General features: G+C 40.9%; 2 protein-coding genes across 3 annotated transcripts; both read right to left on the reverse strand.

Moving 5' to 3' along the window:
* Positions 1-1,422: 1,422 nt before the first annotated feature.
* LOC120536222 (endoplasmic reticulum resident protein 27) lies at positions 1,423-62,504 on the reverse strand. Its single transcript, XM_039764555.1, has 7 exons — positions 62,427-62,504; positions 62,129-62,220; positions 19,204-19,341; positions 18,935-19,051; positions 9,676-9,801; positions 6,380-6,565; positions 1,423-1,598 (listed from the first exon to the last, which is right to left on the reverse strand). Exons 1-7 carry the CDS (start codon positions 62,497-62,499, stop codon positions 1,545-1,547), a joined length of 786 nt encoding a protein of 261 aa, XP_039620489.1. The 5' UTR covers positions 62,500-62,504; the 3' UTR covers positions 1,423-1,544.
* Positions 62,505-70,910: 8,406 nt separating this feature from the next.
* LOC120537084 (rho GDP-dissociation inhibitor 2-like) lies at positions 70,911-100,412 on the reverse strand. 2 transcript variants are annotated; one of them, XM_039765726.1, is made up of 6 exons: positions 100,285-100,412; positions 95,169-95,393; positions 91,855-91,938; positions 83,612-83,688; positions 73,813-73,876; positions 70,911-71,395 (listed from the first exon to the last, which is right to left on the reverse strand). In XM_039765726.1, the coding sequence occupies exons 2-6, from the start codon at positions 95,347-95,349 to the stop codon at positions 71,196-71,198; spliced, it is 606 nt and encodes a 201-aa protein (XP_039621660.1). In that variant the 5' UTR covers positions 95,350-95,393; positions 100,285-100,412; the 3' UTR covers positions 70,911-71,195. The 2 variants fall into 2 exon arrangements, with proteins under 2 accessions (XP_039621660.1, XP_039621661.1); XM_039765727.1 differs by lacking the exon at positions 100,285-100,412 and adding an exon at positions 97,084-97,174.
* Between the last annotated feature and the right edge of the window lie 43,767 nt (positions 100,413-144,179).

A 144,179-nucleotide genomic window follows, 5' to 3' on the forward strand; every position in this document is an offset into this window, starting at 1 on the left:
ATTTTGTTCAATAGTTGCGTGGACTGAGTGTTGGGCAAGGTCATGGGGTCTGGCAGCTGTGCAGCATCTGTTAGTGAAAAAAGATCCATTGATCTTGACTTTGCTGATGATGATGTGATCTTTGTGGAGTCATTGGAGGCTCTGATCAGGGTGCTTGAGAGACTGAGCGAGGAGACTGATTGTCCGGGCTTGCTAGTGTCCTGGACAAAAACCCAAGATCCACATCTTTAATGACCTCTTAGGCATAGCCATCAGCAGTGTGTCTGTTTCCGGAGAGAGTCTTGACCTTGTCAAGAGGTTTACTTACCTTGGCAGTGACATTCATATTGCTGGTGACTCTTCCTATGAAGTCATTCGAAAGATTGGGAGAGCATGGGGTGTCATGAGGTTACTGGAAAGAGTGTGTGGTGCTCCCGATATCTCTGCAAAAGGACGAAGGTCCAAGTCTTTAGAGTCCTGGTGCTTGCTGTTTCCCAATATGGTTGCGAGATATGGATGCTATCCAGTGACCTGAGATGAAGACTGGACTCCTTCATTACTGTGTCTCTTTGGAGAATCCTTGGGTACCACTGGTTTCACTTTGTCTCGAATGAGGCACAATACCTGCTTTGTGAGGGAGTATCAGTTACAGCACTGTGGCCATGTGGTGATCTGGCTCATAGGATCCTTATTGTTGAGGACCTGAATGGCTGGACCAGGCCAAGGGGATGCACACGTAACACCTGGCTGTGGCAGATAGATGATCATTTTTGGAGGTTAGGACTTGATTGCATGTCTGCCTGGGAGGTTGCCAACTGGGATCCTGAGCTGTTTTTTCATGTAGTAGGTTCCGGTAACATGCTTTTCTGCTACATGCCCCCCAACCTGACTTGATCTTGTGTATTTTTAATATGTTAGGCCAGAAGCTCATAACAATAACAAGCTCTTTTTAATTAATCTTACTACTACTTTTTTTCAAAGGAAACAATTATTGCTGGAGATATTTAAAGGAGGTAAAGAACAAAATATATCCAGCTACTTTGAAAATACTTTTCATGGTGGGGGTTTGAAAGACAAAATCATGGGTGTGAAATAAATAATAATAAATAATATTTGTTGTAGCCCACCCTACTGACTAATAGGAACTGTATACTGTATTCTTGGCTGTTTTGTTTGTGATTTGCTTGTTTTGACACTTTCTGACTGTAACTCATGCCAGGCTAAATATTACCATTGGCTGTGTTCCCAAATATTTTTAATTTTTTTGCTGTTGTTTATGCTCTCATGTTAGCTTGGGCTGGGCTGGACTAGGTTGGGCGTTAAATGTATTTACTGCTGTACTTTATATACAAATTCTGGACATTTTCCATCTGCAGCAGGAAATAAACACAGTGTTTTTCTATCTAAATCATGTAATTATGAGCAAAACATTTATTATTTGGACATCATTTTTCATTTTTCTGCAATTAGCACTTAAACATGTTTTTGTATATAAAAGGCGCAAACACACATTACTGAAATCAACATTAGAAAAATGACACGATCTTTTAAAATGGCAAAGGCATCTAAAGCTCTGTTTTTGCTTCTGTTTCGTCTTTCTCAGAGGCTTCATCTAATTCCTGGAAGAGAAAATAGAAAATGTAGAATTAGACATATGAGCAATTCAAAGAATCTGTTGTTTTTCTTTTAAGAGTTTATATGAATACAGTAACAATGAACACTATCAAGCAAATGAGCAGAAAGTATTACAATATTGAAATCCAATTCAAGTGCAGCATCAAAACCACTCATAACCCATTTACTGTATATCTTGTCAGTCAAAGATGCTGAAACATCTAGAATATTAACAGAGGCCCGACATGCTTAAGGACAATATTAAGCTAAGGAAGCTTTGAAGAGTATATCACAAGGAATATTCATTTTTAGTAACTTTAAATAGCATAGGATAAGTACTCAGTGTTTGAATACCGAAATTAGTTTTAATATCACATGTTAACTTACATGAGGAGTTTTTCCATATGTCATCTATTGTATGTGACTTACAGCAAACTGAAAGTTTCAGAAGAGGTGGTCTCTTTGGTATGTGTGACTTATATAGTAGGCAGATAAAGAAATCAACAATTTATACAAAATTACATGAATTAATTTATGGTTGATGGATGGATGTATGGAAAGGACAGAAATCTCAAAATATAAAACATTCAAAACAATGATATGTGATAAGCTACTGTATCATGAACATTATAAATACCATCTAAAACAGTATATGTGCTCTTTACGGACCTTGTAGTGAGAAAAACACTTCTTGCAAATGATCTCTGAAGTTATATTGTGTTGAAAGACTACCTGAATTTTGAAGTAATTAGTAGAGGCAGCACAGTAAAGCTACCGAACAGTTGAATCAGTCCAGTCACCTACAGTATAACCTGACAATCTATTATACCAATGAGCAGCTTCAGAGCCAGTTGCAGGGAAGCCTATAAGTCTATCAATTTGCATAGAATTTCCAACTAGTGTGGTAATAATGAGACATCTTTATAAGGACACTGAACTACCTTACATAGTGATGTAAAAAAGCAGGAATCCAATGGCAGTCAGCACTGGCAAGCACTGGTGCTGTGATACATTGGTGTCAAAGGACCTACAGTCCAACTTAGCAAAGCACCAAGTGCCTGAAGAACCCAAAATGGGGTTTTGCCAAGTTGCCGATGAGTCTTGATGCAGAAATCTTGGATCTGGAATGCTATTGGCAGCATCATTGTAGGAAGGAATACAGATGACAGAGAGACTGCTACCTCAAAAACTGACCACCACTACTTCTCTGTCTACTAAAGGTGCATTGCCTTTGGTGTGTGATCACCAGTTTAGCTTCAGGCTCAGTGAGATGGGGAAAACTGCCACTAACCTCCCCTGAGCAGTGTGAGGCAGATCTGATAATAAGATTGTGCAGGGAAAGATGAGGCAGATTTTAGAGGCATAACAGAGCAGTTGTGGAATCTTAAAGATCCAGACCTGTACTAACATTTGCAGCCTCAGTTTAGTGATGGAAGACAGCCAGGAGACTAGTACATCTGCAACTCCACACAAGGCTGCATTAACACTCTGGCTACATAACATGTCAGTGTAGCACTCAACATGCTTACTGATGTGTTTTTGTCAGTGGCTGCATGACCGCAGCTGATACAAAGACCACCCTGCCGTTTCAAAGACTTTGTGTGCTATTGTAAGGAGTTGGTAGTGATCACTGCACACAGTGATTATGAAGGGAAGGCTGTGTGACAAGTTGCATCAATCTGGAGGTGAATAACCAGCATTGTGAGCTGACATTCTATATTTCAAATGAGTAGCTTCAGTACCAGCTGCAGTGGAGTCTATAGAGATAGCAAGCATGCCAGCAACGAGCCATCCATCTAAGGACATCAAGTTACCTTAAAGAGTGATGCAAAGAGCAAGAGTCCACTGGCACTTGGTGCTAGTGCTACAATACATACAATATATATCTACATCTATCTATCTATCTATCTATCTATCTATCTATCTATCTATCTATCTATCTATCTATCTATCTATCTATCTATATATATATATATATATATATATATATATAGTGACACTAGAGGGTGCTGTCGCTTCTCCAAACCCACAGACAAAACGTTCAGATGCCAGGTAAAATGGCACTCAGAAGAATTTGTAATATTTTTCTTTGATAAAGTGCACAAAAGCACCACCACCACAATACACAATAATCAATAATAATAATAATACAATAAATCAATCCTCCACTCCCAGCAGCTCCGTCACACTACCACCCAACTCCGGCTCAGCTTGCTGGGTCTACACCAGTCCTTTAAATAGTCTTTGACCCAGGTCAGATAAAGACTTATATTTTTCTTCAGCCCGTAAGAGAAGTACTTCTGTTTCTCCGTCTTCGTGACTTGGGAGTACTTGAGGGCTACCAGGAAAATAAAAATCCCCGTGTCTCCCTGCAGCATCCCACGATGGCACCCATGGCACCCAGCAGGGCTGTGAAGCCGAACTCCATCTCCCATGGTGCCCTGCGGGAATCCAGGGCACCTCCATGCTGCAGGGAAGATGCCATCTAGCGTCCTGGATGTGTCGGCTGGGATGAGCTGCCAGCCGTCCATTACTTTGTAGAATATATATATATAGTGGCCACCTTTTATGCTGCACCCAGGAGTACTCCAAATGATTTGTTAGAGAGGTCTGAAAGCACTTCCAGGTCAGGTGAAAGCCCCACAAAGTAGGGCTCTGCAGCTCTTCCTGGAGGCCCCCACTGCCTCCATTATGGTGGCATCCTAGCTGGGAAAAGACCCAGCAGTCTGTCACTAAATTGCATAAATAGTATATATAATCACACTTTCAATTCCAAACAAAGGGGAACTTTTGTCAATGCATTATTTCCTGGTACATCGATTACATTGATGCACACATCCGAGCTACAAAAATGTTAGAGTCAGAATAACAACTGATCGGAGGAAAATTTCATTTCAAAAACTACCCTAGCCTTGATAAAAGCATGGTTTTCTGCACACTGAATAGCAAGCAAAAGTAGATGCATTACAGAAAGCGGACTTTGTGGCTCTTACTGGGGATCATTGGACTTCCGTGACCGTTAGTAATTCTAATTACATCTAATTACAAAATGTTCAATGATCACACTGTTTTAGCCTAATGTACAAAATAATTTTGGCTAAGGTTACTCGGAGTTTAAAGATTAAGTTGGTCAAATTACCTTTTATGTTTCTGACTTATTTTTTTAAGAAGAAAAACTGCACTTTATGTTGAAATTTTGGTTATTATTATTTAAAGACAATACCATTCTGAAAATGTACTTAAAGTACTTAAAATACCACTTTATTTTTAAGTCTGCCCAATTTTAGCCAGGGATGTTATTTTTGTTTCTGTTTTGAATTGAAATGCAGTTTAAAAGCATTTTTTTTTCAGAAATTAAAACAGCTTGAGTTTACAATATTCATGTCCATGTCTATTATTTGATTCTGTCGCCCACTAAAACCCTTTTAAATTAAAAAATATATAATATATAGTTGTCTGCTGCCCAAACCCAATACATACAGACGCAACTTCAGCACTATATATACAATACATATATATATTGTGGTGGACGGCCAGGTGGTGGAAGAAAGAGAGGAGTGTTTTGGTGTTTCAATTGTGTTTTGGACTGTGTTGTGGCTGGGGGGATTACGGGGAAGGTGTGCCCTCCAGCTGAAAAAAATAAATAGTTTATTTATTTTACACATGCCTCCCGTGTCCAATTTGTGTCGGGACGGGCTCTATATAGCGCCTTTCGTACAATATATATATATATATCTATTATATAAAAAGTCTTGGGTCGAGACGTAATCATCTCGGAGAGACACTTTGAAGTTCCGCAAGACTTCTTGCACGTCACGCCCTACTTACAAACAATTTCTCTGAGACACTTTAACATCCCACGAGACAAGGAAGTGAGACAAAAGGACAGCTGCTGTACAGGCTTTTAAATAATTGACGCACTGTGCGAAATGCAGATCGCGCAGCACAGTAGCAGCAAGCAGACAGCCAGCAGCTGATCCGTCCGCATCTCCTTAGCATGCGTTCATCCCACCCCACCACTTCACAATACGAGCAGCAGAGACGCGAAGTGGCTAGCGTGAAGCACGCCCCCGGGTGTAGGGGTTGTGGGGTGGGTGAGCGAAGCGAGTAGGGGGCACAGCCCCCTAGTATATATAGACACAGACAGGCAGGAGACAGGTTTTCCACCCAGCAGACTGTTTATTTACAGTGCAAAAATCACCAACACAATCCACTCCAATCCATATATATATGTGGCAAAAATGAGTATAATAATTTTTTTTTTTACTTTTTTTTTGTTTAGAATGCATGAATGTCTAAATTACATAACTATTAAAAAAAAAAAAGGCAAGAGTAAATATACATCAGTTTCAGGATATTATTTTACATCTTTCCTTTGTGGTCGCTCAGGTCTATAAACACCTAATGAATTACAAAACAGACCCTGCATTTGCAGCAAAGGGATCCATAAAATATTTTGTAGAAAATGGAAACAAAACCTATTAATGAGTTTACCAAAGTGCTTGAGGAAATCATGATTTGTTGACCTTTTAAAAGCTTTAAAAGCCAATTTCTGAAATGTAAGCAATGTTCTATGAATATTGTTAAATAATACTTTCCTCCTAAAATGTAAATTGGAAGCCTCCAAAAGTGAATTAAAGTTCATTCTTTTAAGACTTGTTTCAGAGTAATCTTGCTTCCAGATGTAATCTTTCATATATTTTCTAAAGGACTTTTCCAGAGTTATGAAGTTTGAATGTAACATTCTCCCAATTTTGAACAAAGAAGGAGCACCTTCTTAACTTACAGCAAGGACTTTGTTGCAGAATTCCTGCACACGTTCTCTGCTGATCTCTCCGGCAGGCATCAGCCACTTCTTATCTTTTATGGTGTTGTAAAGACCTACTGCTGGTAGATCTTTTGATTGCAGGCCAAAGTATGACAGGACTCGAGCATTTGAAGTGAGGGTAGCATCAACCAGTACGAACAAGACCTAGGGGAACCAAAATGTTTGAAATAAGTAATGGGAACTCAATCAGTCTTTGTATGGTCTTATCCTGAGTAAATCAGTATTTAGAGAGAACAGTTTTGAAAAACTCATGTTATTCTGCATAATAAATACAAAAGCATTTGGAAAATGAACACATCTAAAATTACAGTGTTTGGTTCCAGAGGCTTACTATAGAGGGTTAGAAATTGGTGGCGGTTATGCCCACAATACCACATTTTCATTAATGAATGGTGTTTTTAAACAAAAATTATTTTCACATCGCTCTCAAAAGCATCCCTATCCACACTAAAACAACTGAAAACACATGTGAAGCAGACATTCGACTACGCTGGGCATGTACAAATCATGCAGAAATAAAATTCAGAGCTCCATGAAAATAAGATTCCCTGGTGCTTTATGCCCTTTCAAAACTGTCACAGTGTATTGGATTCTCATCAACCTAATTGGATTAAGTTTAAGTAATAAACAGTTTAATGTGATTTTTACAGGGCTGTGTCGTTTTCATTACAGTGTGTGGTATATAGCCGACAATACTCCCAGGCTGCCAGATGGATCCCTCTTTGCAGCATGGAGGTGCCCCAAATGCCAGCAGGGAATCATGGACAATGAAGTGTTTATTCACAGCCCTGCTGGATACCATGGGGGCCACTAGAGGATGCTGCAGGGAGGATCAAGGACTATTTTCCCTACAGCCCGGAAGTACGTCCCAGTCATATGGACAAAGGAAATGATGTACTTCCGGGTTGAAGAAAAAGGAGTTTTCATCCGGGTCAAGGACTATAAAAGACTGTGAGATACACCAGAGCGTTGTGCTGAGTCGGATGGCAAGGTGACAACGTGTCTGGGAGTGGAGGATTGTGATTAAAGTGTATTGTGTTTATTGTTTATGAGTATAGTGGAGTGGAGGGTGCTTTGTGCACATTATTAGAATAATAAAGTCAACTTTTGGACTTTTATCTGGTGTCTGGCGTCTGGTCCGAGGGCTCAAGGGGATGACAGCGCCCCCTATCTGTCACAAGTGGTAAGACCACCAGCCATAGATTTTATCTCAGAACTGTAGCAACTGGTAAATTGTTTGATTTTGCACATACGTGCATCATTCAAACTGTGTAAAGCACTATTTAAATGCATACAGATAAGCAACACAACAAGTGATATGGAAAGCAGCTTGTCTATGCTTGCTGTGTTGGAATATGATTTTGTTCTGTAGAAGGTGATAAAAGACGTTGTAATGGGGAGGATTTAATCAAGTGAGGGCTTCATGAGAATGAGCAAATTGCAGCGTGATTATCAGCTGTTTTTTTGCCCATCCACACACAACGTGTTAAGAAGTATAAGGCTCTGGAGGTTATTTTCAAAGGTTTTTGAAAGTTGAAAAAGCTAGAGCAGTGTGGACAGAAGGCAATAAAACCAATGTCTGCATTTTTAAATGAAAACATAGTAGTACGAATTGGGCCTAAATTATCATCATAATATTCATAGTAGTATGAAATATCATCTTTTTAGATGCTAGACGTTGCTGATTATCAAGCACATTCTGACATATGGTCTCTCGCATGCATCTACGGATAGTAGAAGTAATACCACATGATATTTTTTTAATTTAATACTTGGGGGGCTCTGCCCCCTGCTTGTTTTGCTCGCTGACCTCAGTGCAGGCCCTACACGCTAGTCATGTCCTGGATCTGTCGCTTGTGATGAATCGTGCTGTACTTTTGGATAAACACGAATATCAACTCTGTCTTTGATATCTCCGTCTTTTGAAACTATTATCAATGACAATTCATCACATGTTGGTTTATTATATATGTGAGAGTGATCTTTCAGATTCATATAGAAATCCAAGAAAACTTCTTTGTCCATATTTTTCAGATAAATTTCGTGTAAAGTATGATACTTTTAGATGTATGGATTTGTATTCATTATTGACTGTAGAATTTCTAATATGTCAGATCGTTTAACTCTTTCGATTCTATGTTGCATCGCTTCTCCATGATCATAAATATAAACCTGACCGAATTGTGGTTTCTTTGAAATGAACTTGTAGTAGCTCTGTCATATTGGCTATGTCCCTATATTCTATCTCTTTTCGCTGTTCCGTTATTTCACTAAGTAATAATTCCCATTTTTTAGCGCTAATACGATCTTTACTAGTTTTTTGAGACTTTCGAATTTTAGTACTTTCATAACCTCTAACCTGCTCTGCATGTGTATCGCGCCACGTTTTTGAACCTCTTTTCAACGTTCTACTTTGTTTTCTACTCTTTGTCTCTTCTTCTTCTACTGTTTGTCTTTTATTTCCGCCCCTGCTTGGACCTGTTAAGTTTTCAATTCATCTCTTGGCACAAAGTCTCATCTCACAGAACGTGAAATTATCTCTGAAAATGTCTCTCCTCGTCCAAAGATTTTTTATATAATAGAGAGATATGATGCTAATGAATGTTATTTCCACTTTAATCTTATCAGTAATCGTAACCTACACTGCTCTTGTCATTGGGAAGTGTACTGTATAAAAATAAGTTCAATTTATTAGAAAGCACAACACTGTGGTGCAATGGTTACCTCTGCTGCCTCTCTTCTCCTGAGTCCTGTGATCGGGTCCTGCTGTGTGAGGTTTACACCTTTCCTCTGTGTCTCTATGGGGTTTTATCTAGCTAATCTGGTATCCTCCTAAATCCCAAAGATGTACAGTTTAGATTGGTTGCTGAATCTAAATTAGTTCTGTTAGTCTAAATATGTCCTGTGATGTACTGATACCCTATACACAGTTGGTTCCTGCCTTGTCATGAGGGGCTCCATGTTCCCTTTGTGCAAAGACTTAATGAATGGATGAACTGAAAAAGAGTGACACAGTGCTACACCGCTGTGCCCTAGTTTCAAAACAGGATCTGTCCCCTCAGAGCAGTGTTTTAAAATTAAAAGATGCAGAAAACAAATGAATTGAAAAATCTTCTTTATACTATATGCTTTTTAACTGACAGAACATTATCACAATACAATAGTTGTCAAATCTGCTACACATCGGCTCTGAAGCAGTCTATCTATTCATTATCTTTGACCTTTAGGTTGACTGGAGAAGTGAAACTCCTCACCCGGCCTTGATATTTAGGAGCAGCATCTCGAAATGTCTTTTTCAGATGAGCGAAGTCAGGTGATTTCTTGTCAGCCAGCAACAGTAAGTGATTGACCACTTCTGACTTAAAGATACCAACGGCAGTCTGGAAAAAATAAAATTTCTTTGAAAATATGAGACTTCTGAATCCTTTTGAAAGGGTGTGTCACTGAAACGTTGTACAGCATGAATGTATAGCAGACCTGTTCATTCATTCTGATGCATCATGCTATATAAATGTGGATATTATATATACGTTAATTCAAGTAAATCAGTGTTGGGCTTGGCGTTGAATCAAAGAACTTATAAAGTGTATGAAATGTGTTTCAGGTCTTGCCAGAAAGAAGTATAAATTCACAGCTTCTATAAAGAAATCCATTCACTTTTGGTGGTCTCTTTAGGTCGATTTCAATTTAATTGATAATACCAAAACTTCAAAAGGTGACATTAACATGGCACACTCTAATTTTAACACTGACTGGTCTTCTTAACTTAGTGCATTGCTGTTTTTTTCCCCAATAGAAATGAACTAGAGGCTCTTAATGGTAAACCCTATGAGAATTAAAAATTGCTGTCAAATTGTAGAATTGCTCTTCCCTTTCTCCATGAATTCTTGTTTTCCTTCATTTACATCAATTGGTAATACGAAACTGGCCTGTTATGGGTATGTTCATGATTGTACTCTTTGTATCTTTTCCAGGATGGGTTTCCGTGTTATACCTGATGCTGCTGAAATAGGCCATGGCACCCCACAATCCTAAACTGGATTAGATGAGTTAAGAGGATAAATGGGTGAATGTAATGAAAAAATACATTATGATTTAACATCAATTCCTTGTCTGATCTTGCTTTTTCACCACTTGGTCGTGGGAGTTTGTACCAGCAGCTTTAATACAAACCAAAACTGGAAGGCGTGCCAATTCACACACCTACAAAAATGTATCTCCTGAGAAAAACCTTACAAAAAATGTGAAGGACATGCTAAATTCACACAAACAGATTCCTGGAGCTGTGAAACGGCCCTAGCCTCAAAGCCTTACTGATTTAGGTGACCATGCCTGACCATTCCCTATCTACCCATGCAGACCCTAACCACTGACCCTGGCTGAGATTTTTTCTCCAGGCTGTCTCTGTAGTCTTTGCTACATAGAAGTCCATATACCTACTACACTATGTCATTTGTCCCTCAGTAGATTAAGAAGAACATCATGGGACATCTTGGCTGTTTTCAGAAGATGGTGTTGTCTGTGCAAAATCTTATTCCTTTGCTAACATTTTTCCCGTTCATTTTAATGTTGTGTTTGGGTCCTAACATTTGTTTTCTTTATGTCTTGCTTCCCTATGCATTTTGTAAAGTTGCTGGGTGTAGCATTGCATAATCCTTGAAGTGCTACCTTCCTTGTTACTAAGTGTTTGTGCACTTGCATATTGGCAAATGACAGCACAGGCACCATTTTGTATTAAAGCAGGAGGGAGGAAAAGTGATCTAGGGGAGACTACCAATATAAAAATAGCATGAATATTGTATGAGGCTTTTCCCATCTTGGGATGGCTTTAAAGGTAGGAAACTAATTAATGATCTTCAATGTTTTCATGGAATACTCCTGAAAATGTCATTTTTATATGTGTCCAATATGTTCTGTAGATATCAATGTGAAGAAAAACTGTTGATTTTTTGCTTTCATAGAGATCAGAGATACCAACATATCTGATAGAATGGGTGTCTATGGGGAACAGTACTAGACGACAGCAAACATTAATGAAAATGTCCATGAAGAAACTCTCACCTTACTCGTCACATAATCCACATGTCAAGTTGTAACAACTGCAGTCATGCTCGGCAGACAGCAAGTTAGAAATTCAAGCAAAGCTTGAGTGAAGTCCAGACATTAAGCTTTACTTACTGTATCTTAAAAATACCCCCAACCCTACCTTTCAATACACACGTTAAGATAAATTAGGTCAACCTAAGCATTAAAATAAAGGCTTTATAAATGCAAAGTATACATATTAAAAATATGAACCTCAAATTCAGCTAAAATTCTCCAGTCTCAAAATAATGCAAATATGTCCAGTGATAAAAATATAAATCAATCCAACACCACTCTATTCTTAACTATGACACATAAATATTTACAAAATGAAGAACTAATAACTGATGCGCACAACGCCCGATGAAAAGTAAAGTTACTGCTGGACTTGAAACACAGTTAGCAAGTTCTGGTAATTTAAATGAAAAAAGATGACCCCATTTAAATAGGCTTATTCTGAAAATTAAACCAAAACAACCTCACCATTGAGTCCAGATGTGGGAAGTGGATGGAGAAATGTCCAAAATGTCTTATTGCTGAGTGTAACCAGATATAAATGTGGTGGATTATTCTTTTTCTGAAGATGATAACGACATTAGGGAAGACAATTTTGATGACAATATTTGATGATGATGATTCTCTTCTTTTGAAATTATGCAACCTGGAACTAGATATTACAACCAAAGGACATCCCCACCTTTAGGAAAAGATTAAATGGTACAACAGGGGACGTTCTTGCCTTTTGCTGAGGGAAATGCTTCTTCTGGTCAATTTAAATATTTTTTGTATACGAAAAAGGTCAGATTGGTGACATTAGGGGATGACTTCTGGGGCTTTAGCTCTTGATCTTTGAGAACCCCACCCTTGGCCCATTCAATGAATTTAGGCTTCCAACCCCTGATCTTCGAGAGCCCTTTTTTCTCCTGTTTTTCATTCTGCCACTGCTTACATCTATACTAATAAAAGGCAAAGCCCTCACTCACTCACTCACTCACTCACTGACTCACTCACTGACTCATCACTAATTCTCCAACTTCCCGTGTAGGTAGAAGGCTGAAATTTGGCAGGCTTATTCCTTACAGCTTACTTACAAAAGTTGGGCAGGTTTCATTTCGAAATTCTACGCGTAAGGGTCATAACTGGAACCTATTTTTCTACATATAATGTAATGGAGTTGAGTTGGCGATGGCCGTGGGGGGCGGAGTTTCGTGTGACATCATCACGCCTCCTACGTAAGTACGTAGAGAACAAGGAAGAACTCCAAACAGCGATGAGCACAAAACGCCATTTCACAATTGAGAAGGCAGAAAAACATTATGAAGCAAATGATGCATACAAGCATATTCATAAGTACAGCTACTGCGGAAACAAAGCACGGCGTGAACCGTAAGTTTATATTAAATTAAGTTCATAGACAGGCTGCCACTAGCGTTTGTAATTTAGTGCCTGCCCATATAAGGCCGTCCATCAGCGGCAATCCAATACAAACACTGCCGGTAAATATTCACGTGTGAAGGACTGTGCTTATGCAGAGGAAGATGAGATGGTCAGGGTGGTGTTTGGCACAAACTCATTGAAACTGCGAGAGAAACTTTTAAGTGCGGGTCTTAGCTGACATTACACGAGATGGCACCAGCACAGCTGGGAACCTTCGATGCAAGAACACCAAGCGGCTCACGTGAACTGACGCAGTGCACAGACAAAAGCAACAGTTCCAAAGAGTGCTGAACAAAAACCGAATTACACAATTGAGAAGGCAGCAAAAAAATATGAAGCGTCTGATACATAGAATCATATTCATAAGTGCAGCTACTGCGGAAACAAAGCACACGGTGGAAAAAGTGAATGTCCCGCTAAAGGAAGACAGTGTAAAAAAACCCGTGCATGCAGTTTGTCACATCTCAGATAAAGAGGAAGACGAGCTGTTTATTGATGCAGTAAGAAACTAATCGATGAATGAAACCTCTTATCTTTACAACGATTGACAAACACGGAATGTAACTTGAACACAACACATCGTACAAATACGACCCTGATTGAAACAAATAATGATAATCAAATCCTTGATGACAGCAACATTCAATAACACTCACAAAACAATTACTGTATATTGACAATCATGTTACGTTATTTTTAAAATGTTCCCTTTTTCATAACTTCTACTTCTCCACTGCGATACGCGGGTATATATATAAATGTATATATATACCCCGATCTACAGTACATACTCTCGCATAGACAAGCCACACGCTGTGGCTAATTGTAGAGTCTTAAGCCTCTAATGCCGACATTCGAGGTTCGATTCCCGAGAGGGATGCACTGAGTATGTACGCGCTACCGATTCATTTTACCTTCGCATCTCCTTGGTTTGGGACGTATGAAAAATATTAGGTTAACGCAGAATCATGTTACGTTATTTTTAAAATGTTTCCCTTTATTAGCACAAGCACAGCTGAGAAGCTTCGATGCATGTACTCCATAACGTTAAAAATAACGCATTTAATCACACTTTCAATTCCAAGCAAGCGGGAACTTTTGTCAATGCATGATTTCCTGGTACATCCATTACACTGATGCACACATCACAGCTACAAAAATGTTAGAGTCGGAATAAAGCGCGTTCTACGACTGATCATTTCGACTTCCGAGCGAAGCCTTGATAAAAGCATGGTTTTGTGCACACTGAAAAGCAAGCAAAATTAGATGCATTACAGAAAGCGGACTTTGTGGCTCTTACTGGGGATCATTGGACTTCCGTGACCGTTAGTAATTCTAATTACATCTAATTACAAAATGTTCAATGATCACACTGTTTTAGCCTAATGTACAAAATAATTTTGGCTAATGTTACTCAGAGTTTAAAGATTAAGTTGGTCAAATTACCTTTTATGTTTCTGACTTATTTTTTAAGAAGAAAAACTGCACTTTATGTTGAAATTTTGGTTATTATTATTTAAAGACAATACTATTCTGAAAATCTACTTAAAGTACTTAAACTACCACTTTATTTTTAAGTCTGCCCAATTTTAACCAGGGATGATATTTTTGTTTCTGTTTTGAATTCAAATGCAGTTTAAAGGCTTTTTTTCAGAAATTAAAACAGCTTCAGTTTACAATATTCATGTCCATGTCTATTATTTGATTCTGTCGCCCACTAAAACACTTTTAAATTAAAAAAAAACATTTGCGATTTGGGGCAAATTTCGTGTCGATTACATACGATTAATCAAGATTAATTCTTACACAGCCTCTAATTAATTGGATTAATTTTTTAATCGAGTCCCACCTAATATATATATATGTGGATATATATATGTAGATTTGTATATATATGTGTATATACAGTATATATGTAGATATGTATATGTGTATATACAGTATGTATATATGTGTGTGTATATATACAGTATGTGTATAGATGTATATATATTTATATATATATGTTTATATATGTGTCTGTGTGTGTATATATAACACTCATGACAATGACAAAACAATTACATTGTCAATCATGTTACGTTATTATTAAAATGTTTCCTTTTCTTTTTACTTCTCTGCCAATCGCAGGTATTTTGCATATATATATATATATATATATATATATGATATATATATATATACACTGTTGGGAAGATATATATATATATATATGGGAGTATATATAAATAGATAGATATGACAACAACACTCATATCAATGAACAAAACAATTACATTAACAATCATCTTACGTTATTTTTAAAATGTTTGCTTTTCTTTTCATAGCTTCTTTAACACACTACTTCTCCGCTGTTTGTGGCTTCGCCCAAGAAAAGACGGACTTGAGTTTTTCGAAGGGGAAAGGGAGGCGATCGAGTACCGCTCTCCCTACAAAAAGCCGGAAATGATTGATCGGTCCGTCGATAAATTGATACAGACGGATCACAGTCAGCCAAAAGCGGCACCGCGTCCTCGGTATTTTGCTATCTAATAATATATGCTGAAGTAATGTCATTATCAGAAAGGGGGGCTAAACCCTTAATAAGTGCTGAACATACCAACACTCCTGGCACCGCTGACAACGTTATTCAGTTGTATGCTCACAATGTGTAAAAGGCATGCATTTGTGCCAAAATATTGTTAAACAAATATGTCCAGAAATTTAGTGTACTACGCGAAGAGGAAACACATGGGATCAGGCTTTTGAACTGGAGATCCAAATCAGAACCCCACCCCAATTCATTGGACAAGAATCCTGTCTTCAGTTCAAAAACTTGATCCTGTGTGAATGTGTTTCCTGTATGAACACTATGTACAAGAATTTGCCTAAAGTATTTATTGAACAATACCGTATATACTCGCATATAAGTCGGGTCTTGAAACCTGAAAAATCGATCATAAAATCAGACCCCGACTTATATGCCCATTCAAAAATACATTTAATTTTTTTTTCTTATACATCTTCTTGCCTCCTCCTATCTCACATCAGTATCTCAGACACATCGAATTTTGTTGCAGCAGCGCAGTAACCAATTTCTTTCAGCACTTCAACGACTTTTAATTTAAAACCAGCTTCATATTTTCTTCTGATCGAACGCTCCATCGTAGATAAGGATGGCTCTTACAATAAAGGTGTATGAGGGTATGAGATACAAAAAACATTAAACAGTGCAAACTTTGCTTCAGAATAGTTTGGGTATTTCCGTGTGGTCACGTAGGCACAATACATAGAAAAAAGGCTGTTTGCTTTGTGGTTACTCTCTCAGTTGGACGTTAGCAAATCATAATTTCTTGGACCAATATCATGAGTTTTCCGCATTCGGCTGATACGACTGACATTATAAAATACTGGAAATAATACTGTAAAATCAAGCCCCGACTAATACACGGGAGAACTTAAATGCGAGCATATATGGTGTTTAGCAAGAAATGCACACATTCTGCACATTGTGAACATACAACTGGACGAATTTACATGTGGGCTGTGTGACATGAGATTTTTTTCATTAATGTTTTTGATATTGCTAGCTGTTGTCCAGATTTTCCCTCTATATGCTACCTTTCCATCAGAAACTTTGCTATCTCTGTTCTCCATGAAGACATAAGATTAAAAATGTTTCTCACCCATATTAAAAATCACATATGGCAACTAACATGTAAAAAGAAATTGTCGAGTGGAGTATTCCTTTAAAGGGGAACTTTTTCAGGATTCTTGTTTTTGGAGTTTAATTTTTCTGGTGTTACTTTAATAACACCAAAAAATGTGATAGATTGACACAACATATACAGAAAATGACACAAGGCATACAGACGCATTTTCAACAAGACTGAACGGTGTAACGTCAGTGTGATTAATGTTGAGTGTGTACATTCATATGAGAACTCCTTATGACTTCTCCATCACTTAGGAAACTTTGTGGGTGGAAAGAAGTGTTTACCTCCTTCATTAGATTCAGCACTTCAGATCATTTTAGGTTTGTGGTATGGTGATGAAAAATTTAGCAGTCATAGCTGGTGAGGAGCTTAATTGTCACAAGGTTTATGTATTTTCTTTATTGCTTTATTGAAATGTTTTCTTTATTTTTTGTTTGCAAATACTACATATTTATTTTCCTTTTGTAACCTTTCCTTCAAAAGAATTACTGTAAACCACTCCTGTGACATCAGACTTTAATGAGCGTGGTACAGTAATGGATATCTGCAGTTTTCCTGGTTTCATAAGGGCCATCCACTTTTTGACTTTTCATCATCCTAGACTGCAGCTCTTTTATGTGCCTTGTTGCTTTGATACTGTGTGGCTACTAAGCACATGATGTATATCCCATGTGACCCATGACATAGTGACAGCCACGACATTGGAGTGCACAAGCTGATAGCTATAATAATTAATATTAGAATCAGTAGATAGGGTCAAAGTCAAAAATGTACTAAGGTCAATATTGGGGGTCAAATAAATCTTTCAAGCAAGCCAAGGATGTTAACCCAAAACCAAAACTGAATAAATAAAGTGAGAAGGGTCAGAAGCCATGAATGTTTACCCTATGCCAGTATGAAAGACAAAATTGTAGTCAAAATGTCAGTATTTCAGGAAAAGTAATTAAGGAATTCTACAGGTCTTAGTTTGAATTATTCACAAATATGGACAAGTGTACCCTTAACTCTTTGACTTGATGATGTTACACACTATGTACTTTCCTTTGACCTATCTAGGAACAGCTTGGTGACCAGACCAAAGAAAACTCACAAAATGGCTGAACCCATCATTCAAACAAAATGGTGCTGTGGAAGAACTATTTAATTTTTAAGAATGCTAAAAAGTCAGTAAATAGAAAATAAATGTTGTCATTGAATATGCTGTCCACCCAAACACCCAAAACAATGCATTGGTGAATTTTAAAAGGAATAAAAAATATGTCAGACCATAACAAATAATACAGTACTACATGGCTGTTCACAATAAGCAGAAATCCAAAGTTTATGAAAGCTTAGGATTCATGAGTATCTAATGCTCACGGAAATTATAAAATAATTAGGACTGGGAAAAGACTTGTTAGACTTTTAATTTCTGTTGATATTTGTATTCTGATTTATATTTCAGATGTGTTGCTCTGACTTACCAGTCTTCATTATGATTGAACTTCTTCTGTCTGATCCTACAAGCTTGCAATTCAGCCAAAAAAATAAATAATAGACTCTGTCACACACAGGCAGCTAAAGGGCTTGAGTAAGGGCGGTTCCGAAGCATGCTGGGATGTGGCAGAGTGCACTGACTCTTTTTCTTCCTTTCCTGTTGACCATTCACGGGAGATCCCACCTGGCTCTCTTGACGTCACTTCCGGGACTGAACCAATCGAAAAAGACCTTGCCAGCCCTAGCCCCTGTGATGTCACGCCCGGACTCTAACCAATGGCTGTAAACCATGAGCCCAATCCCTATGATCTCACTTCCTGTCTTCCCCTTTAAAAACCTACACCTTTTCCCTCGTCCCTCAGTTCTGTCTTGGATTCAGTTGTGTGCACATCAGTGCAGTATTCATTTAAACGACTTTTTCAGCCAGGAAACCAAATTATACAGGTGGCTGCCCCAAACCTTTCTATGACTCTGTGTGAGTTTTGTGGCAACTCCAACTTCCACACCTATAAACTGGACTAAGAAAGTTTAAACTTTGAAAGCTAAACTTGTGGACAAATTCCTTGCATGAATGATTCACTTGATTGCTTCTCTGTAAAGCCTTGGTCACCTTCTACTCTCACCGCTATTTTAATAATAGCATTTTATAATGATTATAAGCTAAAATGAATTGAAAATTAAAGCACACGATGGGTCACTGAGGGCTGGCTTGACTTTCTTAAGGTATGCAATGGTTTTTGTCTTTCTAATAAATAGTTTTTGTCCTAAATCTGCAATCTGCACGCTCAGAGACCAAACATGCAATATTGTTGGGCTTTACCACTGCATTATATTCTGTTAGGTAATACAATTCATTCATCCTGATAAATCTCAGAAGCCCCTCTGCATCCACTGTCCTCCCATCATGCAGCTCCAGAGCTTCATGCTTGTCGTCCACCTGTGAAGAGTACAACAGGAACAGTAAGACATGACCAAAAAGAATTAGTTCTTGATGGTTAACCTTTGTTAAGTTTTCTTTTAGTTACATTAGATTAGTTGTATGTTGTTGTAAAGGTTAAAAACATCAATAAGTAATCAACTAAATCCTACCTTTCTGAAAATAGAAACAGTGCTGATGTTTATGTGGTACCTTTCCCACACATCGGATTCACTGCAGAGTGCAAAGGGCAAGTCTGGCAATTCTGAGGCTACCTTCATGAACAGGTCAGTGCCAGTGGCATTAGCATCCTGTAAAATCAACACACAGTTCAACCATTTTGTTTATACAGCAACAATTTTTTGGAGTAAATGGACAACTCTTTCTACAGGTAGGGAGTGGCATGGTGGTTCAGTGGTGAGTGGTGCTATCTCAAAATTCAAGGTTTCAACCCCAGCTCTGTCAATGCGTGTTTTCTGATTCAGTGACATCAAAATGAGCTTTAAAAGGTGACCAGAATATTTATTCTGCAGTTTAGGTTCATCTTCATTTACAGCTGGTGGTGTCTGGGTGACATTATTTCTCACTGACTTATGTGCCAACCTCCCACCTTTAAGCATATCTGCACATTTTTTCTTTTTCTGACTTTTTTTCTTACATATTTAAAAGTGTAAAAAATGCTGATATTCTGAAAAAAAAATCCTTCCCACTCATACTTGAAGTCCTAAAATATTGCTTTAAACTCTCTCTGTTACTGTAACTTGAGCCTTGGTCTCAGATCAGGACTTTATTTATGTCATGTCTTGATTACCATAAATGTTTCAGTCCCAAACTGTAGGACATTTGACTCAGTATCTGCAAGAGGAAAGCACATTCATAAGAACTTACAGTAAGCAGTGCATCTGTACTGTGCAAATATTGTCTCAATCTTAATCATTTTGCAATAAATGATACCGCATAAGGATTTACTGATGTTTAAAAACAGAAGGTTACAGAATCATGTTTTGGGGGCAGAGTGCTAGGGGCAAGAGCTTGAAAAGGGAAGTACATGACAAACTGTTAGTAGTTGTTCTAAACAACTTCTGATACAATATAAAATACTACAGAAACATATAGGAAAGCACTCACTCACAGCTACAGACCCACAGGTTCTGATCCAGATCAGTGCCCACCTCAGAATTACTCCTATGAATTACACTAAATATCTGACTGTGATAAGAATTGATCAAAACCCAGACAAGGCAGCTATGATGACATTTTGTAGTTTCCTTGGAAATCATGTTGACACTTTGTAATTTTCTTAAACTGAAAGAATAATAAAATGCTAAGACTTCATCACAAAGATTATGGTAATAATAATACTAATAATCATCATCATCAAAGGGACAGTTTATGCCACTGTCATGAAGTGCTCTAGAGTCATTTGTTGAACCTGGTAATTCACAACAAGATAGATAGATAGATAGATAGATAGATAGATAGATAGATAGATAGATAGATAGATAGATAGATAGATAGATAGATAGATAGATAGATAGATAGATACTTTATTAATCCATCCATCCATCCATCCATTATCCCAAAGGGGAAATTCACACACTCCAGCAGCAGCATACTGATGAAAAACAATTTTAAATTAAAGAGTGATAACAATGTAGGTATAACAGACAGACAATAACTTTGTATAATGTTAATGTTTACCCCCCTGGGTGGAATTGAAGAGTCGCATAGTGTGGTGGAGGAATGATCTGCTCATTCTGTCACTGAAGCTGCTCCTCTATCTGGAGATGATACTGTTCAGTGGATGCACACACCTTGCAGAATGTTATATGAATCTCTTATTATGTAAAATTATTTGTAACAAAACTAAATGCAACCAAAAGTGTTAATTACATTGCCATGCAACGTATATGCATGAGGTGCATTTAATTTTGCCATGGCTTTATCATGTCATAATTAGAAACAAATTAAATGATTGATTACTTTTCACTACAGCACACAATTTTTGTGTCAGTGTCACATGCAATACAAAATCCTTTTGCATTTGAATCCATGCCCATATATTCTGTGTCATAACTAAAAGCAAAGCACACTTATAGCATTTCACTTAGCAGCTGCTCCCAGTGTATTGCATTTCAAATCAAAATCACACATTAATGGTGTGTGGTACATGGCCAGCCGTTCTTCCCGGCCAATACCCCCAGGCCTCCAGATGGAGCCCTCCTTGTAGCATTGAGGTGCCCCGAAGGCCAGCAGGGAATTATGGACAATGAACTTTTAATGCACAGCCCTGCTGGATACCACGGGGGCCGCCAGGAGTCGCTGCAGGGAGGCTCAGAGACTATTTGCCTCACGCCCAGGAAGTACGTCAGAGTCACGTGGACAAAGGGAACGATGTGCTTCCTGGGTGAAGAAAAAGGATTTTTATCTGACCCGGAAGCGTTCCAGGTCACATGGACAGAGAGGGTGAAACACTTCTGGGTCAAGGAGTATAAAGGACTGTGGGAAATCCTAGACGGACAAGCTGAGTTGGGAGGCAGGGTGGCTAAGCGTCTGGGAGTTTGGAGGATTGTTTATTGTTTATTTAAGAATTGTGGAGAGGAGCGTGCTTTGTGCACTTATTTATAATAATAAATCAATTATTTGGACTTTTATCTGGTGTCTGACGTGTGGTCTTAAGGGTACAAGGGAGAGAGAAAGCCCCAAACTGTCACAGGTGCCAAAACTGATTGTATTTAAAAGACCAGTCACACAGCACATTCAGTGAGAGTGTTACAGTGGCTTGACAGTATATACAGTATATGTAATGTACATTTGTTGACATTCTTCTGCCCGGTGATGAAGCTACTAGTCTAGTAGTCTTCCTGCTTCACAATGGTGTGGGCTCCAGACCCTTTTCTGGGCTACATTCCTTCTGTTTGAAGTAATTACCCTTGCTTGATTTTATCAAAGTTGTCAAGCCAAAAAGTCTATTTGGAGCTGCACGGAATCCCTACACGGTCCATTTCATCTCTAAAAAACATAATCAAGGTTTCGTTCATGATCTGAGTCTCTTTGGCAGGGAGTTTATCTCATTTGGAGCTAATGCAGCTCTTCATGCTTAGAGGCTTGTGACACACACATGCAGATGTACCAGTATTCAATTTTATCTAAGATAACCGGTGTGAATAAAAATCCCTGTTTACTTGTTTCAAAAAGATAAAGAAGAAAGTGTGTTGTAGTAGCTAATATACTGGACTTTAAACTGTAAGACTGCTGGTTTAATTCCCACATTTCTATGACTGGGTGCAACTTCCATAACCTGTCCTCTCTCAGACTTTAACAAACACCTGTAAACAGCTGAAATGTAATACAATTATATGTTTCCTTATAATTCATCAGCCAATAATAAACAAAACTTTGAATGGGAAGGTAAATCTTTACATGCTTCATTTTGTTTACTTGAGACTTGACATTGGCGCCCCCTGCTGGTGAAATGGTGCCACTTTTAGAGCTGTGTTTTTGTAAATTGGTCAGGGGACAATATCTCTTGCCTCGAACTAGTTTCCAATGTAACATTGATTGAGTTATTTAATTAAAAAGTGTTGGTATTTCCTAACCTGTTGTGAGCTTCATCTTTTAAGACATTTTGGATGATTCCTATTGCTATAGTTTTAATAGGACAGATGTGCTTCTTAATTTTCATTTGATATAATGCTTTATTTTATTTCACTACAAATATTTGAACAGTTCGACTTAAACTCACACTGAATGTATGTATACTGTGAGAGACACTGGAATGGAGGGAACAGGGGAGAGAAAATGCTTGCCTGGAGCACTAGATGGCAGCGAGCCCAGGCTTGGATCCCTGCATGGGTGCCCACAAGGCATGCTGGGTAATGTAGTCCTGGGGCAACAGCCTTGATGGATACCCTGGGGGCCGCCACGGGAAGAAGCTGGATTTGGGAGTTCCTATTCAGTGGGGCTCTGACCTCACTTGGAAGTGCTTTGGAACTGCAGCATCCTATCACCAGAAGCTCTCCCGGGGGATTAGATAAAATAAGGTGCCAGCCTTACATTGATAAGCTAGAGTTGGGTGGAGGTGGACAAAGCTTGCAAGGAGGAGTGGAGGAGGCAGTGAGTGACTGAGAGAGAGAAGACAAAAAGTGATTTATTGTGCTATTGTGCTTTATTGTACTTGTGATTGTGATTGTGTTTGGAAACGCTTATAGGGAAGAGTTTGCCACAAATACAGACTATTTGTCCTTTAAACTTGTGTCCTGAGCCTGCTTGTGTTGAGTGTTTGGAGAGCTGGAACAACCCATACTGTCCACAGTATATAAATTCATATTTGTATACCTTCTAAGAAATATGTCAGACAGAATACATGTGTGTATTGTGTGTAATGAGAGGGAGTTCAGTGAAATGGTGAGGACACAAGGAGTAGATGTGGAGAAGATGGATTAGTTTAAATACTTGGGATCAACAGTATAGAGTAACAGGGATTCTGGAAGAGAGGTGAAAAAGAGAGTGCAGGCAGGGTGGAATGGGTGAAGAAGAGAGTCAGGAGTAATTTGTGACAGACGGGTATCAGCAAGAGTGAAAGGGAACATCTACAGGATGGTAGTGAGACCAGCTATGTTATATGGGCTAGAGACGGTGGCACTGAGCAGAAAACAGAAGACAGAGCTGGAGGTGGCAGAGTTAAAGATGTTAAGATTTGCACTGGGTGTGATGAGAATGGACAGGATTAGAAATGAGTACATTAGAGGGTCAGCTCAAGTTGGGCGGTTGGGAGACAAAGTCAGAGAGGCGAGATTGCGCTAGTCTGGAGATATGCAGAGGAGAGATGCTGGGTATATTGGGAGAAGGATACTAAGGATAGAGCTGCCAGGAAAGAGGAAAAGAGGAAGGCCTAAGAGAAGGTTTATGGATGTGGTGAGAGAGAACATGCAGGTGATGGGTGTGACAGAACAAGATGATGAGGACAGGAAGATATGAAAAAAGATGATCGGCTGTGGCGACCCCTAATGGGAGCAGCTGAAAGAAGAAGATACGTAAGTTTATTACGCTTAATTATTAGAGCAATAAAGTTTATTTGCCTGTGAAAAAACATTGAAACATTGGAAGGAATACAGACAAAACATCATAAAAATGTATTGCTTTCCAAAAAAATTATCTATATTATATGATATGGATAGAACAACACAGGTTTGTTTCCCAAACTATTCCTCAAGGCATCCCAGCAATGCCCTGCATTTATTAAATTCTTCCAAATGGACAAGTGCCTCAAATGAATAGGTTAATCATGAGCTAATCATTAATAAGTTAATCACTGTAGATATACTCTTGGGTACAATTGAATAAATAAATGGGTGCAATGGATGGTAACGCCTACTGTATGGTGTGTCAACCAGCTTTATGGAGCAATGAGTCCAAATCTGACACCATTATGAAGAGTTGGACAGAAGAACATTTTTGTCTACATCCTTCAGTGAAGCCCGTTGTTGGCACAGTAATCTAGCAGTGCATTTCTAATGGAATGATGACTGCTGATGAATATACACATATTTTGATTCATCAGGTTGGGAAAATGATTTATCGTTATATGTATTTTCCTTCAGCATGACTCCTATGACACAGCAAACACAATTAAGACACACTGGAACAGACATCCTCAGTATCAGAGTGGCTACCTCAAAGTCGTGACCTCAATATGTATGGGATCACCTGGGCAAGGAAAACACTGAAAAGCAGCCAAAAGTCAAAAGCAGAGTCATGGCAAACCCTGCAAGAATAATGGAAAAATTCACCACCGAACTGCTTAAAAAATGAACCAGCCGTCTACCAAAGCAGATTGCTTCAGATTTACATTCTGAGGAAGGCCACATAAAAAACTAGCTTGTTTTGAAAACGCAAGACATTCCTCTTAGTTGCTTCTTCTTAGTGTTTTTTGTTTACATGTATATTTGTATCTGTTTCACTGTTGTGTACTGTTTTCACAAGAAAATAAAACTCAGCCCAGATAACAGGCTTAAAAATAATTTTCCATGGTGGCCTAAGTGTTTATGCATATCACCAATTGACCAAGCCAGAATTTTTTTGGGAACATGAGTGTAAAACAAGAGCACTGACATGAAAACCTAGAAAGATACAGTGGGATAAGCAGGTCACAAGAGCAACAACCTGGCATGAGATTTGAACCCATTAGGCTACAACTGTGAAACAGCAGTGCTAACCACTGAACTGCATGCAGCCTGCACTTTACTAGTATTATTTCAAAATATAACAATGACTTTCATATGAAATTTAACTCAGGTGTATTCCAATCTATTGATCCCTGTTGAGATGTTCCTACACCTTTCTGGGAGTCCACTTGTAGTTAATTCAGTTGATTGCACATGATTAGGAAAGCCACACACCTGGCTATAGAAGGTCCCAAAATGTGTGTCAGAGCAGAGATTAAACATTGGATTGTGTCAAGGCACAATTTTGAGAAAGGCTACAAAAATGTCTGCAGCATTGAAGGATCTCAATAGCAAACACAGTAGCCTATATAATTCTTAAACTGGAGATAGTTGAAACAACTATACAGAGTTGACAACACAGCCTAAGTGAGCAATTGGGGAAGAACGGTGTTAATAAGAGATGCGACCATGAAACTAAGGCTTACCTCCAGAGAACCTGTGTGGAGATGGTAAATATCTCCAGAAGAAAACACGCCACTTTATGTCAGAGTTACACATGAAAGCCGGCTTGTAGAATGGAAAAAAGAAAAAGGCAGCTCTCAGACTATAAGAAACCACTGGTATGATGAAACCAGTATTGAATTGTTTGGCCTCAGCTGTAAGCATCATGTCTGGAGGAAGCCAGGTTCCTCCCAATTCTTGTGCAATACCACTCCAGTGGGGAAGCATGGTGGTGGCAGCATCATGCTATGGGGTTGTCTTTCCATGCCAAGGATTGGGAGACTAGACTGGGTTGAGGGAAAGCTGAATCGTGAAAAGTACAGAGATATCCTTAATAAAAATGTTTTCCAGAGCATCTCTGGAACTCACATTAGGCAGGTTGATTCACATTCCAAAAGGACAGTAACTGAAACCACAAAGGAAAGACAACACTTAGGGTCAACTTTATGAATTTTCTTGAATGGCCCAGGCAGAGTCTAGATTTGAACTCACTCAATCAAACATCCCTGGAGAGACCTGAAAATACTATAGCTATCCACTGATGGTCCCCATCCTTCCTGGCAGAGCTTGAAAAGATCTGCAGACAGGAATGGTGGAAAATCACAACATCCATGTTTGTAAAGATCTTCATTCCCAAGAAGACTCCAGTCTGTAGATTGCTCCCAAAGTCACTTCAACTAAGAACTGAGTAAATTTAATTAAATTATTGAACTTGTATCATTTTTCAGTTTTTTATTTATTTTTTAATGAATTTGCAAAAATTGCTAAAATCCAATTTTCACTTAGCCATTCTGCTCTACGGAGTGCTTGATGGAAGGTTAAGAGTTTAATTTAAATGATTATAGCATAAGGCAACAATACAACAAATTATGTAAAAAGTGCAGGGGTCAGAAATCTTCTTCTTTCGGCTGCTACTGTTAGGGGTCGCCACAGCGGATCATCTTCTTCAATATCTTTCTGTCCTTTGCATCTTGTTCTGGTACACCCATCACTTGCATGTCCTCTCTCACCACATCCATAAACCTTCGCTTATTCCTGCCTCTTTTCCTTTTAACAAGCAGCTCTATCCTTAACATCCTTCTCCCAATATACCCAGCATTTCTCCTCTGCACATGTCCAGACCAACGCAATCTCGCCTCTCTGACTTTGTCTCCCAACCGTCCAACTTGAGCCGACCCTCTAATGTACTCATTTCTAATCCTATCCATCCTCGTCACACCCAGTGCAAATCTTAGCATTTTTAACCCTGCTACATCCAGCTCTGTCTCCTCTTTCTGGTCAATGCCACCATCTGCAACCCATATAACATAGCTGGTCTCACTACCCTCCTGTAGACCTTCCCTTTCACTCTTACTAATATCTGTCTGTCACAAATCACTCTTGACACTCTTCTCCACCCATTCCACATTGCCTGCACTCTTTTTTCACTTCTCTTCCACAATCCCCATTACTTAACAGTTTATCCCAAGTATTTAAACTCATCCACCTTTGCCAACTCTGCTTCTTGCATCCTGGCCATTCCACTGACCTCCCTCTCATTCACACACATATTCTGTCTTGTTCTTACTGACTTTCATTCCTGTCCTCTCTAGAGTATATCTCCACCTCTCCAGGGTCTCCTCAAACTGCTCCAAACTATCGCTACAGATCACAATGTCATCAGCAAACATCATAGTCCACGGGGACTCCTTTCAAATCTCATCTGTCAACCTGTCCATCACTATTGCAAATAAGAAAGGACTCACAGCTGATCCCTGATGTAATCCCACCTCCACCTTGCATGCATCCATCACTCCTACCGCAGACTTTGCCACAGTCACACTTCCCTCGTATTTATCCTGTACAACTCTTACATAGTTCTCTGCCACTCCCGATTTCCTCGTACAGTACCACAACTCGAGGCACCTTGTCGTATGCTTTCTCCAGGTCCACAAAGACGCAATGCAACTCCTTCTGGCCTTCTCTATACTTCTCCATCAACACCCTCAGAGCAAAAATTGCATCTGTGATGCTCTTTCTTGGCATGTGTGGATGCTGGAGGTGCTGTTGCCCCGTTGAACCCACCAGACAGATGTCCCAGACACACGTGTAAAAGCACAAGAAGATTCTTTAATATTATTTCTTTAAATATAGTGCACAAAGCACCGCACACTCCACAATTCTCGAAATCAATAATATTAACAATAATCAATAATCACACACAATCCTCCACTCCCAGCAGCTCTGTCCTCTACCACCCAACTCCAGCTCAACTGCTGGGGTTTCCCACAATTCTTTTTAAAGTCCTTGACCCGGAAGTATTCTGTCTCTGGGTCAAACGCCTCCCTCAGGTGTCCCGGAAGTACTTTGGAATTCCATCCTCCTGACTCCTAAGTACTTCCGGGATGACGTCACCGTAATATCCCCCTGGTTCTTGGTGAGCTCCCCATGGCGGCACCCAGCAGGGCTGAAGAACCGGACTACATGTCTCATGCTGCCCTGCGAGAGTCAGGGGAACCATTTCCATCAAGGGGAGCTGCCATCTAGGTCCCGGGGGATGTATTGTCCTGCAAAGGCTGCTGTCTTCATTTGAGGTACATCCCGGCTGGGCTGAAATGCTGGCCGTCCATCACACATGAAACCATACTGCTGCTCACTAATCATCACCTCACTTCTTAACCTAGCTTTCACTACTCTTTTCCATAACTTCATGCTGTGGCTTATCAATTTTATCCCCTGTAGTTACTACAGTCCTACATATCCCCGTTATTCTTAAATATCAGCACTAGTACACTTATTCTTCACTCCTCAGGCATCCTCTCACTTTCCAAGATTCCATTAAACAATCTGGTTAAAAACTCCAGTGTGATCTCTCCTAAACACCTCCATGCTTCCACAGGTATGTCATCTGCACCACCGGCTTTTCCATTCTTCATCCTCTTCATAGCTGTCCTTACTTTCTCCTTGGTAATCCGTTGCACATTCTGATTCACTATCTCCGCATCATCCAACCTCTTCTCTCTCTCATTCTCTTCATTCATTAGCCTCTCAAAGTACTCTTTCCATCTGCTCAACACACTCTTCTTGCTTGTGAGTACGTTTCCATCTTTATCCTTTATCACCCTAACCTGCTGCACATCTTTCCCAGCTCGGTCCCTCTGTGTAGCCAATCGGTACAGGTCCTTTTCTCCCTCCTTTGTGTCCAACCTCTCATACAACTCATCATAAGCCTTTTCTTTAGCCTTCACCACCTCTCTCTTCACCTTGCTACTTATATCCTTGTACTCTTGTCTACTTTCTGCATCTCTCTGACTATCACACTTCTTCTTTGCCATTCTCTTTCTCTATATACTCTCCTGTACTTCCCCGTTCCACCACCAGGTTTCCTTTTCCTCCTTCCTCTGTCCAGATATCACGCAAAGCACCCTTCTTGCTGTCACCCTTACTACATCTGCTGTAGTTACCCAGCTGTCTGGTAACTCATCACTACCACCCAGTGCCTGTCTCACCTTCTCCCTAAACTCAACCTTGCAGTCTTCCTTTTTCAAATTCCACCATTTGGTCCTTGGCTCTGCCCTCACTCTCTTCCTCGTCTTGATCTCCAACGTCATCCTACAGACCACCATCCTATGCTGCTTAACTACACTTTCCGCTGGCTCCACTTTGCAGTCTTCAATCTCCTTCAGATTGTCCCTTCTGCATGGGATGTAATCTACCTGTGTGCATCTTCCTCTACTCTTGTACGTCACCCTATGTTCCTCCCTCTTCTTAAAATACGTATTCACCAAAGCCATATCCATTCTTTTGGCAATATCTACTATCCTCTCACCTTCTTCTTTCCTCTCCTTGACACAATACCTACCCATCACCTCCTCGTCTCCTCTGTTCCCTTTACCAACATGTCCATCGAAATCCACTCCACTTTCTGTCCCTTGGGTACACTGTTCATCACTTCATCCAACTCACTCCAAAAATTTTCTTTCTCATCCATCGCACACCCATCTTGCAGGGCATATTCACTAACAACATTCATCATCACACCTCCAATTTCCAGCTTCATAATCATTACTCTGTCTGACACTCTTTTCACCTCCAAAACACTCTTGACATACTGTTCCTTTAGAATAACCCCTACTCCATTTCTCCTCCTATCCACATCATGATAGAACAATTTGAATCCAACCTGGCCTTTCTCCCCTTCCATTTACAATATATCAACCTTCCTTCTCTCCAACATATCGGCTAACTCTCTCCCTTTACCAGTCATACTGCCAACATTCAAAGTTTCTACCCTCAGTTCCACTCTCTTTACCTTCCTCCTCTCCTCCTGCCTCCGGACACGTCTCCCCACTTTTTTTCTCCATATTCTTCTTCGTTCAGAAATAAACTGCTTAAAAAAGCTAATGTAACACTTTGAAAACACATCAGATCTCAATGGGAGAAAAAATCCTGCTGGGTATCTATGCTGATATGGACTGGTTAATGTGTTATGAACGAAACGATGCCACATCGATTGATGGAAATAAAAATTATCAACCTACAGAGGGCTGAATTCAAAGACACTCTGAAAATCAAAGTGAAAAAATCATGCGGCAGGCTAGTCCATTTTGCTGAAATCATCAGAATCATACTCAGTAGTTGGTTTGGCCCCCACGTGCTTGTATGTATGCCTAGCAATGTCATGGCATGCTCCTAATGAGATGAATGGTGTCCTAGGGAATCTCCTCCCAGATCTGGACCAGGGCATCACTGAGCTCCTGGACAGTCTGAGGTGCAACCTGGTGGCGTTGGATAGACTGAAACATAAGGTCCCAGAGGGGTTCTATTGGATTTAGGTCAAGTGAGTGAGCATGGGGGCCAGTCAGTGGTATCAATTCTTTCATCCTCTAGGAATTGCTTGCATATTCTCCCCACATGAGGCCAGGCATTGTCGTACACCATGAGCAACCCAGGACCCACTGCACCAGCATAGGGTCTGACAATGAGTCCAAGGATTTCATCCCGATACCTAATGGCAGTCAAGATGCCATTGTCTAGCCTGCAGAGGTCTGTGTGTCCTTCCATGGTTATGCCTCCCCAGACCATCACTGACCCACCACCAAACCGATCATGCTGAACACTGTTACAGGCAGCATAATGTTCTCCACGGATTCTCCACACCCTTTTGTGTCTTTCACATGTGCTTAGGGTGAACCTGCTGTCATCTGTGAAAAGCACAGGGTGCCAGTGGTGGACCTGCCAATTCTGGTATTCTATGGCAAATGCCAATTGAGCTCCACAGTGCTGGGCAGTGAACACAGGGCCCACTAGAGGACATCGGGCCCTCAGGCCACCCTCATGAAATCTGTTTCTGGTTGTTTGGTCAGAGACATTCACACCAGTGGCCTGCTGGAGGTCATTTTGTAGGGCTCTGGCAGTGCTCAACCTGTTCCTCCTTGCCCAAAGGAGCAGATCCAGGTCCTGCTGATGGGTTCATGACCTTTTTTTGAGCAGTATAATTGTTGAAGGAACTGTATTTTAGCTCTCTCTTCCTGGATTCTATATACTTTTTCTAAATTTTGTACCTTAACAGGGTAAGTTGATTCACTTTCCCACTTTTTGGGATAACTGAAAAATACAAGGCTGTTCAAATGAATGAATGAATAAATGAGGGAATGGATGAACGGGATAGAGTAAACAGATCTGAAACTTTCAAATTAATTACCTCTATATGGTGGTGATTGTTGTGCTGAAGTACTCCCAATACACCTTTGTCATTTTGTTTTATATGTATAAATAATGAGCGTTTGCTTAAGGTCAGACACTTGGAGCTGTAACATTTTGACCCTGTAAACTGACATCCGTTTCCAAAGGCTTTAATAAATTGGGATACTATTTATAAAGAAATGACTATATGTTGTAAACACATTTGGTAGTAGCTTGCATGTATCTTTAGCTTGTTGATCTAATTTTGATTTTTAATGTCTATAATTTTAGTAATCTGTTCTTTCTATATTCATGCCGTGTCCTTGTCAAAAAGCACAGCAGCCAGATTTCTTGGTCACTGGCATCACATTTTGCACTGCCCAACATCGCCGCAAGGTGTCTGGCCAAGAAAACTTGGGATTGTAGGATGGCTGCCCACGCCATAGATACAGGGACCGGAACAATCTAGTCAGCCCTAACTTCCAAGAGAAGCCAAGTAGGAAGAAAATGAGAACTTCCCTCAAATTTTATTGTATTCTGTGGTGAAGAGAGAGGCAGCCACACTATTCTTAAGGAAATGGCATTGCTGCTTCCGCAGGGATTGTTTCACTTTTTTAACCGTTACTGATTGTTATGCTTCTGGATGGAAGCTATTGGATCACCACAGAAGTCATCCCACTGTCGCTAACTATGTGAAAAATACAGAGACACAATATGCAACTGCAGTAGATGTCAGTTACCCAGCAGTCAGTCCTTGGTAGTAGTAGATTATGTCTTGTCCATGTACTCCGGAAAACCCATTTAGTTTTAAATATGGAAGTGAGTGCCACGGCTCTAAAATCATCCTAGAACTAAATTAATCTGTGGATGTGCATGAATCTACAGTGCAATCACTACATTGAATCTTGGAAAGCAGCTAAAGCTGAAACACTTCTGAGGTGTGTCCATCCAGTCTGAGTTACTGATGTACCCTGGGTGCTGCTGTAGTTACAATAAAAACTGTGTGCTTTCACTACAAAGTGGTATTCAAACTCAGTCTTAAGTAGTGACTGCACATGAACTGTACTCTGGGTAAAGAAAGACGTGGTCAATATGGGATGAGTCAAAATATGCATTTAGCACCTTGTACATGCATAGCAGTGTTTAGATGTGAATAAAATGACATATGATAATATATATTATTCAGAATATAATTTTGCAGAAAAATGGAAATAACTATAATGTTACCCCAGAAATCTCTAAAAATCTGACATATAGAGAGGTCTTGTCAAAACTGAGATAGATAATACTTTCTTCTTCTTGTTTACAATTAGATATGGTTTTTCTTTATTATTCTTTTGTTTGGTATCAGGACAACATTACCAATGTTAACTGTCATCCGTATGATGACACTCGGCTGTATCTATCATAAATACTACTTCTTTAGATATTTTTATCTTAGAATGCTTAAATCATTGCAAAATGTATGTGTTACTTTTGATCTTTAAATCATTATTATTTTGCACTTTCTAAACCCTTCTTTCTCTAGCATAGAAATATTGAAAAATCTAGGTGATTTCTTAAACTCTGGGATCTTAAAGATTGTCTGTTCATTCGACTTAAGCAGAAATTGACTACTGTAATGCATTATAGGCAAGTTGATCATAACTGTTCACTTATCACTCCACCGTTAATTCAGAAAACAACACCTGATATTCATAACTCGAGTTTGTTTAGCACTTCACTGGTTATAGTTCAGTTTAGACCTGATTGTGTAATCCCTTTTCCTACCTACAGTGATAAAAAGTATCCACACCATTGAAGTTTTCAGATTTTATCATAATAAATCATAGTGGATTTAACTTGCCATTTTTGATACCATCTTTCAAAAAGACTATGTAATGTTAAGGTGAAAATGTATTTCTGTAAAGTGATCTAAATTAATTACAAACATAAAACACAAAATAATTGATTGTATAAGTCAGTGGTTCTCAATCTAGGGGGCGCGAAGATGTGAAAAAAACAAAACAAGAATCAAAAATATGAAAAATACATCTATTGAAACCAAAACAAATTAACTTAAACTACATTCTGATACTAGAAAAATAAATCTAGAGTTAGATAAATGTCGATAAAAGTTAAGTAGGTATAATAAAATATGCATCTATGATATATCATTAATTTAAAAAGAACAAATTGGTATTAGTGGGCTCCTTTCAAAAAACATTAGCGGGGCACGATTAAAGCTGTTATGAAAACTCGGGTCACAAATACTTAAAGGTTGAGAAACGCTGGTATAAGTATTCACTCTCTTTAATATGACACACCTAAATCATCATTGGTGAAAATGATTGTTTTAGAAGTCCCAGAATTAGTTTAATGGAGATCACCTGTCTCGGGATTCAGTGGATTATTGTATAAGTGCATATTCACTGGTAGGGCCAGTTTGTAGGGGGTCATTATGGTGGCCTAGCCTACACAATGAAGTCAAAAAAAGAACGCTCCAAGAATCTCAGTGAAAAGGTGGTTGAAAAGTACAAGTTAGGGATAGGAGACAAGAACATATTCAAGTCACTGAATATCACCTTGCAGTCCAGTTACATCAATCAGTCATTAACACTAGAATCCCTGAAGCTTACGAAAAAAGTCGTAATGTCAGGCAACCTTAAATTCCAATTGCAAATGTGTCAGTCAGCTCAGGCAGCAAGCAGCCTGCTATCCCATCCCCACCGTGGCAGCTGAAGTCAAGTCAGACGCAAAATTCTCAGAGTTCAAGTCTGTTTATCTGGGTGTGAGGTGCCTGGAGTTGTATAGGGTAAATAATATATCGTTATTTGGAATATATATATATTTCATGTGTGTTCCGTGTATACAACGATCTGGGTAGGATGACAGGAAATGTGAGACAAGAAATGTTCAACACCTAACTAAAACAGAAACTTTTTACATATTATAGCAATAACTGACAAAATGCTGATGTGAAGTGTACAATGTGTGAAGTCCAAATATCAAATAAACACTTTCACAAAAGGTATAACAAAACAAGTGCGTTTTTATTCAAGAATATAATCAAAGAAAAATAAATAATTCAATTTACATGTTGCTGTCAATGTGTAAAAACAGAAGCCCAAATATCAAACGACAAAACCTAAATATGTCTGCTTGGCTGGTGTGGAGGTAAGAACTGAAGCATCACAATCAAGAGGTTATGTGTTTGATTCTGAGTCCTTCCCACTTTTATCGTTTTGAGTAGTGAGCTGCTATTATTAATACTATTATATAATAAAAACATATATTTGATTTGAATCTGTAACGTCCAATGCAAATTTTTGCTGCTTGTAAAAGTTAGTGTTTTTTTATTATTCAGTTTTATTCTCTCAGTCACGTTTACATGGGGCAAAGAATTTGACTCTCTGAGCTGATAGCATTTATCTCCTTTCTTTTCACAAGAGCAGCGATGACCACAGTTGGTGCTGTGGTTAATGCCTGGTCAGAACTATTTGTTGTACCAGCAATGAAAGATATGATGCCCCGTGAGCTCTATCAGACTATCATGTGGCATTTGCGCTTTGACAACAAAGACACCCATGCAGAACGTGTGAAAAATTACAGATTTGCTGTGATCTAGGACATATGGCAGCATTTTGTTGAGAACTGTGTTTTACATTACAACCCAGGACAACATATTAGTGATGATAAGCAACTGTTTCCAACCAAGATCTGTTGTCCTTTCTTGCAATACATCTCAACCAATTGATTGATTGCAGCAGATTTGGAGACAAAGTACATGCACAATTCTACTCCTTATTTAGAAAAAAGATCACAGTTGTCCAATGGGAGAAAGACTTTCCAAGACTGTGGTCTGTCACACACGTGCGATTGGGAGGCAGCAAAAGGACATGAATAATAATAGTACCACACCAGATCAGGGGGTGGAGAGCTGCACTGACTTCCTCTCTCAATTCCCTGCAGACCATCCACGCAAAACCCCAATAGGTCCCTGCGCCATTGATGATGTCACTTCTGGTGCTCGCACCATTGATGATGTCATTTCCTGTGTGCTTTTATCTATTCTATACTAATACAAGGCAAAGCCCTCACTGACTCACTGACTGACTGACTGACTCATCACTAATTCTCCAACTTCCCGTGTAGGTAGAAGGCTGAAATTTGGCAGGCTCATTCCTTACAGCCTACTTACAAAAGTTAGGCAGGTTTCATTTCGAAATTCTACATGTAACGGTCATAACTGAATCCTACTTATGTACATATATATGTCCATAGCCTGCAGTTCGGTTGTTGTGTGAGGCGGAGTTGCGTCCTCCATCAGCACGCCTCCCACGTAATTGACTGCCTGCCCAAATAAGGCCGTCCGTCGCTCCGGTCTCTTGATCCTTCGATGCAAGTATTCCGAGCGGCTCACGTGAACTGACTGTGAACGCAGTACGCAGACAATAAGCAAAAGCTCCAAAGTGCACTGAACAAAAAACGCATTACACAATTGAGAAGGCAGCAAAAGAATATGAAGCGAGTGACGCATACAAGCATATTCATAAGTGCAGGTACTGAGGAAACAAAGCACACGGTGGAAAAAGTCAGTGTTCAGCTAAAGGAAGACAGTGCAAACGAAGATGAGACGTTCAGGGACAGAATAGTGTTTGGCACAGGCTCAGCGAAAGTGCAAGAGAAACTTTTAAGTGCCGGGTCTGAGCTAACATTAAATAAAGCTGTGGACATCGCAAGATCGCACGAGATATTCGCGAGATACAAGTTTAATGAGAAGACGCAGGGTATAAACAAGACTTTTGATCACTTTGTAATGGAGTTAAAATTGCTGGTGAAGGACTGTGCTTATGCAAACAAAGATGAGATGGTCAGGGATAGAATAGTGTTTGGCACAAACTCAGCGAAAGTGCGAGAGAAACTTTTAAGTGCCGGGTCTGAGCTAACATTAAATAAAGCCGTGGAAATCGCAAGATTGCACAAGATAGCACAAGCACAGCTGAGAACCTTCGATGCATGTACTCTGAGCAGCTCAAGTGAACTGACTGTGCACACAGTACACACACAAAAAGCAAGAGCTCCAAAGAGCACTGAACGAAAAACTCATTACACAATTGAGAAGGCAGCAAAAGAATATGAAGCGAGTGACGCATACAAGAATATTCATAAGTGCAGCTACTGCGGAAACAAAGCACACAGTGAAAAAAGTCAATGTCCAGCTAAAGGAAGACAGTATAAAAAAATGTGGTAAATTGAACCACTTCGCTAAAGTTTGCAGGACTGGGAAAGGTAAAGCATGCAGTGTGTGATGTCTCAGATAAAGAGGAAGACGAGCTGTTTATTGATGCAGTAAGAAAGGAACAACCCTCTGAATCTGAACAAGCCTTTGTAGACATATCAATAGGAAAGCAAGGTGTAAAGCTTAAGTTTAAATTAAGTTTATAGACACACTGCCGCAAAATATTCGCAGGCAAATCGACAACTTAATACCAGGAATGCCTGTTAAACATCTTAGATTCACGAGTACCGATTTGGATAGTGAACACTTCGATGAATGAAACCTGTTATCTTTACAACGGTTGACAAACACGGAATGTAACTTGAACACAACACATCCTCCAAATATGAACCTGATTGAAAGAAATAATAATAATCAAATCCTTGACGACAGCAACACTCATAACAGTGACAAAACAATTACATTGACAATCATGTTATGTTATTTTTAAAATGTTTCCTTTTCTTTTTCATAACTTCTTTAACACACGACTTCTCCGCTGCGAAGTGCGGGTATTTTGCTAGTTGAAGAATAAAACTGAATAACTAAAAATTCAAACAACAACAAGATACCAAGAAGACATGATTTACCAGCTTTTGTGTGTCTACTGATATCCCTTCAGTGATGTCTTTTACAACTAGCAAAAATTTATACCGGCTGTTACAGACTCAAATCAAATGTATGTTTTTATTATGTAATAATAATAATAAAAGCAGCTTACTACTCAAAATGGTAAAGGCGGAGAGGACCTGGGCTTGAACATGCAACCTCTTGATCATGATGCAGCAGTTCTTACCTTCACACCAGCCAAGCTGATATGTTTAGATTGTGTCAATTGATAGGTGGGCTTTGTTTTTTACATATTGACAGCAACATATAAATTGAATAATTTATTTTTCTTCGGTTATGTTCTTGAATCAAAGCACACTTGTTTTGTTATACCTTTTGTGAAAATGTTTATTTGATATTTGGACTTCAGACTTAACACATTATGCACTTCATGTCATGCCTCCCTGGAAAAGTCTATTCGGGGGTTCTGGAGATGAGGGTCCGTCGGATAGTCGAACCTCGGATTCAGGAGGAACAGTGTGGTTTTCGTCCTGGTCGCGGAACAGTGGACCAGCTCTTCACCCTTAGCAGAGTCCTGGAGGGTGCATGGGAGTTTGCCAGACCGGTCTACATGTGTTTTGTGGACTTGGAAAAGGCATTCGACCGTGTCCCTCGGGGAATCCTGTGGGGGGTGCTCTGGGAGTATGGGGTACCGGACCCCCTGATAAGAGCTGTTCGGTCTCTGTACAACCGTGTCAGAGCTTGGTCCGCATTGCCGCAGTAAGTCGAGCCCGTTTCCAGTGAGAGTTGGACTCCGCCAGGGCTGCCCTTTGTCACCGATTCTGTTCATAACTTTTATGGACAGAATTTCTAGGCGCAGCCAGGGTGTTGAAGGGGTCCGGTTTGGTGGACTCAGGATTGGGTCACTGCTTTTTGCAGATAATGTTGTCCTGTTTGCTTCATCAGGCCGTGATCTTCAGCTCTCTCTGGATCGGTTCGCAGCTGAGTGTGAATCGGCTGGGATGAGAATCAGCACCTCCAAATCCGAGAGCATGGTCCTCAGCCAGAAAAGGGTGGAGTGCCCTCTCAGGGTTGGGTGAGAGATCCTGCCCCAAGTGGAGGAGTTCAAGTATCTTGGGGTCTTGTTCACGAGTGAGGGAAGAATGGAGCGTGAGATCGACAGGCGGATCGGTGCAGCATCCGCAGGGATACGGGCTCTGCATCGGTCTGTCGTGGTGAAAAAGGAGCTGAGCCTTAAGGCAAAGCTCTCAATTTACCAGTCGATCTACGCTCCTACCCTCACCTATGGTCATGAGCTATGGGTAGTGACCGAAAGAACGAATACAAGTGGCTGAAATGAGTTTCCTCCGCAGGGTGTCTGGGCTTTCCCTTAAAGATAGGGTGAGAAGCTCAGTCATCCGGGAGGGGCTCAGAGTAGAGCCGCTGCTCCTCCGCATCGAGAGGAGTCAGATGAGGTGGCTCCGGCATCTGATCAGGATGCCTCCTGGACGCCTCCCTGGTGAGGTGTTCTGGGCACGTCCAACTGGGAGGAGGCCCCGGGGAAGACCCAGGACACGCTGGAGGGACTATGTCTCCCGGCTGGCCTGGGAACGCCTTGGGATTCTCCCGGAAGAGCTGGAAGAAGTGGCCGGGGAGAGGGAAGTCTGGGCCTCTCTGCTTAAGCTGCTGCCCCCGCGACCCGACCTCGGATAAGCGGAAGAGGATGGATGGATGGATGGATGTCAGTATTTTTTTATTATTACTACAACATGAAAAAAGTTTCTCTTTTAGTTGGGTGTTCAACATTTCTTGCCTTGTATTTCCTGTCAACCTACATTTACCCAGATCGTTTTAGACACGGAACACACATGAAATGTATGTATTCCAAATGACGATATATTATTTAGCCCATACAACTCTAGGCACCTCACACCTAAATAAACAGACTTGAGCTCTGAGAATTTTGCGTCTCTCTTCAGCTGCATCGATGTGGGATGAGATAGTAGGCTGCTTACTGCTTGTGCTGATCGACACATTTGCAAAACAAAAACGCTGATGAGGAGCTGCGAAGGAATTTAAGGTGGCCTGGCATTATGACTTTTTTTGTTGGTTTCTGGGATTCTAGTGTTAAGAAATGGGAAGAGTGCGGTGGAGTTGTAATTCTGCACATCGGCAAAACAGAGTGATTGTACAAGAAGAAGACTAGTGAGGGATGGCACAAAGAGACCTTTAACTACGCTGAAGGGATCACAAGCTACAATGGATACAATGGAGTCCATGGAAGACTCTGAAGTCAGCTGGAAGGATGTTCTATGGTCTGATTGGGAGCACATCTATTATAAAACTAATGAAGCTTAAGCTTCCGGGCCCCCAATCCTGGAGTGACTTTAGTCATTGCTTAAAAGGTGTCTACTTTATGAGAAGGTTTTTAAAAATATATAATTTATGATATAGTTGAATTCACTATGACAGAAAATTTAATAAAAATTGAGTAGTAATGGTTACATTTTATTTAAAATTTGTGGTGATCTGTCATGGAAAAACCTGATTAAAGAAGATAACTGTGGTTACCCAGATCTTGTTGCTGGTTGCAAAGGGGCCCTCATAACAGTTCAAGCTTCAGGGACTTAAAAATATAGGTCTGCCACTGGGTCTGGTATGACCATAACCGTGTTTTGTGGCTAACAGAATAAACACCATGTTTGTAGAGCACTTTATCTAAAACAGGAATTATACCAGTGTGCACACTCTGATCTTAAAATGCAATTCTGAAACAAACAAAAAAAAAACTCCTTTAGGAAGTGGAGCCTTTAGCTACAGGACCCCCCCAAACACTACCTATCAATTTTAGAAACATCAGTCAGCATTCAAATCAAGGCTGAAGACTATTTTTTTATAGAATATCACACTCTTATTAGAACTACTGCCAATAGATACTAATTATGAACAGTGGTGGCTGGTAAAAACAATATTGGGTCGGCGTGCAGTTTGTGTGGAATAAACTGAAGCAGCACTTATCTCTTACATAGTCAATAGTTCCTATAACATACAGTATATCTATCTAGCTATTATATGGTGCCTTTAATATCTATTTATTGTATAGTGCCTTTCATATCTATCTAGCTGGTCGTTCCACATGCTCTTGTGGTTCTCATCATAGTGTCAATGCACATCTTGGCCTGTCCAGTACCAGACCCATAGTACAACTCCAGTCTAAAATATATTATACCTATTGCACCATGCTACCCAATCTGATGCAAACTTTCTCATTTCTATTGTGCTCCAAAACTTCAGTCTGTGACATTGACAGTTTTCTCATTCTTCTCATAACTTGCCATATAGATGTGGAAAGGAACAGGTGCACCTGACACCCAAATTTTATGGTACACCTGTCTCTAAATTGCCCAGTCCTCTGCCAACAAACCCAGTTCCCCATTCTGCCAAAAACCCATACCATAATGTCCACACCCCTACCTCCCTAATCTTTCAATAATGTGCACGTCCATCTGTCATATACAGTAACACATCCATAATATAAATCCAATCCAAATCTTATTCTGCATCTGCTAATAGAGTGCCCAGCACTTGACCATCTCCACTGTATTCCATACATCCACATTATACAATCACTAGTCCTCTGATGTTTTTCTCAAATCTTGCATCCTAGTTTATCATTAGCAAACCCATAAAATACCCTAAATTTACTATATTCTACACTTGCTGCCAGTCTGCCCAGTCCTATGCAACTTTGCCAGGCCTACCTCACCTGGGCACAAATTCACATTGTAAGATCCACAGACTCCCCACATCTTAAAACATAACTCACTCCCCGAACCTGTCTTGTACTACACTTACAGGACAAGTCCAACCTAAATCTTATTCTGTCTTTATGATCAGCATACTTACATGTCCTAGAACATAAATTCTAGTCAGATTCTGGAAACAGATCTAGTGTTACAAATGGCCCTAGATGTTTTACAGAGGCTCCAGCCTAGAACCCTCTGCAGTGTCCCTGTTTCCCTTAAGTTTTCTGCTGCCTTTAAAGGGACAGGTCACCATGCCAGAACTCCAGCCACCTGCTTTATTAGAGTGACAGCATGGTCATATGCAACCAGGTTTCATCTACCAGTGAGGTGTTGCAGTCTCAGCCTTCCCTCTTTGATCTTAGCCCCGCTCCCTTCTTTCATAGTGGTAGACATACCTGTTGGGATGTGTTTTTTCAAGTCATGGGGTAACATTGCATGGTTTCACGCATGCCCCAACTTTCTCATACTCATGATGCCCCTTTGGAACATGCACTGCACATACACAGAGCCTACCCCTAGTGGCTCTTGTGCTTCAACATTGGCATCTACAGGTCCACTTCCGCTACTTGTTAGTGATATGTTTTCTCATTCTCTGACCTAAATGCATTCTGTGGGTCTCTTATTCTGTCCCTTGCACAGTAACCTCTTGTCAGCCAGGAATTTCCTGACTGGATTTATTTATTATTTTAACCAGGCTCTTCCTCCCCTTTCAGAAACTTCACCCTATAGTCATCGCTCTCTTTTGCTCCTTCTCCCTTACTGTCCTGTAATTAAATGCTTGTCCTGCCCCAACCTCTCTCTTTGTCTCTTTCTTTCCAGTTTGACCCACATCCTTTTTAATATTCTGTGACATCATCCCAGAAGACTATGTAAGCTCTTTATTTCTCCACAGCTGCTACAATGTCTTTTTCCGTTCTAATTGTATGATCTTTTATAAAGAAGAAGCATTTTTGAAATTATTTTCTCCAAATTTCAACACCACTTCCTGTTTAGTTTTGTGGTATAAAAAAACAATTTTAGTTTTGACATTATTTCATATTTGATACGATTGATTGCAAAGGAATGTTCTAAAGGCAGTTTTTTGAAAGACGGCATTAAAGCCCAAAATCAAATGTAGCAAAAAACCAAGAATCTTGATCATGAAGTGGCTATTAGGAGAACATTCACTGATTGTGCTTAACCCTTTTACTTTGGCGATGTTTTGTGTAAGGGAAAAAGTAGTTGAAGCCGTTACCCTAGAGCATACTGGTATTATTTGCACCAGCACATTTAAATTAGAGATGACATCATATAACTTTTTAACTTTTTATTTTTCCATCCATCCATCCATCCATCCATTATCCAACCTGCTATATCTTAACTACAGGGTCACGGGGGGTCTGCTGGAGGCAATCCCAGCCAACACAGGGCGCAAGGCAGGAAACAAACCCTGGGCAGGGCGCCAGCCCACCGCAGACTTTTTATTTTTGTTATTTATATATAAGAAGTCTTATTCAATGAGCCACATTTATGCTTATGACTTTTATATGATTAACTCTTTTAAAACATTTACATTGTAGTTAAAAGCATGTGGATGTTTTAGGAATGTGCTATTTATCCGATTAGTATAATTGAAAAGCTTTCATCTATTACAACCCCAATTCCAATGAAGTTGGGACATTGTGTAAAACGTGAATAAAAACAGAATACAATGATTTGCAAATCCTTTTCAACCTATATTCAATCAAATACACTACGAAGACAAGATATTGAATGTTCAAACTGATAAACTTTATTGTTGTTTTGCAAGTCTTCACTTCATTTTGAATTTGATGCCTGCAACACGTTCCAAAAAAGCTGGGACAGGGGCATGTTTACCACGGTGTTATATCACCATTCCTTTTAACAACACTCAATAAGCATTTGGGAACTGAGGACACTAATTGTTGAAGCTGTGCAGGTGGAATTCTTTTCCATTCTTGCTTGATGTACAACTTCAGTTGCTCAACAGTCCGGGGTCTCTGTTGTCGTATTTTGCACTTCATAATGCAATACACATTTTCAATGGGAGACAGGTCTGGACTGCAGGCAGGCCAGTCTAGTACCCGCACTCTTTAACTACGAAGCCATGCTGTTGTAACACATACAGAATGTGGCTTCGCATTGTCCTGCTGAAATAAGCAGGGACGTCCCTGAAAAAAACGTTGCTTGGATGGCAGCATATGTTGCTCCAAAACCTGTATGTACCTTTCAGCATTAATGGTGCCTTCACAGATGTGCAAGTTACCCATGCCATGGGCACTAAGACACCCCCATACCATCACAGATGCTGGCTTTTGAACTTTGTGCTGATAACAATCCGGATGGTCCTTTTCCTCTTTTGCCCAAAGGACACGACGTCCATGATTTCCAAAAACAATCCTAAATGTGGACTCGTCAGACCACAGCACACTTTTCCACTTTGCGTCAGTCCATTTCATATGAGGTCGGGCCCAGAGAAGCTGGCGGCATTTCTGGGTGTTGTTGATATATGGCTTTCGCTTTGCATGGTAGAGTTTTATCTTGCATTTGTAGATGTAGCGACAAACTCTGTTAAACTGACAATGGTTTTCTGAAGTATTTCTGAGCCCACATGGTAATATCCTTTACAGAATGATGTTGGTTTTTAATGCATTGCCGCCTGAAGGTCACGGGCATCCAGTGTTAGTATTCGGCCTTGCTGTTTACGTGCAGAGATTTCTCCAGATTCTCTGAATCTTTTGATGATATTATGGACAGTAGATGATGAAATCCCTAGATTCCTTGCGATTGTACGTTGAGAAACGTTCTTAAACTGCTGGACTATTTGCCCACACCTCGCCCCATCCTTGCTTGTGAACGACTGAGCCTTTTGGGGATGCTCCTTTTATACCCAATCATGAGAAACACCTGTTTCCAATTAACCTGTTCACCTGTGGAATGTTCAAAACAGGTGTTTTTTTGAACATTCCTCAACTTTCCCAGTCTTTTGCTGCCCCTGTCCCAGCTTTTTTGGAACGTGTTGCAGGCATCAAATTCAAAATGAGTGAAGATTTGCAAAACAACAATAAAGTTTATCAGTTTGAACATTAGATATCTTGTCTTCGTAGAGTATTCAATTGAATATAGGTTGAAAAGGATTTGCAAATCATTGTATTCTGATTTTATTTATGTTTTACACAACCTCCCAACTTCATTGGAATTGGGGTTGTACATGTAAATGAACATAACTGCTACTGTCACAGGAGGCTGGGGGTCAGACCCAGCTGGGATGCCTGAAAGGACCGGGAGGTGGTCTATATGTCCCCTGGGCCACGAGGGGGCATCCGCCGTGGATGTTGAGGGAACCACAGGCAAGGAGCCAGGAGGCTCAAACTCACTGGGAGATTGACACTTCTGCCACACCTGGGAAGGTGAAGGAAAGACATTCCAGGGACGCCCAGAGTGCTTCCGGCTGCAAGGGCAGCACTTATGCAACCTGGAGCACATCCGGGTGGAAAAAAAGGGGCCGCCTCACTCCAATCAGAGAGCTACATTCGGGAGCAGGACGAAGCGCCCGTGAGGAGAGGAAAGGCGGCCCATGGAGACTAAAAGAGAGGCCCGTGTGGAGGGTGATTGGTGCTGGGAGCACTGTGTGTTGGGTGGACTTTATTTACTTGAAAATAAACGTGTGCTTTGGTAAAGTGCTGGTGTTGGTCTGATGGTGTTTGGACCCGTGCTCACACACTGAACAAGAGCACATTGAGGCCCCTTTGGTGCTGATCTAATAAAGGATGTCCATTTGGAGTTTCATTTGTAAAGGTGACTCAAGGCTTTTTTTTGATTTACAGAGTATGATCCCTAACATTTATCTTATAATATATTACATTTTTATTTAAAGAACTAGGGGGTTCCTCCCTGCTCACTTCACTTTCCAACCCCCCTGGCCTGCGCTATGCGGCAGGCACTTCACGTCTCTGCCGCTCAAATACAGATTTTTTTACCTCCTCTTTGCTCAGTCAGCTGCTGCTGCCCTGCCATGCCGTGTGATCTGAATCTCGTGTGGAGCTTCCAATGTTTAAATGCCTGTACAGCAGCTACCTTATTCTTTGTCTTTAATTTCTGGTTCCAGACGTGGATAAATCTTTTGGCACAAAGTCTCATCTCGCGAGATGTGAGTTCTTGATATTTTTTAGTTTATAATTTAGAACTGAAATAAGAATCTGAAAATCTAACAACATTGAAGTTCTAACATTAAAGTTCAATAAAATAAATAAAGTTCAATCTAACCCTAACCCTAATTTCTGAAAAGAAGGATACCAAACATATATATGTAGGTTTTAAAATGAGCCCAATTTAAAGCGTGAAAAAAAAAAATCACATAAAATCGTCACTGTTGCACTTTTAGGCTTAGGATTTTTTGGATCTATATTGCATTTTCAGTTTTTAAACACCCAATACCTTTTCACTAATTTAATTGTGGAGGTTTACTTCTATTTCTCCATAGACAGTTTACAGTTCCAATGGCAGTAAGCAGAGGCTTCTAAATCCTGACTTTGCTGAATGCACACATAGCACAAGGTCTGCTGACATTAATAAGCAGATGGATGTGAAAGTACGGAGGGTTATGAATCACTGAAAAAGGTGAAGATTTCTCTGTTATTATCTTCATATGCAAACTGTGTTTACACTCAGCCTTATCCTGAGTATAGGAATGTATAGAAAATTACTGGCATATTTGAAAAACTAAGCGCAGCTGTGATTGTTTATGATGGCACCAGAGAATGAATCTTGTATTTTATATGGACAAGCAAGTAAGATTTTTACTGTATTCTGTAGAGACAACATTACTACTACTATTACTACTTCTACTACTAATACAACTATTACTACTACTTCTGCTGGTACAGAGGATGCCCATATCATGCAGGCAATGCCAAGTTTGGAAAAAAAATATTTGCCATACCCTATGGACATGGATTTCATACCTGCAATTTATGCCACAGGAAAGGAAAGTGCATATATATGAAAGGGAAGGTCTACAGGACGGTAGTGAGACCAGCTATGTTATATGGGCTGGAGACGGTGGCACTGACCAGAAAGCAGGAGACAGAGCTGGAGGTAGCAGAGTTAAAGGTGATAAGATTTGCATTGGGTGTGACGAGGATGGACAGGATTAGAAATGAGGACATTAGAGGGTCAGCTCAAGTTGGACGGTTGGGAGACAAAGAGAGGCGAGATTGTGTTGGTTTGGATATGTGCAGAGGAGAGATGCTGAGTATATTGGGAGATGCTAAGGATAGAGCTGCCAGGGAAGAGGAAAAGAGGAAGGCCTAAGAGAAGGTTTATGGATGTTGTGACAGAGGACATGCAGGTGATGGGTGTAACAGAACAAGATGCAGAGGACAGAAAGATATGGAAGAAGATGATTTGCTGTGGCGACCCCTAACGGAAGCAGCTGAAAGAAGAAGAAGTGACAAGTGCAAATATTGAATATTTTGGATAAATTCCCAAAGGTGTCTTCCTTTTGTGGGACTTTTCACTATTTTTAAACAGGGAATTTGTGCTTCTAACTGCTTCTAAATACAGGAGACTTAGAAATGAAATGTTCTTCCTCCAAGGAAAACCTTCAACTACACACGAACAGTTAGGTGCGAATGTGACTCATTTTTTTAAAAGATATCCTGCACTTGTGTGGTGTCTTGCCACCTGTTGATCCACAAAGCTGATTACATTTTCAGATAACATTTAGTATGATTGCTAAATGTGAGTGGGCTGTGCATTATGTAAAGTATATTAAAGTGCTGCAATAAGCATCTGCAACATTCTTAAATTTATTGTGTCATGTACAAAAAAAATATGTAATATATCATATAAACTGAAATGTGTCAAAATAGGCAATGAATCTCAAGAGACAGTTATTTTGATGTCAGTGTAGTTGTTGCTCCCTTTTTTAAACAGAGAATTGAAGTAGTTGTAACATCACTGAAGCTTGTTTCTGAAAGTGATATCAAAGTGTGCCATTTCACTATTTTCACCCTAAATGGCCTTAGCATATTCAGGTTCTCATTGGCATCTTACCTTGCTATGTGCCACTTATCTTAACATGACTGAAGCTAAAGTGGCAAAACTTCTGGTTTTTGGAAATTTATGAATATTAGAATTGCAGATAAGGAATTGTGGACCTGTGCAGTCAATGGAGGCTCTGATCGGGGTGCTCGAGAGAGACTGAGTGACGAGTCTGAGTGTCTGGGCTTGCGAGTGTCCTGGATAAAAAACTAAGATCCAGGCCTTTAACAGCCTCTTGGGCACAGCCATTAGCAGTTTGTCTGTCTGCGGAGAGAGTGTCAACCTTGTCGAGAGGTTTACTTACCTTGGCAGTGACATTCATGTCTCTGGTGACTCTTCCTAGAAGGATTGGGAGAGCATGGGGAGTCATGAGGTCGCTGGAAAGGGGTGTGCGGCGCTCCTGATATCTATGCAAAAGGACGAAGGTCCAAGTCTTAAGAGTCCTGGTGCTCCCTTTCTTGTGATATGGTTGCGAGACATGGACGCTATCCAGTGACCTGAGAAGAAGACTGGACTCCTTTGGTACTGTGTCTCTCCGGAAAATCCTTGGGTACCATTGGTTTGACTTTGTGTCGAATGAGTGGTTGCTCGTGGAGTCCTGAATGAGGCACATTACCTGCATTGTGAGGGAGCATCAGTTACAGCACCACGGCCATGTGGCACGTTTCCCTGAGGGTGATCCGGCTCGTAAGTTCCTCATTGTTGGGGACCCGAGTGGCTGGACCAGGCCAAGGGATCACCCACATAGCACCTGGCTGCAGCAGACAGAGAGTCAGTTCCAGAAGGTAGGACTGGACCACGGGTCTGCATGGGGGGGTTACAAACCGGGATCCAGAGTTGTTTTGTCATGTGGTGGGTATGGCAACGTGCTGTACTAGTGCATGCTCCCCAACTTGACTTGACTTGCAGTCTGCCTCCAATTAATGGGAGCTCTCTCCATATAAATCAGTGGCACACTGTGAATAAGAACTTTTCCAGTCAGATGCTTCATTAACTGTGTGTACAGACGCTAACAGAATAACACTAATACTCCAATTAAATATAAATGAGGCAGTGCTGGTTAAAGCCCAGTTGGAGCCCTATGGAGAGGGGGCATTGGTGTGACTTACATAATTGTGCCCCTAATAGATTGACAGGCTTAGGCTGTAATGACCATTCTAATTTTTTTTGGTGCAGGTGCTCCATGCTGCCCCCAGAAACATGATGCTCTTGGTGGCTGCCCATGTCACCCCTGAATTGTGCCCAAAGCTGGCTGAATATCCGCTTGGCTTTACAACTCTGAATTGAATTAAGCAGTTTCAAAAATAAATCACACAGTTTTCATTATTCTTTTGGTTAACTAGGGCAGCCTTAGATACTCCTAGATATCCCTGTAAAAAAATATTAAATTTTTCTGGAAAATGCTTAATGTATAAAAGCAAACATTTTAACCTTAAAATTGAAATACTTTACAGAGAGTAAGCCATAGATGGTATCAACATCCTGAGCAATGATGCCTTCAGGAAAAGAGCAGTTATGAGCTTTCAAACACTCAAAACCACAGAAGCTGACTCAAACCAAATGAAAAATTGCCACTTACATTTCTGTATTAAATCTAAAGCCATCAAGTAAAAAAAGCAATATGCCATGTAGTATAAATTATAATAACTTTATTGTGATTAGATATTTAATTTACAGTTTATGCTTTCCATCCTTGTGATGTGTGAGGATAATCTAATGACTGGCCTACCAGCTTACTGTCTTAATTTTCTCAAGTGGGAGAACCACAGCCTGTCCATTATATTATTTTACCGTACCAGTAGTTGCATTGTACAGTTTGAAATTAGAAATAAATAATATATGTATATCATTTAGCCACTTGTTTTTAATTAAACAATGCTAGCATTATGGTCTAAATGAACCAGACTGCAAGGCCTAAAAGTGAGTGTTCAGCCCCCCACTGTCTCAATGTGCGACACTCAGCAAGTTGTGTAACCCGCTTGAACCCTAATTGTATAAAAATAGACTTCAGTAACACATGTGCTGTGCACACATACATAACTTGCCATGAGAAGGTTATGCAAAATAATAATTTTCCGCTTAAGTTAGAAAATGCTAGTGTGAAAAGGTTCAGTTTATGGTTTGCAGTGGCGTTTCTTATTTTATTTAATTTTTGGAATGCCAGTCCCTCATCCCCACTCCCTCTCACCACCATCCCCACAACACAAGAGTCACCCACGCTTTCATAGATAGAGCTCGTCTTATTTTACTGCAGCTTTCCTCGCTCTAGTACACTTGGCAGTTCTCAGCAAAACAACAGACTCGATGAACCCAGCTGAACTCTCCCAGTAAAACGTATGATTGATTGAAGGTTATGTGCTGTGAACCTAAAGGCCACAGGACTAAAATCGTGATCAGTGTCCCAGACAGCTAGCTCTGCTTTCCCAACCACGTTTTTAAATTATAGAGTGATGTAATGAAAGCTTCTTTCCCTCTGGTTTCCTACAGCAGTCTTTGGATCCGGCACTTCTCCCTAGACCAATGGCTGCCACACCTAGACTTATGCAGTTCTGTACGCCGTGTAGGATTACTGGTGTCTTGGGTGTCAGATACTAACAGTTTCTCTAAAATACTCACATTTCTTCCCAGGTTAGTGAAGCACTCTAAAATTTCCAAGTACCTAAAAGAATCATTGTTGGATAAAAAAGATAACTAATAAAATTATTCTGTTCACTTTTTATGGGAGTGGATGCTGCCAATGGTGCTGTGCCAGAAGTTCATAAAGAGTTGTTAAGATGGTAGGGCCTGCTTTAGTTTCCTAAGGAAGCAGAGTCGCTGTTGGGCTTTTTTCACCAGGTAAGAGGTGTTAAGGGACCACGTAAGCCATTTTGTTATGTAAACTCCAAATGCTCTGTACACATTCCACTACTTCTCCATTAATGTAGAGCGGGAGGTGGACTGTCTTCTTAGTTTACAATGATTTATTTTGCTTTGGTGGGGTTTATAACTATTTTGTTAATGTAAGCACACACTGTCTCATACTGAGACTATGTACAGTGGTTCTTGAAAGCTTGTGAACCCTTCAGAATTTTCTATATTTCTGCATAAATATCACCTAAAACATCATCAATTTTCACTCAAGTCCTAAAAGTAGATAAAGAGAAACCAGTTAAACAAATGAGACAAAAATATTATACTTGGTCATTTATTTATTAAGGAAAATGATTGAATATTAGATATTTGTGAATGGCAAAAGTATGTGAACCTTTGCTTTCAGTATCTGGTGTGACCCCCCTTTGCAGCAATAACTGCAACTAAGCGTTTCTGGTAACTTTTGATCATTCCTGCACACCAGCTTGGAGGAATTTTAGCCCATTCCTCCGTACAGAACAGCTTCAGCTCTGGGATGTTGGTGGGTTTCCTCACATTAACTGCTCGCTTCAGGTCCTTCCACAACATTTCGATTGGATTAAGGTCAGGACTTTGACTTGGCCATTCCAAAACATTAACTTTATTCTTCTTTAACCATTCTTTGGTAGAATGACTTGTGTGCTTAGGGTCATTGTCTTGCTGCATGACCCACCTTCTCTTGAGATTCAGTTCATGGACAGATGTCCTGACATTTTCCTTTAGAATTCTCTGATATAATTCAGAATTCATTGTTCCATCAATGAAGGCAAGCCGTCCTGGCCCAGATGCAGCAAAACAGGCCCAAACCATGATACTACCACCACCATGTTTCACAGATGGGATAAGGTTCTTATGCTGGAATGCAGTGTTTTCCTTTCTCCAAACATAAAGCTTTTCATTTAAACCAAAAAGTTCTATTTTGGTCTCATCCGTCCACAAAACATTCTTCCAATAGCCTTCTGGTTTGTCCACGTGATCTTTAGCAAACTGCAGATGAGCAGCAATGTTTTTTTTGGAGAGCAGTGGCTTTCTCCTTGCAACCCTGCCATGCACACCATTGTTGTTCAGTGTTCTCCTGATGGTGGATTCATGAACATGAACATTAGCCAATGTGAGAGAGGCCTTCAGTTGCTTAGAAGTTACCCTGGGGTCCTTTGTGACCTCGCTCACTATTACACGCTTTGCTCTTGGAGTGATCTTTGTTGGTCGACCACTCCTGGGAGGGTAACATTGGTCTTAAATTTCCTCCATTTGTACACAATCTGTCTGACTGTGGATTGGTGGAGTCCAATCTCTTTAGAGATGGTTTTGTAACCTTTTCCAGCCTGATGAGCATCAACAACTCTTTTTCTGAGGTCCTCAGAAATCTCTTTTGTTCGTGCCATGATACATTTCCACAAACGTGTTGTGAAGAGCAGACTTTGATAGATCCTGTTCTTTAAATAACACAGGGTGCCCACTCACACCTGATTGACATCCCATTGATTGAAAACACCTGACTTGAATTTCACCTTCAAACTAACTACTAACCCTAGAGGTTCACATACTTTTGCCACTCACAAATATGTAATATTCAATCATTTTCCTCAATAAATTAATGACCAAGTATAATATTTTTTTCTCATTTGTTTAACTGGTTTCTCTTTATCTATTTTTAGGACTTGAGTGAAAATCTACAAAAATACAGAAAATTCTAAAGGGTTCAGAAACTTTCAAGCACCACTGTATAGTGATGGATCTGATATAAAAACCAGAATTAAAGGATGTAAAAAAACTTGCCTTCATGTATCTAGGAACTGAATTTCAATATCAGAGGCAAACTTTAAAGCTGAATGGCCATTCTGAAAATATGACAAACTTGTAGTTGAACAAAATGGTATCACATCCACCTATGGTACTTTGCAACAGGATGGGCACTCTCAAGAAACCATCCATATCCAGAGCAATACTGAGGAGAAGGTTATGTTTAAGTATAAAGCAAGCAAGTGCAAAATAAGCAAACACTTCTGCCTCTGGTTTCCTTTTATAAGTCTTGCGTGTCTTTTTCCACAGTTGGGTGTCTTGTCCACTTTCGCACCTCAGTGTACCAACAAACTCAATTTCTGCCTTACTTTCTTTGACTGCTTGAATCTTTGCCCCATTTCTCCTTTGCACTTTACATCAAGCTATTCTCCTGGCTCTGAGGTTACTCTAAAACAATATGATTTTCAGGGTCAGACAATCTTTAATCTTGTGGGGCCAGAGGTGATTCTCAAACAACAATACACATTTGGGGAGAATTCATCAAGATGTTTGTTAAAAATAGCATAGAAATCTGCTACTGCAAGGTTCTGTCTACAGGGCTTCTTCCTAAAACACATACCCCCAATTACCCCACACCATACAATTTAAACCATTGGGGTTTCAGAGAGAGCAAAATGAAATGAACAGAAGGCTTGATGCTAAAAGGAAATAAAAAGTTAAAATTGCTGTTATCATTTCAGGTTCTCCACTGCACAAGTTAACTGAAGCGTAATGATTAATTTGTACCTAGTAATGAGTGCAGCAACAGAAGAGACAGACAGACAGTCACACACACATAGACCATGGCTCCAGATGTTTGAGACATGCTTGTGTCTTCTACAATTTTTTTCACTCATTTTGACTCTTGCACCACTATATGGCACAACAACAGCAATGTTAAATAAGCATTGTGGTTGAGGTATTGTGACACTAGAGGGAGCTGTCACTCCTCTATCCCGACAAACAAACATCCACAACACCAGATAAAAGAACACAAAGATGCTTTTATTCTTCTTTTTCCTGTAATAGTGCCTGTAAGCACCCCAACCACCATACACAGGCAAACAATAATATTAATCTTCTTCTTCTTTTGGCTGCTCCCGTTAGGGGTCGCCACAGCAGATCATCTTCTTCCATATCTTTCTGTCCTCTTGTTTTGTCACATTCATCACCTGCATGTCCTCTCTCACCACATCCATAAAACTTCTCTTAGGCCTTCCTCTTTTTCTCTTCCCTGACAGCTCTATCCTTAGCATCCTTCTCCCAATATACCCAGCATCTCTCCTCTGCACATGTCCAAACCAACACAATCTCGCCTCTCTGACTTTGTCTTCCTACCGTCCAACTTGAGCTGACCCTCTAATGTACTCATTTCTAATCCTATCTATCCTCGTCACACCCAATGCAAATCTTAACATCTTTAACTCTGCTACCTCCAGCTCTGTCTCCTGCTTTCTGGTCAGTGCCACCGTCTCCAACCCATATAACATAGCTGGTCTCACTACTGTCCTGTAGACCTTCCCTTTCACTCTTGCTGATATATGTCTGTCACAAATCACTCCTGACACTCTTCCCCACCCATTACCCTGCCTGCACTCTCTTCTTCACCTCTCTTCCATAATCCCCATTCCTCTGTACTGTTGATCCCAAGTATTTAAACTCATCCACCTTCACCAACTCTACTCCCTGCATCCTCACCATTCCACTGACCTCCCTCTCATTCACACACATGTATTGTGTCTTATTCCTACTGACCTTCATTCCTCTCTTCTCTAGAGCATATCTCCACCTCTCCAGGGTCTCCTCAACCAGCTCCCTACTCTTGGTACAGATCACAATGTCATCAGCAAGGGGACTCCTGTCTAATCTCATCTGTCACCCTGTCCGTCACCATTGCAAATAAGAAAGGGCTCAGAGCTGATCCCTGATGTAATCCCACCTCCAACTTAAATGCATCCATCACTGCTATCGCAGACCTCACCACTGTCACACTTTCCTTGTACATATACAATACCACAGCTCCTCTCGAGGCACCCTGTCATATGCTTTTTGCAGGTCATAAAGATGCAATGCAACTCCTTCTGGCCTTCTCAAACTTCTCCATCAACATCCTCAGAACAAACATTGCATCTGTGGTGCTCTTTCTTGGCATGAAACCATACTGCTGCTCAGTAATCATCACCTCACTTCTTAACCTAGCTTCAACTTCTCTTTCCCATAACGTCATGCTGTGGCTCATCAATTTTATCCCCTGTAGTTACTGCAGTCCTGCACATCTCCCTTATTCTTAAATATTGGCACCAGTACACTTCTTCTCCACTCCTCAGGCATCCATTCACTTTCCAAGATTCCATTAAACAATCTGGTTAAAAACTCCACTGTCTCACCTCCTCCCTAAACTCAGTCTTGAAGTCTTCCTTTTTCAACTCCCACCATTTGATCCTTGGCTCTGCCCTCACTCTCTTCCTGTTCTTGATCTCCAACATCATCCTACAGACCACCATCCTAGGCTGCTTAACTATACTTTCCCCAGCCACTACTTTGCAGTCTTCAATCTCCTTCAGATTGACTCTTCTGCATAGGATGTAATCTACCTGTGTGCATCTTCCTCCACTCTTGAATGTCACCCTATGTTCCTCTCTCTTCTTAAAATATGTATTCACCACAGCCATGTCCATCCTTTTGGCAAAATCCACTATCCTCTGACCTTCTTCATTCCTCTCCTTGACACCATACCTACCCATCACCTCCTTGTCTCCTCTGTTTCCTTCACCAACATGCTCATTGAAATCTGCTCCAATCACCGCTTTGTCCCTTAGGTACACTGTTCATCACTTCATCCAACTCATTCTAAAAGTCTTCTTTCTCATCCATTGTACACCCAACTTGCGGGGCATATGCACTAACAACATTCATCATCACACCTCCAATTTCCAGCTTCATAATCATTACTCTGCCTGACACTCTTTTCACCTCCAAAACACTCTTGACGTACTGTTCCTTCAGAATAACCCCCACTCCATTTCTCCTCCCATCCACACCATGATAGAACAATTTGAATCCACCTCCGATCCACCTGGCCTTACTCCCCTTCCGTTTGTCTCTTACACGCACAATATGTCAACCTTCCTTCTCTCCATCATATCTGCTAACTCTCTCCCCTTACCAGTCATACTGCCAACATTCAAAATTCATACCCTCAGTTCCACTCTCTTTACTTTCCTCCTCTCCTCCTACCTCTGGACACGTCTCCCCCCTCTTCTTCTCCTTCTTCTTCTTCGGCCAACAGTAGAATTAGAATTAGAATTTCTATGCAATTTATAGTCTTAGTAGCCTGATTCCTAGGAATTACACAAGAGGAGAATGACAAAAATAAAAGTGATGAAATCCAGGAAGGGCAATCGCTGCCCACAATATTTTAACTGGCAATGTTGCGGTCTTGAGTTCAGCTTCATAGCCATTAGACAAAATAACGAGCCAATTCCCTGCTATTATGATCTGAGCATTTCCTAACATCATGTTATGAGCGTTTGCATGATAATGTTTCCAGGAAAGTATTATTATAGCAATTTTAATATTTTGTGTATTTACTTATGATTAATTTACTTTGTTTTTGTATGTGTACTGGCACCTGAGTAACAATCTGTCATTTCACAGAGCTTTCACACCCCACACACTCTACCATTGTTGTTTCAGTACCTTAACACACTTTCACACACTCACCTGAATCCCTCTGCCACGGTTTCTTCACAAATGTTTCAATAGAAATCAAACGAACAACAGTGTAATCCAAAAAATATAAAGCTTAACTTGCTTGGTGTTGTGATTCAATAGGCACCTGCCAAAACAACTGGGAGTACTGACAGTTCTTTTCCGCTACAGTAAGTGCAATTTTGTGTTTGTTATAGTGGTAGCCATGTTGTTTATGGGAACAACACCCATTGACAGTCATGACTTGTGATGTTGCGCAACAGTTTTCAGATGAGCTGATAAAGGAAAAGGACTTCTCACAATTATAAGGACACTATTTTGCCCTTTCTGACCAATAATATTTTGCAATGCGCTCACATTTTCTCTTCCACTGACACTTTTACTTTTATCACTTTGATGTGGGCCTGTATTTGCTCTAGAATTTTCTGATTAGCTTAGTAAGGGAAAGAAATTTTAGGAATGGTTAGATGATTTTTGCTCTTAATTTTGAGTTTTGCTTTAATTGCATTTTACCCTTTTCAAATCGTTTTATCTTCTGGTTCTTGCTAATAATTTCCCTGTGGACAGGACTTTCTTTCAGTCAAGGTCACTACACCTGTATGTCTTTATAATGTTTTGTTTGATGTCTTTACGTCATATGTATCAGATAAGAGTTGTTATGAAATTCAAGGCTCATGAAATTCCACAACAGGATTTATCTAAAAATATTTGGCAGCACAGCTCCAGATATGACCTAGAAACAGAAAAACAGCCTAGCCACAAACTAAGGAGGTAGGCTTTATGGACAGCACAAGCCAAAATGGACCAGACTGAAAACACATTACCAATGGAGGAGAGGAACTGTAAAACCCCAGGTCCTAAATCACAGAGTTCTTTCATATTTTAAAGCAGGGGTCCTCAATCACGGTCCTGGAGGGCCGCAGTGGCTACGGGTTTTCATTCCAGTCAGTGGCCTAATTAGTCCTTGCTAATAATGAAAGTTGGTGTTTAACTCTGTGCCTTGTTAGTGCCTTTACTCATCAAAGACACATTTTAGTTACTTTGTAGATCAGAGGTCCTCAATTACAGTCCTGGAGGTCTGCTATGGCTGCAGGTTTTCACTTTAACCTATTTCTTAATTAGAACCCTTTTATTTGCTACTAAAGCAATACATTTTTGGGCTTCATTTTAGTTCTCTTGCCTGTTACCATTCAGAACCCTTAATTGCCTATTTTAGATTTTAGCAGCTGCATTTAAGTTTTAATTGTTGCCTGTTTTCTTAATCAGACATTAGTTAATAATGAGACGCAGATAACCAATAAACCATCAGCTCTCCAACTAACATGCTTACCATGAAGTATCTGTGATAAAAAATATTTGGTAACGAATGACAGGGGAATTGGAAGGACCATTAAGTTTAAATCTATTCTGGTCCACAAAACACATGGATAATGTTCTCACCGAAGGAAACTCTACAGTGCAATTAAATTGCTCTTGAATGAATGTAAGCATTAACAAGCTAAATAGTTCAATACCAAGTTTTAGTATCAGGATGGATTGCTTTCTAATTAGAAAACTAGTTGGAATAAAAACCTGCAGCCACTGCAGTCCTCCAGGACTGTGATTGTTTTAAAGGCTTACTTACAGTATGTATTAAATATACAGACAAACAAATCCCGAACTTGTAAATCCTTAAAGAGAGCCAAAATCCTGTAACAAACATCTCCATTTTTGTTTCTTTTTATGCCTCTTTTGTCTAAAGTGTTTTTTTGTTCATAGTGCGGGAGATGGCCCGGACACAGACAGGTAGACATGTTTAAATCACCCAACACACGTTTATTCACTGACTCCATATTTACAAAAGTGCCACACAACCCCAAAACTCCCCGAAAGTCCAGGCCTCACAATGCCTCTCTCTTCTCTTCAGGTCCGCATCCGCTCCTCCTCCAAGACTTTGTCCTTCTTCCACCCGACTCCAGCCATCGAATGGATGGAGGTGGCCCCTTTTATCCCTACCCAGACGTGCTCCAGGTGCCTCCCTATAATCATCCGCCAGCACTGTGGCGGAAATATCGGCTGCGCACCTGGGTGTCCCTGGTCTTCTTTCCCCCAGCACTTCTGGGTGTGGTGGAATTGATGAGGGCCAGGGCTCCTCAGGCATTGGGGCACCCCCTGGTGGTGACCATGGGCCCCTATAGGGTTGAGCTTCCAAGCTCAATTCCCGTGGTCCCCAAAGCCACCAGGGTGGTCGCCCCCAAGTGGTCTGGGGGTGGCATAAGCCCTCCTCCGGTCCTCCTGGGTCTCCCAGATGGGTACCACCCCCAGCCTATTGTGACGATAGTAATTTTTTATTTAACGTTTATAGTACTCAGTTTCTCAATTTATGTATTATTATGTTATTATGTGTAAGTTTATATTCTCTTGTCTCCCTTGAATTTTGTGAGTGGTACTCCAGAAGGTGAGCTGCCCTGATGTCACCATGCCCGAGCCCTCCCTCTGTCTATTTAGGTTAAAGCAGAAGGAAAGCCCCAGGATAGCACATTGAAATTGTGGAGGACTTATAGTGAGTCCTGTGTCTCTTGTTTGATTGTTTTTTTATTAACTCTGCTCTGTTTTCTGTATTCTTTGTTGGATTTATGTTTTGGAAATTTTGAGTTGCCAGGTTGCGTGTTAGGTAGCTTTATTTTTTGTTCTTGGAACATTTTTGTTTCAGATTTAGATTTTTAAATAATTATTCTTATAAAGATTATTTTGATTTTGTCTACCAAGCCATATGATTTGGAAGAATTCAGAAAATGGTGCAGAATTAATTCCTTAAAAGGAAAATTAAACAAGAAATACAGTATTTAGAGTATTCAACATAACGTTTGCTGATGACATTGTGATCTGTAGCGATAGTACGGAGCAGGTTGAGGAGACCCTGGAGAGGTGGAGATATGCTCTAGAGGGGAGAGGAATGAAGTCAGAAGGAACAAGACAGAATACATGTGTGTGAATGAGAGGGAGGTCAGTGGAATGGTGAGGATGCAGGGAGTAGAGTTGGCGAAGGTGGATGAGTTTAAATACTTGGGATCAACAGTACAGAATAATGGGGATTGTGGAAGAGAGGTGAAGAAGAGAGTGCAAGCATGGCGGAATAGGTGGAGAAGAGAATCAGGAGTGATTTATGACAGACGAGTATCAGCAAGAGTGAAAGAGAAGGTCTACCCCCTAACGGGAGCAGCCGAAAGAAGAAGAAAAAGAACACTCAACATAACGGCAACAAACTTCAATGCACTTCACTCCTTTTTAGGAGTTACACCGCCAGAGGAAGGACATCAGGGTGGCCCCGCCTCCTAGAGTGTCACCCATAAAAGACAAAGGCCATAGAAGAACAGATTTACATATAGAAACAAAATATATAAATTGAGTGCTATTAACATAAAATAAATATTCCCAATGAACAAAAAATACTTTGAACTAGGAATAACAAAGAAACAAAAACAGAGATCAGGAAACCCTATCTCACATAACACTATTAAAGAGAAAAACATTTTTATACACATAATTTACTGAAGCACATGAAAAAAAGAATAAAATAAGGATATTGAGCTAGTGATAAAACCCTCGCTGAATAACTACAACAGTGGATTTTGTCTCAGTAAAATGAACACAATGGACAACTGGAGTATTGTTGATGATTTTCCAGTGTCTAATTCCTGGCCTAAGTAGGTTTTTCTTTTGTTTGGCCTTTTATGTTGTTTTTAAATTATTATTTTACATACATTTTTGTCATTTTGTAATTTTATGTAATTTTGCAAATTTAATTCATCCATTATCCAACCCGCTATATCCTAACACAGGGTCATGGGGTTATGCTGGAGCCAATCCCAGCCAACACAGGGCACAAGGCAGGAACAAACCCAGGACAGGGTGCCAGCCCACCACAGGGCACACACACACACACATCAAGCACGATTTAGGATCGCCAATGCACCTAACCTGCATGTCTTTGGACTGTGGGAGGAAAGACACGGGGAGAACATGCAAACTCCATGTAGGGAGGGCCCAGGAAGTAAACCCAGGCCTCCTTACTGCGAGACAACAGCGCTACCACTGCGCCATCGTACCGCCAAATTTAATTCAAGTATCTTTTATTATTTGTGTAAAATGATATTTTTTATTATTTTGCTATATATACTTCTTTGCCACATTCTTTGCATCCTGTGTATGGAAACCCAAGAGGCTGGCCCACCATGACATTCTGGTTGAGGGCTTCTGTCCTTTTAGAAAGAGTTTGATTGTTGGTGAGTGAAGAGTGTTATTATAAGTAATATTTGGATTTTCTGGTAATATTAATTTTTGGATGTTTTCTGGATTTTGTTTTTGGATTTCAGACTGGTTGTGTCTGCTTATTGTTGCCATTTCTTAGGCAAACTGATTTTACTTTTACTTTTTTCCCTGCCTGGCTTTTTTGGGCTTCAGTTTTTTGAATTTTTTTGTATTTCAAAATTTGTTTATTTGTTTATATTTTGTCTTATAAGTCAGAGGTTTATGGACACACTCCAGAAAATCCAAATATTACTTACAATAACACTCTTCACTCACCAATAATCAGATTCTTTCTTAAACGACAGCAGGTGTTGATCTCGACAACAAGGATAGTAATGAGATACCTGAAGTTTTTGATAGCACTAGCAAGAACTGCAAAGGCCAGTTAGGTAGGTACAGTAGATCATCACCCTGACAAAACACTCCACGCAAGAATCCCCCACCACTTTGAAAATACTCCATCTCTGATATCAGTGTCACCCTAGGCCCTGCTAATGATTTGACTTCACCACTTATTCAGTCATTTTCTTTTTAAAATATTTGAATCCAGCACTGTTTCATGGGTGATGGAGCCCATCTCTAAAGCACTGCGCATAAAACAGGAGACAATCCTGGACAGCCCACTGGTCCATTGCAGGGCACACTCGCTCATTCACACATCCACATTATTTCATACGGAGAAAATGTAAGCTGCTAGTCATTCTAATATTTTGATTTAGGTTTTGGAATGTGAGATAAACCCGAATACCAAAAATAAACTCTTGAAAATATCAGAGAATATGCAATACTTTAAATGCTAAACCAATCTCTAAGTATAATGATTTCCAGAATTAAATAATTTTGCCTAGTAAAGCATCCTTAGGGGTGACACGGTGGTGCAGTGGGTAGTGCTGCTGCCTCACAGTTAGGAGACGCGGGTTCGCTTCCCGGGTCCTCCCTGCGTGGAGTTTACATGTTCTCCCCATGTTTTTCCTCCCACAGTCCAAAGACATGCAGGTTAGGTGCATTGGTGATCCTAAATTGCCCCAGTGTGTGCTTGGTGTGTGTGTGTGTGTGCCCTGCCTGGGGTTTGTTTCCTACCTTGCACCCTGTGTTGGCTGGGATTGGCTCGAGCAGACCCCCATGACCCTGTAGTTGGGATATAGCGGGTTGGATAATGGATGGAAGCTTGCTTATTTGTCAAAATACCAGTCCGATTTATTGATATTCCTAGACACGTTTGGATTTCATTGTGGATCATCCAGATTCACACTACTGCAGGCCTCATATGAAGGTTTCATTGTACTACACAAAGGCAGAGTAGTTAGTGAAGCTACGTCACAATTCTAGCAGACCTGGCTCAGATCTGAACAATGTGTGTGATTGTGTTCTCTTCAATACTCAGGCATCTCATGCATTATTTGTTCCTGCTCCATATGCTTAGATAAGCTATGTCTCCCTATAACTATGACTCTGGTTCCAGAAAATTAGATAGATGGAGAGATGCATAAGATTTCTTGAAAATGATGACATACTTATTTCTGGAGTTCGAGTAACTTGCTTGATAAGTCTTAGTATATCATAACAGATACCATGACATCTAAACGTATTCAGGAAAACCTGAAAAGGACTCTCTTCAAAAGATAATGATGTGGACTTAAAATAATCACATGCAATGAATGCAATCAAGTTTCTTTTATTACAGCAGATCTGCTGGAGGACAGCAAGCAAAGTCGTCAGTTCTGTTAAGTTGTGTTAACTAGACTAGAATTTTCTGAGCTTATAAAGACATTGGTAAGAAAAATATGTCATGACAGCATATTAATGAGCTGATAAGAGTGGAAAGTTACTGGTTATTATCAAAGAAAGCCAAGTTTAAACTGTCAAGAAATCCTTGTTATACAAAGAGTAATATAAATAAGCACATTTATGGAAAAATATAAATGAAAAAATGGAATGTTCATTCACAGTAACCATTGGCCTAATAGATAATTCACATTCGTCACAGACTTTAGGCTTCGTGTAATGCAAAAAATACAACCTGTATTTGCTATTACAGCAAATAAAAAAATAACAAATTTAATCTTGCAAAATGAAAGTTAATTTTCTGTTTGTTTGAAAATGCTTTCATTCAGATCAAAGATGGCTCCTGACTTGTTACAACCAGATTTCTTACAAAAGGCAGTATTTACAATATCCCATGGTACACATGCAAACACTTGAAAAGTACAGAATTAAACGTTTTAAAACAGGCAGTTTTATCGGCTCTGCTAGCGCAATTCATTTGTATGTTGCTCGTTCATTCTGTCGTTTGAATGCTGTACTGTAATTACTTTGCAGGGTTGTAGGATTTTAAACACCAACGCACTCAATGCCTGATCGCAAAACACTGCATATAATAAACCTTCATAATACTTACAACATGATTTTTAAGATAATCAGTAACTTTACAAACCTTGAAAAATCCAATGACTGCCACTTCAGAGTCCTCAAGGAACTGGCGCAACTCCTCAGTGCTGGCTATTTTTACTGGATATCTGGAGGAACCTGAGCAGCATCGAATGAAAACATTTGAAAAGTCACAGTCAGCCATCTCGACCTCTATCTGGGTGTTGAAATTAATTCAGTAGATTAAGAATCATGCTCCATTTTGTTTAACAACCTATGTACCTCTCAAGACGGGCATTCTTTAAAAAATCACCCAGCCTCTCAACTAAGACTAATACTTTAGCCACAGCCATGTTGCAGAGTACCTTGGTCTTTGCTTCTCACAAGCGCAGGAAATAAAAGGAGAATAGGCCAGACCCACGGGCACCTAAGAGCCATCCTGTCGGGAGTTCACGCTGTCAATTGGAAGGCTGCTCTGATGTTTCCAGCTCTCTACCCTTCCCAATAGTCACATGACCTCCAACAGGTGAGAAACTCACAGGTGTTTTTATGCCACGTATGTCAGGCTATCCAGGTTAACGTGGATAAGCGGGTTTGCCTGAAAGCCACCTGCTGTCTCACTGCATTTTCACAAACTCAAAATGAAAGGTTAAGTAGTAGCAGGCATAAAACGCAGAAATCAGCAGAGTCGAGAGAGATGATCTGATCAGTAGTGCTATGGTGCTTCACAAGGTCTGTTTCCAGAATACCTTCCTGATTCCAGAAGTGTTTCTGCTTTTCTGCCAAGGGATGGAAAGACAGTATTTTCTTTTTTTTTTTAATTAAGTAACCAGGAGAGAAGATGTCAACTTGAATATGAAGCAAACTTTCAAATCCAGAAAGTCAAACTGAACTTTCATCAAGTGAAATCCTAAATCGAAGTAGAAGTACGCTTGGCAGGAAATCACTAATTAGACAGTGTCACACACATACGCATGGGAGGCAGCTAAAGGGTCCAAATGAGAGCAATTCCACGGCAGACCATGGGGTGGCAGAGTAAACTGCCCTTTTTTCTCACTTTACTGCAGACCATTCACAGGAAATTCCTCCTGGTTTTAATGACGTCACCTCTAATTCCGGACCCTTGGATGACATCACTTTCGGTGAAGAACCCATGACCGAAGAGACTTCCTTTTCCGGCCCTTTTGATGAAGTCACATCCGGGTCTGACCCTATGGAGGAGAATCCTTCCGCTTCCGCTCTCGATGACTTCACTTCCTTTTCTGTCCCTTAAAGCCGCCATATTTAACTAACCTAATCAGTTGTTTTGGTCTCCGTTCTGAGCACATCAGTGCTAGCAATTTATCCATTTGCAGCCAGAGAATATTATACGGGCGGCTGCCCCAAACCTTTTTATGACTCTTGTGTCTTGTGCTTGTGCTTTTTGTGACAACAGTCATTTGGCAAATCTTTTTGTTTTCTCTGTAAGCTCAAACAGTCTACTGTTCCACAAAATGGCAGCACTCACAGAAAACAAAATGGTATCAAGAAGGGACAAAAATATTAAAACTATGCAAGAAACATTATATAAACTTCAAACTACAAATCTTAAAACAAAAGTACTTCGTAACATCCAGCGATTGTTCCAGAAGTAACACTGGGGTGAGCCTTAAATGTCGCTTTCCCTAATAGTGTCTCAAAGACTCTCTAGTCGGAAAGACCGTGGCACTGTACTTTAAGGTGGGCAAGTGGATGAGCCCCTCCTATCAGTGTCAGAAATGCTTTTTTTCTTATATCCCTTTTTTCCCTTCATTTTCCCAGTGACATAAGCTTTCCACCATTTTGTGTCTTTGTTTTCCTATAGGCACCAGAATTTCCCACAGGTAAAATCAATGGTGTTTCCATTTTGTGTCCACAGATATAACATAACATGCAAATACACAGTGTGTGATATTCCTGTGGTTACATTATAAGAGATATGGTGTTGCGCACGATTAAGGGTCTCAACATTGCCTCAAACAAAGCAAAATCTTTAAAAAGACTTAACTTGAACAACAAAAGAAAACCAGTTAAGGAAACAATGATACTTTTTGACTTGTGTTTCATTTTGTGGTTTTAGATCAAGTTTGCTTTTATATTGTGTAGTAAGATTAGTGATGACTTATCTATATCACCTCTTCTAAATATCCCAGACTAATTCTATTGCTAATTCCTGAAAGAAAAAAATGTGTTAGTCATTTCCCCACTTAATTACTTGTTACACTGTGTAAGGACGCTAGAGGTCGCTGTTGCCCCTTAAACCCAGCAGGCAGACGCTCAGGACACAGGGTATGTAAGGGACAGCCGGGACACCCAAAGGGTGGAAGGATGAGGGAAGGCAGGTATTTTCTGTACACTGCCTCCCCCAAAATGCTAGATGGCAGCTCCCCTGGAGTGTAGCGGTGCCCCGGATTACTGCAGGACATCCTGAGACTTGGAGTTCAGCTTCTCAGCCCTGTTGGAGGGAGCTTTCAAAGGACCTGGGGACTCATCCTTTCCCTATAGCCCGGAAGTTTGAGGTAGTCACAAGTACAGAAACCCTGAAGTACTTTGACAGCTTCCCCTAGTGGTATCATGGCACCCAACAGGGCTGAGAAACTAAACTCCAAGTCCCAGGATGCCCTGCAGGAATCCAGGGCACCTCTACACTCCAGGGAAACTGCCACCTAGTGTTTTTGGGGGAGGCAGTATCGACAAGTAGCTGCCTTCCCCCATCCTTCCAATTTAGGGGCGACCGGGCCAGGGTGAACTGCTATTGTTAGATCAGAGCCAATCCTCTGTGGCACTTTATTGGCATGATTTAATGAATGTCATTTCCTCATTAGTTTTTGTTTTAATAAGTATGTTTTAAGCAGGTTTGACCACCCTAACCCACTCTCACTCTCACCTCAGAGTACTGCATCCTCCACCCATCCTGATACCAGCATAGGAGAGAGTTTCCCCCCACCCACAATTACAGCAGCCCAGGTAAGCACAGAGCTGAAGAGACTTCGTGCCAGCAAAGCAGCGGGTCTAGATGGAGTATCACCACGACTGCTGAAGGTCTGTGTGCTGAAGCTGGGGAGTCCTCTACAGTGCATCTTCAACATGAGCCTGGAACAGGGGAGAGTCCCGAGGCTTTGGAAAACATCTTGCATCACCCCAGTCCCAAAGGTATCTTGTCCTGGTGAGCTGAATGACTTCAGGCCAATCGCCCTGACGTCACATGTGATGAAGACCATGGAGTGGCTGCTGCTTCACCACCTGAGGCCACAGGTCCGCCACGCCCTCGACCCTCTGCAGTTTGCATACCAGGAGAAGGTGGGAGCAGAGGATGCCATCATCTATATGTTACACCGATCCCTCTCCCACCTGGACAGAGGCAGCGGTGCTGTAAGAATTATGTTTCTGGACTTCTCTATCAACTTTAACACCATCCAACCTCTGCTCCTTAGAGACAAGCTGACTGAGATGGGAGTAGATTCATACCTGGTGGCATGGATCGTGGACTATCTTACAGACAGACCTCAGTATGTGCGTCTCGGGAACTGCAGGTCTGACATTGTGGTCAGCAACACAGGAGTGCCGCAGGGGGCTGTACTTTCTCTGGTCTTGTTCAGCCTATATACATCAGACTTCCAATATGATTCGGAGTCCTGCCAAGTGCAAAGGTTCGCTGACGACACTGCTATTGTGGGCTGCATCAGAAGTGGGCAGGAGAAGGAGTATAGGAAACTAATCAAGGACTTTGTTAAATGGTGCGACTCAAACCACCTACACCTGAACACCAGCAAAACCAAGGAGCTGGTGGTGGATTTTAGGAGGCCCAGGCCCCTCATGGACCCCGTGATCATCAGAGGTGACTGTGCAGAGGGTGCAGACCTATAAATACCTGGGAGTGCAGCTGGATGATAAATTGGACTGGACTACCAATACTGATGCTCTGTGTAAGAAAGGACAGAGCTGACTATACTTCCTTAGAAGGCTGGCGTCCTTCAACATCTGCAATAAAATGCTGCAGATGTTCTATCAGACGGTTGTGGCGAGTGACCTCTTCTATGTAGTGGTGTGCTGGGGAGGCAGCGTAAAGAAGAGGGACACCTCACGCCTGGACAAACTGGTGAGGAAGGCAGTCTCTATTGTGGGCACGGAGCTGGACAGTTTGACATCGGTGGCAGAGCGACGGGCGCTGAGCAGGCTCCTGTCAATCATGGAGAATCCACTTCATCCACTGAACAGGATCCTCTCCAGACAGAGGAATAGCTTCAGCGACAGACTGCTGTCACCGTCCTGCTCCAGTGACAGACTGAGGAGATCGTTCCTCCTCCACACTATGCGACTCTTCAATTCCACCCGGGGGTAAACATTAACACTGTACAAGATTATAGTCTGTTATACCTGCTTCGCACTCTCCACCTTGCATTTTTTAACTTGCATTGTGTTTTTATCACTCTTTCATTTAACATTGTCTGTTTTTATCACTATGCTGCTGCTGGAGTATGTGAATTTCCCCCTTGAGATTAATAAAGTATCTATCTATCTATCTATCTATTAATAAAAATACTCTGACAGTGTTTATACTGTTTGTTGGTATTTGAGTAAAAATGAGGGACATTTTGGGGGCCAGTTAGTGCTTAAAAATGTTTTCTCTTTAGATAAATTGTAATTATGTATTCATGTTATGAAGATTCACTTTGCAAAGAGGTTTTCAGGAAAGGATTATTTCCCTCTTAAAGCTGAGAAGACCCACACCTCTCTGATTATCGTCCTTGTCACTGGATTAGGACACAACCATTAAAGATGTCCACTAACACCGAATGTCATTGTTTCATAATGCAGTTACATGGCTCGTACTTTAGTTGTTGTAAAAATGATTGTCACCCAAAAATGAAGGAGTTTGATTTTTTTTTCACTTTGTATCAATATTTTTTGACTCTCTCTATATAAAACAGAGAGAATTTTCACTTTCTTGTATATTTGATACATAAGTGCACTTAATATCAGTTATCTTAAAACTTCTATTTGAGTAGTTACCTCCTAGGCAAACCTTTACTTGAGTCTGTCTCCAGAAAGGTATCTATGCCTAAATACAAAGAGGACTGTTTCATTTATGTTGGGTAGATTGCCCAGAGGGGACTGAGCGGTCTCTTGGTCTGGAATCCCTGCAGATATTTTTTTTTTCACCAGCCGTCTGGAGTTTTTTTTTTTTGTTTTCTGTCCACCCTGGCCATCGGACCTTACTTATTCTATGTTAATGAATGTTGACTTATTTTTATTTTTTATTGTGTCCCTTAATAAGACCGTTTATTCCTGACACAAGCCCTAACCAAGCTCCTGCTGTATAGCCTTGGGAGATATCTATTCTAAATACCATTCCTGCTGTTATGGCTTCAGGAGACACAGTATTGTGACCCAAGGAGATGCTTTCACTCCTTGTCTCATTTTGCTTCTTCCAATGCCTCATAAGGATCCTCTCACACACCTTTCTTCTCCACTCCTATCTAACAGTCAGTGGACGTTGCCTGTGAGGTTTCCACTCAGGTGTTCAGGTGACCAAATATCATTGGACTCTGTCAAAGGATACTACCTGTGCTGTTCTCAAACAGGTCTTGATGTTACACTCCTTTCCTATCAAACTAATTCACTGACCAGCCATGTTGCCAGTGACTCCTAGAAAAAATCTTATGATAAGGCTTTCATGCAGGTTCATTCATTTGCATGAAATAATCTGAGAACTTTCTTTCCAGAGTGATTAAGCCTCACACCTTAAGTTATTTAGTCCCTCTCAATAGAATAACAAATCTAGTAGCTGTAAAATAAAATAATATCTACTCTCTCTATATATAGTGTAAAATCCTAAGCCTAAAAGTGCAACGGTGACGTTTTTAATGTCATGTTTTTTGTCACGCTTTAAATCAGGCTTATTTTAAAACCTACATATATATTTTTGGTATCATTCTTTTCAGAATTTATGGAACTTATGTGATGTTGTTAGATTTTCAGATTCATATTCCGTTTTTAAATTATAAACTAAAAAATATTAAGAACTCACGTCCTGCCAGACAAGTCTTTGTGCCAAGAGATTTAACCACACCTGGGGCTGGAAATAAAAGACAAAGAGTAGGACAGCTGCTGTACAGGCTTTTAAATGTTCAAAGCGCTGCGCAAGATGCAGATCAGATAGCATGGCAACAGCAGCAGCAGCTGATCAAGCAATGAGGAGGTAAAAAAAAACTATTTGTTTTTCATTGCATCATCGTTTAAGAGGGGGTTTCACCCACGTCTCCTTGGGGTGCATTCAGCCCCACCCCTTCACAATGCGAGTGGCAGAGATGTGAAGTGCCTGGCGAGCAAAGCGAGTAGGGGGAACCCCTAGTAAATACCATACCATACCATTTTCCCAACCTGCTGAATCCTAACACAGGGTCACAGGGGATCTGCTGGAGCCAATCCCAGCCAGCACAGGGCGCAAGGCAGGAACAAAGCCCGGGCAGGGTGCCAGCCCACTGCAGGCCACACACTAGGATCAATTTAGGATTGCCAATGCACCTAACCAGCATGTCTTTGGACTGTGGGAGGAAACCAGAGCACCTGGAGGAAACCCACACGGGGAGAACATGTAAACTCCAAGAACCCAGGTCTCCTTACTGTGAGGCAGCAGCGCTACCACTGCTCCACCGTGCCGCCCATGGTAACATCAAACCCCAACCTATCTGCGAGTATATACGGTAACTAAATAAAATGCAATATATATTCTGATGGATGGCAGGGAACGACTGGCATCCCAGCCTAGATGGGTGATGTTCCCTTACCCAACCAGGAGGCTATCATAGAGGATCAACAACATGAATGAAAAGGCATCCCAGTCAGGATGGGTTGTACTTTTCCCAGTTGGGAGGCCAAAGTAAGGGAAGGACAGTGGGAGGCAGCAACTGAATACGTCTTCCCCCATTTCATTGGGTGACAGCATCCCCCTCATTGAGTTTCCATCTGGAGACCTACAGAGCTGTCTGAGAGTTGTAATCCCAGTGGGTAACCTTGTTGTGTTCTTGAATGCCTCTGTAGGAAGCTGCCAGAAGAGGCAGCCACATTCTACAGAGGAAGCCCTTCCTGCAGGCTATATTGTGGGACTGAAACTTGAATTCAAAGACACCCTGAAAATCAAAAGTGAAAAATGATGCGGCAGGCCAGTTCATTTTGCTGAAATTTCATTGCAGCAACTTCAAATCATACACAGTAGTTTGTTTGGGCTCTACGTGCTTGTATGTATGCCTGACAACACGTTTGGGCGGTGGGGGGGTGTTTGGGGCATGCTCCTAATGAGACAACGGATGATGTCCTGGGGGATTTCTTCCCAGATCTGGACCAGGGCATCATTGACCTCCTGGACAGTGTGAGGTGCAAGCTGGGAGCGTCAGATGAACCGAAACATAATGTCTCACCCAGAGGTTTTCTATTGGATTTAGGTCAGGCGAGTGTGGGGGCCAGTCAATGGTATCAATTCTTTCATCCTTCAGAAACTGCCTGCAAACTCTCGCCACATGAGGCCGGGCATTGTCGTGCACCAGGAGGACCCACTGCACCAGCATAAGGTCTGACGATAGATCCAAGGATTTCATCCCAATACCTAATGGCAGTCAAGGTGCCGTTGTCTAGCCTCTAGAGGTCTGAGTGTCCCTCCATGGATATGCCCCTCCAAACCATCACTGACCCACCATCAAACTTTGTCATGCTGAACAATGTTCTCCATGGCTTCTCCAGACCCTTTCACGTCTGTCACATGTGCTCAGGGTGAAGCTGCTCTCATCTGTGAAAAGCACATGGTGCCATTGGTGGACCTGCCAATTCTATGGCAAATGCAAAAACGAGCTCCATGGTGCCAGGCAGTGAGCACAGGGCCCACTAGAGAAGGTCTGGCCCTCAGGCCACCCTCATGAAGTCTGTTTCTGATTGTTTGGTCAGAGACATTCACACCAGTGGCCTGCCTGCTGGGGGTCATTTTGTAGGGCTCTGGCAGTGCTCATCCTGTTCCTCCTTGCCCAAAGGAGCAGATAGCTGTCCTGCTGATGGGTTAAGGACTTTCTATGGCCCTGTCCAGCTCTCATAGAGTAACTGCCTGTCTCCTAGAATCACCTCCATGCCCTTGAGACTGTGCTGGGAGACACAGCAAACCTTCTGGCAATGACACGTATTGATGTGCCATCCTGGAGAAGTTGGACTACCTGTGCAACCTCTGTAGGGTCCAGGTATCACCTCATGCTACCAGTAGTGACACTGACCATAGCCAAATGCAAAACTAGTGAAGAAACAGTCAGAAAAGATGAGGAGGGAAAAATGTCAGTGGCCTCCACCTGTTAAACCATTCCTGTTTTGGGGGTCATCTCATTGTGGCCCCTCTAGTGCACCAAAGCAGCTGAAACTAATTAAGCCCAGAAGTTTCATTGACTTGGTGCTATACTCTGATGAAAAAGTGTTCCTTTAATTTCTTTGAGTAGTATATACTGTATAGTCACATAGGTATGAGTAGGGGGCATTCTCTGGGATAGTGTACAGATTATAATTCCATCCCAAATCAAGAGAGGGCACTGTCATTCACATCTTCTTCTCTTTCATCTGCATACCTGAAGCTCTGAACATCGAAGATCCTTGACACCACATCTGCTTCCACCCTACCTCTTCCAATCTGGACTACAAGTACAGACCAGCATATATATATATATATATATATATATATATATATATATATATATATATATATATATATATATATATATATATATATATTTGGCTATAAGTACAGTTTTATTTGTATATTTTTGGTAAAAGATACTACCAAGATAGTAAGCACAATATTTTCTGCAAAAGAAGCTTGACTTTATTGACAATTTATAACACTTTCATTTTCAGGATATAGAAAACTGAAATGAAAATCTGAAAAAAATATGGGATATATCTCGTAAAAATGACACTGCCAGTCTTGATTTGTTTCCAGCATGTTTTCAGAACTACAGATCTGAAGTAATCCCCACCTCTGTCTCACTCCACTCCTCTCCTCTGAAAGACCCACAAAGAACTTCAGGTGGTGGTGGAGGCACATCACTTCATTATATACATACACCATGAGTGCATTGCTCGCTCTAGTCGGTCCATTCTTTCTTGATGGATAAGTGCCACTCCCAGCTCAGATGGTCATTCTTGTCATCATCAGTAAACTGAGACTTGATAGTATATGAGCCCCGAGAAATCAGGCCCTTTGGCGCCTCCTCTACTGGGGTCATATATTCATATTCTTCAGGCCGTGGGCCATAACTCCCCACCATGAAAGTGGCTTTGTCCACTAAAAAAGGAAAAATTGAAAGCAGTAAATATATGGCATAAAGTGGTACATGCTCAGGTAAGGACTAAAAGATTAAGGTTTGTTGTAATATTATTGATATGGGCATGTATACTTTTTCAAAAAGGTTGTACACAGGAAAGCTCTAAATCTTTACAAAGAAATGCTGGGGTATGATACCCTACAGCCCGGGACAAATCAAATTCTACCATACCTGACCAGTTCAGATTAGTGCTGCCTAGTGAAAAGACAGTGATTACGACATTAAGATCCTCACTGTGTTAATCAGCTTTCGCTCTTGAACCGATCTTTTTTGTGATCAACTTATTGAACTTACACAGCATTAATAAAAATATTAATTAATATTAATTAACAGGTTTCTCATGAAATAAGCAGTCAAAAGAAAATAATTGTGAAGACAGTTATAACTTTGCTCTGTTAAGCATGGCCTGAGCAAAACCTAGGAGAAAAACACAGTCCCAACCTTAGACCCCATTGAGACAGCATTTAGGAACAATGGCAACCACAGGCCAATCGGCTTAGCAGAATTTTCACCAGGGAACACAATTTCTTAATATATTAGGCTTGCCAAATGCAAAGGAGATGGAAACATCAGATTTAAAAAGAGAAGCTAAGGATGCCTTGACATCTGCTATACTGGGTAGAAGAGAGAGAAAGCAACGAGCAGTTCAATAATAGAAAATGTTGAGGAAGGAAAGAGATGTTAATGTGAAAAACAGTAGAATGAAATTTAAGACTACCACAAAACCGAGAATGAGGGGCACTCCCAAAACAAATGCAAAACCCTACCCCTAACCTGGGATCCTAACCTGGAAGAAGGGACAACAGGGATCAGAGAACGGACTAGACTCATGGAAAAATCCTTTCGAGGAGTAAAATAAGTGCGATGACTAATTATAAAATGGAAGTTTTGAAGATTGGGGTTTTAAACGAAAATAAAACACTACCAGAAATGATTTCCAAGAAAGTGGGGGTGTTGATGGAAGGTCCCACTCTCAAGCAGAGAGAACTTGTAAAGATCAATATGAGGCTTTGCACAGATGAGTATATTGAAGTGCCACACATCTCGAGGTAGGTGATAGAGAGTTACAAAAATTGTGCAGTGGATGTCAGGGAAGAGAGGAAGACAGAGAGAACAAACCTTAATTTTAAATAAAAGAAAAAATAAGGGGATGGGATTCCAAGATTGGACCACAGGGAATGGGATGTCTGAAGGTCAGCATCATTAAAAATGTTGCCAAGATTTGAAATACCTAGGAAGGCCCATGAGGGAGCTGAAATCGGTAAGTCACCTACTCAGGGCAGTAATCCAAAAGTTTTTCAACCCAGCACCACAGACACAATAGGTCTCAAATTGTTTTGCGTGAGTGGAACCAATTTTCTAATTAAACACACCTAGTATCTCAAGTCTAGTCACCTCTGACGAGACGTTAGGATTTTGTACTGGCATAGTGCAAGTCACGGTATGCTCTAGTGTCCCCCAAATTTGTACTAGTTTCCATTTTGAATATTTCTCAGTTCTCACTACTGTCTACAGAACTGGATGATCCCAAGTGAGTTTTGGTATTGGTCTATGGGCAATTGCTTCATGAAATTATTATCAAAATGTAAGAATCTTTCTTGCTTAGAGAATACGGTTTGATTTGGACCAACTGGTTTCAGTCTTTTAAATTATTTTCACTTTGACTTAAATGGACAAAGGTTTGTGTTGTTAATATAGAAATTATAATGTATCATGTATTATGTTGATTATTTTAGATTGTTTTTTGAATTAGTCATAAAATGATCGGTTGGTACCCCAGACAACTGCATCCACTATTGGTGTACCAGCATATGTGCTAATTCCCACAAGGCCAATATGTCAGCTTACTTCTTGTTTCCTTAACAGTAATAACTCCCCCTGCAATCAGCTGTTATGTTCCCCTCATTTTGCCACTATAATGTTTTTCTATAAAGCTGTATGCAGCATTAATGGAGAGCCAAATTTGCACAAGCTGAAATAACATTTCTTAGTATGGTGCCTCAACTGAGGCAGAAAGTATGTTATATATGAGAACAAAACAAGCCTTGTTCTTTACTAGAAAAGGCTACAGGCTGAAATAAAACCAATTAATGTTTCTGACACAGCTCATGAGATGTGTAGGCTTCACTAAATAGTGTATTTGATCTAACACTGCCACCTTGTGGTAAAATGCCAGATAAGACGTGTCTAGAGGGCTATGATGTTCTTAGTGTTTGCATGTAATGAGAAGCAAAATGACACCTTTCAAACTGTAATCTTTTTAGTAAGCCAATAAAAGGTGTAATTTTTCTTGACTTCACATTACATCCATAATGGCTAACACGGTACAACATCTTAGTACTTAATCATTGGATGTTAAAGAAAAAGTACAACTTACTCCGCAGGCCTTTCCGGTAGGTATGATGCTCGTATTTGAGGCCTGACACAATGTCCTTGTTAACCTGCAGCAGATAAAAATTGCAAATCAGTTAAGTGACAGAATCTAAGGAGTCACTTCACATTTCATTCTACAATTCACCGACTGTGCCAACATGCCAGCAATGGAGTGTCTAGACCTTGCCCTTGTAACGGGTACATTACCTGGAATTAATCTTTGTTATAAAATACTTGTTATGTTACAAACCACAATCACATTACACAGACAGAGAGATAGAGAGATATTGATCTCAGTTGGAAATGGCAGTGTTACAGCAGCCAACATGCAAAACCTACATAGAAAACTTTCATGGTAAAACAGTAAGATTACTAAAAACAAATGCAGGAAAACACATGAATAAATAATTATGTAAAAATGTCAATAATATATATATATATATATATTATGTCAATAATATATAATATAACCCACATATTAAAATGGTATATTCTTGTTCAATTCTTCAATCTTGATGCTCTCACAATCTCCTGTATCATGGGCTACATGACCAAATGACAGCACTCAGGGAATTGAGCTGTCTCCCTTCCTGTTCACCCTCTACACAACAGACTTCCAGTACAATACCATCATTTGAGGCAGCTAGAATGATTCAACTAAACCTCCAAAGATCAACTGTGACCTCAAACATCAGAACCTTCCACAATGAGAACTGGTAAGTCATACGCATGGACTACAGTGAACATTACAGTATTGTAGGATACTCCAAGTTGTCAGATGGCTGTATAATGTATGCCAATGTGTAGCACAGAGTAGGTAGTGTGACTATGTAAATGTGTTGTACAGTATGAAGTCATGTTTCTCCTGTAATTTTTTTTAAGACTAAACCTAATAATGGCGGCAGAAGCAGATTTCTAACTGACAAACAAGAGTGGGTTGTGGTCAACTTGGTCAGGGCCAGAAATTACATTTGCCTTACAGAAATCAGACAGTACATCCTGGACAATGAAGACATCTTCAACAATGTGGAAGCTATAACTTTGTAAACTGTTGCACGTCTGCTGAAAAGGCGCCAGTTGTCCCTAAAACAACTATACCTGTACTGTGTGCCTTTTGACAGAAATGCAGATATAGTGAAGCAACTGAGGACTGAGAACATTCAGGTATGTTCAGTGTCATGATATCTGTTTGTAAAAGATTCCCTATCATTGTGCTGTACTCGGTGATTTTCTTTCCAACATGTGTATTTACTTTCAAAGTGATGGCCCTGGATGCTAATGAAAACAAGACAGGGATGAGAGGTCGGAATTTTGATGGCCAGCTGGCAACCATTAAAATAATCAGACAACGTTGGGCCAACATCACTGTGTATGCGGCTATATCAGAAGAGGGTGTGGTGGGATGCAGACCTTGTATTGACTCATACAATGCAGAGCTGCTTGCAGCATTCCTTGATGAGCTAACTGTGGTCTGTGGAGCTGTTGGTGCTACTTATCATTATTGTGTGGGACAATGTCAGGTTCCAGCATGCTCAACTGATGCAGGCATGGTTTCAGGCCCATCCACGATTCACCACCTTGTACTTGCCCCCATACTCTCCTTTCCTCAACCTGATTGAGAAATGTTCCTCCACATGGAGTTGGAAAATGTATGATAGATGCCTGCATCAACAAGTGACCCTTGTCCGGGCCATGGATGAGGTAATGCAACAACATAACAGACCAGTGTCAGGCCTGGATTCGCCATGCGCAAAGGTTCTTTTCAAGATGTTTGACAAGAAAGAACATTCATTTTGATGTGGTTGAGAACCAATGGCCAAATCCGCATGACATGGTAGATGGAAATGAGTGAGACCTGTAACCCTCTGTTTGGCTTTTTGTAAGGCATGCGAGGAACACTGCAGTGTGAATTTTTGTTTTTTGTAGTACTCTAGTTGTTTTTGTAGCTAATTGTTGCTTTCATTTAAAGGGGACCTATGTTGTGATTTACAATGTTGTAATTCATCGATTCATTTCAGATTTGTTCAGTGATTCCACTGCGTCTGTAATATTCTCTCTAATGGTCCTTTTACAGTGACATTATGTGTAGCTCCATGATGAAACATGTATCGCATATTCTGTACTGTAATATCTAATGGTTGTATGAACAACTACAAAGTGACACTATCTTGTGTGTGGGTGATCAAAAGAAATGTCTCCATGATTCTGTAAGTGTAAGGTTTCTTTAACCATATGAATGCAAAGTGCAATGTTTTGAATGTGGGACAGCCAGTGTTACAAGTGGTGACAATGTTGAGGTTTGGGTCTAAGGTTTTGAAAAATGTCATTAAGGTTTTGAAACTAGTGCCAAAGCGATTGTAAAAAGCTGGTAATATGGCATAGACAGCTTATACACTTCTCTTGCTTCTTTTTTATTTCTCTGCTCTCTCTGTTTGAAAATGGCTCTGCATCAAGTCATGATTTCTGTTGCAGGAATCCTGTCACAAAAATATAAAACCCTTGATGAAAGAGAACAGTCCATTCAGTCAATCAAGTTGGTTTGGTAAGCTAACAGCTCAATTGCCCCAATATCTCACTTAGATATTTTTAACAGTTGTCAAGGCTTCATCCTGAATTCTGTAGTTTGTTCCAGAGTCCCATGACACTTTGTGTGACGTAGTGCTCCAGGCTTCCATTTTTAATGCACTTCCACTCAATTTCGACTGGCGTCTTCCAGTATGCGAATCACTTTTTCATTTAAAGAACTTTGCTAGAACAACTTTTTTGATGCTTCTGAGAATTTTAAAGGCCTGCATTAGGTCCCCACAATGGCAGCTGACAGGCACCAAAAGGCCAGACAGAACATAGCAATGGCGGTAACAGGAGTAAAAACTCAGTTATGGGAGGATTTTGAAGAGGCCATGGAAAACGACTTTCAGTCAACCTCAAAGTGATTCTGACAAACTGTCAGGCAACTTGGGAGGTAGAAGCAGTGCTTTGCCCATACAGTTTATATCAGGGAAGGAGTGCTGCTGACCTCACCTAGGAATATAGTCGAGATGTGGCAGGAGCACTTCAAGGACCTCCTAAATCCCATTGACACTTCTTTCTTTGAGGAAGGAGAGTCATGGGACTCAGAAGAGGACTCACACATCACTGGAGTTGACGTTGCTAAGGTAGTTAAACTCCTCAGTGTCAAGGCTCTGTGGGTGGATGATAAAGGCTCTGGTCATTGTGTGGCAAACATGGGTGGTGGTCCCTGTCTTTAGGAAAAGGGACTGGTGTGGGTTTTCCGATTTTCGGGGATTACACTCCTCAGCCTCCCTGGGATGGCCTATGCTAGGCTTTTGGAAAGGAAGATCAGGCTGTTATCTGAGGCTTGGAATTGGAAATAATGTGGATTTCGACCCGGGCACAGAACACTGGACCAGTTTTTACCATCACAAGGATTCTGCAGAGTTAATGGGAATATGCCCAACAAGTCTACATTTGTTTTATTGATTTGGAAAAAGTATATGACCATGTCCCACAAGGCGTTTTGTGGGGGATGCTTTGGGATTATGGGTTATGAGGTCAGTTGTTTTGGGCTATTTAGTCCCTGTATAACCAGAGCTAAAGCTTGGTTCACATTGCGGGCATTAAGTCAGACTCATTTCTGATAGATGTGTGGGACTCCGCCAGGGCTGCCCTTTGTTATCCAGTGTTTTCATAATTTTTATGGACAGAATTTCTCAGTGCAGCCAAAGAGTGGAGGGTGTCTAGTTCGATGGCCTCAGGATTGCCTCTCTTTTTTTTTTTTTAGACGATATGGGCCTGCTGGCTTCATTGACCTGTAACCTTAAACATGCACTGGGGTGATTTGCAGCTGAGTGTGAAGTGGCCAGGATGAGGATCAGCACCTCTGTGTCAGAGGTCATGGTCTACAGTCAGAATAGGGTAGAGTCCCTTCTCCGGGTTGGGGATGAGGTGCCGCCTCAAGGGGAAGAGTTTAAGTATCTCAGCATCTTGGTCACAACTGAGGAATGAAAGGTGTGGGAGATTGATGGACTCATTGGAGCAGAGTCAGCAGTCATGCAAATGTTATATCGGTCAGTTGTGGTAGAGCAGGAGCTGAGCCAACAGGTGAAGCTTTCAATTTACTGGTCAATCTACTTTCCTACCTTCACTTATGGTCAGGAGCTGTGAGTATTGACTGAAAGAGCAACGAGCAATGAGTTTCCTTTTCAGGGTGTCTGGACTCAGCCTTTCAGGAGGAGCTGAAAGTAGAGCCGCTGCTCCTCGACATCAATAGGAGCCAGTAAAGGTAGTTTGGGCATTTGATTTGGGCATTAGGTCCCCACACAGCTTTCTCTGCTTAAGACTAAAGAGGTTTAGCTCCCTCATCCTGTCATAGGAGGACATTGCACTTTAGATTTGGGATGTACTAGGTAACTAACAGCTCCACACAGGATCTTGTGCTGTTCTGTCTTTTTTGTGGTGTGGTGACCAGAACAGGACACTGTAGTCTAGATGTGTTCTCAGTACTGCATTCCACAATCTGTGCATAATATTCCTTGCTTTATATTCAAGAGCTTTTACAACAGGATGTAGCATTCAATTAACTGAGCTGTTGATGATCAGTACAATTCAATCTGTAGTGCAAAAAGATTAGCAATGCTAGTGCTTATCAACGCTACTGGTAACAGTTTGATGGCCTTGTGGTATAAACTGTGTACTGTACATGTTAACTGGTACAGCATCAAATTGAATGATAACAATATCCCCGATAAAAGGGCTGAATTCATTATCTGTATCTGTTTCCAGATGTAACTGTCGCTGAGATGAAAAGCAAATGTATTTTCTTATTCTTCAGTTTACACACACATTTACAAACACGGGGAGTGTGGTGCAATGAGCCCTGAATTGAACTCTTCCCTCTTACAGTCTTACCAAACTTATTAAAAATAATGATTCTTTAGTTGGTGATTTTCTTTTTGCAATTCTCTTGCTGTATCTAATATTATTGTAAAGCATGTTAATCTACTTTCTTGAAAGAAAATTAGCTATACTCATAAATGATGGTGTTATCTTCACTTTTACTCCAACATTGTTTAATGGTCTTTATGAAACTCCAATCCTTTCTCTTTATCTGTCTGAGCATTTTAAATTATAATATGCCATAGTTTGATTGCTGAAATTGTAGTGAGGCACCAGCAAGTTAATGCACCACAGTTAATGGTTGAGGAAACCCACAGCACACACAATTTACCTCAAATAGTTGAATTTTTTCCTTGCGCAGTTCATTATTTGCTCTCTTATCTATAAACTGCCCTCTAACAGCACCTTCTGCAGTTTACTAAGTGTGAGCATACACCATTTCAACCAAGGAGCAAATGAATAGCCAGCTGGCCTTGATCCATCAAGAGATAGCATTCTGCAAGCACTGCATCCTCAGCTACATATTTTTTTTAAAAAATTAACAATACGCTGAAATTTCTGTTTTCTTTTTCTGTGTTGCTGCCAATGGAGCACCAGCAGAAGTGTGTGCAACAAAAGCAAAAGCAATTTCAAACTTAAAAAAAGTGCTCAGGTGCAGGAATATAATTTAGTGTACACTTTACAATAAATTCCCCTGCACTTTAATTTTGCATCAGTTCAGTGATAGAATCTAAGAAGTTACTTAATATTTTATTCTACGATTAAGGAGATACTTGGGGAACTAGGAGTACAAAAAGGCCAACAATGTAGAAACTTGACTTGAAATTTCGATCGATCGATCGATCTATCGATAGATAGATAGATTTTATGCATTGGCTGCCTTCTATTTTCAGGATCAAAGTATAAAATGAGCTAAAAAAAGCAAGTAAAAGCAAACACATGAATAAATACCTAAATAAATAATTATGCCCATAATCTATATATATAATTCACTAAGGCAAGACAACCATGAAAAGCACGCCAGAAGGGGCGTGGATTCACTAAGCCGGCGACAAGTGAGACACCTATGGCGCACATAGGAAGGAGCCATGCCCACCAACTCCAAGACCATTGGATACGACGACAACTTGCAGGGCCACGCCCACCAACTTGGACGCGGCGACACAGAAAAAATGGCGTTATTTATGTTCGTCTGTCGTAGAGGCCACATGCAGTGCGGGTCAGGTTAATGTCATGTACCTCCGAGCTACGTTGACTGTTCATAGAAGCATGTTTCTCGCGGAGGTGAATCGCCATATGCAGCGTGTGAAACGGTTTGCGAGGGGTATCCCATGGGATCCTTAAAACAATCCTTTAAAACTGAGGTTAAGGCAAAATGAAGGAATCAGCCTTTAAAAACCAATAAGCCCTGTGCCTCTGTTTCATTACCGTCTCACCTGCTTCACCAATGCAGGCCCTGCAACAGTCGAGACGCTCTGTCAGCAGCTGACCTTCTCTGTTGCCTGACCGGTTCACACAGAGGCAGCGCAAGAGAATGCCGCGCCAGAGACAGACAGAGGCACACACACAGGCAGCTGGTGGGTAGCTCTCCGTGAGTTTCTCTTGCGAGCGGACACATGAGCAGGTAGTGTGTATACTTCGAGTGCGAGGGTGGACGTGACAGGACCATCTAGGAAAAATCATGTCGCGGATGTGATTCGCTGTATGCAGTGTGTAAAACAGTTTGTTTGTCGCAGATGTGAATCGCTGTATGCGGCGTGTAGAACAGTTTGCGAGGGGTGTCCCTGTGTCTTTCCAGAAGTGTTCAACCATCAATAAATAATTATGCAGCGTTTGTTATGCCACGGGTTCACTATTGTGTTGTATTTTGCTCTCTCCAGAGTTCCATCTTTTCATTCACTTACTGTTGTATTCTCACACTAACCTGTTGTAGACAACTGTGTCTTTCCAGAAGTGTTTACCATTCAATAAATAATTATGCATGAGATTGAGCGTGTGTCTACCCGGCGCAAAGAGGCGTGGGTAAGCCGTTGAACCGCATTTGGGCTGCAAACCGTGGAATTGCCACTAAGTGCGACTCATACGCTCCCACTGTTTTCATCCCTACCCTTTGTATACACCCCCCTCCCACACGTTGACTGTTAATAGAGGCATGTTTCTCGCGGAGGTGAATTTCCATATGCAGCGTGTAAAACTGTTTGCGAGGGGTATCCCATGGGATCATTAAAACATTCCTTTACAACTGAGGTTAAAACACAATGAAGTGAGCAGTCTTTAAAAAACGAGTTTTCGGTTACGACGCACGACCGCGTGCAGCATAACAAAGTGTTGTACACACTAAATACAGCAATTCGCATCCGCGACAAACATGCGTCTTCTTAGATGCTCCTGCACTTTGTACACACCCCCCTCCCACCTCGCTACGCCGCACGGACGATTGTGTGTTGGTTCGTTCCGTGCATTGTTACAATGTTGCTTTTCTTGCTGATTTATTACATTACCGATTTTGCAAATGTTACATTTTTTCCCTGTGCTTAAAAATTATTAAAAAACCGGCCTGATTATGTGGCGTACGGCTAGTTTATTATAATTCACATGTTAAAATGGTCAGGCAGCAGTGGTAATGCTTCTGCCTCGCAGTAAGGAGACCGAGGTTTGGGTCCTGGGTGTTCCCTGATTGGAGTTAGCATGTTCTCCACATGTCTGCTGGGGTTCTTCTGGCGGATCTGGTTTCCACCAACAGTACATGGACATGCATGTTATTTGTGAATTGGTGTTGTTAAATTGGCCCGCCTTTGTGTGTATGTGTGTGTTTTCAGCCTTCGCCTTGTTCGGGTGTTATTTCTGGATGGCTTCCTAACGCAGGGTAAGTGGGTTAGGAAGATCTATGCATATTAAAACAGAATGAAAATTGTGATGTAACATCTAATGGCACCTTCTAAAAAAGGCACTGAATATCCTTATCCCCATTTTAGGGATATATGTCTTTTTTATTCTTTAAAAATGCATGCTTAAAAATGTTTGCAGGATAAATGCACACAGCTAAGGTGGTTTCCTCTTTCTGTCTGTAGCACTTGGGTGTTGTAGCTATTATGAATGTAGAGAAAAGCCAAGCAAAATGACACCTTTTATTGGCTAACTAAAAAGATTACAATATGCAAGCTTTCGAGGCAACTCAGGCCCCTTCTTCAGGTAAGATAAAGAAGTATGCAGGAATTTGTTTAGTTAACATTTGGGGGCTGATAATGCCACCGCCAAAAATATGCTGCCCCATAAATGTGCTGCCCGGGGTGGACCGCCCCCTCCGCCTGCTCCTAGCAGTCCTCTGCTTTGTTCTTTTTTTTTTTTTTTTGTGCATGGCTTTGACTACAATTCCTGGATATTTGGAATCATAAGGCTCTGTATTTTTTGTATTAATAAGTAATGTGTCACGTTAGTGCCTTGCAAAGGATGCCTTAATGCTTGAGCAGTTAATTCCTCTGTGTCTGTGTATTTTTGGCCTGACTATTTCATACTTTTTTTGGTGTCCTAACACACATGTCATGTTAGTCTTGCATTACACAAGTTACAGACCATGATGCACATGTTACAAAGTAGCGTTCATCAAATCATCTTTAAACCTGCTTAATCGAATTCAGAATGTTAGAGCCTCAGCCTATCCTTACTGCACTATACACAATGCAGGAACCAGCCATGAATTGGGCCTCAGTGCATCACCACACACATTCACACCCACTCATACTGGGACCAATTTACCTAACACACACACACACATCTTTGGGATATGGAAGGAATGCCAAACCTCAAGCAGACTTGAGGAAATGTGCAAACTCCACACAGGCAGTCACCTGACTAGGATTTGAACCCAATCCACTGGATATTGGGGGCAGCAACACTTGCCACTGTGCCAAAATTCAGCATGATGCTTACTTATATTTTTGAAATTAAGTAGCTCTAATAGCCTAATTCAGTAAGTTTTCAAATAATGTATACAGCATGTCTATATATTTAGAGTTCAGTGTATGTATCGCATGGTGTTTTCAACCAGTGAACCGCTGTGCACATGAAGATGTATTTGTATTAGCAATTTGCTTTGTCGTGGTGTTTAATATGCATGGTTAGAAAGGTATTTAAAATGCTAAAATATTCCATGGATGTCATTTTAGTAAGAAACTTACATAGCTGTTTTGAAATGATTTATGAGTGAGTGGTCCTTGTCTGATTCCAGTGTTGACTAATGCTTTAAATTACACCGCACAGCTGATGCTGGATCTAGCAAAATGTCTGATATGAATGTTTGGATTGATAGCAAGTTGAGGATATAAAGCATCACCAACTTCACAAAATAAAACAAGGTTTTCTATTTTATATTGAGGTCTTTCTTGTGGTTTTCCTGTGTGAAATCTAAATTATTTTAGTAATACTACATTTAAATAAGTTATTTTAATTGTTATGCACTAAAATAAGTGTTTGAGATAAGGTGCAAATCCCAGAGTGCCCAATAAAAACCCACACAGATAGTGAAAGGTGCAGGGCTATTAGTGAGACAGAAGCTTTAACCATTGTGAAACAGTAAATTAATAAAAATAAAGCAATGTTTCCAAATTGATACAATATTTTTACTATATTTGCTCTGACAACATTGCTAGCAGAGGCCACCCATCATAAACAGCAGGCAGGCAGAAACTTCATAGAATTGTTTTTAAAAGTTTAACCCTCTACTGAAATAAGACTTGAGATTTAATTTTCTATTATTTTTATTATTACCATTATTTTTTAACAGAAACCTTTGCTCAAAGAAACTTTAAGCACAAATTTAGAATGCCTAAAAAATAAAAATATGAAACAGAAATAAGGATCCAGGCAGCAAAATCCTGATTACTCTACCATTCTTTTGAAAAGCATACCTTAAAGTGGATTTTAACTCGATACTCCACTCCTTCCATCAGCACGAATGTTTCTTTCTTCAGAGCCTCCAGGTCACCTGTTAACATTAGATATTTCTATTGAGAAGTTGAAAAATAGTGATAAAATATGCATACTTTGTCACAAAGATCATTTTTCAGGAAAGCTTTACACTAGAGAAGAATTTTTCCAGGTTGTGGAGTCAGAAAAAAAGCTTAACATTTCTGATTCCTCTTTCAGTATAAGCCAAGTTTCTAAACATATATTTTATAAAAGACATTATTATTCTGTAATACACTTGACTTGAGCATTCACAGTTTTCAGACTCTTTCTCTGTATGTTTAGCATTTGTTTGCTCGGAGGTTGATGCCTTGCTGCTTCCTGAGCAGCTCTTCTTTTCTCCACTCTAGCGGGCCGCTTCTTCTCTTCTTTTGTTGGCATCTTTTCACATTAAAACTGATTAAGTCAGCGTTTGTATTGCAATTACTTAGTATGTTCTCCTTAATTTTTCACTTAAGCTGGCATTTAAGTCTTCAACCTGCCTCAAGAATGATCTAAGATATGAAGAGGTAGGGGAAGTGACGGTAAAGGTGGTAGGGAATGAGAATGGCGCCCGTACGTACGCACTGCATGGCCACTGCTGAGAGTTGATTCTACAATAAAATAAAATAAAAATTAAAAAGAGGAATAACCTTGGAGGTCAATCATCACCCCGAAAGCGGATAGTAGACATTACGTAGTATATAATTTCAGGTCATTAGACAAACGAACAGCCACGGTAGCGTATTATATAAGAAGATAACTTCAATTATGGCGTAAACCTTCATCTCATACACTACACAGCAAATGAGGGTGCCAGTGAATGAAGATGCATGTTAGAGGTGTGCATCTTTGTCAAGAGCGAAGTCACCTGTGATATTTATTGCAGTCTATTTTTTTCATGTCAAAAAGAAAATACACTTACTGATTCTTTTTTTCCAAAAAACACTCAAACTTAGCAATCTGCTAATAGTGGAACAAGCTTTCCAGATTGTGTTTAAGGATCTGTCGATCAGCCTGTCAGCTGGGCCTGCCTGAAACAATATGTATACTGGCTGCTGTGGTGACCCAATCTGAACTGAATCACATGCATAAAGAGTCAGCCATTGAGAAAATGGAAGGGCAGTAATTCACTGCTGTTTATTAAAAATGGAAACAAATATCCTTATTCTATCTGAAAAGGGTGTGCATTTAAGAAAGAACTACATTGCCATGAGCAGAAGATGCTGCAGATCAAAAAGAATTATAAGAACCATGAAAGTATATCATGTCAAATGAGGTTGCATAGATAAACTAAAAAAAGTTTCTCCCAACATTAACACTACTTCAGAAAATGTCCTTTTGGTTTAGATCAGCCCTACATTTTGTTTTTTTTCTTTCTTCCCACCTCACCTTCATCCTGCACTGCCTCCGAATGGTCTGGTCTGTAATTCACACTGTGATGGCGTCCCTTGTGCTGTAGGATACTTTTATCCAAAATTGCTTAGCTCTAATAATCATCTTTACAGTGCAAAGAATATGCCAGTAAATACTGTAAAAGAAATTTCTGATTGGTTGAACAAAGATCACTCAGGAAGCTTAATAATTCTTTGCACTTAAACAGCGCTTTTCTCACTACTCAAAGCGCTCAGCAATTGCAGGTTAAGGGCCTTGTTCGAGGGCCCAACAGAGCAGAGTCCCTTTTGGCATTTACATGATTCGAACCAGCAACCTTCCGATTGCCAGTGCATGTCCCTAGCCTCAGAGCCACCACTCCGCCTTAGTATTCTGGACAATGACTCTGACTCCCTGTATAAGGTTTTAGCAAAAGAGAAGAACACATTCAGTAGCTGCCTGTGTCAACTGTGTTACTACAAGAAGTTCTATGTGAGGCCGACTCTACCACCAGACATCAGACCTTATAATGAGTCACCCCTCAGCTGAGGTGGTATTGTTCCCTGTGTGCTCGATGGCACTGAGCTTGTGTAACGGAAATCTTAACAGGCAATGACGCCATGTGCAATACACTGTGCCAATGACTGACACCCTGTACTGTAAAAGTGTCACTTAAAAGTAGGCAAAATTCTAATCACTTTACGCTTAGTACATCACTACACTTTGTTAATTTACTTAGAGATAATTCTTGTTATACTTAAGATTATTATAATTCTTTATATGTTTTGTATGTTTGCACCTTTTTTGTCTGCTGCTGAATTTTATTTGGGATTAATAAAGCATCTATCCATCTATCTATCTATTGTATTAATTATATAATGTCTTTCACATCCATCTATCTTTCTATAGTATTTATTATAAAATGCCTTTCACATCCACCTGTCTATAGTAATTATTATATAGTGCCTTTCACATCTGTCGATCGATCTATCTAATGATCACACTGCCTCCACTGAATTGTTTGAACAGTGGTCATTGTGGTCACTAGTCACTGAATTGTGAACAGCGTGACTGCAATATAAACTTTATACTGTAGAAATTCCAGTCACTTTATATCAGTAAAATTGTACACTTTTAGGAGATTCTGGACTGGCACTTGATAATGGAAGCATTTATTGAGTAACTTTAGTACAGATTCTATGCCAACCCAAATAGTCTGTGACAGCTTGTCTCTGTCTAAATCAGTCCTTACAATTGTCACCCTATAAACAATACAACTTTCAATGAAAGTCATTTTTCCCAGTTTTACAGAGCCAGTTTCTAGTGGTTTGGCCTTAAATAAGAAACAAAATTAGATTTGGTAAAATGGTGGGAGCTTACATCAATTGCATTATATAATAGCACAGCATGTAAATGTTACAGATTGGTGTTTTGTTAATACACTTTTGTTAAATGACACTCCAGCTCTTTAGCTCTGACCTTTCTGTAGGCTGCCAGAGCTAAAGATCATTAAGTACTTAAAAATAAATTTCATTATGCTCCAAACACATGCAAAAAAATATTTTAAGTTCCTTTTTTAGAATAATAAACTTGCATTCTGGTTTTATTTACTTTTTAGTTTTTTATTTTCAGATTTTACTTGAAAAATAAAGTTTTTCTGAGTCCCAGAGAATGTGAACATGGAGCTTTGAAAGAAATCGTGAAGAGCACAGTGCAGAAAAACCACTACCATCATCACTCGATAGCTTCCGATTTGCTCCGTCAGCTGTCTTGTGTACTGGTTTCCATCCACCTCAGCTCCATATAAGGGCATATTTTATACAGAGTCGGAGGGAGGAAATGAAGAGACGAAGAAAGAGAAAAAAGAGGCATTGAGAGAGTTGAGCAGCACAAAACGGAAGTGAGAGCACAGCTAACTTGCTTTTCACAGCAGCTTAAAGAATTCAATCAGATAAGAGTGAACTCACAGCACAAGGTGGCCGGGTTGTGAGTTGGAGCATGAAGTATTAAATCTCAGCCATTTTGCATAGGCTACATAACTATCCATTTTTAAAATAAACCACAATAAAGCTAAAATAAATATGTGACATGTGATAGCCACATGTCATATTTAGCTGCAAATGCAACAAGGAGGAAGTTAAAAAAAAATTGACAGCAAATCAAGTGAGGCTGAGGTTTCTGAAAATACTTGACATTTCAGCCAGGTAAAAAAACACAAGCGCCAACAGGAATGAAAATACAGTATGTCACTGGAACTCCGCAACCGTGATAGTGAACCAAGCAAAAAGGGAAAATCATACCTTGTTCTCTGTAATTATCATCTAATCAATTTCATTTTAAGTAAAAATAACCTGCAACACTTTATATATCTGGCTGTTGTCTATTGGGAGTGTGCATGTTGTTCATGTGTCTTCATGGATTCATCTTATCATATCCTGAAGTCACACAGCTTAAGAGAATTGGTGTTTTCTGAAATGTCCTTGAGTGAGTGTGAGTGGACCCTGCAATGGAGTCCAAGGATTAATTCGTAGTGCTGTCAAGACCATTTTTTAGACCTTTGTGACCGGGACCTTCTTAACAGCATCATAAGTCCCTGGGCAAAGTAGTGCACTCAGGCCCCTGTTTTGACAACAAAACAGAAACGTACATAGGCATCCGAAACATTGTGGGCCCCTATGCTCCTTGGACCCCTGACCAGTGCCCATTGTGCCCATAACATTAAGGTAGCCTTGCTTGTGACCCTGAATTAAGCTAAGCAATGTTCTTTCAAAGCATTCACAATTAAGATAGTATATAGAAGTTGGAAGGCTATAACTATTAGGTGGAAAAAGTTGGACAAATGGAGACGTGACACACTTTATTTGCTGAATTCATTACAATAAACTAATAAACTGAAAGAAAGGTCAGAAAATGGATCAAGAGATTATCTATTTTTTCACATCTTGTAAATTATGGGTTACCTGAGAGCTAACAAAACCTCTGCTGCAATAACATGCACATGCAGCTTGTTGACAGTCTTTGACATGTGAAGAGACTCCCTTACTTACAAACTCACTTGCAGAATGGCAAGGTGTTAACTGTGTGGTTGGGAGGAAACACTCAGATTGAAGACGTGATTGAAAATGGAAGTAGAATACTGATGTGTAGAGCACAAGTCTAGGGGGTTATGCTTAAAATATAACTATATATGGAATATTGTATGCACTTTTGGACTCCAAGTGTGAAAAAAAATATAAGGGCAAGAAAACAGCATTCAGACTTGTTCTAGAAATGCCGAGTATGAATTAAACAAATGACAAAGATGGATTCTGGAGTCAGAATTGACTCATTTTATAACTGTTGCATGGCTGTGGTCATAGGTGAATATGAGCTGAAATCAGTGACAACTTTATTATAGTGACAAAATGAAAGCATCCATCCCTCCATCCCTCAACCATGCATTATGTGAATCTGTTTATTACAATTCAGAGTCATGGTGGCATTCAACGAATTTCAAAGTCCAACTGCAGATGGGATGCTGGACCATTACAGGACACAATATTCATTTATACTGGGAACATTCGTCAATTCTATATTTGAATAAAAAGTGGAAAATTAGAGTTAACTATAACAACTGGAAAACTAGACAGTAGGACTAATTATAGTGTCACCATGCTACCTAAAGCTGAAACATCCCATCTCTGTATTATATAAAAAAAAATCCAGGCACAAGACCCATGAGATGAGACTTTGGCTATGAGATTTTTTAAAGTCACACCCTCCTCTCAATGATATTCAAACATGCACACGGTACTCTCACCTCTCATTCGTGTGAATGCTTTTGACAGACACAGTTCCTGCTCTCTCAGCTCTTAAGTTCACAATTAAAGAATACATATTATGTCCAAATATTATTGAATAATTCCATCATGAAGGGTTATCAACAGAAAAAATTAGTACACGGCAATCCTAGCACCAAGAAACGATGAAGTCAAACAAATTTACGCACAAAATGCCGATTGGTTACACGGCAAATTGGTTAAATGCGTAACAATAGACTATGCTGAAACAGTTGGTGGTGATCGTGTGGAAGATGAAAACATCTACCTACAATATCCCAAAGAATTTCTACAACCGTCTTCCTCCACACTAATTACTTTAGAAAGAAGGATGTATCCAAGAAAGATAATGTAGTATATCTTCAGGGGATAACATTAGACAACAAAGGAGATCTTGATGTGCCATTCGCATTAAAACGTTTTAATAGTTTCCTTTGATTTAATAGAGAGAAAGAAATGGAATTCAATCACGGGCAGTTATACATTATGTTGTCACAATGAAATTCCCATGAAAATAATCTGTTTAAATTGTATATCAATACGCGAGTGGCAGTACTGCAAAGAGGCTTGCGTGAAGTTTAGGCTTGGGGGTTGGCGAGCAAAGCAAGCAGGGAGCAAAGCCCCCTAGTTTTCATTAAAAAAAAACATTCTGTTAATGACATATTCATTTAGTGGCCATTTTATTAGGTCACCTTTTACCTCCATAATCCTGGAGTTAAGTTGGTGATAAAAGTCTTACTTAACGATTATCGTTCATTTTGACTTAATAGCATCACCCAGTTCATGCAGATTTGTTTGCCAGCACATTCTTGCCGTGAACCTCCTCTTATACCTCAACCTGGAGATGCTCAATTGGATTGAGATGAGGGGACTGTGAAGGGAACTGAAGACATTGTCATATTTGGGGAACCACCTTGAAATGATGCATGCTTTGTGACATTGTGCATAATCCTGCTTGAAGTATCCATTTGGAAAAGGAAGGCTTGTAGCCTTAACTCTTTCAGGGTGGATGTCGACTTTTGTCGAAATTCAGGGGTAAAGGACGGTAATCAGTTTTAGTTCAACTCTCTTTGCTAGAAGGAAAGTTAGCTTTGTTGATTTGACCTCGATTACCAGCATATGCGTGAGTAGAGAAGAGCAAACAACCTCTAAAATGGCGTTGACATCTGGTGAGAGTTGCCTGCAAAAAATATTTAGCCCTCAAAGAGTTAAAGGGATGCTGATAGACCAACAACAATGCTTAAGAGCACTGCAACTTACACATGACATTCAGTTGGTATACAGAGGCCTAATATGTGGCAAGAAAGCATTCTGCATATCATTACACTACGACGTTGGCCATTAGAAGAAGACAAGGTAGAATAGATTGTTTACAGTGGATTCTGTCCCTGCTATCTACTTGATGTAGCAGACTCTTACAACCAGGAATCATTTTAACAATCTTTAGTCATCCAGTTTTTGTGACTTACGAACTCACTATAGCATTGTCTTTCTGTTCTTAGTTGATGAACCAGTATGGTCTTCTGTTGCTGTGCCCTATCCACTTCAAAGTCTGACAACTTTGTACGCAGTAATTGCCCTATTTAGACAGCTTTTGTAAAGAGTTGCTATTTGTTTTCTTGTGGCCTTTCTGGTGGCTTCATCCAATCCTGCCACTTGCCACTGACCTCTCTCATTAACAGGGTGTTTTTTTTCCACCGAACTGTTCTCTAGACATTTTTTTTATTCAACGCAACATTCTCTGATAGCTCCAAAGCCTGGAAATTCCAAGGATGGCAGTCATTTCTGAGATGCCAGAAACCTGACATCTGGCACAAACAATCATACCACAGTTGTTAAAATCATGTGCTTTGGCTGTTCTTATGTATGGATGAACAACAACTAAACCCTCGGCCATTCTTATGAAGGATGGATTGTCATTATTTACAATTAATTTAGTTAAACCGAGTCCTGGATCCACTTTAAAATGCAAGCTTTAGTGTTACCTTTATGTTTAGGAGTGTCCTCCTGTTGCTCTGCTTTCCTCCCACTATCCTTAGACATGCAGGTTAGGTGAACTGCCATTGCTGAATCAGTCGTGGCTCGGTGTGTGTGTTTGCGTGTGTGTGTGTGTGTTTGTGTTCACACTGTGATGTACTTTCGCCCTGCCCGGGTGATGTTCCTGCCTTGTGCTTTATGTTTACTGGGGTAGACTCCAGCTGCCCTGTAACCCTGTCATGGATCAGCTGGTTAAGAAAATGAATGGACAGAATTATTGACTGCTTCACAAAATACATATTGATGAAAAATGTAAGATTTCTTCAGTATGACAGTTAAAGTCTGACTGCTTAGTTTTTCACTGTTAAAAGTGAATATCTGTGATTTCCTCTATTCACACTCCATAGCATTGTTGAATACAAAAATAATATTTGCAGTAAATGAGGAACTGAAAAAATAACATCATAAGTGAGCAAAAAAGTTTATATGTTTACACTTTAAAATAAAACTGTTCTTCCTATCTGTACATTTGAAGTTATTTTACATCAAACAAGAGAAAAAAATGGCAAGAGTTTAAAGGCAGTGTTACCAGACTGTTAGGCATGCAAAGAAATGAGATTCCTGCGGTAGGGTGAAATATCTTGAACTTTCTCGCCCATATTAGAGATTATCTCCCTTAAAGATGTGTATTTACAAAAAAGCAAAAACAGCAGATAATCTAGTCTTAGTTCCTTTAAATTCATTTTACTTGTTTTTTCCTTGTGCTGTTTTGAACTGCAGGCAATTGCAAATACGGCAATAGATCAAATGCAAATCCATTTGAATCAAAATAAATTTAGCCTTAATTGTAAATGTGATAGTTTTATAAATTAATTTATAATTTATTTAATGACAATTTATGACTCCCTTCCAGCTCTGATGTAACTTTGTAATTGTGCATACTTGTATATTTGTGTAATTAAAATACAAATCTGAATACCTTATCTTACCTAGGTGCATTTTTGAAAACTGTAACTTAAGGGGCTTTGAGTACTTACCAGTAAGGTCCATGGTTATTGGTCCTGGGGCAGCACTGCACACCAATGTTAATCTTGTTACTTGAACATTTGGAACATTTGGATCTAAAAGAAGTGAAGAGAAATAAACAATTTGTCAAAGTACCTGAAAGCAAAGGGCCAGAGTAGTGACTATGTCCTCCCTTCAGAGGCCTCAGCATGCTGGCTGGGACAGATGCACACCTAGTGACCTAAACATTACACAGGTAGACACATGGATCTTGCTTACTATTGCTATTAATACTCGGTTAGTATAAGTTTGCTTCTTGGCTGCCACCTAAATGAACCTATTGTTGTAGCAGTTAAAAGTGAACTGAAATTCAGAACAGTACAATAGTAATTCAACAAACTAAGCCTCAAGGTAAAAAGAGAAAGAGAGGCCTAATGGATATGTTCATAAAATAAAATAACATATTCAAACCCTCTTAACCCAATTTAGATTTGCAAGGTGCTAAATCTTGTTATGGCAACACTGGCACAAGGCAAGAAACAATCCTGGACAGGGCAATGGTGCTCCACAGGACCAACTCACAAACAATCACACGCACACTCACACAGGACCAATATGGAAAAATCAATCAGAATATATATATATATATTATCAAACAACTTAATCAGCACAGCTTCAGGGATGGGAGAGAAAACCAGAGAACATAAAGGAAACCCATTCAGATACAAGAAGAACACGCAAATCCATGCAAACAATGAGTGGGACTGAGATTTGATCCCTGTAAGGTTGATCCATGATGTGCTAAATAACCATTTCTTGATAACTGAACATCACTTTGCACCTTATAAATCAAAAACTTATTAAAAGAATTTATCATATGTAACACTTTTCATACCAAGTCAGAATGACCTATTGCTTGTTGATTTCCTGCACTCTTTTTGGATCTCTGGCAAGCAGCAATGGATGGCATAAGGTAGCCATGTTATTAATCAATTAGTCTCATACTACTATAGCATACTAGACAATTCAGTCTATTGTACTTATGATTGATTCTCTATTTTTATCTTTCACTGCTGTTAAATTTCAGCTAATCTACACTTTTTTCGTCTTCATTTGGAATTTTTGAACAATGTAATTTTATAAGACAGAAGAATGTATGCTCTTCCTTGCACAATTAAGACCCTTCATCCACTTAAACATGCTGATGGGCTGATCTCTGTAAAAATGAGTTGCATTTATCTATCAAGCAAGCTGTGCAGAACAGAGAGGGCATTGCCCATTTTGCTAGGCTTTAGCGGCACACAAGAACAGTTAAGACCACAGATTTCAAAGAGATTCAGAAATTCAGCTGCATCCTTCACCTGCATTCCTAAGTGAAAGACTAAACTGCAGCTTGAACCAACACTTTGGTCAGCTCTGTACTTCATTTGATAACAATGGTGTAAATTAGAGATGAGCTGGCACCTGTGCAGGGACTCCTTCAGACAAGAAGGCACCCAGATGGACATTCATTTTAGGCTTGTGACTGCAAGCTGAACCCTGACGACTGGATGTGAGGGACAAAATAACATTCCTGTAAGCAAGCACTGTATCTGTAACTTGAAAGGACCTTAATCCAATCATCACAGGTTACACTTTCCTTTAAAATGAACCGCATTTATCTCTTCTGTTTCTTTGGGATAGCTGAAAGCTGAACTTTTTTTCTCTTGTGGAACTGAAGGCTAATAATCCACTCTCTTTGGAGATCTGAAAGCTCATAAGCCGCTCTCTAATAGGGGAGCTGAAAGCTGCTGAGCCGCCCTGTCAAGCCAAGCTGTGTGCCAGTGACTGATTCCAGACCGAGAACCAGCATTACTTCAAGAATGGAACTTCAACACCTACAGTATATATTTGCGTGAGAAAGAGTAACACTTTTCTATGTGAAGTTCCACATGGCACAGCAAGCTGAGAAAGGAAGCATCACAGCACACAATGGTCAAAGGATTAAGAACCAAAAACCGAAAGTGCTCTCCAATGCAAGAAGTTGGAGGAACAATTTGCAACAACTCGATACGACCATTCTTAAAGACTTGGTGTCCTAAAACTGTTTATAACCTGTTTACAGGATAAGGTAATTTAGACTTTAGTATGACTCTCATGTATGCAGGCATTCAGTTTGCATTTACATATTCTGAGTTGCACTGTCATCATTGCTCAGTAATTACCAACCCAGCTCCAATGCAGCAGTGGTGTTGTTACTGTGGAACTGCTGTGTGTGGAACAAAATAAGTAGCTACTGTGAAAGACAAATTAACTGCTTGCAAACTACTTAGGGTTAATAGCTGACAAAGCCGTCTTGTTCTAACGGCGGGTTATTCATACAGGCGTCTGTCATAAGACAGGGAGCAGTAAGCTGACCCAGGACACCTTCCAGTTTCTTTAGGAATGTGTCTCATTGACACAGGAGAGGTGACCTTTCCTTCTTTAGGGTCTATCTGACAAGTGAAAAAAATATAAGAACAGATGGCCCATTAGCGTGATAAAAAAAACAAATCCTTAAATAAACAATATTATCAAGTATGATTAAGTAAGGGGAAGGGGGAGAAAAGCCAATCAAAAAATGGAACTTTGCTCTTCTGTCTTGCAATGTAGAATCCATTGAATAAAAATCTAATTGATTAAACTATTCCAGTCTTCCTCAGCAGGTTTCTTCCACACTATTCATTTTACCCAACATACAGTAACAATGCCTAGTTTTGCTGTGGTTACACTTACACCTATAATGTCTACTGTAGTAAGAGACAATTAATATGCAGTGTTGCCAAATCTGTGTAAGTGGCCATGAATTAAAGTGGACATATATGGGACAAAACAGCAGAGGAAATTACTAGAGAGGTCTACATGTAAAATGACTTCAGTATCTACTGTGTGCAAGAAAGGGCCTTGTGGAGTATTTATGTGGACACAACAGTTCAACCAAAACCAAAGCCAGACAAGAGATGCCGCTGCTTCATTCAAGTGGTGCTCAACAGATAATCTAGAAACATTTGTAACTTTTTAAGCCTTTAAATACAGACTGCAGAACAGTTTGCTGAAGAGCAAGGCAACACAAACTGATTCCATGGCCTACACACATCAGGACCTTACAGGGAATCCAAGGGTTCTTGGATTACCATTGTTAGGAATTTCTTAAATAAACTAATTAGAATAAATGGTTGCTAGCGATTGTGAAACGGGTCATTACAGGACATCAGCTAGCCTATAAATTACAGAAAATGTACAATATGCAGATATGTCTTATTTCATCGTTTGTTTGGTGGTTGTGTACAGCATTGGCCTAATCTAGTGTCAACATGCAGTCCCATACCGTGAACAACTGGGCCTTCTCCAAGCAGGGATTTCTTATACTTGGCGAGACTCTCATCATCTTTGTCAAGCTCCTGAATCTCCTGCAGGGACTTCTGGGCAGGAGGCTTGTAGTTCAATTTAATTTCAGACTCATTTTCACACTCGCCCTCTTGGGATGTGACTGCCTCTGTCTCTGACATTTTGTATTAAGTGGTTCAAGAGAATTCAGGAAATGATTGAAGATCTGAAAGAAAAAAAAATTAAAGAGCATAGTGAGCTGCCAGTTCAGGTTTGTCTGGGGCCTTGATAGTTTGTAATTACCTACCGTAGTACATAGAGAAGATCCATTAAAACTTTGCACAATTTACCCATGATTTTTAACCTTTACTCTCTTCTATCTATGAATTTAGAGAGCCATCACTTTGTTGAAACAGATAAGATGAACACTATATAGAAAACTGGATAAGAAAAGAAATGAAATGTATAAAAAATTTCTGTACCTGCCTAGTCCCACTTATGGTCAACCAGTCTCAGGTTCAAGGCAGGGACTGACCCTGGACGATGATTTAGGCCATTGCCGGGTATGATCATGCATAAACACGCACCCTTTTGTACCATGGGCCGATTTAGAGTGACCAATGAAATTAACTTGTAAATCTTTAGTGTATAAGAGGAAAATGCACAGGAACACAGGGAGAATGAGCAAACTCCACATAAAGAGTGATTGGGCTGGATTTTAAACTGGCTTGTAGGCAGTATCACTAAGGCTACATCCACACTACTATAATTTCATTCAAAATGACATTTTTAAACAAAAATGATCTCCACCAATGCTAGCATTTACACATCATTTACAAAAGTATTCCCATCCATACTAAAATGGCTAAAAGTGTGTAGCACAGACATCCTAAATCATGTATAATATTGCTCTGCGACATGGGCACAATTTTAAGCCTGGTTTGCAGTTGCCAGCTGAGTTTCTGAGTCGGCTCAGTCAACTGTCTTGTAGTGTGAATAGTCTCATAAGCCAATTTTCTGATGTTGCTGTTAGAATCCCCAAAATTCATTGTGCAGTGAGTGACCCATGTTGTGGCATGTCAATCAGACTGAAAGTGGTCTTGCAGTTTGAGAACACACAAGACTGGTGACTCTATCATACAATGTGAGTAGTCGCTTAACCACGATTTCTAAAAATCAATTTAGATACATAGAGCAACACAATAAGTGCTAAGGAAAGTATCTTTCTTATGCTCGCTATGCTGAAATGTTTTTTTTCATGAAGGGTGCCTAATCAGGGAATGAGATGTTGTAATTAAGCAGGATCCAATCTGAGAAGAGCCACCTAATAAGCAAGAACCAATCAGAGTGTGTCAGAGTCTCTGTTTTCAAAACTCTTCATTTTCACCAGTCTACACTGAAAACAGCACTGCTGTTTTTAAAAGTCTCCAGCTCTGGAGAGCATTTGCAAAAAAGTTTCTTTTCTTTTCTTTTGTTTTGTAGTTTTATTGAATTTATTAAAATCAAATAACATTCCATACACATAATTCACGTTTTACAAAAAGAAAAAAAAAAGGTTTGAAACAAAACAACCCACACCCTTGAAAACTATTAATGTTCATTGGTTGAAAATGGCGGCGTATGAAAGATGACAACAGAGGCAAATTTCTGCATTTTTAAATGAAAGTGTAATAGTCCAGACGCTAGTCTTCTCATATCTACGAATCTAGCACAGTTGAGTAAATTCATCATTACTGCAAGCTACACACATTCTCATTTTAAGCAGAGATGCCGTTTACTCAAACATGCTAGAGGTGATCATTAAGCTCTCACCTCTTTGTGTTATCCAAAATTAGATGGCTAGCAGATTGATCTTTAAGCATTGTGGGTTAACCCCATATTAATCATGCAAAGAAATGTACCTGAAATGAGCTTACTTTTTGTGCTTGTAGTCTAAGCTTTAAGCCGCAAGGAGAGGAACAGCACCAAAACTGCAAGTTGCATGGTGTGCCAGAAAGCTGGTGATCAGACGCAGCTATCAAAGCTCTCTGAACAGGAAACCTTTTTTTTTTCCTTTTGTGGGCAAAGAAGTATTTTGTAAGGACTTTTTTTTTTTTGGACTTAGAAAAGCTTGACAAAGTTTATACGTGTAATAAATAAAGTTATAATTCCTCTTATTGCCAACAAATATTCAAGGGGAAACCCTAAAGTGCTTTTAAAAGAAAACACGTTTTTAACCAGCACCTTCATCTTGTTTTTAGAGAAGCTAAAATTACCTGGAGGTTAACCTAGCTTTGAGGGGTCCACTATTGGCCCACTCACACTTATACACTAGTCACCAGCTAACCAACCATCACAAATAATAATAATAATAATACGCAACTTTAACATGTGGGAGGATAACCAGAAAAAAATCACCCAGGAACATGGAGAGAACATGCAAAATCCACATGGTTATTGACCAGGAAAGGGATTTGAACCAAGTCAATAATTTTATGCAAAGTAAAATTTTTAAGATTATTTAAAATGTAATTAATAAATATATTAATCAGGCTGGGATTTGGGACTTGAAAAAATATGTAAAATTTTTAAGATTATCCATCCATCCATCATCCAACCCGCTATATCCTAACTACAGGGCCACGGGGGTCTGCTGGAGCCAATCCCAGCCAACACAGGGTGCAAGGCAGGAAACAAGCCCCGGGCAGGGCGCCAGCCCACCGCGGTGTTTAAAATTATTGAATATTTAATTAAATACAAAATATACACTGTCCATGTAGAATAACCCAGAAAAAACATGTAAAGTAAATGGAAAAAAGGTATATTCGTGAGTGTGAGGCATTTACACACTGCCGTCAACATGGCTTAATATTTTTAGTGGTCAGTTAACATCTTAGTAGTCAGTAAGCCCTCACATGTGCAGCTAAAGGTGGACAATTCCTGCCCGATCTTGTTTGTGAACACTTTTTATTTGTAGTCAATATAAAATAAACATTCGTCATAGATTTGTTAAGGTACACACGGACCTTGACCAGTGTAACCGCTTCAAATCTGCTTGAAAGCTTTAAACGCAAGGTAGGGCTTAGCAGCACCTTTGAATAAAAATGACACTAATGAGGTGGGTTACAGTACATGATGTGCTCTATCAGTGCTTTGCTTTTTAGGCTATCAGTCATTCATTATATTGTAACATTTACTTTAAATTATTGATGTTCCCATATTTAAATTTGTTAGGTTAACTTTAAATTAGGCAGGTATGAATGAGAATTCCTGACATTACCTCCAGGGTGGTACAATTTTCTACCAGTATTATCTCTAGCTCTGAAATTGCTCTGTGTGTCATATAAATAGTTCAAGCTGTTAATAGTGCTACATTAAACAATAATCTATTAATTCAGAATGTTTATATTCTTATTTACTACTTTATAGTTGAAGTAATAATACATTTTCAAACCCATTTAGTCCAATTAATGGACGCAGGCCCTGGGTGCAAAACAGGAAGCAACCCTGAACAGGGTGCCAGCTCTTCATATTTCACAGTCTGTTCACAGGTAGCCATGATAAAAATTACAAGGCCTTCCAATAAAGGGTAGCTTCTGATTACATGTGACTCTGATTAGTCACAAGTTCACGCTGACATTGGGTCCTTCTTACTTACTGCGTTCCTTTTTAATCTGTGATCCTCCATATCTGACTTAACTCTGTACGTCATGAGTTTTTGCTACCTTTGCTGTTCTAAAAGATTTATTTTTTTATATTTTTTAATTTTCATAAAATCCACTGTAATAATGAAAAACCTTATGCAAAGAAAGGCTGACTGACAAAACTCTTCTCCAATACCACATTCGCTCGTCCCATCCACATCTGGGCATAGAGCTTTTTGTGCTCATTAGATAGAACAGGATGCTGCTTTCAGTACATGCAAGTTAGAAACCATCATAAAAGAAACCCGACTTCCTCTCCTACCATTACTTCAACAAATACTTCATAGCAATGACAAAGAAACAGACAGCATCTCAGAAGTCTACTTGTATCTTCAAAAGAGTGCATGCATGGATAATATAAGGCATCTCTAGGAACAGAACATTTCAGTTAGAATTTCAGAAAATGAATGAAAAGCAGCTATCAGCAGGACCAGCGCCACCATTAAGGGTGCAGATCATAAGCGGGTGGAAAAACCCAGCCAGACGGGTTAGCTACCGAACAGTCGGTTGTCGCACTAATAAGCTTAGCCTAGGATGGAAAATAACCCTAGCACTGGCACTGGCTATCAATAACGTGCTTTCCTTGTCAGTTTCTCTGAAACACATCTCGATCAACTCAAGATTCTCTATTCTTGCATGCAGCCTTAGTATAGTGGGAAAATGTTTTTATATTTTACCTAAAATTAAAAACAAAATTACAAGGTACTGTTTAAACTTCCTTAAAAAATGGCAGGATGTATTGTGCTTAATTAAACATGCTGAACGTCTGCTAACCATTGCAATGTCTCAATATCTGTGAGTGGTTACTCCACGTGAAAGCCTCTCAATTTTTGCTGTTTGGATGGGCATATCAAATCTGAGTTGAATGCATTGCATGACTCATTGATTTATAATTGAGTCATCGACATTTGTAAAACTAAACACACAAAGAAAAAAAACCACCAGGACAATTGTCCACCTTGGTTCATGCTGTGGCTCACCTCATCTAATTTTAATGGGTCGATGGTCTACTGGGGCTGCTGGTTATGATTGTGTTCCTGTAACAGGCTGTAAGCTACAATGCAGTCTGCTATATGTGTGGTTAAAATGTGAATCCGCTCAGTAGAGAGCTGACCTCCTTTGAAAGCAACCAGTTCCCCAACTCCCTGCTCAGTTTCCATGTAGCGTGCTAATGCAAAGTTGGACTCCTTTTAGAGTTTACATTTACAGATACCTTTAAAATGATAAAAAAAAAACATTTTCATTTCTCTCTATCGAACAATAAAACAGTGTGCACTCTAAAGCACGCAAGAATAAAGAAGAACTTTTTAGAGCGAGTCCTTCATGTCAGAAAAATGAATGCGGAAGTTTATTCGCATTACCTTCCCCACGGCTGCATTTTTCACACAACTCCAACATCACTGAGCTCTAAATTAAGACACAAACAGCACTTACCTCAGCTGTCAGAACCTTCTCTTTTGCTCAGTCCTTCTCTTGCTCAAATTTTTGCAGAATGCTTTGACAGGAAACTAAGAGGTGACACCTGATTGGCGGAATGAGAGGAACCAAAGTGAGAGATGTCCTTCTGTAGAAACAAGCATTTATGATGAAAATAAAACAGGAAGCCCTTGAGAAATTGCTTTGTGACTCAACGCCATTGAATCTGTATTGCATTTTTCATTTAATTCACAACCAAACTGTGCTTCCCTTTCATGCCAGTTTCAGAACCAATACACACATTTTTATTACATTCCACTGCTGAATTGGGTCTAAGGCTGCCTTTCTGTCTCAAGACCCTACTTCATTATTCTGTGGACGCCTTTGGTTCCCTTCTTAGAGTCACTTTAGCCAGGTGATGGAACACAGTAACTCTTTATGTCAGAAACTACTCTACTTTTGCTATGAGGACACCATGGTAGATCTCCCTGCAGTGGCCCCACCATGTTCTTGGTTACCTTCTCTCCACTGTCCTGTGAAACATTCATACAAAGGCTATGGCTCTCTCTTATTTGTGCAGATATGCCACCTTTTTTCCTACCTTAGTGCCTAGCATACATATAAGGTAGGCTGCTCTTAAACAGCCCCTGCATTTCTAAACTTAATTATGCAGAATTTACTGTCAGTACAGCTCATTATTCTCCCTAGGTCTCCTGTTGACGTGATGGAGATACTGCCAACAATAACCTTGTGATAGAGAGAGAGAGAGAGAGAGAAAGATAGAGAGAGAGAGAGATGGAGAGATAGAGAGAGAGATAGAGAGATATGAAAGGCACTATAAGATAGATAGACGATAGATATGAAAGGCACTATAAGATAGATAGATAGATAGATATGAAAGGCACTACATGATGGATAGATAAGAAAGGCACTATATGATAGATAGATAGATAGATAGATAGATAGATAGATAGATAGATAGATAGATAGATAGATAGATAGATAGATAGATAGATAGATAGATATGAAAGACACTATAAGATAGATAGATAGATAGATAGATAGATAGATAGATAGATAGATAGTGTGAACGATAGGGGGCGCTCTCGCTCCCTTGAACCCCTGTCCACGACTCCAGACACCAGGTAAAAGTCCTCAAGTTGACTTTATTTTGTCGCCACAGTGCACAAAGCACACTCTCCACCACAATACTCATTAAATCACCAATAAATCACAATAATACAATCCTCCAGCTCCCAGACGCGTTGCCACCCTTCCACCCAGCTCAGCTCATTGTCTGGGAGCTCCCACAGTCCTTTTATATTTCCTGACCCGGAAGTGTTTCTGCCCAATAGTCCACAAGTCCTTATTCCTTCCGGGTCAGGGTAAATAGTCCTTTTTTCATCCCGGAAGTCCGTCGCTCTTACTATGACGAACCTCCGGGTCACAGGGCACGAAGAAGCCCTCGGTCCTCCCTGCAGCTCCCTCCCCCACGGCATCCAGCAGGGCTTTGCATAAAAACTCCATTGTCCATGATGCCCTGCTGGTCTTCTGGGGACCTCCACGCTGCAAGGAGGGCTCCACCTGGCGGCTTGGGGGTATTGGCCGGGATAAATGGCCGGCCATCCTTCACAATAGATAGATAGATAGATAGATAGATAGATAGATAGATAGATAGATAGATAGATAGATAGATAGATAGACACTATATGATGGATAGATAGATATGAAAGGCACTCTAAGATAGATAGACGATAGATAGATAGATATGAAAGGCACTATATGATAGATAGAAAGTTTTATTAGCTAATGGCTAAATTGTCCATGCAGATATTTATCAAAACTTGTCAGTTTAACTGCTTATCTACTGTGATGCATGGATCATGACTAAGAGAGAAGGGCAATTCATCCCCCTGGACAGGAGAGGGCAGCACCCCTGGGTTGCATCGGGGCCATGGGCTTGGGGCTTTGAAGCTCAAACTTGTTGGGGTCTGTGGCTACCGCCAGGAGGTGCCTGGACAGCTCCAGAAGTAAGATCTGCTTAGTTTATACTGCATCCAGAAGTGCTGCCAGAAGAGGAGCGGGATTTTTATGAAGCTGCCGGAAGTTAATCGAGAGGCACCTGGAGCACTTCCGGGTGCAGTATAAAGGAGGCGGCCTCACTCCAGTAAACAAGCTGGAGTCAGAAGGCAGAGGACGGAGCTTGCGAGTGCAGGAGTGGAGGCGGCAGTAGGAAAAGAAGAGAAGTAAAAAGGGACTGAGTATTGTGCTAGTTTATGCATGGTGTTGTGTAAATAAGGAAGAGTATAACAAACATGTGTGGTTTGGACATCGTGTGTCCTTGGTGTCTGTCTGTAGCCGGGCTTATCTTTACATTACATATTCATTTTTCAGACTTGCATAGCTATGCTGACGTTGCTGGTGAAACATTCAATCCATACATTTTTCATGTTGAAATACAGGCTTCCTGATCCCATACAGTGCATGCTCATGACAATAGGCAAAGTAATAAATAATTTAAAAAAATTAATATGTATTATTGAGATGGGCCTTTTTTTCCTACAGTTTTTCAATAGAGAAACTGGATGAGAAACTAAACTTATCTTTTCCTCTAAATGCCTTGGCAGTGTCCAGACTTTCACCTGCAAGGAATAGTCACCTGTCCCTTTTACAGCCTAACACTCACAGTGCAAATGGAAGAGACATTTAATTGTGACTGAATTAATAGAAATTACAAAAATGTTACAAAATGATACAATCTGTATATACAGTATACACAGTACTATATATGAAAAACAGGATTCTGAACTTCACTATCTTGCTTTGAAATGTGCATGTGATGTTTTGAAACTCAGACTCTCGCTCTGTGAACCAGGTTCTATGAAATTTGAAACTTTTAAAATGAAAATATTTTTCATAATTGGAAAAGTCAGTATATACATGTAAATGAGGCACTATATGTATGTACACTTTCTGTTGTTCATACTTAATACATTTTTTATGCTATTTAATAAAAATAACTTTGCATGAAAATGCCACCCTTAGCAAAGTGCCACCTTAGACAATCGCCTCATTGCTTCACCCCACGCACTGGCTGTGCTGACAGACGTGTCCAAACTTTTTCTTGGTTCTCTTTTTGGTATAAATGTTTCTTTTGGCTCAATTATCAGGAAGTATGACTTCTCTTTTCATTGCTATGCTGATGACACTCAAATGATATCAAAGCAGAGTGAGATAATACAGTCTCTCCGTACATGTTTAAATGATGTTAAAACCGGGATGGCACTGACTTTTCCTAAACTTAATGATAACAAAACAGATGGGGATGTTCAAACACTCGAAAATTTTGAGCACTCCAACATAATTTTTGGATCACTAGCCATACATCACAAATTTTCACTTAGGAACTTTGGTGTGATTTTTGACATCTCATTCAAGTTTGCTAAACAGGTAAACTCTGTGGTTGAATGCGTTTTTCTTTTCCAGCTGAGACTTTTACATTTTCGGCTGACAGCTTGATCCAAAGCAACTTATGACATTTGAGATACAACAGGTTACATTGCTTGTTCAAATTGGAGCAAAGATGGGTAAAGTGACTTGCTCAGGCTCACGCATCATCAGGGGTGGGATTTGAACCTTAAACCTCAGGGTTTGGAGCCTTAACCACTACACCACACTACCTGCTTTTAGCTAAGTTAAGGACATTTCTTTCCATTAGTGATATTGAAAAAGCCATCCATGCTTTTATAACATCAAGCTCAGACTACTGCAACTCTCTGAATGGAGGTGTTGATCAAGCATTGTTACAACGCCAGCCACTAGTCGAGAACGCTGCTGATCACCTATTGACAGGCTCTCTCTTTGGAATAACTTACCTTAATATAATGCCCTAACACTAGCTACTTTAAGGTCATCATTAAAGACATTTCTTTTTGCTGGCCTTTAATCTCATAAGAGGTTAAATATTATATTTGTATATGCTGGCTCATGTACATTTGTGATTATGAGTGTGTGTGAGTATTTTGAGCATATCTTTTATGCATGGTTTGTTATAATATGAGGGACGTTCAAAAAGTTTCCACACTTTTATATTTTCATTGGAAATGGTGAAGGTGGAAGGAGTAGTCTTCTTCTTCTTCTTTCGGCTGCTCCCTATAGGGGTCGCAACAGTGGATCATCTTCTTCCATATCTTTCTGTTCTCTGCATCTTGTTCTGTTACACCCATCACCTGCATGTCCTGTCTTACCACATCCATAAACCTTCGCTTAGGCCTTCCTTATTTCCTCTTGCCTGGCAGCTCTATCCTTAGCTTCCTTCTCCCAATATACTCAGAATCTCTCCTCTGCTATGTCCAAACCAACGCAATCTCACCTCTCTGACTTTGTCTCCCAACCGTCCAACTTGAGCTGACCCTCTAATGTACTCATTTCCAATCCTATCCATCCTCATCACACCCAATGCAAATCTTGGCATCTTAAACTCTGCCACCTCCAGCTCGATCTCCTGCTTTCTGGTCAGTGCCACCGTCTCCAACCCATATAACATAGCTGGTCTCACTACCGCCCTGTAGACCTTCCCTTTCACTCTTGTTGTTACACGTTTGTCACAAATTACTCCTGACACTCTTCTCCACCCATTCCACCCTGCCTGCACTCTCTTTTTTGCTTCTCTTCCACAATCCCCATTCCTCTGTACTGTTGATCCCAATTATTTCAGCTCATCCACCTTCGCCAACTGTACTCCCTGCATCCTCACCATTCCACTAACCTCCCTCTCATTTACCCACATGTATTCCGTCTTGTTCCTACTGACCTTCATTCCTCTCCTATCTAGAGCATATCTCCACCTCTCCAGGGTCTCCTCAACCTGCTCCCTACTATTGCTACAGATCACAATGTCATCAGCAAACATCATAGTCCACGGAGACTCCCTGATGCAATCCCACCTCCACCTTGAATGTATCCGTCACTCCTACCGCAGACCTCACCAACGTCATACTTCCTTCGTACATATCCTGTACAACTCTTACATACTTCTATGCCACTCCTGACTTCCACATACAATACCATAGCTCCTCTCGCAGCACCCTGTCATATGCTTTCTCCAGGTCCACAAAGACGCAATGCAACTCCTTCTGGCCTTCTCTAAACTTCTCCATCAACATCCTCGGAGCAAACATTGCATCTGTAGTGCTCTTTCTTGGCATGAAACCATACTGCTGCGCACAAATCTTAACCTAGCTTCCACTACTCTTTCCTATAACTTCATACTGTGGCTCATCAATTTTATTCCCCTGTAGTTACTACAGTCCTGCACGCCCCTTTTATTCTTAAATATCGGCACCAGTACACTTCTTCTTCACTCCTCAGACATCCTCTCACTTTCCAAGATTCCATTAAACAATCTGTTTAAAAACTCCACTGACATCTCTCCTAAACACCTCCATGCTTCCATAGATATGTCATCTGGACCAACGGTCTTTCCATTTTTCATCCTCTTCATAGCTGTTCTTACTTCCTCCTTGGTAATCCGTTTCACTTCCTGATTCAGTATCTCCACATCATCCAACCTCTTATCTATCTCCTTCTCTTCATTCATCAGCCTCTCAAAGTATTCTTTCCTTCTGCTCAACACACTCTCCTCACTTGTGAGTACATTTCCATATTTATCCTTTATCACCCTAACCTGCTGCCCGTCTTTCCCAGCTCTTTCCCTTTGTCTAGCCAATCGGTACAGGTCCTTTTCTCCCTCCTTAGTGTTCAACCTCTCATACAACTCAACATACGCCTTTTCTTTAGCCTTCGCCACCTCTCTCTTCACCTTACACCTTATCTCCTTGTACTCTTGTCTACTTTCTGCAGCTCTCTGACCATCCCACTTCTTCGCTATCCTCTTCCTCTGTGTATTCTCCTGTGCTTCTCCATTCCACCACCAGGTTTCCTTTTCCTCCTTCCTCTGTTCAGATGTCACACCAAGTACCTTTCTTGCTCTCACCCTTTTTACATCTGCTGTAGTTTCCCAGCTGTCTGGTAACTCTTCACTGCCACCCAGTGCCTGTCTCACCTTCTCCCTAAACTCAACCTTGCACTCTTCCTTTTTCAACTTCCACCATTTGATCCTTGTAATTGGGCATTAAAAACTTGGCACGACACCAGGAAAACTGCTTTGCAAACAAAATTGACTGTATAGAAAGTGATAAAATTTGTTTGAGTTAAAAAAAAAAAGTGCGGAAACTTTTTGAATGTCCCTTGAAATAATACATTTATTAATAAAGCATAATATTATACATTTACATTCAACTCAAGATGCTTCCCACAGATTACTCAACAAAAACAAAGATATATGACATTTAGTTGGATGGTTATTATTAATTAAAATTGCAATATTTTGTAATAAATGTAATTAGGGTAAATACAAAATCAACTGGGTATTTTAAGCAAAATGTAACCAGTAAAGTGCAGAACCAAACTTCAGTCTTACCATTTTTTATAATTAAAATATGTATACATTTCAGATGACAACAGAACAACTACTGCTTATTGTCACACTTTAAAACCTACATATATATGTTTGGTATCATTCTTTTTACAATTTAATGTGATGTTGTTAGATTTTCAGATTCTTATTCCATTTTTTAATTATAAACTAAAAAATATCAAGAACTCATGTCCCGCGAGACGAGACATTACCAAGAGTGCCAAGAGATATAACCACGCCTGTGGCCAGAAGTAAAAGACAAAGAGTAGGACAGCTGTTGTACAGGCTTTTAAATGTTTAAAGTGCCGCACAAGATGCAGAACATGCGGCATGACAGCAGCAAGCCAACAGCTGATTGAGGAAAGAGGAGGTAAAAAAAAAAAAACCTCCCATTGTATCACCGTTTAAGAGGGGGTTTCAGAGGAGTGATCGTGTCTCCTTGGGGTGCGTAAATATAAATATATACAATATATATAGTATATGTCTACATTTTACATAGGCATACAGTATGTGCATAGCAACCCATTTAGCAGAAACAGTTTGATGTTAATAAAGTTCATGAAAAGATACCAAAGCAAATAAAACAGCCCATTGTGCTTTCAGTTGATTTAGGATGAAGTTCTTGATTCCTGAATGTGGTTGTTTGACCAGCTGACACGGAGGAGAGGAAAGCAGAAACCTCCTACGATAGGCCATAGGAGAAAAATAAACCTCTGGAGGGCCACAGTCAGAAAAAAGTAACAAGCAAATCAAATATTTAAGTTTAATGGTAATCAGTTTCTCCATCATGAAATTCAGAATGACCTAAGCCAGCTGGTCGGCCACATTCCACTGGGCATGATTGTGGTTTTGTTATGTACAGTAATCCCTCGCTATATCGCACTTCGACTTTCGCGGCTTCACTCTATCACGGATTTTATATGTAAGCATATCTAAATATATAACGCAGATTTTTCGCTGCGGACAATGGGTCTTTTTACTTCCTGTACATGCTTCCTCAGTTGGTTTGCCAAGCTGATTTCATACAAGGGACGCTATTGGCGGATGGCTGACAAGCTAACCAATCAGAGCACGCAGTTAAGTTCCTGTGTGCTGATTAGCTCAGCAACAGAGCGCCGAATTCGATTCCGTGGCGTTAACCAGGAAGTCTTGTACGCCTGAAGAGCCCAAATAAGGGCAAAACACGTCTTGCGTACTCTTTGCATTATTTGACAGTAAACTATGTAATATTCTATGATCCGCTTCTCGCAACTGAGAGGGCACCCATGGAGGATGTTTGCCGACTGGCAGACCAACCACATGCGTTACCTGTTAGGTAACCACCCATACAATCAGATCGGGACTCAGACAACGGATGCTACAAATATATTTACATATATATATATATATAATATACATATACAGTATACTGTACATACATACACATGTATATATAATACAGTCATATAATAAAGTTTGGGATCCCCTATTAATTCTTTGAATTTTACTTTATCATTGGCTGAGCTTTCAAAGTAGCAACTTCCTTTTAATATATGACATGCCTTATGGAAACAGTAGCATTTCAGCAGTGACATTAAGTTTATTGGATTAACAGAAAATATGAAATATGCATCATAACAAAATTAGACAGGTGCATAAATGTGGGCATCCCAACATAGATATTACATCAATACTTAGTTGAGCCTCCTTTTGCAAATATAACAGCCTGTAGATGCCTCCTATAGCCTTTGATGAGTGTCTGGATTCTGGATGGAGGTATTTTTGACGATTCTTCCATACAAAATCTCTCCAGTTCAGTTGAATTTGATGGCTGCCGAGCATGGACAGCCTGCTTCAAATCATCCTATAGATTTTCGATGATATTCAAGTCAGGGGACTGCGACAGCCATTCCAGAACATTGTACTTCTACATTAATGCCTTTGTAGATTATCGAACTGTGTTTTGGGTCATTGTCTTGTTGGAATATCCAACCCCTACGTAAGTTCAGCTTTGTGACTGATGATTGAACATTATCCTGAAGAATTTGTTGATATTGGGCTAAATTAATCCGACCCTCAACTTTAACAAGGGCCCCAGTCCCTGAACTAGCCACACAGCATGATGGAACCTCCACCAAATTTGGCAGTAGGTAGCAGTAGTTTTTCTTGGAATGCAGCGTTCTTCTTCCACCATGCAAAGCGCTTTTTGTTATGACCAAATAACTCAATTTTTGTCTCATCAGTCCAAAGCATTTTGTTCCAAAATGAATCTGGCTTGTCTAAATGAGCATTTGCATACAACAAGCGACTCTGTTTGTAGCGTGAGTGCAGAAAGGGCTTCTTTCTCATCACCCTGCCATACAGGTGTTCTTTGTGCAAATTGTGCTGAATTGTAGAATGGTGTACAGATACAACATCTGCAGCAAGATGTTCTTGCAGGTCTTTGGATGTGATTTGTGGGTTGTCTGTAACCTTTCTCACAATCCTGCGCATATGTCGCTCCTGTATTTTTTTTGGCCTGCCAGACCTGCTCGGTTTAACAGCAACTGTGCCTGTGGCCTTTCATTTCCTGATTTCATTCCTTACAGTTGAAACTGACAGTTTAAACCTCTGAGATAGCTTTTTGTAGCCTTCCCCTAAACCATGATACTGAACAATCTTTGTTTCCAGATCTTTTGAGAGTTGCTTTGAGGATCTCATGCTGTCACTCTTCAGAGGAGGGTCAAAGGGAAGCACAACTTGCAATTGACCACCTTAAATACCTTTTATCATGATTGGACACACCTGTCTATGAAGTTCAAGGCTTAATGAGCTAATCCAACCAATTTGCTGTTGCAAGTAATCACTATTGAGCAGTTACATGCATTCAAGTCAGCAAAATTACAAATTTTTGCACAGCCAGGTTTTCACATTTAATTTAATTTCATACAACAAATAATGTTTCACTAAAAATCTTTGTTCAGAAAACACCCCAGTACTCAGATGTTCCTAGGAAATGAAAGACATACCACTGTTATCTTTTTTGTTGAAAGTAGAATAAATTATTATGCAGGCTGAGGCTCCCAAACTTTTTCATATGACTGCATATAGGCATTCTTTGTGAAACTGAAAATTTTTAAGCATATTAAAATTATAGTATGAATCATTTTTTTTGCCTTACTGTATTTAATGTTTTGTTTGTATTACTTAAACTGGCATTTACGTGTCAGAAAAATACTTACACAGCCTCTATCTATCTGTCTATCAAAAATGTCACTCTAAGTAAATGCACTCTAAATGGGTACTTCAGTGCATTGGTGTCCTGACGAGAGTTGGCTCCTGGCTCTCATTCAGTGCTACAGGGATAAGCATTGGCTCCACACAACTGGCTTTTGGAAAAATCAGGCTGAAAAAATGAATTGATGTATAGAAAAGTAATTTTGTAGTCCTGCAGATCTGCTTCTTTAAAGTCTGTGCCATCAAAAGTCCTATATGGTCACTTTATTTAAATACTTCATGTAAAGAACATTTGATGTTCTGCTGCTTCACCTGTTCTATTTTAAGAAAGCTAGTACCTCACATAAGTAAGCCTCCCTGTGACTTTGCTCTTTTTAGTTCTGCAAAATCAATACCATGTTTACAGTAACTATATATGTTATATATGTTTTTTTTTATGAGTTTTCTCCTCATAAGGGCAAATAATGTTTGTGGTGCATCATAGCTCTAGAGACTTGGGTTAAAATCCCTGGCATGGTCACTGAATTTAGTCTGCATGTTCGTTCCAAAACTTGGAAAATGAATGATGGCATTGGTTTGTCCTTGTTTTAATGTGTGATCCTTCTATGAACAATTCACGTTTCAGATTTCTTTTTTCAGCTAAAAAGTGACAGATTTAATGTTGCATAAAGAGTTTAATTTAAGTGAACAATAACTAACCTTAACTGTTTTTTCTTGTGTTTCTTCTTCCTGTTTTTGTCAACACAGAAGCTGGTCCAGAGCGGTGTTGTGGCAGCCGCGGTCCTGTAGTGTGTAGGCATTGAGAGCAATTCAACAGACCAAAATATGTCCTTACAAACAGGACCTAAAAGAACATTTTAAAGAGTGAAGCTACCTTACGATAACAGTGACACCTGAATGCCATAACTTAGCCAGGCAACATTGGGTGCAAGGCAGAAAACACCTCTGGACAAGGGGACCAGTCCATTGGAGAGCCCACTTGCACACACCCACGCTCATGTTCACAGAGGTCATTTGGAATTGAAATTTAAACTAATATGCATGTCTTCTGGGATTTGGAAAAAATACAGGGTATCTGGACATGGGAAGAATGTGTAAATTAAATATAAACAATGATCAGTCACTGGTTTCAAATCCATGAAACTGGGGCCATAAGACTGTAGCACTAACGTTTTTGCCACAATGCTCCCTTCCTTGCAAATTAAATGTTATAAGAATCTGAAGCCAGAAGAAAAATGAGCGGGAAAAGGAAGAAACCTTTAAGTATTATAGTAAACCAGAAATAATGAGCATGAGAAATCCCCTCAAGTTACTAACATAATAATTGTCTTTAATCTTTAATTTGATTTCTCCACTCACTGCTTTTTAACGGATTGATTAATTATATTAATTGGCAGCCACTGGCATACCTATTAGAAAGCTTATGCGTTTGCAAGTGTTCATTCATTTGTCTTGTGTTAAGGCTAGAAAATAGCAACATAAAATTACACCCTGAATTCTGCTTAATCCATGGTAGGTCACGGGGAGCTGCAGAACTAGGTGTGCAAGACAGATGGTAATGCCCACTCACACACCCACAAACATTCACACTAATTTAGAGCTACCAGTTAACTAATATGCACAACTTTCGGGAGTTGGGAGGGAAACCATTGCACCTAACAAAGAAACCATGCAGACTGGGAGAGCAAGTAGCCTGCATACAGATAATAGCCAGGCCCAGGATTCTGGATCTGTGAAGCAAGAGTGCTAGCAACCTTTGTTATTGGGGTATGTCTGCATAGAACTAAACTAGAGTAGTATATTTGGGCAATCTGATCTGCATGTTAGTACTATATAATTATCATAAATTTCTATTTTAATGTCACAGAGTGTAGAGGCCAATCCTATTAGCACTAAGAGGAACTCAGAAGTCCACCATGGACAGAATGGCAGTTCATTGCAGGATGTATTCAGTAACACGTATCAATTAAAAGACACCAGAGAGCCTATGCCACTAGTCTTTGCAATACCAGTATACAGTAGAAGCAATCCAGTCTACCAAGGGAACGATTCACATAGATGGACAGAGAACATGGAAACCGCAAACAGACAGTGAACAAGTCAGCATTCAAAGCCAGTGTTAACATAAAACATTTACAGTGAAGGAATTATATGATGGAAAAAATGTCACAAAGTCAAAATGGAAGGGAGCAACTGAACATGCTGGCAGGTAATGCCACTAGAGAACCTGCATTAATTTGTGTTTGTTGGGGGCACTAAATTTGAATTTCCCCTTGGGATTAATAAAGTATCTATCTATCTATCTATCTATCTATCTATCTATCTATCTATCTATCTATCTATCTATCTATCTATCTATCTATCTATCTATCTATATAGTGCCTTACTATCTATCTATCTATCTATCTATCTATCTATCTATCTATCTAAATAATAATAATCATATAGTGCCTTTCATATCTATCGTCTATCCATCATGTAGTGCCTTTCATATCTATCTATCCATCATATAGTGTCTTTCCTATCTATCTATCTATCTATCTATCTATCTATCTATCTATCTATCTATCTATCTATCTATCTATCTATCTAAATAAGCAAAAAGAGAAGAGGAATAGCGGTGCTGTGTTCTCTTTGCACACTACAGGATAGCCGACCAAGCACAGAGAAAGAAGGACAGGCATAGGAAGACAAAGAGCGAGACCCTGGGCAGCTTGCAACTGACAATAAGACCTTCTATTCAGTGGGTGGCAACATAGATTCACCTGTGGGAGTGCCCATTTAAGAATTAGGGAATGGCAAATATGCTTCTCCTGACAAATAGGGGGCAGCATACGCCTCATTGCACTCAGAAGGCTCATTTAGTCTTGGGCTGGCAGGAGGTAAAGGCCAGAATCATGAGAAAGAAAGATGAGAGGGAGAAGAGCAGGAAAGTGGTCAGGTTTTGGCACCAGCTAGACAGTGACATCCTCAATAGAAAGGTCCAGAGTTGTAGGATGTGTTAATGTCTTTCCTGTCAAAATCTACTTTTTCTTACTGTTTTTGAAAATTGTAATATTTCATTTTTGTGTTATGTTTGGATTATCTTTATCCGTTGTGCATGTAAGAACTTTGTAGTTTATCTGGGCGGTGGAGGTTAAAAGGCACTAAGCTGAAAGATAATCAGGCTAGGACTCTTAACAAAAAGACACATCAATAACACTAACTCAAAGCCACAGTTCAACGTAAGGCTGATTTATCGAATGTCCATTTTTATTTTTCTTGATGTAAAGTTTCCCTTTTCTATTCAGGCATCAACTGCAAGGAGCCCCTGTCCTTATATAATATGATGGCCCTTGATCTCATGTACAAATATGTCTGACAATTTCTGGAAACAACCTTGACAAAGCAGAGGTGTTTACATAACTCAAGGAGATCATTAGGTAGCAGATCATGAACAAAACAATACATACAATGATCATAAACCAATTTCTCTTAAGCCAAAATGCAGAATCCAATAAAAAGGTTACATCCCTACAACACTATTGATTCTATTCTCAGTTTGCACGGGCTACAGCATATCATGGTATTTTATCATGTTATCAGATTATCTATGACATACACTGTACCATGTCACCTTGTACATTCTTTTCTTAATGGGTTATAAGAAGAAATGTCAAAGTAAGCTATTCAGTTTTTATCTGTAATTTCCTACCTGGTATCGCTCTCCAAATTGTGCCACATTAATTCAACCTTAGAGATGCCAGTGGCAGGGTACTCACTGACTGGGCTGGCTCTACTGCCAAATGTTTATTTCAACCAAGTTAACTCCAACAGAGGGCTTCAGAAGAGTGTCCTCTTGTGTACTTAAGTGACAAGAAATGGACAGAGTAGCATCTCTGCTACACTTACTGCAACCAGACTATCATGATTAGGTTTCACATGAATTCATTTGCTAATTTCTACGTCTTGGACACTGTTTTTAAGTCCTTTTGTTGCCATTGTTTTGGGTGCCATCTTTGATGCCACTTCCAGCATTGCTAGGGGTGTGGCTTCTAGGGTCGTGACCCGCAGGTAATCGGTATGATAGGATAAAAGGTTGGCTGGGGGTTCCCTTCGTTACACAATCTGTGCATATTAACATCATAAAATCTTTAAAAAAAATACTTAGAAACTTTTTGTCATTGCAATTGTCATGAGTTTCATTTGGTTTGACCTCTTTGTCTGATTTTTCAACTTCAATTCTTGTTTCTTGTTAGGATTAGGATATTTTTATTTGTTTTGATTTCTTTGTTTATGTGCTTCTCCTGGTTTAGCTCAGTTAATAAATCGCCTGTCTGTTTCTCGACAGGACACAGACAAAGGCATTGATATAAGTATGTCAATTGTGTGTTAAGATCAATTCCAGCAAATTTAAGCACTACAAAGAATTATACAACCTGGGTAGGTTCATGCAGTCTTCATTCAGTCCCAGATGACAGTTCCTATATGCCTTCTTTATTTTCTATGCATATTATATATCTGCAATGGAAAACGAAAAGAAAAAGATTTCCTGACAGAGAAAGAGCCCTTGTAAAAGTGCTCAGTAGTTAAGCTCGTCATTTAAATACAACAACAACAACATTTATTTATATAGCACATTTTCATACAAACAGTAGCTCAAAGTGCTTTACATAATAAAGAATAGAAAAATAAAAGACAATAAGAAAACAAAATAAATCAACATTAATTAACATCGAATAAGAGTAAGGTTCAATGGCCAGGGGGGACAGAAAAAACAAAAAAACTCCAGACGGCTGGAGAAAAAATAAAATCTGTAGGGATTCCAGACCATGAGACCGCCCAGTCCCCTCTGTGCATTCTACCTAACATAAATGAAACAGTCCTCTTTGGATTTAGGATTCTCACGGAAGGGCTTGATGATGATGATCACGTAGAGTTCTGCCTTTTAATCCATCCATCATTGTTGGAGCATCATGAAGCTTTGAGTAGGTGGACTCAATGAAGACTTTCCTTCTTCTCTTTAAGTCTCTCTACCCAAAAGTCAAAATACCCATCCACACAAAAGATGTCCCAAAACAACTGTGGACTGAAATGCATGTGGAGAAAGGAGAGAGTAAAACAAAAATTAGAAGGGCTTCCATTCACTGTAAATGAAATATAATGAATATATTTATATATATATATATATATATATATATATATATATATATATATATATATATATATATATATATATATATATATATATATATATAAATGCCTGTTTCAGTTAGAGAAAGTTTTTTCAACTGAGCTGAGCTCTTTGCAAAAGTTTCATCAAAGCTCCATTTTGCAGCAAGTAGCAAGTAAATGAAAAACATCCATCCATTATTCAACCCGGTAAATCCTAACACAGGGTCACGGGGGTCTGCTGGAGCCAATCCCAGCCAACACAGGGGCAATGCAGGAACAAACCCCGGGCAGGGCACCAGTCCACCGCAGGGAATAAATGAAAAACATTTTTGAAATACATCTAATAAAAATTCACCAGCTTTCTCCTACCATCTCTCACAAAATAAGCACCTGACTTGCTTGTTTTCATCTCTGTTAGCAAAGCTTACAGTTTCTTAAAAGACACAGAATGTTACTGAATCATGGTCACAAGCTCAAGGTTGTTTTCCTTTGGGAATCCAGAGCTGCACTTTCCTCACTATGCAAAATACTCTGAATCCTTTTTTGCCTTTTAGCTTTCTCGGAACCTGCAGCACTCCTGCTCACCATGACAAGACTTTCAGGCTAAGACCTATTATCTGAGATCTGTCAAATGAAAAGGTTAAAGTATCTCCCATACACATGGCATTATTAAACCAAATAAAAAAACCAACCCTGGACAGAGCACTATACCCTCACATGGCCCAGTCACGAGCACACTTGCAGTTAGCCACTTTACCTAATCCTCAAACCAGAATATTCATTCATTTGTTCATTTTCCACTTCTTATCCGTAACCTGGGATTACCAGGCATTCCCAAGCCATCTGAGAGACAGTGAGTCATGGGTCTTCCTTAGGAACTTCTCCCAACTGATCGTGCCCTGTAAAATCTCCACAGGAAGGGATCATGGAGGCATCTATATCAGATGCCTGAACTACGTCAATTTGCCCCTCTTGATACAGAGGATCAGCGATTCTACCCCAAGCTTCTCCCATAGTTCGTGCTTCTTACCAGCCACCCTGTAGAGAAAGCTCATATCAGCTGCTTGTACTCGCGGTTTCATTCTTTTGGTCATTACCCAAAGCTCATGACCATATGTGCGGGTAGAGATGTAAATCAACTAGTAAATCGAGAGCTTCGCCTACTGTCTCAGCTCCTTCTTCACCATTACAGATAAGTATATTGACTGCATACTGTAACTGTGCTCGCCTCCCAAATCAGCCTGTCAACCTCACAAACCATTCCTCCTCACTCATGAACAAGACTCCAAGGTACTTAAACTCCTCTACTTGAGGTAGTAACTCACCTCCAACTTGAAAACAAGCAGTCCACCTTTTTCTTATTGAGGACCATTGCCTCAGATTTGGAGGTGCTGATCCTCATTCCTGCCGCTTCAGACTCGGCAACAATCCATTACAATGCCTGCTGGAGATCACAGCACAATGAAGCCAATAGGGCCATGTCATCTGAAAAAAGCAGTGATGTGATTCTAAGACTACTGGACTGGACCTCCTCCTGTCCCCAGCTGTGTCTTGATATCCATGAAAATCACAGATAGGATAGGAGACAAACCACAGCCCTGGTAGAATCCCACCCCAACTGAAAAAGGTGCTGATGTTTTTCGGAGTATGCAGACACAGCCTTCACTGTGACTATACATGAACTGAATAGTCCATATTAGCCCCAGACCCCCACACTTTCCCAGCACCTCCCACAGAATTGCTCAAGGAAAATGGTCATATGCCTTCTCTAAGTCCACAAAGTACATTTCTCCAGAATCCTTATGAGGGTTAAGAGCTGGTCCACCATTCCACAGCCTGAATGGAAACCCATTGCTCCTCTGGGATCTGAGGTTCCACGACTGGGCAGAGTCTCCTTTCTAGTGTCCTGGCATAAGTTTATTCAGGGAGGCTGAGTAGTGTGATCCCCCAATAGTTGGAGCACACTCTCCTGTCCTCCTTTTTAAAAATGATTCCAGAGGTGCAGCTCCTGATGACCATACAATATTGAAAAATCATGTCAGTCATTACAGTTCAAAAAGAACTCTGCATTGCTGTGTGGATTTCATCCACCCTCGGCACCTTGTCATTGCCGAGTTGCTTAACTACCTCAGTGATGTCTCTCAGGGAAATGGACGTTGATCCCCCATCAACCTCTAGCTTTGTCTCCTCCACATAAGGCATGTCCATAAGGTTTAGGAGCTCCTTAAAGTATTCCTTCCTTAGGGGTCTGGGTCAGCACTTCTCCACCCTTGCCGAGATCAGCTTGGGTGCAGAGTTTCAGTGTGAATAGATGAAAACAAAGATTTCTGGAAACACTGACTCCATTGCACTCTAGCTGGTTTGTGTTTTTTACATGGCTCTTCCTTGATTGGACCCTGCTCATTACAATGTCTCATTCCTGGATTGGTCACACTTCACAGAAGAAAAACATATTCCGACATAGTTGGCATAGAAGAGTTTCTTTTGGCGGTGATTGTTGTGTTGCTTAACTGTATGTAATTAAGTTGCATTTTGTGTAATTTTTAGAAATCGGTATAAAGTGACTAGTCACTGCATGAGCACATTTGGTCCGACTGACATGCCATGACATGGATGCTCACACTATATGTGTACAAGGCACACACAGTGCATTCACTGAATAATGGATTTTGGGAAATTTTTGATTTGATATACTTTATTAATTCTGAGAGAAACTGTCTTTTCGCATGGCCTTGGAGGTCAAAGTGCAGGGTTGATGATGATATCAGAAAATTAGCTTGTCAGCAGGGTTGCCAGATCTTGCAAAAATTTCCAGCCAAATGAGAGCTAAAAATCCTTCTAATGGCACTGAACAACAAACCAATGAAGGACACATGTTTCATTTAATATTAAATTGAGCAGCTAGGGGAGTTCAACCCTGAAGTTTTAAGATGTTTGATACAACAATTTTAAATTCATAGTTTTGGTCTCCCATTGGCGTTACAAGTTGAAGAGTTGGACTGCCTGATGTTTAAAAATAGCCCAAAAAACTCACACAGTAAAATCAATTTTGTTAACCCACACAACACTTTAAATAATAGCAAAATCTGATAAAAAAAAAAAAAACTACACATCTGGCAACCCTGCTTGTGAGACTGCTCACACTAAAAGACAGCTAACTGAAATTTCTGACATGACACAAATCCTTCTGATCATGTGAGAGCCGAATTGTCACATGCAATCGAGGATCGCAACCACAAGAAATAATGGCCAATAAAGCTAAAACTCAGGTGGGTAGCTGTAAATCATACTTAAAATCAGGCAAAAATTGCACAATGTATACCTGGTTAAAGATGTCTATGCTATGAGCATGCACAGTGTAAGTTAAATGATTACATCTCACGTATGTTTTCAGTTATTTTAGTATTAATGAAAGTACTGTCATAAACAATGTGAAAATACTAGTGTGAACAAAGATTATTTTCATTTAAAAATGTTGTTTTTAAACTGAAATTTTGTAGAGTGAGCGTAGCCTTAATTTCAGGTAACCCAGTTAGTGTTGGTGGTAACTGACATACTGTATGGGGTCTGCTTTGAAGTGTGGGAGAGGAGAGTGTAATTGGAGACCTCGATTCAAGTTTCCACATAAAAACAGATTTTCACCTCTGATGGAAGGTTTTGGATCTTTATCATGAATAAAGAGATCTAACGTGTACTCTCAGAGTGCTTCTGTCTTTTACTACTACACCTTAACCAAAGCTCTCTGCCAAATGGTGCATTGAGTTTCACAACTTTTCTGTTTTTCACTGTTCGTCATCCAAAGAGTTGAAATCACATCCTGTGTAAAATTGACCCCACTACAATGAGAAGGAAGTGATGTATTAAGCCATAAAACAATTAAACTATCAAATTTGGTAGCTGACAGACTAAAAGGAAAGGAAACTATAAAAAGTAACACATGGGTGTCAGCCAGAGCCACACCACCTGATAAAGACATTAAGAGAATACAAATGTTGAAGTCGGCATTTGTTCTGCCCCATGCCCCTCTTAAATTTGGTGAAACGCTGATACCAAAGTTAGCTTTACAGCAGGATGGCCAAGAGACTGGAAATTAAATTGTGAAAGTCCTGGCTCCTGCAGTAGCCTCGAGAAAGTCATTTAATCAGATTGTGCTATTCTTCTTATTCTATGTGTCGCTCTCATAGAGGGGCAGCATGATGGTGCAGTGGTGCTTCACGTCCTGGTTCCTCACTTCAAGAAGTTTGCATGTTCTCCCTGCATCTGCATGGGTTTCTCTAGGAATGCCAGTTTCTTCCCACAGTTCAAAGGCATGTGAAATAAATAAACTGGTTAATCCTAAATTGTCCCTAGTATGTGGTTGGGGTGGAGTTATGTGTGTGTGTTCACCCTGCAATGGACTGGCACCCTGTCCAGTGTTTCTTCTTGCCTTGTGCCCTGTGTTGGCTGGGATAGGCTCCGAAACCCCCCACAACCCTGCACAGGACAAAGCGGTTTAGAAAATGACAGAGTGACTCTACTAGAGGGGACTAGACCACACACTAACATCAAATGAATACTTGATCTGAGCTGCCACTCAGTACACTAAGGCTACCTGTGGCATGGGGGATTTGTGGTGGTTCCTGTACTGCAGAAATGTATTGCTTTAGTAGTAAATAAAAGGGTTCTAATTAAGAAATTGGTTAAAGTGAAAACCTGCAGCCATAGCAGACCTCCAGGACTGTAATTGAGGACCTCTGATCTACAAAGTAACTAAAATGTGTCTTTGATGAGTAAAGGCACTAACAAGGCAGAGAGTTAAACACCAACTTTCGTTATCAGTAAGGACTGAGTTCTAATTAGGTCACTGGCTGTAATGAAAACCCGTAGCCACTGCGGCCCTCCAGGACCGTGATTGAGGACCTCTGCTTTAGACCCAGCAGTTTAAATCACTGCAATACCCTAAAAGAATCAAAGGAAATACAAGTCCAATGGCATTTTATATAACAAATACAACACTTAATGGAGAAGCATGTGTGACGTGCACAGGTCAAACCGATTTCTCCATTTCATATTCACAGAATAGAGACATTCAGAGACATCACTCCCACTGTCCCACGTGAGACATGCTGGCCTGCATTTGAATCCTCTTCTTCAAACCTGCTTTTTCGTTTTGATCAGACAGTTGTAGACACGTGGATCCATAAACTTAATGTTATTTTCCCAGAGGTCGTAGAAGGTGCCACCAGGAGAGGTGGCACATGGGACCATAATCTTACAGACTAGCAGGTGTCTGACCTGATTGTGCCATTCTTCTGAGGCCACAGTTTAGGCTGAGATTATCCTCTTTGCTGCCATGTGCGTATACAAACTTTTTATAGGAGGAGCAGCGAGGGATTGGCAGCTCATAAGTAAACAATAATACATCTGATTTAGAAAAATCTGGACTGATTTGCCAAAATTCTCTTAGGGATTTTTCTATCTAGCAGGTAGGAATGTTACTAGCTTTAAAAAGAGCTCTCTCTCTATCCATTTCCAGAGCCTTACTTGTTGGTTGAAGAGAGGTCTTTCTCTGCAGATCTGGGCACAAGGCAGAAGCCATCTTTGGACAGAGTGACAGTTTAAGTAGATTCTTTTTATGCAGGTGGTGTGTTTGTTGCAAGCATTCCACTGGCCTCCCTGGACACAAGCGCAGGTACTCAAACTGTATGGATAGCAGAAAGTAACTGTGTTAACCAGTCGGGCCAAACGGGAAACTCAATCATCTCAAGGGACTAATTAGGTTTCTGAATGTGAAGGTGTATGTTCTCTGCACAAGGCTTGTACCACTTGAACTCCAGTGCACTTGAGGATACAGCAAAGCACAAAACACACTAAACTCTCAGAAGGCTAATTTAGAGGTATGAAGTTTGTCTTATGTTAAATAATGGAATAAACCAAAGTTTGTGTCGAAAGCACATGTGAAAATTGAGAGAGCATGGAAAGTCCCAGTTTTCTTGTGCTATTAGGCAATGATTCTAATCACTTTGCTGCCTATAATAATAAATATATTTTGCTGATACCATATCTTATGCCATGTCACACCCAGTAACACACAAAGGTGACAGCAAACTTTCCACTTTTTTCCTTTTGTTCCTCGACTTAAACACTAAAGTCTACAGACAAACACCAACTCAAATGTCTAGTCTTTATATTATGTTTTGTGGCTACCAAGGCATATTCACTTTGATTAAGAAGTGATTAAATTAACACTTAGATGCTAGACATGCCTGCACAGGCCCAAAGGCGTGTGGTTTCCCTTTTTATTCTGCTAGTGACCTTTACATTGACAGATTCTTGAATGCTTCTTGACAGCGCTCTCCATGAACAACACAAATCGTATTTTGAAAGGTTGCAGGCTAGGCAAACGTTCTGCGGGAGTAACCAGATGAAACAAGACCATGCTGAAGCTCAAGGAGGTTTTTAGCTTCACAGTGTTTTGAAGTGCCGCTTCTGATGGCCTGATCTTTAGTGGCCAGTAGCCAGTTTTTATGTTCAGCTAGTGTTGTTATCCTGGTTTAACTTTGTGTTCATTATTCAATCTTTTTGTTTATTTTTTAAATTCAATTTTCTTATGCTATTAATTGTATTACTTTTTTTATGTGTGTAATTTATTTGCCTAATATGGTGTGGTTAATTCATTTCTGTTTTTTAGTTTTGCATTATGAGTGTTTTAATATCTTAGTTTTATTTGTCTGCCGTGACTTCTCTATGTGCAACCCAGGGTGGCAGGGCCACCTGATGATTCAGTTGGGGTGTTGACCCAGCTGTATAAAAAGTGAAGCTTCCAATTTTTCTGATGTATCTATACTTTTTAAATTATTATTTAATTCTTGCGTTTTCAGTTTTGCTATTCTGGGTATATTTCTCTAGCTCACCCAGAAACCCAGCTTTCTCTTTAAGGTACTGTTTTCTGTTTAGCAATTTGGATTTGTCTGCTTTCGGTTTTGCCTTTTGGTTTGCCGCTGTCCTTTTATATTCTTTATAATAAGTAATTACATATTAATTGAACTTTGTTTTATTCTTTGATCAAAGATGTTTAGATTTTCCTCTGCTCGTTTTTGCCATTTGTGATTTAAAAAGCCTTTTGCTCATTCTAAAGCCTGCCATTTGTGTTGGAGTTAGCCTGCATTGAGCGAGGCCAAATCTAGAGCACAGACTTGAATTAAGGGCAGGTCTGGCCCTTTTTGTGATCCTCAGAGAGGGTTTGAGGTCTGCTCCCCTTTCTGTGCTTGTTGTGGCTGGAAATCATAACACCATTGAGATGAGGTCATTGAATGTTACTGCATGTGTTACTTGTAATTCAATTTCTGCAACCATTTTCTGGTTATATCTTTAGAAAAGGGACACCCTTAACTAGTACTTTGCTTGGTCTTAATAATAATAATAATACCTTAATTTATACTTATACTTGGCTATACTGTATGTATCTGAAGACATACTTTAGCAAGTCCTACAAGTTATAATTTGAAACTGCTATTCTGATGTAATTAGATCTGAGTACCTTGGTGGATGGACAGCCATCCTGAAGGGGATGGATGAGGATTCCTTGCTTGGCCGAAATGCCATATAAAAAGAAAAAGAAAAGCAGCGTTTTCATGACAGGAGGGAATAGGAACCCTTATCCAACCAGGAGGCCAATTTAATGGAAGGACCAGGGAGACAACAAGGCTGGGATCCTTCATCCCCTGATAAACTAGATGGCAGCATCCCTGGGTTAGGATTTCCACATGGACACCTGCAGGGCATGCTGGGATCTGTAGTCCTGTGAGTCAGGCCTGTTGGTTTCTGTGGAAGGGGCACCAGGGAAGCTGCCGGGATTAGTCATCCCTTCCTTTGGGGACTTCTATTTGATGCAGAAATGCATCAATTGGGAATTGCCCTAAGCACTGGAAGTACTTCCAGCAGACTACACCCTAGCATATGCACCCTGTTCACAGATAAAAGAAGCTTCTCCACCTCATCCAAGTGAGTCAGAATCAGGAGGCAGAGAACAATATATGCTTGGAGGAAGAGGATTAGGTCGGGGAAGAAGTAAAAATCTGAATTGTATGCTGTGCTGTGTTATACAGAGGATTTTAGAAGGGCCTATAAGATACTGGAAAGAATAAAAATCACTCTATTTGAACCCATGGCTGTGTCACTTGTAGATATGTACAGAATTTGGGGCATCCCCAATGTTTCATTATATAGTGGTACCTCGGTATACGTCCGTTCAAGATCCTTTGACTTATTATGTAAAGCACTTTGAGCTACTGTTTGTATGAAAATGTTGTTGTTGTTGTTGTTGTTATACCAAACTAATTTTTTCCATGAGAAATAAAAGGAAAATGATTAATCCGTTCCCATGAAAAAAAATCTTATTATTGGCATATTATACATTGATGGGGTTGTATAAAATAATTTAAACACTGCTTAATACTAAAATACATAAATACAAAAGCAATTAGATGAAATAAATGAAAATTTAACCTCAATTTACTTTTTAATAACGTCTTTGGTTTTCACAATCATAGATACCGTCGTTCTCAGCATACGGTATGCAGCAGCCATGTCCCGGATACGCATTCCACCTTCATACTTTTCAACAATCAATTCAAATTTACACGAAAAAACACAAAATCAAAAAAGTTATAGCAAGGGTTGTTCACTGAATGCTAGCAACTGCCGTACTGACGCTCGTTGGCAGTCGTGGCTTTGTCTCGAGAGAGGTAAACAAGGGTAGTGTAGTGTAGAGTTCTCTAGATTGAAGTAGCGACACACTCAGAATAACATTTCGAATGCTGTTTATTTCGAGTCATGTTTAACCAACTCTCCATACAGTGTGCCTTCTAAACCACACCCCTCCCTCTGGCCGTCATACGTCTCAAAGGACGCAGATCATAGCAATCAACAGCCGAACATAAAGCAATGGACAAAACCATCATTGAGCAATCATATAAAACAGGTAGCACATGGGTTGTTCACTGAATGCTAGCAACTGCCGTACTCACACTCGTCTCTTTGTCTGAAGAGAGATAAATAAGGGTAGCACACGAGTCGTATTCCAAGCAAAATTTTTTCATGTCCAAACAGGACATATACCAAGTTGCACTTATTCCAAAGTGGACGTATACCAAGGTATCACTGTATGCATTATATAGTGCCCCACAGCCAGCGAAGACCACTCGGGAGGAGCGGCACGTCCCGCGAGGGAAGCTTACCCCCAAAGCGGGTCCTACTCCTGGGCCGCTGAGGTCCGGCCCTGTTCTCCCAACAGGGATAGGGGCGGAGACGCTACCTGAACACCACCAGTTGGTGCCCTCCTGTGCCTCGCACAGGCTGCGCTGCCCCCTCTTACCGGCACCCCGGTGCCCACACCTTCGGCACCCCCTCTGAGGTTTTCGCGCCCCTTTGGTTGGCGCCACTCACTCCGTTGTAGGCTCTGCCAGCCATGGCAGTACCCCCTTGCCAGCGGAGAGTCCTCCCGTCAGACCGCCCGTCGCATGAGGGCAGGTTCCCAACGAAGCAGGTCCTACTGCACGTCCAGGGTCCGGTCCTGCAACTAAGAGAAAGATGGGGGCAGAGCCGCTGCCTGGACACCCTTCCCTGGCGTCCCCTTGTTCCACGCACTGGCAGCACTCCCCCCGCCAACCGGCACCCCGGCACTTGCCTGTTCGGCACCCCCTCCGTGGGTTCAGTGTTCCTCCTGTCGATGTAACCGACGGGAGACCGCCTTCAGTCCTTTCCTCCCCGCTGACTTCACGGGTTCCCTCTGCCCCTGCAGAGGGCGGCCAGCTTCAGGACGTGTGCACCCAGCAACACGTCCCATCCTATTGTAGGAACCGGCACTCAGCCTCCAATTCCTCCTGTCGCTCTGGGACGTCCTGACGGTCTGAGTCTCCTTATGGAAATGAAAGAGATTCCTTCCCATCTGCATCCCTGTAGAGCGGCGCGAGACTGCCGCCGACTCTGGGTGGAGGGCGCTAGGACCTGGGGCACTCAACAGCTCGTGTTCTGCCAGCCCCCTCACTGTCTCTCCCCTCACCGCGCGCGCAGCCCTCTGCGCCGCATCCACTGTCGGAGAACCGCATACTCGTTGCTGGTCATTAACAACATCACAGCCAATTTCAGCAGATTCTCCCTTATGCTGTATGGGGTCAGCCGTACTCACCGTCCCCGCCGTACCGCACTGGCTGAAGATTCCAGCGTCGCGCCATCTCGTCGCCATCCGCAACTCTTCTATCGACGCGACCACCTTCCTCTCCAGTACCTGCATTTCTGCCCGGAGGGCACGTAGCACCTGTAATAATGACTGCTCCGCAGGCTGAAGGCACACCTCCAGCTCATGCAGAGCAGCCGGCAAAGACAGGAAGTTAGCCGACGGTGAGCTCACCTGTCTGTCAGCAACACACGCCGGCGACCTCCTGTGGGCCTCTTCCTCCGGCCCAATCGGGACTCTCCTGGGCACGAGACGAACATTCCTTGGTCCCGCCTCTATACAGTCATTGGCGGGCACACAAGACACACCAGCCAATCCCGTGCCTGTCAGCGGGCAGCCATCTTTGCTCTTCTCTTCCTGGTGCGGTAGCCTTTTTGGGCTTTCGCAGCTCCCGTAGCTGCTGTCGCGCTGCTGGAGCCCCGCAAACCGACATGCCCTCGCCACTGACGCGGAAAACAAAAACAACACTCGGCCCCACAGGGCCTGTTGTCAATAGGCAGGAAACTTACCTTCCATCTGCACGAGGAAACGTCTCTGGTGTGGCTTCACTGGTCGACATGCCATCGCGGGCGCCACCAGCACCGGCACGCTCATCGGAGCTCGCTGCACTCTTGTCCTGGCCATTGTCTCTCTCCCGCACCAGGTGAGCACCAGTCCTCCGCGATCCGGCAGCCATTGTGGAGACTGGCCCAAACACAGACAGGCAGACACGTTCATGTCACCCACAAACACGTTTATTTACAGCGATATATACAAAAGTGCACCACAAACCCCCAAAGTCCTGGCCACAATGCCTTACTTCCTTCTTCAGGCCGCCTCTTTGCCTCCTCCTGTAGGCTCAGTCCACACCACTCCCGACTCTCGCCTTGAATGAAGGGAGGCGGCCCCTTTTATTATCACCCGGATGTGTTCCAGGTGGGTTCCATCACCCGCCAATCATGCCCCTGTGTGGCGGAAGTGCCGGCTACATCCGCGGAAGCACTAAAGGTGTCCCTGCTCTACTTCCGCCCAGCACTTCCTAGTGTGGCGGAAGTGCTAAGGTCCAGGGCTCCCAAGGCACGGGAACACCACCTGGCAGCAACCATGGGTCCCTACAGGGTTGGGCTTCCAAGCCCTCTACCCGTGGCCCCCAAAGCAACCAGAATGGCGGCCCCCACGTGATCCCAGATGGGCGCATGCCCACTTCCGGTCCTTCAAGGCGTCGTTGCCCCTGGCATCCCTGACAATGGATGTACAGTATATATATATATATATATATATATATATTGTCACACACATGTCTTTCTATCTACAGAAAACCGGAAGACAAGTAAAACAGTCGCAAAATCACAAATCCAAAATGGCCGAGATGACGTCACTTCCGGTTTCCATCTGATGACGTCATTTCCGGTTCCAACTCGATTACTTCAGTCTGCTCCTGGTGACGTTGGTTCCGTGGTCCCGCCTCCAAACGTCACTTCCTGCCAACCACTTCCTCCCATCATCCCATCCTCTATATAAACGCCATTTTGTTACAGCATTTCATTCATTTGTGTACTGAAAAAGGTCATATTTGGATCATTCTTTTCATTTTTGTCTGGACGACAATATACGGGGATAAAACCCCAAAACTTTTTCTATTTTGAGGACTCGTTATTTATTACAGTTGGCGTAGTCGGCAGGATACAATTGTTCATCATGAGCGAGGAACAAGACCTGAATACTGTCCTGAATATGATCATGGGAGATCTCCAAACCCTGAAGATCCAGATGGGGGAGACCCGAACCCAGTTGGCAGAAGCCGAGGCTCGTTCCCGTGCTGGTGCACGGACGGAGGTGGCTCGGTCACAGCCAATCCAGTTAACACCTTTAACTGAAAGTGATGACATTGAGTCCTATTTTTTGATTTTTGAAAGAACCGCGAAGCGGAATGCTTGGCCGAGGTCGGAGTGGGCGTACCTACTGGCTCCCTATTTGAAGGGAACGGCGCAGAGGGCTTATTACGACTTAACCGAGGAACAGGCAGCCAACTATGACGCTCTGAAGACTGAGGTGTTCAAGCGCTACGGCGTTTCATCCGAACAACAGGCGAGAGAGTGGAGGGAGTGGCAGTTTGATCCCGAAAGGCCGATAAGAACGCAGGGCTTTGAAGCTTGGGGAAAGGTGTGTCGCTGGCTACGGCCCGACATTAACTCCTCCCATAAAATAGCGGAGCTCCTTGCATGTGAGACCTTCGTCCATGCCCTCCCTGACCACATCGCCCACCAAATAAGAAAACAAACATACGAGGATATGGACACCCTGATTCAGATAACGGAGCGTCATTGGGCGGCCAGTAAATCGGGGCGGTCGGAACGGACTTCTCGCCGAACCCAACAGATACGTGGGGCAGTCCCTGAGCCCCCCCGACAAACTCCCGAACCTGCCATTCGTAGAAGGGACAGACCAGCCGGCCCCCCTCGCTGTTTCAAGTGCGGGGAGATCGGACATCTGTCCCCGAGCTGTGCCTAGGAGCCGATGGATTGCTCGATAGTAAGGGGAGAAAGGTACTGTGCCACAGTGAATAACCCTCTGTCTCTTCCATATACAGGTGCAGTTATTATAAATGGCAGAAAGGTGAGGGCAATGTTTGATTCCGGGAGTAACATTTCCATTGTTGCTACCCGTTACGTATTACCGCAACAGTGGACTAAGGAGAAAACTAGTCTAAAGTGTATACATGGGGATATTAAATATTACAAAACCGCCAGGTGTGTCATATCAGTAGAATATAAAATAATATCTATGGCTATGGCAGTATTGCCCGATCCCCCTTTTCCAGTCATATTAGGAAGAGATTGGAATAAAATTAACAGCGGTAAGAACGTAACTGCATCTAATAAGAATTTGGGCTTAGTAATGGAGAATACTGCTCCGGCTGCCTCCACGCCGTGTCCTTCAGTAGCACGGATCCATACGGGTACCCAGTGCGAAAGTTTTGATGTCCTCTGCGGGAGCTGCTACAGTCGACGCAGAAGACGTAGAGGCAATAGCTCCTCCCATTGAATTAGAACAAGATCCTATTCAAAATTTAACGGCACAATTTAGATTAACCCCGTCATCATTCAAAAGAGAACAATGGAATGATGATTCATTAAAAAACGCTAGAAATGCAATAGTATCTACTGACGGTTATACAAACCTAGATCCCATGCCACCGATGCCGTTGTTTGTAATTAAAAATGAATTATTATATCGAGTGGCAGAACACGAGGGTGAAGTGCGGGCTTTGTTGTTAATTCCACATACGTTTCGGCGAAAAGTATGTGAATTAGCACACGCCCACCTTCTAGGAGATCATCTCGGCTCCGATAAGACTTTAGAGAGAATAAAACTCAGATTTTTTAGGCCGGGAATTAATGAGGAGGTCAGGCGATTTTGCGCTTCATGTCCGGAGTGTCAATTGCCCCAGATACCTAGAAGGACTAAAGCTCCTCTTATTCCCCTTCCCCTCATTGATATCCCGTTTGAACGAGTAGGTATCGATCTCGTTGGTCCATTACAACCCTCGTTAAAAGGATTTAAATATATTTTAGTTTTAGTAGATTATGCCACTCGCTTTCCAGAAGCTGTTCCGCTGCGCTCAGCTAATACAAAAAATATCGCACGGGAATTAGTAGGGATATTCGCGCGTGTTGGGATCCCCAAAGAAGTCTTAACAGATCAAGGGACTCCTTTCACTTCAGAAACGTTCAGGGAAGTGGCCAAATTACTCAAGATAAAACATCTAAAAACATCGGTTTATCATCCTCAAACTGATGGATTGGTTGAACGTTTTAACCAGACGTTAAAACAGATGTTGCGCAAGGTAGTTAACGAGGACGGGAGAAACTGGGATCAGTTGCTTCCTCTCGTTTTGTTTGCCTACCGGGAGGTGCCGCAAACCTCAACAGGGTTTTCTCCTTTTGAATTATTATATGGAAGACAACCCAGGGGGATTTTGGACATGCTAAAAGAGGGTTGGGAGGAGGAGGTACTCCCTACCTCAAATATTCTTGAATATATCGCAATTACGCGATAGACTAGAGAAAATTAGGCCTATCCTAAAAGAGAATTTAGAAAAAGCGCAAGCAGCGCAGTCACGTTACTATAATAGAAACACCACCATTCGGGAATTTGTCCCGGGTGATCGTGTTATGGTATAAGTCCCAACATCCCATTATAAATTGTTAGCCCATTGGCAAGGACCTTATCTAATTTGACAAAGAAACGGGCACCTATAAAAGTGGTATGGGATGATGTAGTAGATAAAGCATTTAGTGACTTAAAATTGGCCCTTACGTCAGCACCTGTTTTAAAATCTCCTGACTTTTCTCTTCCTTTTGTTCTCCAGACCGATGCATCGGTCACAGGACTGGGTGCCGTGTTGAGCCAATGTATCGACGGTGCTGAACACCCCGTTATGTATCTGAGCCGGAAACTGCTGGACCGTGAGACAAAGTATGCTGCGGTGGAGCGAGAGGCCTTGGCGATTAAGTGGGCTATCACATCATTAAGGTACTACCTATTGGGGCGAGAGTTTACTCTGGTGACGGACCATGCCGCTTTACAGTGGATGTCCCTTCATCGGGAGTCGAATCCTCGCGTCACTAGGTGGTTTTTGGATCTTCAACCGTACCGTTTTAGCGTTACTTATCGTAGAGGTTCCTTGCAGGCCAACGCAGATGCTCTCCCCGGGTTCACGACCTCGGTGCAGGTCGCCCGACCGGATGGGTCTGGGCTGAGGGGGGGGTCATGTCACACACGTGCGAGTTGGAGGCAGTCAAAGAGCCTAAAGGTGAGTGAAATCTCGCGAGACAAGGGTTTATCACGTGGTGCTTACCTAACTCTTTTTCTATCTACAGAAAACCGGAAGACAAGTAAAACCGTCGCAAAATCACAAATCCAAAATGTCCGCGATGACGTCACTTCCGGTTTCCATCTGATGACGTCACTTCCGGTTCCAACTCGATTACTTCAGTCTGCTCCTGGTGACGTTGGTTCCGTGGTCCGCCTCCAAACGTCACTTCCTGCCAACCACTTCCTCCCATCATCCCATCCTCTATATAAACGCCATTTTGTTACAGCATTTCATTCATTTGTGTACTGAAAAAGGTCATATTTGGATCATTCTTTTCATTTTTGTCTGGACGACAATATACGGGGATAAAACCCCAAAACTTTTTCTATTTTGAGGACTTGTTATTTATTACAATATATATATATATATATATATATATATATATATATATATATATACTAATAAAAGGCAAAGCCCTCACTTACTCACTCACTCACTTATCACTAATTCTCCAACTTCCCGTGTAGGTAGAAGGCTGAAATTTGGCAGGCTTAATACTTACAGCTTACTTACAAAAGTTGGGCAGGTTTCATTTCGAAATTCTACGCTTAATGGTCATAATTGGAACCTATTTTTTCGTCCATATACTATAATAGACTTCTGCTCGATGCCTGTGGGAGGCGGAGTTACGTCTCCCACGTAATTTAGTTCCTACCCATATAAGGCCATCTGTCAGCGGCAATTCAATAGAAACACTGCCGCTAAATATTCTCGGGTGAAGGACTGTGCTTATGCAGAGGAAGATGAGATGGTCAGGGTGGTGTCTGGCACAAACTCAGCAAAACTGCGAGAGAAACTTTTAAGTGCCGGGTCTTAGCTAACATTAAATACAGCCGTGGGGTGGAAAAAGTCAATGTCCCGCTTGGAAGGAAGACAGTGTAAAAAAAAAACCTGTGCATGCAGCGTGTCACGTCTCAGATAAAGAGGAAGACGAGCTGTTTATTGATGCAGTAAGAAACAAATCAATGAATGAAACCTGTTATCTTTACAACGATTGACAAACACGGAATGTAACTTGAACACAACACATCCTATAAATACGAACCTGATTGAAAGAAATAATGATAATCAAATCCTTGATGACAGCAACACTCATAATACTCACAAAACAATTACTGTATATTGACAGTCATGTTACGTTATTTTTAAAATGTTCCCTTTTCTTTTTCATAACTTCTTTAACACACTACTTCTACGCTGCGAAGCGCAGGTATATATATATATATATATGTATATATATACCCCGATGTACATTCGCTCAAATAGACAAGCCACATGCCGTGGCGCAATGGTAGAGGCTTACGCCGACGTCCGAGGTTCGATTCCCGAGAGGGGGTTCACTGAGTATGTACGCGCACTTCCCGATTCATTTTACCCTCGCATCCCCTTGGTTTGAGACGTATGAAAAAATATTCGGTTAACGCAGAAAGACAGATCACCAATTGAAGCTTTATGAATAATGGATACTTTATTCGCCATCAATGATTGTTTTGGTAAAGCCACACTCAGTGTATTCATTAGATGAACAGTAAAAAAGTAAGAGCGAGGTGAGGATCACTTATTGAGGCACGCAGGCAAAACCACAATAGCACGTGGTCTCGATGTAGTGCGCGTCAACTCGATATGAATTGCGCAATCACATTTGAAAAAATATATCTTTTCAAGTTCTATTTAGTCCATATGTGTCAAACTCAAGGCCCGCGGGTCACATCCGGACCAGCGTGTAATTATATCCGGCCCGCAAGATCATTTTATATATTATTGTTATTAATGGCCCAGCGATATGAAGCGCTGGTAACACAATAAACTACAGATCCCATAATGCAGCCCTTCAGCTGCCTTGCCGAACACTTACCGCGTCAATCAAGTCTAGCTTATGATGCTGCAAGTTATTGCGAAGCTAGCCCACACGATGCCGAAGGGAAAAGTTGATTCTGAAAATAGAGCCTAAATAAAACCGATGGGAGGCTGAGTATATGTTTACTGACATTGCCGGTAAACCCGTGTGTCTCATTTGTGGAGCTAATGTGGCTGTAATTACAGAATTTAATCTAAGACGGTACTATGAGACAAAACATCAGGATAACCTAAAAGAATCTGACACTTCAGCAGACGTTTTTACCCGTGCAAAATCACAAAGTGATTTCAAGTGAAGCTGCTTTTATGGGAGACACAAATGCACCAGTGCAACTTGCCCCACTTTCCCTGTTGCCAAGTAATGTTAAACCAAGTCGCCACAACGGTGTTCCCAAATGCGCACTTTGCTGATAAACTGAGCGCACTGCGCACTGAGTTCGCACGGCGCTTTGGTGACTTTGAAGAACAAACAAAGAACTTTGAGTTGTTTTGAAACCCATTTGCCGTCGATGTGGAAACTGCACCTGTGCAGATTCAGATGGTGGTCATTGAGCTGCAGTGTAATGGCACACTGAAGGCAAAGTACGATACTGCAGGGCCCGCACAGTTTATTCACTCCATTCCCGCAGAAATGCTCCAGCTCTGTCTACATGCGGCTCGAACCTTGTGCATGTTTGGTAGCACATATCTGTGTGAGAAGCTCTTCTCAGTGATAAAGACTAACAAAACAGCACACAGGAGTCGCCTCACTGATGAGCACCTGCAGTCCATCCTGAGAATCTCCACAACACAGAACCTCACACCAAACAGAAACGAACTTGTGGCCAAAAAAAGATGCCAGGTGTCCAGCTCTAAAATGACATATGAGCAAAGACAACTGAATGATTTGATTTGTTATTGCTGAAAGGAACACATTTTATTTATATTTCCAGGTTTTGTTATGCAGCATGTTCATATTTGAATTTGTATCATTTTGACAGGATATATTTTTATGGAGAGCAAAATGTTTATTTTTTATATAAAATTACATAAGAGTAAAGAAATTTGAATGTTTGTTCTTTTAACGTTTACTTTATTTCTAACTTGTATAATTTAGACAGGATATATTTTTATGGAGAGCAAAATATTATGTTATGTAAGTTTTGAATTGATTTATTCTGGAATAATATTCCTGTCTGTTTTTATTCATATTTATGTTCAAAAAAGTTAAGTTTTAAAAGTTTTAAAGTTTTAAAAGTTTAGTTTTAGTATGTTCAATAAATGTTTATCCTATTCGGCCCGCGACCTAAAGTCTGTTTTGGATTTTGGCCCCCTGTGCAATTGAGTTTGACACCCCTGATTTAGTCGACACAAATATCTTTGGTTGGAATATAAGGCGAATTTACTCTTTACATTTGTATGGTGAAGAAAAATTTATGCAATAATGCCTACATTTAACTTACATTCCTACCAAAGATATTTCTGTCGACTAAATAAAAATTCCTTCTATTTAAAATTTAAATAGAATTTGAAAAGATACGATAGTTCATAATATCCACGCAGACTTGCACGTAAGAGCGGGAGTCATCCGTTTTAACAAACAGCGTATTGCACTGATACGAAATAGCCTGCCCATTTAATTATTTAGGAATGGATAAATAAATTAAGATTTTGTACAAATAATGTTTTTAATTTTTCTTCCTTGATAGATTCTGCCACCCCCAGCAACAGTTGCTCACACCCCAAAGAGTGTATATATATATATATATATATATATATATATATATATATATATATGTATATATATATGTATTTGTGTGTACAGTATACCTGTATATGTGTGTGTGTATGTATATGTATGTGTGTATATGTAGATATATATATGTATATATGTGGATGTATGTGTATATATGTATATATATATATACAATACAATACAATACAGTTTATTTTTGTATAGCCCAAAATCACACAGGAAGTGCCGCAATGGGCTTTAACAGGCCCTGCCTTTTGACAGCCCCCCAGCCTTGACTCTCTGAGAAGACAAGGAAAAACTCCCAATAAAAACCTTGTAGGGAAAATGGAAGAAACCTCGGGAAAGGCAGTTCAAAGAGACCCTTTCCAGGTAGGTTGGGCGTGCAGTGGGTGTCAAAAGTAGGGGGTCAATACAATACAATATACACAACAGAACAATTCCTTAAGACAGCATAATAATAAAAATTTTAGAATTACGGTTTAACAGTCGATGATATGACATAATTAGGTTTGGATATTTTTCGAGTCCTGGAGACCTCATCCATCTAGCTGCATCTCCATTTGGCCATGCCACGGCTGAAACGTTGCTCCGATGAAAGGACCCCTCTTTCCCATGATTCCTGTGATCCTCCATCAGGGATGACTTTACCATAGGCAGGCAGGTGGGCTGTGGCACCAATGGCCACATTTGGGTACCGAGAAAAGAAACAGAATAGGTGAGGGTTAGTATTCAAATATAATTATCATGTTACTTATGTTATAGTGCTAATGACTAACAACAGGGATGCAGTATGTACAGTTAATCAGCAGCTCTAGTCAGGATATGCTAAACTGAAGTAGTGAGTCTTCAGCCGGGATTTAAAGGCTGAGACCGAGGGGGCATCTCTTATGGAAGCAGGAAGACCATTCCACAGTTTAGGGGCCCTGTAACTAAAGCTCGACCTCCACTGTTATTTTATTAATCCTTGGAATCCTAAGCAGACCGGCATCTTGAGATCTTAATGTGCGCTCAGGTTTGTAAGTCATGATAAGTTCAGACAAGTAAGCCGGACCTTGGCCATTTAATGCTTTATATGTTAAAAGGAGGATTTTGAAATCTGCCCATTATATTATATAGCATGTATATATGTGTGTGTGTATATACAGTACAGGCCAAAAGTTTGGACACACCTCCTCATTCAATGTGTTTTCTTTATTTTCATGACCATTTACAGCACTCCATCACTCTCCTTCTTGGTCAAATAGCCCTTACACAGCCTGGAGGTGTGTTTGGGGTCATTGTCCTGTTGAAAAATAAATGATCGTCCAACTAACCTGACTTCTGCACAACACAACTGCTGGTCCCAACCCCATTGATAAAGCAAGAAATTCCACTAAATAACCCTGATAAGGCACACCTGTGAAGTGAAAACCATTTCAGGTGACTACCTGTTGAAGCTCATTGAGAGAATGCCAAGAGTGTGCAAAGCAGTAATCAAAGCAAAGGGTGGCTATTTCACCAGTTATTTCACCTTTTTTTGTTAAGTACATAACTCCACATGTGTTCATTCATAGTTTTGATGCCTTCAGTCATGAAAATAAAGAAAACACATTGAATGAGGAGGTGTGTCCAAACTTTTGGCCTGTACTGTATATATATATATATACAACAGTGACAAAACAATTACATTGACAATCATGTTACGTTATTTTCAAAATGTTTCCTTTTCTTTTCATTACTTCTTTAATACACTATTTCTCCACTGCGAAGCGCGGGTATTTTGCTAGTATATATATATATATATATGGATATATATATAGATATATATATATATTGTGGACTCGGACCCGGACACACACAGACAGACATCGTCAGTTCCACCACACACGGTTTATTTACAATTATTTACAATTAGTCACGTGCGCTCCCCAGTGCCTCCTGCACCGTTCCCCCAAATGTCCAGGCCTCACAGTCTCTGTGCCTCTCTCCTGGCCGCCTCCAATCCTCTCTCCAGCTCCGTCTCTCTTCCACCCGACTTCCGCTTTCGACTGAAGGGAGGCGGCCCCTTAAATAGGAACCCAGATGGGCTCCAGCTTCCTCCCGGCACTCCTCCGTAGACACGCCCCAGTGGCGGAAGTGCTGGGCTCCAGGGATATTCAGGTACTGGGGCACCGCCTGGCGGTGGCCACGGGTCCCTACAGGGCTGGGCTTCCAAGCCCTTTACCCGAGGCCCCCAACACAATCAGGGCAGACGCCCCCTCGTGGTCTGGAGGAGGCACAAGCCCTCCTCCGGTCCTCCTGGGTGTCCCAGCCGGTTCCAGCCCCGGCCGGATGCCACAGTGCCCCACCGCTAGCGAAGACATGTTCCCGAAAGGGCAGCACGTCCCCTGAGAGGGTCCTACTATGTCCCCAGGGTCCAACACTGCACCCTGGAACATCTTATTTCGGCACCCCCTCCAACGCCAACGCGCCCCTCTAGTCTGCGCTGATCTCGCCTCCACCGTCCCCGCCAGCTGGGGCACCATCGGCCTCCCGGCAGGGAGTCCTCCCGCGGAGCAGCCCGTTCCAGGAGGGCAGGTTCCAAACGCCGTCGGTCCAAGCGCTCGTCGGGGCTTTGGTCCTGTGGAAAGACAAAAGGGAGGGCCAGAAGCACCGGTTTCTGTACCGGCAGTGCTCTCCCCCCCTACCGACAGCCCGCGACTTGCCTGTTTGGCTCCTCCACCGCAGGTTCCATGTCCGTCCTCTCGGAAACGCTCTCGCAGGTGGCTTGTCCAGTCGCCCAGGGGTTTCCCTCTGCCTCCGCAGAGGACGGCCCTTCACCGGATGTGTGCACCCAGCACCGCATCCCCTCCTATCGGAGGAACTGGCATTCACCCCTCAGTTCCTCCTTCTTCTCTTGGACACCCTGACGGTCTGGGTCTGAGCATGGTGACAGCTCAAATCCAGCCTCGTCTGCGTCCCTGCAGAGCGACGGGAGACTGCCGTGGGCTTGGAGCGCAGGGCGCTAGGACCCAGGGCACTCAACAGCCCCTGTCCTGCCAGCCCCTGAGTACTCGCTCTCCTCGCTCCGCCGGCCATCTGCACCGCCGCGTCCGCTGTTGGGGAATCGCCTACTTGATGCCGGTCCTCCTTAGCAAAGTCACGGCCGTTTTCGGCGAATCCCCCTTATGCTTTACGGGGACGGCAAGACCTACCTTCCCCGCGGTGCTCTGTCAGCCAAAGGCTCCAGCGTCGCGCCGATCCTCTGTGTCACACGGCGTTTTCCACGATGCGACCGCCTTCCCCTTCAGCTGCTCCAGCTGGACGACGAGAGCACTCAGCATCTGTAACAGAGATCTGTAAGAGATCTGTAGCAGAGCCGCCGGCGAAAACAGGAAGGCAGACATCGTTGTCTGCCTCCTGTGGGCCACTCCCTCTGGCCCAATCGTGTCTCTTCTCGGCACGAGACTGGCGTTCTTTGGTCCCGCCTCTGTACTGTCATTGGCGGGCACACAAGACACACCAGCCAATCCCGTGCCTGTCAGCGGGTGGGACATCCGGCCCACGGCCATCTTGTCTCCCCTTTTCTGGGTGCGGTGGCGTGCCTCCTGGCTGCCTCGCAGCTGCTGCGACTCTTCGAGCTGCAGCGGCACTGATTTCGCAGCCTCCTCCGCTGCCGCCCTTGCGCTGTCGACAGCCCGTGGCCTGGCGTGCTCCTGCCACGGACGCGGATCCAGATCGTCCCTCCCTGTGGGAAACAAGGTAAGCGAAACACTGAAGGGACGATTACTGCAGGGCAGGGCACTCACCTCCCGGATCCCGTCACTCCGAGGCCCCTGCCTCAGTGTGGCCTTCTGTGTTGCCACGCCGGTTGGGCTGTCCTTCGCGACAGTGCGACTCTCGGAGCCCGCTGCACTCGGGCGACGCCTGTTTTTCTTCCTCCACACAATTTGAAGCGCTAAATATTTTTTCGCAAAAACTCCTTGGATGAAAACCTGGTTAATGACAAAGCAACAAGATGTATCAACCATTATGTAGGTTATAGCTGCAAGGATCCAAGCACGGTCAGTGAACAATGGACTCAGCTCACTAAGGCAAAGGTACGTAACAAGGTGTGTGCTGCTCTCCAACAGGAACTACTGTTGGACCATACCAGCTGTTACTACCCTTGCATCCAATGATGACATTGAGACCTACTTCCTGTTTTTTGAAAGTACAGCTTCCCATTATCATGGGCATGTACAGAGTGGACTTACATACTGGCGCCATTCTTGAGGGGACCAGCTCAGAGAACTTATGACCAACTAAATTGAGGTGTTGTTGAGGTATGGAGTCAATCTAGACAAGCAAGCGAGAGCTTGTCAGCAGTGAAAATTTGAATGTGAACAGCCTCCTCCCAGTGCTATGGATTGTGAGGCAGAGTCAGGTGGTGGATGAAGCCAGAGGATCAGAATTCAAAAAATTAATCATAATGATGGCCTATGATTTCTTGGTTAATGCCCTTCCCAATTTTCTTGCCAGTTTAGATACAATAGTACAAGACCAAGGACACCCTCATTAGAGCCCTCATGTGACATCGAGCAGCTTTGCCAGTGTGAGCATTCGGAACGTTCCGCTGATCACCAGGAAGGATGTGTTGCCACTTCTGAGCCTACCTGCCATGAAACTAAACTTTCTGTCCGATCCAAGGAAAAGCACACAGTCCCCTCCACTTATTACCAATGCAGGGAGGTGGGCTATACGATTCCTAACTGCCCCTGCTGTTTTAGAAAGGTATTGATCACTGCCAATCATCTTTCCCTTCCCTGCACTGAAGTTATTGTAATAAATGGTCAAAGGATCATAAAACTCAGATTCTGGAGGTGGCATTTCAATTGTTGTGCACTGTTACGTGCTTCCACAACAGGGGAATCTAGAATGACCTGTCTAACCTGTATCCACAGAGAAACTCAATGATACATGTCTGCCTCTGTTATAATCACTTATCAGTTACTAGCAAAATACCTGCGCTTCGCAGCAGAGAAGTAGTGTGTTAAAGAAGTTATGAGAAAGAAAAGGAAACATTTTAAAAATAACATAACCTGATCGTCAATGTAATTGTTTTGTCACTGTTATGAGTGTTGCTGTCATCAAGGATTTGATTATCATTATTTCTTTCAATCAGTTTCGTATTTGGTGGACGTGTTGTTTTGAAGTTACATTCCGTGTTTGTCAACCGTTGTAAAGATAACAGGTTTCATTCATCGAAGTGTTCACTACGCAAATCGCTGCTTGTGAATGTAAGATGTTTAACAGGCATTCCCGGTATTAACTTGTGCTAAACGTACAAGTACCATGGTGTGACGTAAGGGGAGCTGACTGTAAAAAGGCAAGGAGGCGTGTATTTTGAACGAAAAGGGAGAAGACAGAGAAGGAGCGGAAAAGTGAGAAGGAAAACTGTTTAAATAAAGAGCTAGGAAGGTGAATGGTAAGAAGCAGTCAGCGGTAAAACAAGGAAGACTCCGTAATAAGGATGGTTGGGTGCACGTAGAAAGTGTAACAATAAGATTGTTAAGCCTTATGATAATGTTCCCGCAAGGAAGGTTTAGAGAGATGCACTGGGAGAAGTATAATCTGAACGTCTCTACAGTTTAGTTTATTTTTGGGTTGTAATGTTTATCAAATTTATGTATTATCTGGTCCAGTGGCGGACCATGCATTTCACACCTAGGCCTTCAGTAGTGCTCCGTCTGAATCAAGCCGCCCCTTAAAAACTAATTTATGGTTATAAAAACCATCTTTATATGCAGAAATACTGCATAAAACTGCATCGCAGATAGATAACTCCTGTAGCCACAATAAATGCCTTTATTGAATAGACAAACCAGGGGTGAACAAGTTCCTTTCTACTGCAGCTACAGCCGCAACACACATAAAAATCATGAATAATAACTCAAACTTGCAATATTATTTAGGAAAATCGCAACAGTTTACTCACTAAAAATTTGGATTATTTATAAACAAAATCCACCCTCCTCTCTTTCCTCAAAAACAGTTCAATTACTCTGTCGTGCAGATTATCCGTGCGCTTCAGTTCCATCAAAAAGTCCCTTTCTATCGCCATCGAAGCTAATGCTTAAAGTCGAACCTGTCCTGTCGTATTTCAGGCATAAGTTTTAATTCGCTTTAGGGCTGAAAATGTCCACTCGACAGAAGCAGTGGACACGGGAATGGTCACCGCCAAATTTACCAATGTGTACAGCTGCCCCATGCTCTCATTCAGATTGTTCTGAAGAAGGAAGTCAAGGAGATCAGTAGGAGATTTTCCTGCAAAATCATCTATGGCATACATTACAGTCAGTTCTGTTTTTAGCCGAGACAGATCAAAAAGTGCTCCGTGGCTCTGTGTTAAACTGGAGAAGGCTGCATGCGGGAATTTTTTCTTGTATTCACGAAACTTCTGGGGATCGAGGAGCGTGACAAACATCAGTTTTTCGTACTCTTGAAATCTGGTCTGTGTCTAGCAAATAATATTGTCCAGAATCCTACCATGGAGTTGGCGATAGTGTGCATGAAGATCTTTCGCTCGGAGCGTCTGCAGTGCATTCAGTGACCTCATAGAGTTCCTCATATCAGCTTCTATCCAATCAATGGGTCTGAATATGGTGACGTTGCCGTACCCCTATTAGAGGGCCCTACTGACACCAACTCAAAATCTGATTGGTTGAAGCAACAGTTTAATCGACATTTATTTTGTGTTAGAGGGCCTGCAGAACGGATTGTGAAGGCCTCTCTGCCTGGCAACAAATTATGGCTGAAATGTGACTGGTTAAATGCTTTAATACAAAAATACATGTCTGGAAGCAGCACAACCATCGGAAAAGCTATGAAAGGAAACAGACAGACTATTTGGAATTATTTAATGAGTATTCATGGACAAAATATAATTAACATCAGTTTGATATTCAGATATTTTTTTAGGCAGGCAGAGAAGGCCTTGCAGGCCCTGACGGCCCACCACTCAAGCTCATAGTTAACTCATCAGGTCTTACATCACCGGTCAGCGCCTGACACAATTCTCTGCCGCTCTCTCCAATAAGATAACGGAATAATCTGACCTTAGTGTTTTCCTCTGGTATTGCAAGTTCTGTGTATAATGTGAACTCGTCCTTCCATGTTCTCCATGACTTCGCCAGGTCTTTAGCATCGAGGCTTTATACCCTGCGTCTTCTCATTAAACTTGTATCTCGCGAATATCTCGTGCTATCTTGCGATGTCCACGGCTTTATTTAATTTTAGTTCAGCCCCGGCACCTAAAAGTTTCTCTCACACTTTCGCTGAGTTTGTCCCAAACACTATTCTAACCCTGACCATCTCATCTTCGTTTGCATAAGCACAGCCCTTCACCAGCAATTTTAACTCCGTTAGAAACTGATCAAAAGTCTCGTTTATACCCTGCGTCCTCTCAGTAAATTTGTATCTCGCGAATATCGTATTCGTTGTAGGCATGACAAATGCCAGCGGCAGCGTGTCTATGAACTTAATTTAAAGTTAAGGTTTACACCGTGCTTTGTTTCCACAGTAGCTGCACTTATGAATATGCTTGTATGCGTCACTCATTTCATATTGTTTTGCTGCCTTCTCAATTGTTTAATACATTTTTTGAACAGGTTTAATTCATCAAAGTGATCACTACCCAATTGGTACTCGTGAATCTAAGATGTTTAATAGGCATTCCCGGTATTAAGTTGTGGATTTGCCTGCAAATATTTAGCGGCAGCGTGTCTATGAATGTAATTTAAACTTAAGCTTTACACCTTGCATTCCTATTGATATGTGTACAAAGGCTTGTTCAGCGTTAGAGGGTTTCCGCAGTAGCTGCACTTATGAATATGCTAAGCACAGTCCTTCACCCGCGAATATTTACCTTATATGGGCAGGCACTCAATTACGTAGGAGGCGTGATGATGCGAGACGCAACTCCACCTCACACGGCGACCGAGCTGCAGACTATGGCCATATATATATGGACGAAAGTAGGATCCCATTATGACCGTTACGCATAGAATTTCAAAATGAAACCTGCCTAACTTTTATAAGTAAGCTGTAATTAATGAGCCTGCCAAATTTCAGCCTTCCACCTACACGGGAAGTTGGAGAATTAGTAGTGAGTGAGTGAGTGAGTGAGTGAGTCAGTCAGTCAGTCAGTCAGTCAGTCAGTCAGTCAGTCAGTGAGGGTTTTGCCTTTTATTAGTATAGATTATTGTTATTACCTACATTGTGAGGGAGCGTCAGTTACTGCACTATGGCCACTCTCAAAATTACATTTTCTATTTATTCAAACTCTGGTTTTGTTCAAGAGAGATCAGTAAAATGATGAATCCCCCAAGTTTGCCAAAAATGCAATTTTCCTGATCAACAGACAACATACATCATATCCAATGCCATTGGGTCTGTACCTTGTTCTTAATAATGACTTCTTGTACCTTGTGGCAGAGCATGAAGGTGAGGTGAAGTCATTGTTGTTAGTTTCATGAAATTACTGGTGGCAGGTTTGCAAACTAGCACACACCCATCTCTTAGGAGGCTACTTGGAAACCAGGAAGATGTTGGAGCAGATTAAGTTCCATTTTTATTGGGCCAGGAATTAATGAGAATTCAGGGCGCAAGGCAGAAACAAATCTCAGGCAGGGCGCCAGCCCACTGCAGGACACACACACACACACACACACACACACACACACACTAGGGACAATTTAGGATTGCCAATGACCTAACCAGCATGTCTTTGGACTGTGGGAGGAAACCCACGCAGACACGGGGAGAACATGCAAACTCCACGCAGGGAGGACATGGGAAGCAAACTCAGGTCTTCTTACTGTGAGGCAGCAGCGCTACCACTGTGCCACCGTGCCGCCCACTGAAAACTTGTTAAGGGTAAATTTCGCACAAACATTAGGAACTTTTTCTTTACAAAGAGAATCATAGACACTTGGAATAAGTTACCAAGTAGTGTGGTAGACAGTAACTTTAGGAACTTTCAAAAGTGGACTTGATGGTTTTTTAGAAGGATTAAGTTGATAGGACTGGAGAGCTCTGTTGGGCTGAACAGCCTTTTCGTGGCTACATTTTCATAATATTCTAATGTTCTGATGTTGAACGAAACCGGGGAGAGAACCAGAAAGCAAGCAAGTGTGAATCAGTTGGTTGGTTAGGTGGTCACTAACAAGAAACTTCAGTCTGGGAACACCTGTGATATAGATGAACAGGAAGGCAAATGTAGGTCTTGCAGCATAGAGTAAATGGCAAGAATCTAACTAATTTGAAGAGCCATCTCAACTGTTACAACAAAAACATTTTTAGAGAAGCAGAGAACAAAGACACCCAATAAAGAAAGCTAACTCGACCAAGTACAAGTGTGCAAGCTACGTGTTTCTGTAATACAACACTATTAACATGTCTAAAAAATCAGATATGTAGTCACTAGACTCTAACAAGTATAGAAGGTGAGTTTAAGCACTTGTCATGATGTTAATTGCGACTGGAATGTCGACCAACTGGAGCAGGCAAAAAATTAAGTGAAGGAACTTGTACTTTATGCTCTTAAGGTGATGACAGGCAGAGAAAAAGTGTGACTCCAGAAATAAAAAAAAAACTGTCAAAAAATTATAAAGCAGTAATCAAAGTATAGTTTCACTTCTCAACATACTATGGTGGGCCCTCTGGGCCACCGTACATTTCTGATTCTTATTGAGACATTCATTTTTGCTTAGATCATTTCTCCAGTTTGCGACAGTTTGGGCAGTCTTGTTTGAGGCATGAAGGAACTGCAAAATGATGAAACTCTGGCAGTCAGTTGGCTCAGACAGGACCCATCCCTGCAACCTATGGATGGGAAGGGTTCAATGTTGATTAGTCTCCTTTGCTAATGGCCAAGTGAGAAAACTAGTGGCCCTGCACCTTTGTAAGGATGGTCATGTCTATGTCTACTGCTTTTCTAAATACCTCAGACAAAGTTCCAGGAAGGGATTGAAATGGACATCCTTGCTAGAGATTAGCCAAACTTAAAAGTTTTGAATGGGGAAGGAAGTGAAAGGAGTGAGTATGGGGAGATTCAAATGGAACATTCAGGAAAGCAAACAGGAGACGCCATGTCAAGAGATGGATGAAGGTAGTCGAGATAAATTTGATTTGTGATCACTGCTTTTTTTCTTATAAACTTAACAATTATTAATTCTTTTTGTGGGTTCCTTTGGGGCGAAAGGTTTGGAACCATCACTACTGCAGTTAGAGATAGTGTCCACTGTAATGAGCAAAATGTAGCAAAATAAGATGGATACATTTGTTACTTTTTCCTGTTAGTTCTTTCCTTGTGGAAATAAAAGGTGGGGAATGATATTCATCTTTACTCCTTTAGTAGTTAACAGTACTGGCTTACTGACCACTGTTCCTAGGAGTTTTAAGATAATTTTTTATTAGTACT

The sequence above is a fragment of the Polypterus senegalus genome, chromosome 10 (assembly GCF_016835505.1).
Source record: "Polypterus senegalus isolate Bchr_013 chromosome 10, ASM1683550v1, whole genome shotgun sequence".
Lineage (NCBI taxonomy): Eukaryota > Metazoa > Chordata > Cladistia > Polypteriformes > Polypteridae > Polypterus > Polypterus senegalus.

Bases quoted from the DNA above. Each gene is read 5' to 3' on its own strand.
- LOC120537084 (XM_039765726.1), bottom strand. From the start codon at position 95,349: ATGTCAGAGACAGAGGCAGTCACATCCCAAGAGGGCGAGTGTGAAAAT. The intron at 73,877-83,611 runs GTATGCTTTTCA...TATCTGCTGCAG, and splicing joins GAGTTAAAATCCACTTTAAG to GTTAACAAGGACATTGTGTC. The intron at 71,396-73,812 runs GTAAGTTGTACT...TTCCTTTTTTAG, and splicing joins CTACCGGAAAGGCCTGCGGA to TGGACAAAGCCACTTTCATG.
- LOC120536222 (XM_039764555.1), bottom strand. From the start codon at position 62,499: ATGGCTCTTAGGTGCCCGTGGGTCTGGCCTATTCTCCTTTTATTTCCT. The intron at 9,802-18,934 runs GTAAAGCCCAAC...TATTTTTTCCAG, and splicing joins TAACAGAATATAATGCAGTG to ACTGCCGTTGGTATCTTTAA. The intron at 1,599-6,379 runs GTAAGTTAAGAA...TTTCTCTTCCAG, and splicing joins TCTGCAACAAAGTCCTTGCT to GAATTAGATGAAGCCTCTGA.